Genomic DNA, 144,179 nt, shown 5'->3' with positions numbered 1-144,179 from the left:
TCACTCCTGTAATCATAGCTCCTCAGAAGTCTGAGATCTGAGGATTTTGGTTCGAAGCCAGCCTGGACAGGAAAGTCCATGAAACTCTTATCTCCAATTAACCAGCCAAAACCCAAAAGTGAGCTGTGGCTCAAGGGGTAGAGTGTAAGCCTTGAACAAAACAAGCTCAGGGACAGTGCCCAGGCTCTGAGTTCAAGCCCCTGGACTGGCACAAAACAAAACAAAAAACCGAGACCCAACCATTTGTTGCTTATGAGCAGCATATCTTCCTGGCCAAAACAAATATTGGCTTGTATACAAAGCCATGCATGCTCTGGGAGAGAGAAAGAAGGGAAGCATTTCTCTTTCTTCTTCTTCTTTTTTTTTGTTGGTCGTGGGGCTTGAACTCTGGGCCTGGGCACTGTCCCTCAGCTCTTCAGCTCAAGGCAGGGAAGCATTTCTCATCCCGAGTCTGTGAGCCATAGCGCCTGTAGGGGACAGGGCAGTGGTGGGCAAAATTCCTCAGAGCTGAGATGCCAAAGGCGGTGAGTAAGAGTGAGCCATTTCCAGCAGTGGGCAGTTTCTCTGTGGACCTCCTGAAGCTGCGCGCTTCCGGGGCTCCCCAATTCCCAATTCATGACAACATCCTATTTCCCCCTCCATGACAGCCCCCCACTGCCACACTGGAGCGAAGCGGGAGCCCCTTGCTGCTCTGCAATGGGACACCCAGGCCATCCAGGGATAGAAATGGACAGGAGTCCCCATCTCTAGAACAGTCTACCTCCAGTGGGTCTCTTCTCAAGATGGCTCCAGACTACACCACTGAGGTGGTTCACTGGGAAACCACGTGGATTCCATCTCAGGTTGCTTATGTGTGGAATGTTCCACTAGCCAGGGTAGCCAGTATCAGTGCTAAGAGAATTTGCTGGCTCTCCTCTTCACCTCCACCCCTGCCAAGGAAAGCTGCCGCTCCTCCCTTGACTGTAAGGCCAGAACGTTTTCTCTTTTTATGTTGATGGCCCAGGTCTCCAAATCTTACTTTCAGGTTTCCAGTTTTCTCCCATCGATTTCTAAAGTTCTTCCAACAACATAGTTGACCTCCCCACCTGTTACACGCCTGTTACTTAGGTTTTTATTTCTGGAGATGCCAGAAATCACCCAGCACCCAGCCACAACAGGAAAAAAACTTTAAAGCAGCTGGGCTTTGGTGGCTCATGCCTGTGATCCCCAGAGGCTGAGTTCTGACACAGGCAGGAAAGTCCTTGCGCTTCTTCTCCAATTAATTCCTCAAAAACAAACCAACCAAAGCCAGAAGTGGTGCTGTGGCTCAAGTAGTAGAGCACTAGCCTTTGAGCACAAAAGCTCAGGGACAGAGCAGAGGCCCTGAGTTCAAGCCCCAGAACCAGCACAAAATTTTTTAAAAAGCCTAGCATAATCTTTATGAAATAATGCATAGATTACTGGATGGAATGATAGCCAACAAAGGATTTTACTGTTGGAGTTTTTTGTGTTGTTATTTTTTTACATCTTCACTCATTTTTTCTCTAATGTTTGAATACTTGAGGTTTTGAAGAACAATATCATTATTTTTGCATGCAATGTTCACAACAATGCAGATGATGGTATGGAAGACAACTAAGTTCATATATTGCAGGTGAGGGTATAAATTGAACAATTTCTAAAGGTCAGTTTGATAATTCATGAAAAAGCTTTAGAAACTGTACTTGTGTGTGTGTGTGTGTGTGTGTGTGTGTGTGTGCATATGCTTTATAGCAATGATTTAAAATAAATGTTTATTCATTGAGACATGAATTTTGTTTTTTAATCATTTTCCACAGTGTGAGATTTCAATTATGATCCCAAATAGGATCCATTTTAAACAATGCCAGATAATGTGAGCACCCCCTTTTCCTCCCACCCCCTCTTCTTGGGGAGCAAAATTGGGCTGCTATCCCAACAGTGAGAGCACAGGACTGAGTTCTAGCTGTGAGTATCACTTCCAGAACGAGGCTTTAAAGAAGCAGAAACCCTTGTCAGGCTCTCATCTCCATCAGCCCACAAGGCGATGAGGAGGACAAAGGACAGTCACTGCAAGGAGGAGAGCCATCTTCTGATGAGGAATTCTTGCCTTGTAATTAAATGCGCAAGGAATAAACTTCTATGTTGTCTGAGCTATTACACATCCTTAGATCTATTTCCCTACAGAATAATTCTCTGTTTAAATACATTGTCTTAAACTTCCACTGAACTGACTTAGTTACATTTAAGCTTTCCAAACTAGGCATGATTTCTTTCCCAAGATGTTCCTGATGGTGGATTCCAATGGGACAACTTGATACAAAGGATCTGTGCCTACTATAGCACTTTTTCTTACTTCCTTCTCTCACTCCTCTCCTTTTCCTTCCTTCCTTCCCTCCCTCACTCCTTCCTTCCTTCCCTCACTCCTTCCCCCTTTCCTTCCTCCCTCCTCCTTCCTTCCTTTCTTTATTCCTTCCTCCCTTCCCTCACTCCTTCCCCCCTTCCTTTCTTCTTTCCATTCATTCATTTGATCATTTGTTTTTTTCTGGTACTAGAGTTTGAATTTAGGTCTTCATACTTTCTAGTTAGGAGCTCTACCACCTGAGACATACCTCCAGCTATTCTTGCTTTAGCTATTTTTTCAAGTAGTCTTCTGTTATTGCCAAAGGCCAGCATCAAACCTCAATCCTTGTGTATTTGAGATGGCAGATGTCATCCTCTACACCTGGCTTATTAAAATGAGAGTCTCACTCACCTTTTGCCTGGGCTGGTTTTGAATGGTCATCCTCTTGAGCTCCACCTCCTGAACAGCTGACATTACAGGTATGAGCCACTGCATCTGTCCTTAAGAGCATTTCAGCAATTATGAGCCTTGCTGAGAAAATACTTTTGTTCATTCCTGGCTATTGAAGAAACCTCAGAGGATTTCTCAACAATTTATATATCTCATAATATAAAACAATGCCAAAGAAGAATATTAATACTATAGACCAATGCTTATAATAAATCTTTTAATTAAAAACTGATTATTTACAGTAATTGGACCAATCACCAGTAGCCCATGCCTATAATCTTAGCTACTTAAGAGGCTGAGACCTGAGGATTCCAGTTCAAAGCCAGTCCAGGAAGACAAATACAAGAAACCCTTATCTCCACAAAACTAGCAAAAAGCCAGAAGTGAAGATAGGGCTCAAGTGATAGAATGCCAATCTTGAGGGAAACTAGCTAAGGGAGAGTTTGAGATCCTGAGTTCAAGCTCCAGTTCCAACATGCAAAGAAGTATATACAGTATGCTTCAATACTTACGAAGTAAAAATAGCCAAGTGCCAATGGCTTACTTCTATAATCCTAGCTACTCAGGAGGCTGAGATCTGAGAATTGCTATTCAAAGCTAGCCTGGGCAGGAAAAACTTGTGAGACTCCAAAACTACAAAAAGCTCTAGAAGTAGAGTTCAAGTGACAGAGCATTGGCTGGGAACAAAAGAGCTCAGGGACAGTGTTCAGGCCCTAAGTTCAAGCCCCAGGACCCCCACAAAATATTTATATATATTAATTTATTCAGCAAATAAGCACAAAGCATTTTAATATATATACCAGGCATTATAGGTATATGTATTTAAGTGTATGTTCTAAAAGATTTTAGAATTTCTTCTTATAATGAATGTATGTTTTGTAATATAATAAGATTATAAAAATGAAAATTTCTTGAGTGATAAGAAAAAGCTAACATCATAGCAATGGGATTCATAACGTAAACTGAAAGAACTGCTATTTTGGCCTTGTGTTCCACAGGGACTCACCAAATCAACTGTGCACTGGTTATTTTTATTTTTTCTTCTATTTCACCATTAACAGGAACAGATGCATTTCACGTCACACAGATCGGCTGGGGATCTGCCAACCATTTTCTTAGCAACCGAACTCCTGTCTTCTGCCCTGTGCGTGATGAACTAAAACAGCCTGTTGATGGCTTAAAATAAACCTGCCTTTTTCCATTTAGCATTTTATCAAAGGAATGTAATTTCGCTTGCTGATGAATTTAGTTCAGCTTCAAGGGACTTTTTCTCTTCTTCATGGGGAGGCTGGAGAATGAAAATTGTCATACCAAAGAATGACAGGCAAACCTAGAGAGAGAGGGGAAAATAAAGACAGCCTGGTGTTTATGTGGGTAAAGTGAGAGAATCTTTTGTCAGTTTCACCCTTGTTCCCTCCCTAGAGATTTTTTTTTAGTAGAGTACAATGTTGATTTAAATTTAAATTCTGTTCTTTTTGCATTATGATTCTTAGTTACTTGATTAAAAGCATTAATTTAAATGACTGCTGTGATGATTACTATTGTTATTATGTGGGACTCTTATTTTTTGCTCATTTCTGGCACTCAATATGCTTTCAGATTTAATTAGATTCATCTGACAGCCGAGTACACCATTTCCTGGAGTTCAGAAACAAAGGACGGGACAATTCGTATAGTGTAGCCAGGGAGAGAGCTATCCACCATCAGTAAGGAGGAAAGCCAGTACTTTCAATGGAGGCATCTGAATTAATGACTGCTCAGTTTCAGTATAAAAATACATCTGAGTGATGGGTGGAAGGCTGGAGAAAGGAGACCTCCACGTGGTTGTTCAGGCAGAGGAACGGTTATTAGCAGAAGAGAACCTGTAGACGGGCATGAGATGGAAGTGTGCAGAGAGGAGACTTACCCCAGGGAGACAGGTTATATAGGGAGAGGTTACCTAGGTAGCTTATATAGGTGGGGGCATGGCCACAGGGAGGGCGGGGAGGAGGCGTGGCCACAGTGGAGGGCGGGAAGGAGGCGTGGCCTCAATGGAGGGCGGGGAGAAGGCATGGCCACAATGGAGGGTGGTGGGTGGGGAGGAGGCGTGGTCTCACTGGAGGGCAGAGAGGAGGCGTGGCCACAGTGGAGGGGGCGGGACCGGGGGAGGCACAGGATGCGGAAGTGATCTCAGAGGCTGGAGGCCCTCCCACTGCCCCCAGGTGTGCCAGTTACAGGTGCTAGGCGGGGACTTTAGAGAGGGCCAGGTGTGTGTGGAGCAAAGGGGAAGGGGCCATTTTTCCCTGTGGATATAATAGTGGGAATCTGCTGGGTTCTCATAACTCGTTATGGCTCCCAGGGGATCTTCCTGAAATTCTCCAGCCCAGAATCAATCCAAATATGAAGCCCACTCCCCCTACCCCTTCCTGTGACAGATGCCAGAGATGAGCAGGAGACGTGCTCAAACCATAGGCCCCAGAGCCAGGCCTGTACCACAAACTCCCCCAACCTCTGAGCCCTCCAGCTAACAGACCCCCCCCCACTACCCCCACTGAAGTCCCTCCACCCCGGCCCACTGTGCTGCCCTCCTGTCTCCTGACAACTTACCAGTAAAGTTCAGCTGCTCATTTGAGCTCGTTTTCTGCTCTTTAATACTCTCATGATTCAGTTTCCTGAGATTATGTGCACATGAAAGACTATAGAAATATTTGTTGAATAAGGAAACTTCTCATTTCTTTGAAAACAGCTTAAACACAAGGCCAGACGTGCAGTTGAGACCAGTGTGGCATCTACCAAGTCAGTGACCCGCCAAGGTTCTGACACAGGAAACCCACCCTCCTTCCTGGCCATCTTTCCAAGTCTCCTCATTTAGAAGCAGCATAAACCAGCAACAAATGGCAAGTTGCTGTGCTGTTTAGACTCCACTTCATTTTCCCTAGAGCAAATTCCTAAATGTTAGCCATCATCAAGCAATCAAGTTGATGCTTTAGCTGCATAGTTTTGCATTTTTTCCCCCTCTGGGGATTGAAAGAGACACAACAAATATAAAACACATTCTGGAGAAAAAATACTTTCTCAGTGTTCTGCTTTATTTACATCTTAAGAAACAAAAGGATTTGATGGATTCTCTTTGCCTTTAGATATAACTAATCTAACTAGATAGCCATTGTAAAAGATCTACTCTGCTATTTAACCTTGTGTGGCAAGTCTGAATTCTTCATTGCTGAAGTGGGGGTGGGGGGGGCAGGGCAGGCAGTGCTGGTAAGCCATTTCAAAAACTGCTATTAGGTTTTTTGTTGTTGTTGTTGTTGTTTTTGCTTTCAGATTTGTGTCTGAAAGAGTTAGCATGCTTCTGACCAATTTTGTTTCCAAGGTAAGACAATCTGATTCTGGTTTAGATATGTGAACACTGTGGATTTGAGGCTTATTTTTCGGGGGTGAGGGTGGAGGCTTACCTGCTTTGTGGAAAGAACATGGGTGATTGCTCCTTCACCTACAGCTAACCTGTAGAAAAGACCTAACACCATAGCGAACTTCCTGTGGTATTCCTATCTCTTGAGGTAGGGCAGGTGCCTGGGAGCTTTATGAATTATGTCTCCCACCCTTCCCTCCCCACCAAAGGGCAGAAGAAAACTGCTGATCATACCTGGGAAATTCTCCTGGGTTGGCCCAAGACCAGCCCAACATCTGTGCAAACCTCAGACGCCTCATCTGCCTGCTCTATGATTGTCTTCTCCATTTCTGAGATGGATTTCTTTCCCTGCAGAGCCTGATCTTCAGTTCAGTCATGCCACTCTAACTTATTCCTCAGTAGAAAACAAACAGAAACCCTCACGTTGAGAGTGCCATTGTATCTGCAGGCCATTCCCATGCTTTATTCCAAGGGATCTTGTGTCTCTTATAAAGCGTTTCTATTCTTTGGATAAATTGCATTTTTATTTTGTTAGTTTCTTGTGTGCAGGGACCAGCACTTGAATTCAGGGCCTCTCCCTCTCCCTTGGCTCTTTTGCTCAAAGCTGGCACTCTACCACTTGAACCATACATCCACTTCTAGCTTTTTGATGATTAACTGGGGACAAGAGTCTTACGGACTTTTCTATCTGGGCTGTCTTCAAACAGCAATCCTTCTATAGCAATCCTTCTATCTCAACCTCCTGAGTAGCTAGGATTTCAGGTTTGGGCCGACAGCACCTGGCATATCAACAGAAGAACATCAGTAATCATCTAATGAAGACATGAGATTAGTTCATTGCTGTGCTCAGTCTGGCAGTAGGATATAGAATTAGGTCTTTCTGGTGGCTTGTAAATTAAGTTGAAGAAATGTGCCACACTCATATGAAGAGGGGACTAAATGTTTTAGTTAGCAAGAGATAGAAAGCCCTCTCTGAGGCCAGAGACTTGTGTGTCAAGCCTTGGCAAGACCTGTCCTCTGTGAGGAAGGAAGAAAGGCATCTCCACAGAACACCAGCTCAGGCACCTGCCCTTGGCTTTTCCAATTCCATCGATAAATATTTCTTTTTAGTTTTGAATCCCAAATTATGGGAAATCCTAGAATGTTAACAGATTTGCAGTGAGGTAAATCCTTTGAAAATGAGGTGCATGGATTTCCCTAATTATGGAGTAAGATCAAAATATCATTTTGTAGTAAAATCCAAATATAGTTTCCTGCTACAAGAGCAATTAATCGGGTTGTTTGAAGAATTTTGGAGTCTAATTTCCAATATAAAACGACAATAGGAAAAGAAAATAGCACAGAAGAACTTTTGTTATTTTTTCTTTATTCAGTGACAAATTCTATTAATAAATTAGTTTCAACCATACTAAACCAAAGAGAACTTAAAACAGATAACTTTAGTTTAAAACTGAAATCTATTTGTCAGTATCACAATGGATATTGTTGGGATAATTCAGAAATAGCTCTTTTGAGATCAATGAAGGAGTTATATGTGAACATCTTGGGCTTAGGGTTTTAGGATGTGGTACATTGTTTTGCATGTAGGGAATATTTTAAGGAAATATTTTATTGTGAGTTTTTTTAGATGGCATCTCTTTTGAGAATACAATATGAGTTTGAAACAAAATAAGCTTATTTGGTTGGCTGTACAATGGTTTGGTGGCCCAGAAAAGAGCAAAGTTGTACAGTACATAGATGATAGATAGATAGATAGATAGATAGATAGATAGATAGATAGATAGATAGATAGATAATACATTTACATACACTGAAGCTTCTTGATGCCAAATGTGGTAACATAAATAGTATTCCAGTTACTAGGAAAAGATTCTCTTCCAATCTAGGGTGGAAGGGCGAAGGTCTAGGGTTAGAATTAAGTGAGTAAATTCAAAATTTATCTCCTCACTTGCTGTTGTCAGATTTCAAGTACTCCATAGCCATATATTAACTAGTGGCTACCAGAATAATAACACAGATGTAGAATTCTGCTATCATTATGTAAAATTTTATTGGAAAATGCTGATGCAGAAGAGAGGGGTTTTTTTTTGTAATGCACTTAATTAGAGCTTATTAGTCTTTCCCTGCAATAAAGTCTTCCCTGAACCAATTTCTGTCATAGATTACTAAAAACCCGGCTATTTTATTATGCTATCCACATAGTGATTCGATTTCTAATTAGAAATTGATGAAGTTCTTTCATTTACTACAGTACCGCATTTTCCAGTTGCATTAAGAAGTTAAATTATCTCACAGGAGATAACAAAAGACAGGAAATTACTCAACAGACTAGAAAAAATAAATATATATATGAGGTATATTTGTGTGTGCATGCACACATGTGCATGTTTGTGTTGAATGAACACCAATGTGTTAAGGGCTGTGTGTTTCTGTCTTGTCAGTTAAAATGCTGGATGAAGTCCAGGACTATAAGAAACTTCTGGACCACTTAAGGGATTTTATCTCCTATATATGTTTCAGTCCTGGGGATAAACTCAGGGCCTGGGCACTGTCCCTGAGCTTTTGTGCTCAAAACTAGTGCTCTACTACTTGAGCCACAGCTCCACTTTCTGCTTGTCGGTGGATAATTGGAAATAAGAGTCTCATAGCCTTTCCTGCCTGGGCTGGCTTTGAAATGTGATCCTCAGGTCTCAGCCTCCTGAATAACTGTGATTACAGGCATGAGCCACTCATGCCCAGCTGGGAGGAAATCTTCAAAGGAGTTCCTGGGAGCAAAGAAAATCACTAGCTGTTACTGATTCTGTTTGAATGTGCTGTAATGTTCATATTTTGTTGAGCAAATCAAGTTATCTGACAAACCAGCTATTCACCAGGAGGGAAGAAGAAAGTGGGGAGGGGGGAGGAAGAAGGAAAAGGAGAGAAAGAGAGAGGGGGAAAAGGGCAGGAGGGTGTCTGTGGGGGAGATAGCTTTATTATAACAATCAGCTCACATGATTTTGAGACCAAAAGGTCCCATGATATGCCATCTCCAACCTGGAGCTCAGCCTATGATTCAACCTGACTACAAAGAGGCATGAGCGGGAGGTGTCGGAGTGAGTCTTGCAGTCCAAAGGCCTGTGAAGCAACAGGGCCAATGTCTCAGACCAGGAGAAGTTGGTGGTCCCAGCTCAACAGGGAGAAAGGAATTCCCCTTCCTTAGCCTTTGCTGTTCTATCAGGTCTTGGGTGGGTTAAGTTATGCTGCCCATATTGGTGAAGAAAGGATCATGTTAACCCTGGTCCACTATTTAAATGTTGATTCCCTTCTTCAAATACCCTCACAAATGCACCCAGAAGTGGTGTATTACTTTAACTCAAATTGTCACATAACAAACCATCACGCTCTTTCTTCTGTGCATCCTATTATAAGGTAATCCTGTTCCCAGACTTGTTTTTTTGTTTTTTGTTTTTTTTTTAATCTTGGCCTAAAACGGTCTCCTTTTTAGAACATCTGAGGGATTCGATTCTTTCACATTACCGGGAATAGATGGCTGTGGGTTTGGCATCTGATCAACCTCGGCTCAGCAATACTGGTAGCTTTCTCTATGTATTGGAATCTAGACAACAAATATAAAACAGAAGTAACTTGTTCCTCTCTCTGCCTGCCCTAATGCCAGAGAGCCTGCCTGGAATAAGAAGTCTGCTCCTTTGTGATTGGGACATTAACAGAAGGTGTTATTTGTGGTCAAGCAAGATTCTCTGCACTGGAAATGTTCAGGTGACAGTCTCATTAAAAAAAAAAACTCATTATATAATATATTGCAGGGCATTATATTCTGGACTTGAGCTGTAGAAGAAGCTTGTGTACATCAGTATGACACAAAATGGCACCTGTGACACAGGTGTTTTTACCCTTTCTTTGCATTTGACAACAAAACACAGAGAGAGAGCAATAAGCATTCCCTGGGTCTCACAATTTTGTGCCGGTGCCAGGTCTTGAACTCAGGGCTCTGCTCTCTTGCATGGTTTTCTACCTCATGGATGCAGCGCTACCCCTTTCAAACTGGCATCTTGCTGATTGATTCAAGATGGAGTCTTTCAGACTTTTCTGTCTAGACTGGCTTCGAACATCCTTCACATCTCAGTCTCCTGAAAAACTAGGATTACAGGCATGAGCCACCCGTGCTTGGCCCTCAAGATCCCTAAGAATCAGAGCTGGACTTGGAGTTTGTCCTTTGGATTCCAGAGTCACGAGGAGAGGAGTGTTCTTCGGCCCATACAGGAAATAGCTTTTCTGTTGGGTGATGTTACGAGGCCCTTTGCCACCGGAAGGGCATAGATGAGCTCATGTGTCCTTGAGATCATGCTGTGGGTGAAGTATGACTTCACACTGACCTATGACAGAGGAAGTTGAAGCTTAGAGGAGTAACTATGGAGTGTGCGGGTATGCTGAAGTGTTGGAGCCAGAAGGTGAAGCCCAGTGAGACATCATGGTGCTGTTCCAACCCACTCACCCACCCTGCTGTTGTGGGCTCTCTTCCGCGCTGCACATCTGCATCCAGATGTGAAGGACAAGCCCTGGAGTGGAGAGCAGCAGTAAACCTGGAGTTCTACCAGAAAAAAAAAATTAAATGACTTGAGAAATAGTGTGTGCTTGGAAAATGGTGTATGTAGGTTAATGAGAGTATTAAAATGAAAATTAGCAGAGAGAATCACTTTAATGGTGAAATTTTACCAATAGAGTCCGGTCTTAGCAGCTCTCTTACTAGTTTTGCCTTTCAGAGCGAACTGTTTTTCCGTTAAGCATGCTGGTTTCGATTTGAGTCCAGTTGCGACAAGCTTATAATTAAAGTGGCATTTTTGGACTGGTTGGTTTTCATACTGATTAGATAGGAGTGTGGAAGACAGACAGAGTTCCCTGGGATTCTGACACATACAATGGGTTGTGAGATCTAAGCGAGCAGCTGAAAGCTATTTGCCGTGGAAGATAGTAGCAGTCACAGGCATGTTTAGATGAGGAGGCAGCGCAGTGCCAGTGAGTTGAGTTCTCTGGAAGATGGTCAGTTTGGGAGTTTCTTCAAGCAATATATTTTAATCAGCTGGCCATTAAAAGAGCCAGAGAAGGGAAAAATGAATGTAAGATTATTTGGATGATTAAGCCATATGACAATTCAAATACCACTAGTGGGAAAATATGAGAGGCTCTGACATTGGTTCTGACTTCTGAGTCCCTTGGAGGTATATGTGTATGTTTGTGTGTGTACACTTGTGCACACTTGTGGGGCTTGAACTCAGGGTCTCAGTGCTCACTTGGCTTTTTGCTTAAGACTGCCACTCTACCACTTGAGCCACAGCTCCACTTTGGCTTTTTGTAGGTTAACTGAAGATGAGTCTCATTGCCTATTTTGCTTAATTTTAAAGAGAAAGTGAGTTTTCAGCCCTTTTTTTTTTTTTTTGGTGGTCGTGGGGCCTGCACTCTGAGACTGGGCGCTGTCCCTCAGCTCTTCAGCTCAAGGCTAGCACTCTACCACTTGAACCACAGCACCACTTTCAGCTTTTTCTGCTTGTGTGATGCTGAGGAATCGAACCCAAGGCCTCACACATGCAAGGCAAGCACCCTACCACTGAGCCACCTTCCCAGCCCCACAGCCCATTTTTTACTCCAACTAAAAATATCATGTAGAGAATTAAAACCTTTCTTCTAAGCCTGATTCCTTTCTTTCTTCTAGTTTTGGAGTCTGATTATAAAATGTGATGTCCTGTACCACACGGTGAATCTAAATATGGATCGAGTCATTAAGAAACTTCCTCCTGTAATAATATGCTGCTACCTTATGTAAAAAATGACCCCAATCAAAGGATATTTTAGGTCTTTAGAAGAGAATTTCAAACTATGGGCAAAATCACAACACAAACAAACCAATCTGAATGTACATTACTTCTCCAGCGAGACTGAGGCAATTAGGAATTGGAAGCCTTTCATTGGGATGAAAAGGACTGAGGGATGGTAGAGGGAGATGATGATGAGTTCCAGAACGGCGCTCTGTGCATTGGAAGAGCCAGGCAGACATTCAACATGACATCTCAGACTATGTGCAGCCTCTCATTACCAAACACTTTCATCTTGGCCCGGGGCCTCGTTGGAGTGCTTCCTGGTGAGCCTGATCGCAGGGAGCAGTGTCTTCCGGTGTGGTTTTGGTGTACTCAGTGGGTAAATGATCATAGTTTCCCCCCAGTGGAACTCAAAAGGACACGACAGATGCAACACCTTCCAGAACTTGCGCTGGACTTTGTCAGAAATATAGCTGGTTTGATCATCCATCAAGAATGAAGAAAAACTACTTCTGTCTCTGGCATCCAGCTCTCCTGTCTGAGTTTCCCATCCTGCCGCCTAGTGGTCCACGCATCACCTGGCTGGGGAGGACAGCTGTGGTCTCTCACCTAAGTCTCTCCTGGTCTTTCACTCAGAGCTTGAATGTCATATCCTCCAGACAAATGTCTCCAAATGAGCCTTCAGTATACTGATTGTTTGCAATGGAATATTAGTTTTTGATTGTATTGTAATTCTTTGGATACTAAACCTAATGGTAAACACTAAGCCCTTAACTCATATGGAGTAAGGGAAAGGCATTCATAAGAAATTTACTGCTTGGAATTTCAAAAAAAAAAACAAATCCCTAAGGGAGAACAGGAAATGAGGATTCAACAGTAGATATCTCACTTGTGAGGACTGAATGAAAGACCGCATTTGGGAAACTGACATCATTTAATTATAAGCCAGTATGAAATTAAGGTGGAAATGAGAGTATATTTGTGGAAGAGAGTTTGACAGAATGAGAATAAGATTTCTACAAAACAATCTAAGAGGTAGAAATAGTAATATGGCTATTACAGGCTATAATTCTTTTTGGTCTAACGGAAAGCAAAAATCTGATATTTTTTGTCTCTGTGCAATGTTAACAAAGTTGATCCTACTTTTGGTGCAGTACTGGGCTTGAAATTCAGGCATTGTACTTACCAAGCAAACACTCTACCATTTGAGCCACCCTCTACCCGTTTTGGGGGCCTACTAGGGGCTTGAACTCAGGACCTTACATTGGCTAGGCCAGTGCCAAACCAATAAATCATATCCCCAGTCCCATTATCCTACTTTTGGAAGACTTTTTAAAATGATCTAGAACTCTTATTGACTTTCCTAACTTTATTTCTCCTGCTACAGTTATTTTATGTATTACTCTGTAGGCATGTTATTTTTTTGCCAACAGGGAATAATTTTACCTAAATATTAACATTACTGATGTGAACATAGTATTTCTTGAACGCTTTTATTCTATTTTTTTTAAAGCTCATCCATTACCTTTATTCGGTTTCCTGCACTGGTGTTTTTCATGCTGTTTGCAGTAATTTTCAGCAGGAAAAAAAAAACCTTAACTGCATAGCATAATGATTTCAGGAAATGGAATTTCAAAGACACTTGTTTCACTTGTTTCTTGGATCTGTTGCTTCAGCTTTAAAATAGGAACATTATACTCAGAAAAATATGCCATGTGTGAGCTTAAGACATATTTTCCCACTGTGCTATGTTCAAATTTTTACCCAAATATTTTTGTTTTCCTTTTTTCCCCAAGTTTGACAAAAAAAATAGATATGTATTCAAAATGTCTTCCTATTTATTGTTGTTGATGTTCTTGTTTATCATTATTCCTTGATGTGGGCTCACCTAAATAAATGATTCCAGTAATGTTTTCTAGTTAGCCTCTTGTGAGATAAAACATCAAACAGGTTTATTTAGCCGTGGGATGAAAAGATCGGCAGGAAGCAAGCAAAAGCTGTTAGCTGAAGCCAGGAGGGAATCTTTCAAAGCATGATGGGCTATGTCACACACGCAGAGGACGCAGAGAAATTGCATGCTGCATTCTCCACAGAGCTCTCCACGGTAGGTAGCAAAGAATGATGGGAGCCAAGTGCTTAAGGCTGGGATTTCATGGAGGGAGCGGAGCAGCACGCAGGGGAGGGAGAGGATGCCCAGAGCCCCCCTGGTCCCCAAGGCTGTCAGCCGGACCTCCTCCACCCCCAGCCTCAAGCTCTCAAGCTGTTTCTGCAGACTGGAAACTATATGCAGCCAGCTCAGGAAATGAGCTTTTTTTTTTAGAAACTGAAAAGACTCAGCCCCAGTCATTAGATCCAAATATATATATATATATATATATATATATATATATATATATATATATAGAGAGAGAGAGAGAGAGAGAGAGAGAGAGCATACATATAGAGAGAGCATATACACACGCATATATATTATATATATGTAATATTATATATATATATATATATATATATATATATATATATATATCAGATAGCTGCAAGGCTGGCTTTTCCCCCTATGGCTGCTCACATTGATTTGCTGCATAGATTGATTGTTTTTGGCATCTGCAACTCAGCTGAGCAACGAAGGCAGAGGGAAGTCCCATGGCTGGACCAAATTCAAAAATGATAGATGATCGTAGAAGACACATTTGCTGTCACTGTAGTTGATAACAGCACTTCAAGGTAGTAACAGCTGGATCGGAGGTCTGAAGTGAGCACTGTGTTATTAATGGGGGAATTGGGACCCTGGGAATCTGAGACGGAGATTAAAAGCTTATTTGAAATAAATAGGTTGCGTGTTTTATCTGGAGAAGGCGGCCGCCAGGCCGACACGCTATGCTGCCCTGGACCCTAGTCGGACGGCAGTGACTCAACTAGACTCAGCCTGCCTGACTGGGGAACGATGCAAAACCCCTTTTGTATTTATTATGGGGATTTTGTAAAGCGTATTGCCCAATAAATCTCACACCATCTTCTTCATAAAGATATCAAGGAGAAATTCCTCACAGACCTTAGAGAGGAGGAAAGCTGTGTTCTCCAGGGAATCACTACTATTTCTCCTTTATAGATCCAGAGGTTAGCCATGAGCAGTTTCTGTCCCAGCATAAGGTTGGGTTTAATGTGTGATCCATCAGCTGTTCATACTTTCATTGCTGGTTTTATTCTGCTATCTTACCCTTATTTTATTTTTAGGTTTTTGTCCTTTACTCTGACCATATATGAACATGAAGCCCATGTTTTAAGTGATAAATTGTCATTTACATTTTTACCTGAGTGACATGATAGCTATGAAACAAAAATACCTTTGGTTTCTGTTGTTATTGGTTTGCTTTGAGCCTGGTGCTTGAACTCAGGGCCTGGGTGCTGTCCCTGAGCTTTTTGGTTCAGGGCTAGCACTTTACCACTTGAACCACAACTCCACTTCCAGCTTTCTTTGGGGGGGGTAGTTAATTGGAGATGAGTTTCATGGACTTTCCTGTCCCTGCTGGATTCAAACTGAGATATTCAGATCTCAGCCTCCTAAGTAGTTAGGATTACAGGCTTGAGCCACTAGCTCAAACCAAAACTTTCTTGTTTTTTTTTTTTAAAGATGCAAAATGCCTCATGCTTATACTACCTACTCAGAAAGACCAAAGTTGGAAGCCAGCCCAGACAGAAAAATTTGTGAGATTCTATTGCCAATCAACCAGTAAAATGCTGGACTAGAGGCATATCTCAAGTAATAGAGCACTAACTATGAGCAAGAAAGCTGAATGGGAGCATAAGGCCCTGGATTCAAGCCCTAGTACCTCACAAAAAGGGAAAAAACGAGAAGTAAACCAAGCTATGGATGGGAATAAAGCTAAATCGAGCTGTGGTTTGCTTTCAAGTACCTCAATAATAACAGAAAAGATTGTAAATGTAAGAATGGAAATACTTTGACAATTGTAGAACTTAGGCGAATTTTGTTTCATTTTACTTCCTTGTTTTTTTCCTATTTTAAGTTCTGAGCAAGTCTACACTTTTTATTGAGGACGTTTTCCTTCTTAAATAGCAGGAGGCCAAGCATTTTGTGAACTTGACAATTAACAAACCTAGCTTGAAAGTTAACAAAAACATTTTATTGGCTGGTCATATGTTCTTCTGAAGTTGGTTTGGCTGTTTTCTTTTGCTCTCCCTGCCTTCTCAGCTACGGCGTACAGTCATAGAACGCAGGACAGAAGGAAGGTAGCACTGGGTATAGAAGAGGTGCCAAACTCATACAAGATGGAGACCCTCCATGGGAAGACAATGGCTTCCTGCCTTCCTCCTCTTTTATCCAAACTCGCACCTCCATTATCCGAACTCTCACCTCTGAGCTCCCGAGTCTTCACCAGAGCCTCAACTACAGGACCCACGGACACACACTATGTTTCTTGGGAGGCCATGGATAGATTTCTCCAAGGTTTTAGTGAACTCTGTGGTCACACAGCCTAACTCCATGGAGGAAATCACACAGATTAGCAAGGTTATGAAACCACATGAGATTATCTACAGCAAAGTAGGCTATGTTTCTCAAACTGCTCTCTGCAGGGGAAAACTAGAAGTCATATGGTAAATAGGGACCATTCCACTCAACAGTGGATGGTTTAAAGCATCATATTTTTGTATGACAAAAATTAGTCAATATCAGGAAGAACAGTATTATATCATTTGCAGGGAAATGGAGGGGCCTGTTAAAAATTACATTAACTGAAGTAATTCAGACAGAGAGAGACAAAGACTGGGTGTTTTATCTCATAGGTAGAAGTTAGATCTAAATGATAAATACACATGAAAAATATAGATAGGGTAATATGCACATACACACACTCACACACACAAATTTGCAGAAGGATAATATTCTCAGGGGATGATTCCAATGATGGAACTCCTTGAACAACCAACAAAACAGCTTAACAAAATGAATACCAGGAAGCTGAAACATGATTTTTCAGGGTGGGGGTAAGGTAGAGAGGCAAAAGGGGGAAACAAATAGAGAGAGGGGGCAATACAGAGGTAATATTCAATGTCCATATGTGACAAGGGAACCAGGGTGGGGTTGGAAGAGATGGTGGAGAAAGATGGAAAAACAGCATTAACTGGGAAAAAGAGATTTTCAAAAAGTCTCAAAAACTGGGCTGGGAAGGAGGCTCAGTGGTAGAGTGCTTGCCTTGCATGCTCGAGGCCCTGGGTTCGATTCCTCAGCACCACGTAAGCAAAAAGAAAAAAAAGCCGGAAGTGGTGCTGTGGCTCAAGTGGTAGAGTGCTAGCCTTGAGCTGAAGAGCTGAGGGACAGCGCCCAGGCCCAGAGTTCAGGCCCCATGACCGGACCCCCAAAAAAAAAAGTCTCAAAACCTACAATATAAGCCAAGCCATTGAGTTCTGGTGACGCCTGAGAAATAAAACACCTGGATTCAATGAATCTTTCAATATTTCCACCTGCTACAAAGCACAGAGATGAAGGAAAATGCTGTGAATTTCAATTCTAATCTAATTTTAAATTCCTAAAATAGAACTCTCACAAAACACGGTTGCTTCCTGGGCAGAACAAGTGCAGTGCGTGGCAGGAGACGGCCATATGGCACCCAATAAGCCAGTGAAAGGGCTGAGATCAAAGGCAAGACCGTAGACAGCAACACTCTTGCCACTGAGGCTTGCCTGCAGCACTGTCCATGGAGACCCGAACTACCTTGATCAGCGGGGATGGGTGGCTTTATGGGATGCAGATCCTCACTCACCCTCTGCGTCTGTCTTCAAGTGTGACTGCCACCATTGTCACGTCACTGCAGGAAACCAACCCTTCCACCTGTCACGCATTTTCCAGCGGTGGACAACACACTCATCAAACCAAAGGGATGACTGCAGATATAAAGTATTGGCACAGAAAAACAAAGACCACCATGGTGGAACTATTGAAGGTGTCGGCGTCTTATTACTTTCATGGATCAGTGTTATAAAGTGATTTATGTTTTCTTTCATCAAAGGTTTTCATGTATCACAGGGTTAGACTATTTAGCTGCAAAAACCATGCTGGACATTTTTCAGTCAACTAAGTGATGTGTTCTCTCTGCATGTTTATAAATCTCAGTGGTGTGAATGAACTTGGTGTTTTGTGTGATTAACCTGCATTGCAGCCTGGGTAAGGGTTGGTTTCATAGCTGCAGGATTTCAAGGAGACAGGAAGGCTCATGTTTACCTGTAGCAAGTTGCTCCAAAAAGATTGTTATATAACAGAAATCCACCTTTGTTTTTTTGGGTTTTTTTGGTTGGTCATGGGGCTTGAACTCTGGGCCTAAGCTCTGTCCCTCAGCTCTTCAGCTCAAGGCTAGCACTCCACCACTTGAGCCACAGGGACAGTTCTGGTTTTCTGGTGGTTTATTAGAGATAAGTTTCATGGCTTTTCCTGCCTGGGCTGGCTTTGAATCGAGATCTTCAGATCTCAGCCTCCGGAGTAGCTAGGATTACAGGTGTGAGCCTGGCCACTTTTGCTTTAGATAAATAGATGATAGATAGATAGATATAGATATAGATATAGATATAGACACATTCTCTTTCTTACTGATACTCTCCAGCTGTACTGTTTATTCCTCCATTAAATATTTCTGTGCTTTTCATAGGCATTTAACCACAATGATTAATTCATCCTTGTAAACTATATGATTACTATGTCCTATGCCTGCTCTTGTCTATACTGTTAATGCCCAAGAGAGTAAACTGCCATCTTCAAAGTAGATCATTTGGACTGGATACTGGTCTTCATGCCTGTAATCCTAGCTATACAGGTAGCTGAGATCTGAGGATTGTGGTTCAACACCAGCCTCGGCAGAAAAGTGTAAGACTCATCTCCAGTTAACCAGCAAAAGCTGGAAGTTTATCTGTGGCTCAAGTGCTAGGGTGCCAGCCTTGAACCAAAAAGTCAAGGAGAGCGTGGGACCCTGAGTTCAAGGTCTAATACCAGCGCACACATGCAAGCACACATGCATACACGTGCACACATGCACACACCCACATGTACACAAATAGAACATTAAGTATGGGAATGTGACAAAATATTCTCTAAATGAAATCTAGGAATTTAATAATATCCTAAAACTGAGAAAATCAGCTTTATTTAATTAGGATTTGTTCCTTTCTCTCTCAGATGTTGCTGTTTTAATTATGTCAAATGTGGAACCATAAACCTGAGAAAGTTCAACCATGAAATGAAATTATGAAGCAATCTATATGTAATGATTCTCAAGGGCTGTCTTTAAAGCTATCTTCTATACCTTTGCAAGGCAGTTCAAGTCAACCTAAAACACTGATATTGACATGGATGAAGAAGGAATATTCTAGTGATTTCCAGGTTATAAAGTTGTTCTAAAAAGAAAAGAAACAGGGCTGGGAAGGTGGCTCAGTGGTAGAGTGCTTGCCTCGCATGCATGAGGCCCTAAGTTTGATTCCTCAGCACCCCATAAGCAGAAAAAGCCAGAAGTGACGCTGAGGCTTAAGTCACAGAGTGCTAGCCTTAGCTGAAGAGCTGAGGGACAGCGCCCAGGCCCAGAGTTCAGGCCCCACGACTGACCAAAAAAGAAAAGAACAGAACAGAAAAGAAAAGAAAAGAAACAAACTCAGGATTTACCCAAATCCAGCTCCACAAATCAGATAGTGCTATAAGAAAGGATGAGGAGTCCCTTCATCAGTTAAGTCTTGCATATTCACCAGAAACTGGAAACTGCAAATCTCTTAGAAAAAGCATGGAAAAATACTAGATCACCATTTCAGCGACTTCTCTAGTATAGCATATGGTGCTGATGATTTCCATGCTTTAACCAAATATGGTGATCAGCAGCCGCACTGAAGTCAGCTAGAATGGCTGCAGTGGGGCTCTTGGGCCTTCTAGCTTCTGAGATGCATGTGGGGTAAATGAATCTTCAACAGCTGGTTTACCTTTGAAAGATCATCACCAGGGACCCATTCTCTCTTTTTCTAGCTCCTTTCAGACTTGACATAGCTAACTTCTCCATCAAACTCAGCTCCCAGGGCAGTTTTCTATTCAGACCAAGAGTTCCAGTATGCACGTGGTTTAGAGATGCTCTTTGGACTTGAATGATGGTTAGAAGAAGTATTTACTGCTGAGGTTGATGCCACAGGGATATCAGTCAAATGTCTGATAATTTGTGCCATGACCTGTGCATGGTCTTATCAGTCAGAAACATCAGTACCACACATGCTATCTTAAGTCACTAGTCAGTGCTAGCCAAGTAAAATTCCATAGACTGGGCTGCTTAAACAATAGGCATCGATGGCTCATCGTTCTTAAAGGCTGGTTACATTTCTAGTGGGAGCTCTGCTCTAGCAGAGTTGCTTTTCCTCTTTATCCTCACCTGACCTTTATTCTGTGCTGGTGAGGAAGGAAGAAGGGAATATGAATCAGCTATCGCCACAATAAACTGCATGACCAGTAAGTATAGGACTTCATCAACATGAACAGTAAGAATGTGTTTCTGGCTCTGTACCTGTTGGATTAGTTGGGCCTGCCTAGGGCTTTGGTTTGGGTACAGTTCTGCTGTAAATATCTGCTTCTCTTTGGACCCCATGCTAACCAAGTCACATTCTTCACCTGGCAAAGAGAAGAATGCATGGTGGTAATCCTCTTTGCAAAAAAGTCTTTTGTTGGATTTTCATTTGTTTTATCTATCTGTGCATGTTCCTATTTTTATTAGAACACGAATAGACCACATGATTATCCATTTAAAAATAATATGATTGGTAACCAGATTCATGCTTCAGTGAAAGACACAGGTATTTACTAACAAATAATGTGACTCTGAAATAACATGGATACAGAGAAATGGAGAAATGTCATTTCCTTGGATCCTGAATTCCTTTCTTTTCTTCATTTTTCACTCTCGTTTCTCTCTCCCTTCCTTTCTCTTAACTTTCCTTTCTCTTTCTTAATTTTTAATATTTCATTGTTATTATAATGGCGATGTACAGAGGGGTTACAGTTACATAAGTCATAGAGTACATTACTTTTTGAACAATGTCACCCTTTTCTTTTTTTCCTTCCTTCCTTTCTTCTTTCTTTTTCTTTTCTTCCTTTCTCCCTCCTTCCCTCCTTCCTTCCTTTCCTCCCTCCCTCCCTTCCTCTCTCCCTCCCTCCACCTTCCTTCCTTCCTTCCTTCCTTCCTTCCTTCCTTCCTTCCTTCCTTCCTTCCTTCCTTCCTTCCTTCTTCCTTCCTGTCTGTCTATCTGTCTGTCTTCCTTTCTGTACTGAAGCTGGCACTCCTGGCCTGGGTCTTGGCATTCTTTCAAGGCTGGCACTCTATGATCCAAACCACACCTTCAGGTCTCTGAATTCATTTTAACTGTAATTTCTTCTCCCTTTCTTTTGACAAGCCAGTCTTGCGTACCGTCTGAGTAATTTTATAGTATCTACAAAAGAAAAATATTTAGGAAAACACATCACCTGTACTCTTGAGAGATTTGTCTTGCTGGGCAGGTAAGGCATATTCTAGGGAAATTTATATATTCTCTCCTAGTTTGGCCTAAATATTTTATTACAAGAAGCCAGCAGAGTTTTTAATTTCACCTACTTATGTTTTCTAGTAAGTACAACAAGGAATATTACTTTGATAAAAAGATCTAATGAAAGAAGTTGATACCTTAATCAGTAAAGTAATTCATAATAGTAACCTTAGGAGAACAATTTGCCAATTCCTACATTCCCGAATAACTCAATTTACCAAATTACCTGATTCTGAATGTTCTCTTTAGCTTCAGAGTTTCTGGGCATATTATAAACAAGACTAACAATTTTTACAGCCCACGTAATGCCATAAATCTCATTAGAAGCTATCTTATTTATGTACCTGGCCAAGCTGCAAACACTTGGAATATAAGAAACATTGAAATATAAGAAAGGGCGGAGCCCTTCTGACCAAACAGCAAGAGAGCACTCAGTGCTCAGTGAAGTTTCTAAAAGGCAACTCCAACTGCCAATGACTGAATGGGAATCACACACACTCGGTGTGTTGACAGCTTGTTCATTGGACTATAAATAGTTTAAGTGGTGTTTATAATCCTTTTGTTTGTCCAGATGTCATTCTTTTCTCTTTTTTGCCAGTCTTGATGCTTGAACTCAGGGCCTGGGCACTGTCCCTGAGCTAATTTTGCTAAGGTTAGCACTCTATCACTTGAGCCACAGCTGCACTTCTGGCTTTTTTGGTGGTTAATTGGAGCTGAGAGTCTCACAGACTGTCTTGACTGGGTTGGTTTTGAGACCCAATCCTCAGCTCTTGGCCTCCTAAGTAGGCAGGATTATAAGCATGAGCCACCAGCATCCAGCTATTTTTACCGTATCTATTTTTTTATTATTGCTTTTAAGCAGTTGTGCAAGGAGGTGTCATTTAACAAAGCAGTATATGAGTACAGTGCATCTTGATCTGTTTCATCCCTTCCCTGATCTCAACCTCCTTTCACCCACCCCTTCCCTTCAATGTCTTAATTTTGTGCTATATACAATGAATCTTGACTGCATTCTCCCTTCCTTTCCCCCTTCATTCTCTTCCTCTCTTCCACCCATCCCACCCCACCTCCCAGCATGTACCTATTTCCTGGAGTTTATTTTGTTGAAATGAGCCAAAGCCTCACCCCAGAGATGGGAGATACATTGTCTCAGAAAGTGGCAGCTACTTGGCTTCCCTCTGAGAGTCATACAGAGTTGCTTGCTAACCCTCTCTCTGCTTGACTTCTCATTTTTCTTTGTTTGCTTGTTTGTTTCAGTGCCAGTACTGAGGCATGAACTTGGGGCCTGGACGCTGTCCCTTAACTTTTTCAGTCAAGTCGGGCACTCTGCCACTTAGATCATAGCTTCATTTCCTTCCTTCCTTCCTCCTTCTCTCTTTCCCTCCTCTCTCCTTTCTTCCCTCCCTATACCTTCTTCCTTCCTTCCTTCCTTCCTTCCTTCCTTCCTTCCTTCCTTCCTTCCTTCCTTCCTTCCTTCCTTCCTTCCTTCCTCCCTCCCTTCCTTCCTTCCTCCCTCCCTCCCTTCCTTCCTTCCTCCCTCCCTCCCTCCCTTCCTTCCTCCCACCATCCCTCCCTTTCTTCCTTCTTTCCTTCCTTCCTTTTCATTTTCCCCTTCTTTTCTTTTGGGTTAATTGGTGATACAAGTCTCACAGATTTGGTTTTAGAAATGTGAACCTCAGATTTCAGCCTACTGAATAGCTAGCATTACGGGCATAAGCCATTATTGCCTGGCTAGGAATACTTCATTTATATAACCTGAAAAATTGCTTAAAAAATAACATATAGTTAATCCCCTATTCTTGACATGCACTGGGAAAGAAGCACTTTATACATTAAAAGCAAGCTACAAAAGACACTTTTCTAGATGGTCTCCAAATGTGTGGTTTCTGTCACCCGCTCTTTCCTGCCTTCGACGTGATCTGTCAGCATCTACACTGGCTCTCGCCCAGGGTGCAGGTTGGTCTTCTGTATGGTGCCTCTGTCGTGCTCTTTGGTTCTGGTCCTGCGCTGTTGGCCATCTTCTGGAAGTTCCTTCGGACTCTGTACCCCAGAGCACCCCAGGAGCTGCCCTGCTAGGCCTGCTTCTCCTCCTGCTGACCTGCTCCCCTCAACACTCCACCGTTGCTTGCTCCTTAAGAATTCTTACCCCCTCTCACTCCTTAAGAATTCTTACCCCCTCCTGTATCTTTGACAAATACTCGTTGACTTTACCTTAATAATATTGCTCCCATGGTTCTCTCTCACTTAGACAACACAGTGGACTCTCTCTTTCACATTTCCTAGCCCTAATTCTCACGCCAGCCATGAGGTGGTGCTCCTCTTACCACCTCTCTTTCATAGGAACACTGCCCAAAGCCTCGGCGCTTACAAGCAGAGCTGAGGTCCAACCTCAGGCAGACTCAGGCAGAGGACAAGCTTCATTTGCTGCCACAGTTTGTAGAGCAGCCATGGGACAGGAACTGCTCTCCACTCTTGCTCCAAGCCCAGTGAAAGAAGGATCATCGCCATATTAGACACAGAGAAGCCAAGGCTCATTTACGATGGAACATCTCCCAAGCTGAGTCTGACTATTCCTCCACATACCTCCAGGAGTTAATCTACTAAATTATGGTTATTCCTTTAAGAAGCAAGAGGAGAACATCATGTTGAAGGAGATAAATTAAGATCAAAACGAGCAAACAATATCAGCTAGGCACCAGTGGCTCACATCAACAACCGGGTACTCACCGGAGATGGATGGGGCCAAGGAGAGAGGGCTGGAAGAATGAAGAGGAGAAGCTGGAGAGAATGGAGTCAAGTCTTTCTTTGTTGTTGTTGTTTTTAATGTATTAAGTGATTTTTTTGTTTCTTTTGTATGTTCTTCCCCCTATGGTATATCCCCTTTTGTCCCTGTACTTGATTTTGTCACCCTGCATCTTGTATATACATTTATCTAATTAGGGGAGGGGAAGGGGAATAACAAAACACTGAAACAGGGACACAGGATAACCCATTGCAACAATGATACTCACAAGACACTATGTTGGAAATGAACTTTATAGCTTGGGGGAGGGGGAGTGGAAGTGGTGGGGAGGGAAGGGAAAGTGGGAGGAAAAACAAAAGAGGGGGTAACAATGCCTGACAAGAAATGTACTCATTACCTCACTCATGTAACTGTAGTCCCTCTGTACAGCATCTTTACGATAAAATAAAATTTATTTATTTTTCAAAAGAATCCCTCATTCCTACAAAATTTAAGTAAGGGGAGGGGTGGGGTGAGAGTGTGGAAAGTGTGACATGGATCTAGGTGCATTGTATTCATAAACTGCTACTTAAAAATAACGTTTAAAAAGAAAATGGCTAGTTGTATTATGGGGCTGGGGAAGAAGGAAGTAAAAAGGAAAAGAGAAAAATCAGTGTTCCTTACTGCCCATATTGCTCACCTGGACCTTGTTCAGCTGAATGCTCCATCCGAAGCCTACGTCTTGCAGCTGTTTCTGGGTCTCCGGCCACCCAGGTCCCTGATCCACTGGGCCTGCAGGGCCTGTTGGACTCTTTAGTGTTAGAGGGCCTTGAGTTTGTGGTCTCAATCCAACAAAGAAGGAAAGGACACCAGAAGATAGGATGAGAAGCGGAGAGCTTCATGACAGGAGCCAAATTAGTGGAAAAGTAATAGACCCAACCAAAGAGAAGTTCCACCACAGAGAGAATGAGGGGACAGGAGAAGTGGAGGTAGAGGCAAAGTTTATTTGAAAGTAAGAGTCAGACACCAGGGGAAACTGAGGAAAAGCCTCTTAGCTAATGGCAGGCTGGTATAAGCACCCAACCTGAATTCCTGGCTGGGAAAGTGGCCACATGCCATATGAGGTCTCATTACCTGAGTTCCAGGTGAGGAGGGGGAGGAAAGAAAGAAGGAAGAAAAGGAAGAGAGGGGAAGGGGGAGGAGTGGGATGAGGAAGAAGAGGAAGAGGAGGAGATGAGGAAGAGGAAGAAGAGGAGGAGGAAGAGGAGGAAGAGGAGGAGAGTAGGAAAAGAGAAAGAAGAGGCCTCTTCCTCTTGCTGCTCCTCTTCCTTCTCTACTTCCTCCTTCTCTTCCTCTTCTCCCTCTTCTTCTTCCTTCTCTTCCTCTTCTCCCTCTTCTTCTTCCTCCTCCTTCCTCTTCCTCATCCTACTCTTCTTGTTGTCCAAAGTAATTTGTTGTCCAAGGTGATTTCACTGTGCTATTTACATACATACATGCATGCATGCATGCATACATACATACATACATGCATACATACATACGTGGCCCCTGATTGAATTCATCCCCTCTATCACTCTCCTGCACCCTTCCCCATCCTTAAAATAACTTCCACAGGTTGCATTGTTTTATTTGCATGCATCTATTTAAAGTCCTTCAACTATAGTCATCCTTTGCACCCTCTCTATTCTGTTCCCCTCCCCCTCCCCACAGGTCGGCACCACAGAATCCGTTTTGAATTCCTGTCATTCATTTTCTCCAGTATATCTTAATTGAACAAAAGGTTTTCTCGGTGGCATTCCACAATGCACACATTATACTTTAAGCAGATTAACCTCCTCTCTTGCTCTCCCTCTCCCCTCTCCTCTCCCCTCCCCACATGAACAGCTTTCAGCCAGTTTCCTTAGGCCACTTTCACGAAGACACAATGCATTTCAGTGTTACTTACCTTCCATCCCCCAGTCAGGCATTTACCATCAAAATCCATACATGGATATATGTATCCATCTGCGTCTCTCTTTTAGGTTTGGATTCTGCAGTGAACCATGAATCACAAACAGAGTTGCTCTGCTGGCGATGGAGTGAGGACTTGGAGGCGGCCTTCAGCCCCCATCTCTCTTCCCCCTCCCTGCAGCAGAGGGATTCTACACAGTCAGGACTGTGCGCTGCGTGGGATGCGTGCAGTTGCAGATGTGCACGTAGCCGTGCAGGTGGCGTGGAGAAAAGGTGATTCTGTTGTTCACCCTTTCTTTCGGAATTGGCTTTCTATTCTGGGCTCCATAGAATTTGGATTGAGTTGTAATCCAACAAATCCTTGTTGAAGCACTTGCCAACCTGCATTGCTTTCATGCCATGAGAATGCAGAGAAATGCACACAGCCACCCCAAATTGTACAAGCTAATTGTGAGGCTAAGGCTGTCATGTGCTGACAGGAAAGCCCGAATTCTAGATTTTTCAGTGCTGACCTTTTCCTTAGACTTGAGCTCAAATACTCTGTGTGTGTGTGTGTGTGTGTGTGTGTGTGTGTGTGTGTGTGTGTGTGTGTGTGTGTGTGTGTGTGTGTGTGTGTGTGTGTGTGTGTGTACCAGTACTGGGGCTTGATTGAACTCAGGGCCTGGGTACTGTACATTAGCATTTTCACTCAAAGCTGATGCATAATCGCTTAAGCCATTAATGGCATTTTGCTGGTCAATTGGAGATAAGAGTCTCATAGGCTTTCTGCCCAAGCTGATTTCAAACTAGGATCCTCAGATCTCAGCCTCCTGAGTAGCTAGGATTGTAGGCATGAGCAGCCAGCATCTGGTTACAAGAAGCATTTTATGTAAACTGGCCTTCAGTTTAAGTCAACAAGTACATTTGACATTTATCCAAATAAAGATATATTCTATAAATGGAGGATAAAAACTGATTATGATAGAGATACTAAAAGAAGATTTTTGTACATATGCACACACATATACATATATACATATACATACATTTGTATTTACTGTAATTCCTTAGTAATGAATGGCTGGGATTTTCAAAGGCTGTCTTGAACTCATTTCATCTCCTGATAGACATGATAGTACATTATATGATAGTGCTGGAACCCCAGCTCCTCAGAAGGCAGAGGCTGGTGAAGATTACGGGTCAAGGCCAGCCAGAGCAAAAAGCCAGGGCTCATTTCAACAAATAAGCTAGATGTGACAGTACATGACTATAATCTTGGTGACAAAGTAGACATAATAGGAGAATCCCAGTCCAGGCAGGCTCAGGCAAAAACTCGAGACCCTGCTGGAAATATAACTAAAGCCGTAAGGGGTGGGGACACAGCTCAAGTTTGTAGAACATCCGTTTAGCCAGCACAAGGCCCTGAGTTTAAACCCCGAGATCGCCAAAATATAAACAGAAATACACTCATGTACAGATGATAACTTCAGCGCATTTGATGTCACTGGTGAGGATGAAGCCAGAGTTTGCAGAACATGCAGTATCCTGGGGCTTCTTGGTAAATCAACTAGCAGGAGAGCTGCATTAGTTGAGGAAAGCAAAACATTTCTCTCACCAAGCCAGACATGGGCTGGAAGCAATTACTGCCATCTGAGGAGGCTCAATTGTGAGTCCTCCACAGGCCTTGCCAAACAAATAGTTCTGGAGGAACATACAAGTTCATCTGGAGGTCAGGGTGCCATTCTGGGTGGGGAAGTGGTGTCCAGCGTGGAAGAGGCTGGGCCGGTCTGGGAGTGTGAGCAGAGCAGCTGATGCTAAGTGAGGAGAAAGAGACAGAATTTACAAAGCCACTGGAATTGAGCTCGATGGAGGCTTTGGTGAGTGAAGCAAAAGCCTGATGCAACTCAGACATTTGCTTTGTGCTGTTGGTGGTGGTGGTTACATTTCTTTCTTTTTTTTTTTCCTTTTCTCCCCAGTGCTGGGTTTGAACTCATGGCCTCATGCTTGCACAGTACCATCCAGCCACACCTCCAACCCTGTCTTAGTGTCATGATCCTGAGTCACGATCCTCCTACTCGAAGCTTGCAGGCATCTGCCAATCATGAAGATGAAGACTTTTCTGCCTAAGTGCCCCAGAGCTACTGTCTTCTCAATCTCAGACTCCCACGTAGTGTGGGACAAGTGCACACCACCTCACCTCACTAGGAGCTGAGATGGGGCTCTCAAGACCTTTTCTGTCCAAGCTCCACTCAAGCCTCCATCCTCCCATCTTAGCCTCCCAAGTAGCTAGGAAAGCACCTGGCTTTCAAATCCCATTTCTAAGGCACTGTATTGAGCCCTTCTCTCTTACAGTATGTATTCATGCGAGCTTGGTGAGAGCAGCCCGGCTGAAAAGCATGCTTTCTCCAAAGGGCAGGCAGAGGAAGGAGGAATCTTTCCATGGGAAATCTTGCCTCTATACTGGTAGCACATTTGCCCTTCATTTCTATCCCTTTCTTCATCTCTCATTTCTTCCAAGTATTTTGTGATATAATACAGTCAGAAGCCAGAAGCCCTCTTGTCATCCACTGCCCAAAAGAGCTGTGGTCAAAGTGATGAGATTGTACCATAGGAGGCATTTCTCCCAATTCAGCAGGACAAACTCTGTGGTGCATGCTGGGAAAAATCTCTGAAGCCGCTTACTTCCCAGGAGACTATGATGAGCCCCGATGACGTCTTCAATTTGTCAAAGTAAACCCCACACAAGTCACCCCAGAGGTCAAAGGCTATGAGTCCTGTTTCCATGGCGACATAAGGACTGATGAAGATTTCTCCTGCATTATCTATTCTCGAATCACGAAGTTTTTAAAATGTACATGAGCTACTCAGGAGGCTGACACCAAGGATCCAGTTTCAAGTCATCTCTACTTCACCTGTGGGGGTGTGGCTTAAGCAGTAGAACACCAGTCTTGAGGGAGAAAGCTTAAGGATAGTATGAGGCCATGAGTTCAAGCCCCAGTATCAGCACAAATTAAAAAATATGGAGTTAATTTTGTGGTTCAGGTAAGGCCTTCTCAAAGCCATGGAAGAGTTTATTTGAATGGTCTCCCACGTGGCTGTTTTTTCCTGAGGTTTCTGTGGAGGAGGATCCTTGTCTCCTTTTGTGAATGCTTCCGTAGAGAAACCTTCCAGAGAGTAAGATGTTTTATTCCTGAAGATTTTGGCATTCCAAGTCATAGCTCACATTCAGTTCTCCCTAATCACCTCGACTAATTGACTAATTTCTGTCAGGATTTCTTGTCTCAAATATACCTACCTTACAATGATAAAAGGTTTATTCACAAATATTTTCCACATGCACTTGGCTATCTCAATCATAAGACACAGAAGTAAAAGGGCTTGAATTGATTTTTAAAAATGATCGTTATTTGCAAAGGAAACCATGTGTATTTATCCCTGTCAGCTTTTTAATTTTTTTTCCTCCTAAAAACCCTCTTGATTTAAGTGTTTTGTATTTAGCACATATATCAGAATTGGGACTTTAAATAAGTAGCTTTATTTTAAAATAATGCAATTTGTATCTAACAGGTTCATGTGTGACTTATTAAGTATTCCTGTAATTTAAACTACTTCATATATTTTAAAACTAACCTAAGGTTTGTGCCTACATTTTCAATTTGTCATTAACATCTATTATGCTACCATATTAGTGTTCTGCCTCATATATTTAATTCAATGTTTTATATTTTGCACTTATACCTTGGGGCATTTTTTAGCAGGGAGGGAACAATTTTATAAATGAAAAAAGAACACTCCCACACACAGAATGCTACATATACCTTTAATAGCTAATGTTGCCAGGCCAGGGAAAATTAGATGCCTTTAAAATGTCAAGGACATTTGACTTGGGGTTTGTTTGTTGTTTTTGTGAATCTGTTTACTTTTTGCTGAAGCAAAGGATAAATGTTTATTAGGTGTCCAAATACAGGAAATTTGAGCATCTAGACAAAATAGCTTATGAAAGGCAATTTTGTAAAATATTCTCTGATAACATAGAAACATGTCACAAAATTTCATAGAAAAATGTTGACTGTTATGTAAAGAAATTAGATCATCATGAGGAATGCACAGAATGCTTTAGTTTATTAATAAAAATTACATGGATTATGAAATATTTTATGTATGTAACTATGTAGAGAAAACGCTGAAAGGCTATTTATATCTGGTTAATAAGTTGTTCTCTTTACATCAATTAGACATGGTTACGAAGATGCTAAATTATGTATTACTAGAACTGGTAGATTTTGAGGTTATTTAATTCAATTACTCATTATTTCATCAGATAACTTATTTCATCTATATATTGAGCCAAATATTTGGAAGTTCTTGTGTGTGTGTGTGTGTGTGTGTGTGTGTGTGTGTCCCGGGGTTGAACTCAGGGCCTGGGCACTGTCTCTTAACATTTTTGCTTAAGCCAAACACACTATCACTCAAGCCATAGCTCTATTTTCAGCTTTTTGGTAGTTACTTAAAAGTAAGAGTCTCATGGACTTTCCTGCCCTGGACTAGATTCAAACTGAGAACCTCAGATCTCAGCCTTTTGAGTAGCTTGGATTACAGGTGTGAGCCACTGGCACCTGCTTCGTTACCCACAAATCTCACCAAACCCTATTCCGAGGAAGGTGGATTTAAAACTTGGGGTTCACATTTTCACACTCAGCTCCCTTGCAAATTTATTTTTTTCTTGTTGAAATGAAGCAGCACACTTCTAAATAACCATGGGTCAAAGAAGAAATGACAGGAGAACCAGAAAGAACACTGAGGAGAAAGAAAATGAAGAGGCAACATAGCCAATATTTGGAATGCATGAAAACAGGGATAACTTGGAAGTTTATAGCTGTGAATATTAATAATACAATCTCTAAAAAGAAAGATAGGCTGAGCAAGGCAGTGTATGCCTATAACCTCAGCCACTAGGGTAAAGTAGAGATCACAAGGATTATGGTTCAGGGCCAGTATAGGCAAAATGTTACCAAGACCCCCTTGCACAAAATAACCTGAACAAGATGGTGAGTGTCTATTTATGTGAGAGCAGGAGGATTGTGGTCCAAGGCTGGCTCCAGACAAATTGAGACTTCCTCCTCTCATTTGAAAAATTACCTGAAGGAAAAGACTGGACCAGGTCACTTGAGGGGATGGGTAGGGTTGGGAGAGGTGGGGTGGGGGAGGGATACAAAGAGTGACATTGATCAAGATGTGCTGCAGTCATAAACTGATAGGCTGAATTGACACCTCTTTGTATACTACTGTAAGATAATTAAAAATGAAAGGAAAAAAGATAAGGGGACTGGAGTTGTGGCTTAAGAAGTACAACACTCACATAGCAAGCCCTAGACCCTGTGTTCAAACCCTAATACTACCCCTGACTTAAGAAAAAGGAAAAAGAAAAAGATCACCAGGTGCTGGTGGCTCAAGAACTCAGGGACAGTGCACAGGTTCAAGCCCCATGACTAACCAAAAAATATAGGTATAATAGATCTAGACCTGTGTGTGTGTGTGTGTGTGTGTGTGTGTGTGTGTGTGTGTGTGTGTGTGTGTGTGTGTGTGTGTATGTATCTCAAATCAGTAACTTCACAATTTGCTTGAGGTGAAATAAGAAGAGCTAAGCAAACCTACACTGAGAAGAAGGCGGGAGACAGATCAGGAGAAAACAATGGCAAGGAGAAGAGAGATTGCTCTATTGGGATGACCAATTGTTAGCTGGACTGACCAAAAAAATAAATAAGAGAAGACTCAGCAATGACCAGGGGGCCATGTGGCCTCCCAGAAACAAAAGAGTGGAACAGAGTGCAGCCTCTCAGAGGCCATGGGCCCGGGCCTGGAAAGCCCCAGGAACGGGAGGTTTGAAGTATCCGCTTGACTGGAGGGAAGACAGCCTGGAAGGGCTAGACTTGCATAGGTCTCTGGCAGTGTTTCCAGAAGAGACCGGGATTTGAACCTATGGGCTTTGTGGGGAAGGACCACCTCACCCAATGTGGGCAGCCACACTCAATGAGCGGAGGGCCTGGGTAGGACAAAGAGGGAGAGGAAAGGGCATCTGGATGTGTGTGTGTGTGTGTGTGTGTGTGTGTGTATGTGTGTCTGCCTGTTTGTCTGTCTGTCTGTCTGTCTGTCTGTCTGTCTGTCTGTCTGTCTGTCTCTCTCTCTCTCTCTCTCTCTCTCTCTCTCTCTCTCTCTGTCTCTCTCTCCTGGAGCAAGGAAATCTGTCCTCTTTCACCTGTAGACAACAGAGCTCCAGCATCTTCAGTCTTTCAACTCTAACTGTGCATCCACGGACCTGGGCTCTCAGCATTCCACTTTGGATTAGAGTTGCCCTAACCACGTCCCTCAGGCTGAGGCTCGGTACTTGAAACCTTGGTTCTCCAGCTCACAAATGGCCTGTGGACATTCTCTGCCTTCACAACCAAGTGAGCCAAGTCCCTAATTAGCATCATGTATCTATCTATCTATCTATCTATCTATCTATCTATCTATCTATCTATCTATCTATCTATCTATCTCTCCCTCCACATATCTAACCACCTATCTATATATCAGCTATCCGTAATCTATCTTCTTATCAATATCATCTATCTATCATCTATCCATATATCTACCATCTAGATATCTACCATCTATCAATCTATCATCTATCTAGTATCTACTTTCCTTCCTCCTTTCCCTCCTTCCCTCCCTCCCTCCTTCCTTCCTTCCTTCCTTCTTGCCTTCTTCCTTCCTTCCTTCCTTCCTTCCTTCTTTCCTTCCTTCCTTCCTTCCATCAATCTCCCTTCATCCTGGTTCCTATATCTTCTTTCTCCAACAGGAAGGGCACTGTCATGGTCTGGCGAGTTCCTCTGGCCATGTTCTCATGAATGTGAGGTGGTTTAAGCTGTATTTTCCATGTATTTACTAGCGTGAGTGCTCTTTTCAGCTAACTGGCCTACAGAGACATTCTGAGACCCATCAGTCTTCAGCAGACCACAGTGAGGCAGGAAAGGAGCACAGTGACCTCCAGTAGTGGCCTTTGGACTCAGTGTCTTCCATTTCAAGGCAGCACCAGCTACCTGCTCTAACTTCCTCACATGGAGAGTGAAATGCTGGGTTTAATAAAAGCACTTTATGAGGCAGGCTGGGGTGTGGTCAGTGATAGAGTGGCTGCCTGATGTGTGTGAGGCCCTGGGTTTCCTCCTCAGCACCACAAGCAGCTGCACACTGGAAGGATGCATGGGGGAACTTCCTGTGCCCCTGATTACTTTCTTTCCCCAGTGCAGGACTCAGCTACATCTCACTCAAGGCCCAGCTGGACTCCACAGAGGCCTGGCCTGGCTATGCTGTGCAGATTCACCTCCACCTCCGCAGATCTGATCTCAGCATGATGCTCACTCTCCTCCCCAGCCTCCCGCCTTCCACGAATGCTTCCATTTGTTTTATCTGTTACTACTTTTCTTCCAGCAAGAAGTATGTATTCCCTGAGAGACACCACCTACTTCTCTGTTCACCCCCAGGACCTTGGCTAGTACCTGGCTCCCAACAAGAGTCTTCCCTCTTTGCAAGCTATTATGTGTGAAGTCTCAGTTGTCCAACAGGGCTTGTGTCCCAGGGCACGCAAGAGGCTCACGGTGAGACTGCCGTGAAGAGAGCCTCTGTCTGCCAGGAGTGTAACAAACACGGCACCCAGAGACAACACCCTGGACCAAAGTCGGAGCCTGAGCCACAGGAAGACCCCTGGCAGGAGACGCGGGATGGGCTTTCCCTGAGTCAGCATCAAGATCACACCTAGGGAGAATGGCTGTCTTTCCTTTCCATTATTTTCCAGACGTGTTGTAGATTTTCTTGGAATCTATGGCTGGTAAATTATTACCCTGCTTCAGAGATGACATATTTCTTTCCATGTTTCTTGTGTCCTGGGGTTGATCTTTGTGTGTATAGTATAACATCTATCTCTCCGAATATGATGAAGTATCTCGTGGGTAAATGCGTTGTTAGATGAGACAGAGGATATCAGTTGGAGAAGCAGCTTGGGTTTGCTTATAACAAAGCTTTGTGCATTGTTTCCATGTTTTGTCTTCATCTTTGATCTGAGTCCCTCCACAAGCTACACTGCTGTATTTCATGATGTGCTCTATCTCATCGTGATCTCATGATGATCTCCTGACCCTGCCACAGTAGCCACAGATTCCCTTCACTTCAGGCCTCACAGAGTTGACCTCTGATCACTGGGGGGAGCTGTGGTCTCAGCCACACAGAGTCTGGAGCTGGCTGTCTGCAGGGAAAGCACAGAAGGTGCCAAGTGTGGTGGCACCAGCAGCTCCAGCTGTGTGGGGGACATTTCTCAGGTCCTCATGGATGATCACATGGATGCCATCATCAGGAAAAGGAGCCTTCCCCACGTATCTCCAGGTGAATGCACACGTGTCCCACGTGTGGGCCAATGGCTGGCACTTCCTGGGAGTCTTCTGAGCTATAACTGGAGAAGAGTTCACGGAGCTGTGATGTTTGTGGTGCTGGTTGCAGTCTGAAAGTTGTGGGAGGAGTTGAAGTCACCTCCCTGCAGTTCTGCTCATCCAGGGTGTTGGCAGCTCAGGATACACAGTAATGCTGACACAGGGACTTTGCCACAGTGACTGCAGCCCCAGGCTGAGAGTGAGGAAGAGACCTTCCACAGGAAGTTTCTGATGGACACTCAGCTGAGTCAGCATCATTGAAATGCTGTTTGAAGGGTGGAGGCAGAGGGGAATTTGAGTTTGTGTTGGTATATGCATTCCAACAGAAGACACTAGATGAGAAAAGGTATGAGTATGGGACAGCATTTAGGTCCAGAGAAGAATAGGTGGGGACACTTTCCTGAAGCTTTGATTACTGAGAGAGAAATCTGAGTTGAGGAAATTCGAGTGGTTCTATTCTATGAAGAACTTGGAAGGCTCATCTGAGGAACTAAGAATCAATTCACTAGAAATGAAAATCTGCACACTTTAAGACCTTTTCTATATAAATAAAATTTTAGCTTGTCTATGATGCACTGGTAAGAGCACTACGATTTCTTAATCCAGAATTTTTGGCAATTTGGTAAGAAATGATCATATGAGCCACAGGTGCAAGAACAGCATCTCTAATATCAAAATTAAGCAAGCCTTGGTAGATGGCAGTACCCACAATACCATGTTTCTAAGCTTTGGAATATTTGGGCCTTCCATTATTATAAAGTTGGGTAGCAAATTCAGTAAGATCAGTTCTAAGCATTCATTTCTGTTAACTTTAGTTGAAGGATAGAAATCTCCAGACTTTAATGAATATTTAAATGAAAAAAATCCATACATACGGCTTTCCCCATATTTATTATCCATCTGTAGTATGAAGCTAGTTTCTAAGGTCTTTCTAGGCCAAAAAAAAGACTGAATGGTTGAATTTAAGTTTGGCCTCAACTTACAAAAGGAAATTCCCATTGAGGGCATTTTAAAAAGCAAAGAAACTGACTCACATCCCAAATATAGAATTATGTGTGTTGGGTGAATGACTTGTCATCACAAAACCAACATCCTGGTTTAGTTTCTGAATTATTCTGTATATAGACAATTTCTTCAAAGTAGAGAATTGGCAATGGTAGTCATACTAGCTTCCTGCTGAATAGATTTGAAACCTAATTAAGATGTCAGAATCAGCTAACTTTACCAAGGAAACATGCGGGAAGGTTTTCAGGAGAATCCACAGTGCGCTCATGGGCAGCCCGTCCAATATCCAATTTCATTCAGTAGTGCTTCTGCCAAAATGCTACATCATTTTAACTTACAGATTCAAAATTACAAAAGGAATTCAGAGGCTGGGAAGGTGGCTCAGTGGTAGAGTGCTTGCCTTGCACGCATGAGGCCCTGGGTTCAATTCCTCAGACCACATAACCAGAAAAGGCCAGAAGTGGCGCTGTGGCTCAAGTGGTAGAGCGCTAGCCTTGAGCTGAAGAGCTGAGGGACAGCACCCAGGCTCAGAGTTCAGGCCCCACAACCAAAAAAAAAAAAAAAAAAAAAAAGGAATTCATGTTATCTCTACTCATACAAGGATTCAAGAGGGTCCTGGGTGTAACTTCCACTCAGAGCTTTCCACACCAACTCTGGACTAGATGTCCATCTGGTAGAACCATTTTAGCTTTCATTGCTTCTGCTATAAACCACAGCCTTCCCATGAGAAGTTCCTGGAAAGGGAAAAATGATCTCCGAATAGAAGATGAGACATCTCTTTTGGGAAAACAGGGAAAGCCAGAAGGCAATCTAAACGTGTACCTTAAACAAAGGTGCAACCTTGAAGGAAAAATATGTAGAACTGAGTGTGGAGAAAGCCGTGCCAGCTACTGGCCAAGCTAAAGGCTGGAAACCTGTGCTGTAGGAAGGTAGCGAAGCAGCAGAGCTAGAAGAAGACAGGCCTGGCAGCGTGGCTGACACACAGGAGAAGCAGAGCTGACTGGAGGCATTGTGAATTTCTCTCTAGTTGTTGGCTTCTTCTTAGATTTTTCACCCTCTCCATTTTGTACATTATACAAAACCAATATACAAAGTGCTTGATCATGTTGAAAGACATATGGGGCAAATAAGAATCCTATATTATTGATAATATCGGCTTGGAGCAGGGTAGATCATGGAGATGAACATTGCCTTAGAGAGATAAAGTCTATGAGTCCAGGCAATTGTAAACTCCGGGTATCAATGGACACAAGAGTTACAATCAGAATGACATGGAAAAGAATGAAAAGTAGAACATTTTTTTTTCTTGAAAGATCCACACATATAGAGCAGCATTATATAAATTGTGTGTGTGTGTGTGTCGGTCTTGGGGCTTGAACTCTGGGCCTGGGCACTGTCCCTCAGCTCTTCACCTCAAGGCTAGTGCTCTACCACTTGAGCCACAGTGCCACTTCCAGTTTTATGGTGGTTTATTGGAGGTAAGAGTTTCACGACTTTTCTTGCCCAGGCTGGCTTTGAACTGCGATCCTCAGATCTCAGCCTCCTGAGTAGCTAAGATTACAGGCATGAGCCACCACTGCCTGGCTTATATATATTCTTAAGACTTGTCTTTCAGAGCTCAAATTCAGAGTTCAAATCTAGTTTGATCAGGCAATGATAGTCACAGACTAGGTTAAATATTTTTCATCCTTTTCCTCTTCCTCCCCCTCCTTTTTCCTCCTCCTCCTCTTCCTCCTCCTCCTCTTCCTCCTCCTCCTCTTCCTCCTGCTCTTCTTCCTGCTCCTCTTGCTCCTCCTGCTCCTCCCTCCTCCTTACTGGTCCTGGGGCTTGACCTCTAGACCTGGATATTGTCCCTTAGTTTCTTTTATTTAAGACTAATGCTCTACCACTTGAGCCACAGTGCCATTTATGGCTTTTTCTGAGTAGTTTATTAGAGATTAGAGTTACATGAACTTTCCTGCCTGGCCTAGCTTTGAACTTGATCTTCAGATCTCAGCCTCCTGAGTAGCTAAGATTACAGGTGTGAACCACTGGTGCCCAGCTCTTTTTTTTAATTGCCAGTTCTGGGTGCTGTCCCTAAGCTTTTGTGCTCTACCACTTAAGCCACAGCTCCACCTCTGGCTTTTTTTTGGTAGTTTAGTGGAGATAAGAGTCTCATGGACTTTCCTGCCCTGTCTGGCTTCAAATTATGATCCTCAGATCTCAGACTTCTGAGTAGCTAGGATTACAGGTGTGAGCCTGTATTATTCTTAGCACATATGTGTGCTCAACAAATCACCCAGCAGGGTACAACATACATCCATGTGACCCTCACAGTAACCCATGAGTTGGAATATTAAAATACTTGAAGCTGGATGCTGTTGGTTCACATCTATAATCTTAGCTACTCAGAAGGCTGAGATCTGAGGATTAAGATTTGAAGTCAGCCTAGGTAATAAGGTGTGTGAGACTCTTGTCTCCAATTAACCAGCAAAAATCCAGAAGTTGGAAGTATGGTTGAAATGGTAGAGAAGCAGTCTTGAGTGAAAAAGCTAAGAATGAGCATACAGGCCCTGAGTTCAAGCCCCAGCACCAACATGCAAAAAAAAAAAAACCAAATAAACAACAACAACAACCAGTAAACACATATATTAGATTACACACTAATAGATCTAAAAAAAAATCTGTTTCCTCCCTTTTGGGAAATCCAGGTGAAATGACACATGCAAGCAAACAGCCATAGTTAGCAGAGCAAGGTGGTAGTCCTGTGTCCTCTTAATCTCTAATGAAATATGAGTAAAGGCAAAGGAGCCATTCCTAGCAGCTCCTTTACCATAAGAGCACAGGCAACAGGCCTGCCATCAGAGCAGCCGCATGCCGGAGCTGCTAGAAGCAGGACCTGGTGAAGCTGCCACCTCACCTTCTCTCACAGGTCTCCTAGGACGCATTTTGAATGTCATAGGCTAGAGTTAAAAGGACCGTGAGGTGTTCCTACAGGTTTTCCATCCAAATGGCTCCTATAAAAGACAGATCTCAGACAACATGCATTCCTTTCCATCTCTAGGGCAGGAAGTAAAACAGAACCCTTCCTCCTGGGCCCAATTCTTTGTAGGTAAGAGGTAATCTTAATGTAGGGGCCCAAAGGTGCACTTGCCAGGCACTTCTACTGTGATCCCGCTTAGGGTCTGCTGGATGAGAACTGGAATGCTCATTAGGTAGGACTTATGCCCAGCGTGATTCGGATAGGTGTTGTTTTCTCTTAGCCTTTGCCAAGGTCTCCTCCTTTTCCAATTGTTGTTCTTCCTGGTACTTTTTGTCCTTTTTTTATTGTGAAAATACATACAGAGGAGTTACAATTACATAGGCAAGATAATGAGTACATTTCTTATCAAGCATTGTTGCCTCCTCCTTTGTTTCCCCTTCCCATCCCTTCCCATTGTCCATATTTTTGACCTGAAGGCTTTGCATTCTCTCTGCTTGCTTGCTTACACCTGGTGCTTTACCACTTGAGCCATACCTTCACTCCACCATTTTGCTGATTAATTGGAGATAGAGTCTTTGGATCCTTCTTCTAGATTGGTCTCAAACCACCAACCTCTGGATTTCAGTCTTCTGAGTAGCTACAATGACAGACGTGAGCCACTGGTACCTGAATTGAGGTTTCTTCTTGAACTCAGGTCCTGCTCAGGACAAATAGTTCTTGGTGGAGTTGGTTGCTCATGGAGACTTCCGAATAAATGAGCAAGAAAATGACTGGCCTGAGCGGTGTAGGCATGGTCTCAGCATAAGTATCAGAGATGTTGTCTGCCTTGAGGACCAAGTTCCAAGCCACAGCCAAGGGGCCTGACCACTGGGCTTCCCTGTCCCTGCTGCTGTCACAAGGGTCTTGACTGAGTCTGAGCCCTGTCACTTACCTGTGAATGATTTTCAATATGTTGCATGACTGCTAATCAGTACCTAGACAGATCACTTGTATGGCATTGTCAGTAACTCAACAATGGAAGCAAATAGGACTGATAGGATTGAGTGTCTTCCTCAAGTAATTTCTTAGTAAGTTCTATTGAAATGGTGCTTTTCCCTCAAAATTAAATATACTTGCATTTGCCAAATAATGATTGTCATTGTGAAATAATTTGGAATATGCCAGGATAAACAAAATTAAGTATGCTTCTTTATTGTGAGCTCCTCAGTTTTTATTATGCAATTACAGATTATAAATCTTAGGAATGTGTATACTTTCCCAAATCCTCTTGCTATTTAGTGTAATAGAAATGCATGATTATTATAATTCATATTTCCTCTCTTCAGTGACTTTGTCGCCTAGATTTTTTCTTTATTAGTACAACGAAAATATTAACTGGATAGGTTTACTACAGGTTTCTTTTTCTTCCCTCCCTGGAGTTCTGTATCAGACAGAGCTTAGTACACGACACAGAATCCACTCTAGGTACTTTAAGTAGAAATGATTTAATACAGGGAGCAAGGTGCTGGAGAACTTAGAACTGAGGTCTCTAGAGCTCAGTTCCAGCAATCATACCCAGAACACTGGCTGGCTGGCCCACTCCAGACCTAATTCTTCGATCACAATCAGGGCCACCTGACTTCAAGAATGGACCACCACAGCTACAACTAAGGGAACAAAAGCCAAATTAGAGATTATTGCCACCATATTATGCCCACTGGAGCTCAAAATCCTGTCTTTACCTGTCCCAAAGACTCACATTCTGGATTTGCTTAATAAGCTTTCTGAGAAGCAAGCAATAAAGAATCATGCTTAAGTGTGTGTGTGGGGGGGTGTGTGTGTGGGTGGGTGTAGGGGTTGCTCCTGGGTGCTATCCCCAAGTTTTTTGCTCAAGGCTAACATTCTACTACTTGAGCTACACCTCCACTGCTGGCTTTTTTGTGGGTAAGAATCTCCTGGACTTAACCAGCCTGGAATGGCCTCAAACCATGATTCTCAGATCTCAGCCTCCTGAGTAGCTAGATTTACAGGGATGAGCCAACATGTCCAGCTCAAGCATGCTTAAGTTAGTTCACCTTCATTTTTCAAATTATTTCAGACCCATAGTCATTATTTGGGAAATACAAGTATAATTTTGAGGGGAAAAGTATGGTTTCAATTTAACTTACCAAGACTCGACTTGAAACATCCAAAATTGAAAATCAAAACTGAGTGTCCATGGCTCATACCTCCCTAGCAACTTAGGAGCTGAGACCTGAGGATCAAGGTTCAAAGCTAGCCTGAGCAAGAAATTGTGGGATACTCTTATCTCCAATTAACCACCAAAAAGCCAGAAGTAGAACTGTGGCTCAAATGGTAAGGTCCTAGCCTTGAGCAAAAAAATCTATGGGATAGCACCTAGACCCTCAGTTTAAGCCCCAGGATCAGCACACACAAAAAAGATTAAAGTTTGCAAAGTGAAGAGATAAAAGAAAAATCCATTAGCCATAAACTAATACAATGAAATTAAAGTCTAAATAATTGTTAATATAATTATTAAATTTGCTATACATATTAAGGCCAAGTTTCAAAAGTGCAGATAAAACTGCAATAATACATTTTAAAATTGTAAGATAATAGTTAAGAAGTAGGGAAGGGGAAATGGAGAAGTACATGTACTACTTTTTATGTCTTACACTGCAAAGGTCAAAGGATTTGGGCTCATCCAAATGAAATAAAAAAGTACTTAATGCTAAGGTCATATAAAGTGTTCAGATGAATAATTTTCAAGTCAATAGAAACAACAAACAAGCCAAGAGATGGGAAAAAATCCCTAGAAATACTAATATTTGATGACCATTGTTGAAATCCAATAATTACAATTACAAATGTAAAAAACTTCAAACATTTACACTGGCTTTGATGTGCCTGTACACACACACACACACACACACACACACACACACACACACACACACACACACACACACACACACGAGCATTAGTCTTTGTGACTCCTTTTATGACTGTCTTAGAATTGCCTAGCTTAACCAGTATGAGTTTTTCAGTAGAAAGTCTCCTGTGGGTAACAGAATAGTAGGCTTGGGAAAAAGTCAGTCCTGACCGCCATGATCCTGGAATGGGCAATGGGACAGTCACCCTGCTGGGCAAACTCCACTGCAAGCTGCGTTCCCTGGCCACAGTGTGGCCTCTACCTTCTCTACTTAGAAAACCTCATTTCTATATAGAGCCTATTTAAATATGGCACTGAGTTTGTAATCTTTCTATAAATATAAACCGCAAAGGAGCATGCTATGGATAATTAACTCTCTAGACCTCCAAACTAGGGGCCATGTACCTTAATGAAAACAGTGGGAAAAATCACTTCCTACAAGAGACTTAAACATTCTCACTCCTTAATTGAGCAAAAGAACAACTGAACACAGTATAACTGAACACATAGAAGATTTGAACAAATGAGAATTCAAATGAAAATAACAAGAAACCCATTCTTCACAAGTATTCCGGGAAGTATATACAAATCTACGCGTTGAGCCTTCAAGTAAACCTCAGTGAATTTCACATAGGGACAATTCTATCTTCCATCCCTGACTGTGAAGATAAAATAGGAAATTAACAATATATAATGTGAGCAAAGTAAAATGGCAACTGGATCAGAAATCACAACTAATCTCAATCTAGTTAAAGACATGATTTAAACTGGATTTGGTAGTAATCATGTATGAGATTATATACTGGATCATATGCATATAAACATCAGCACACTACTGAAGTGTGGTATTTGCAGGGGAGGTTTTTGTAATGGTGCAACTCCTTAGAAAAACTAACAGACTTAAAAGAAATGAATACTAGGATGCTGACACATGTGCTGTTGGGAAGGGGAGAGGAGCAGATAAATGGAGAGAGGAAGTGTGGGCCAATATAGTCATTAGAGTCAATGTACATATATGAAAATGGAACCAGTGACTTGAGGGGATGGGTGGGATCGGGACATTGAGGAGAGCAATGAAGGAGGGCATTGATTAAGATGCATTGTACTCATAATCTGGCATGTTGAATGGAAACCTCTCGTTACAGCTACTTAGATGTATTAAACACTGGGTTTGAGTAATAAAGTGTTCTGTCACCTCTTGCGTACCATCTCACTTCCTTTTGGTGTCACCCTAGCTTCCAGGTGTTTCTCTTTGACAACAGAGATTACAACCTAGGTGTTGGCAAATCATATCTGAGGGTTAGTCCTGCCCACCACACATGGATTCTCAAAGCAGAAGAGTGGGCAGTGAATGCTTTCAACCAGTGGGCCTGGGAGTTAAAAGGGGAAATCCCTCTTTGGCTGTTGGAGAGACAATTTAGAGATATATTTAGTATAGTCCCTAGACTATTCCTGGGAGATCAAGGACCATTTTATTTTTTTGTTTTTTATTGTTATTGTAGAGTTGATATACAGGGGGGTTATGAGTCAGGTAATGAATACAATTCTTTGTGAACCATGTCTCTGCTTCCCTTGTTCTCTCTAAGATTTTCTCTTCCCACCTCTACCCACAAGATGTATAGTTTATTTCCCACAGGGTCTAGTGAGTACCATCATTGTATTTGTTCCATCTTTTCTGCCCTCCATTTGATATTAAAATCTTGATCCTGTCTTTATTTTGAAGGTTATTACCTTCAATTTATTTTTCACCCCTCTGAGTCATTATGTTTTAAAGGTATTTCTTATAAATACTATAGAGTTGGGTATTATTCTATACTCCAGCCTGAAAAGTTTTCTTTTAATGTATAAATTAAATAACTTGACATTAATATTCATATAACTTTGATATTCCATGTTTTTTATTTTATGTATTGTTTTAGCAATTAAAAATATCTTTCATTGCTGGGTGCCTGTAGTTTACATCTGTAATCCTAGCTACCCCTGTAATCCTAGCTACTCAGGAAGCTGAGAACTAATGATTGAGGTTCAAAGCTGGCCCAGGCAGGAAAGTTCCTGAGATATTTATCTTCAATGAAGTACCAAAAAAGCCAGAAATGGAGCTGTGGCTCAACTGGTTGAGTACCAGCCTTGAGCAGAAAAGCTCAAGGACAGCACCCAGGTCCTTAGTTCAAGTTATGCGCTCAAGTGTGCATGCACATACACACACAGATGCACACATAATTTCTTTCATTATGTGGTTTGTTTCTTGCCTGTGCATGTGTATGTTTTAAATATTAAAAACAGTGTAGCTAGGTGCCAGTGGCTCACACCTATAATCCTAGCTACTCAGGAGTCTGAGAGCTGAAGATCACAGTTTAAAGACAACCCAGATAGAAAAGGCTCTGTGAGACTCTTACTTCCATTTAATAACTCAAAAACCTGGAAATGGAGCTGTAGCTCAAAGTCATAGTTTTCTAGCCTTGAGCAAAAGAGCTCAGGGACAGTGCCCAAGCCCTAAGTTCAAGCCCCACAACTGAACAACAACAACAAAAAAGAATCATCTATGTGATTTTCTTTCTACTGTTTAATACTCTTTGCCCTCTGTTACTTTGGAAGGTCTCTATTAGTTCTCTAATGGTGATTGTTAAAAGTTAGCATGTTTCTTTTCCTTGGTGCCTTTTCTCCAACAGATTTCAATTGGCATTTTCTTTCCTATTCTTTATATTGTTCAATATCATTACATTTTTATTACTTGGTTTATCACCATTAAATAGTATCTTTTAACTCTCAGGTATTAAAGATGAAATAATTTCTCTCCCTTTTCTTCCCAACTTTTATTAGTTTTTTTTAAAATTTCTCGTAATAGCAAGACATAAAACATTCGCTTCTTTCTGATGCCCCATTCTGCACTGGCTTTAGTCTTGTTCTGTAATTAAATCTATTCAGTGCTCACAGGCAATCCTTCTGCAGTAATGTCTGCAGTCATCGCTCAGTCACTGGAAGTCTATCCCACCATCATGGGGTTTGGGGTGATACGTGACAAGGGAATTTGGGTCCCCAGAGTTCTGGTTTCCAGCACTGCCCTTCACTTCCATTGTGTTCCTTGGAAATGGAGAAGGAAAGCTGAGACAAAAGCTTGTGTTCAAGAAGGTGATTTGGGGAATGAGTTCAGAAAGTAGGAATGAGAGACCAGGGAGACGGAAAGAGAGGATGACATCAGATGCATACAGGAGCAAGTTACATGCATTCTAAGAAAATGATCCTTGAGGCTCAGGGTGCTTAACCCAATTTCTCTTTACATGACTTCCTTCTTCAATATAGAATACAAGATTGGTGGGGTTTTGTTTTATATCTTCTTCCTTCTTCTTCTTCTTCTTCTTCTTCTTCTTCTTCTTCTTCTTCTTCTTCTTCTTCTTCTTCTTCTTCTTCTTCTTCCTCCTCCTCCTCCTCCTCCTCCTCCTCCTCCTCCTCCTCCCCCTCCTCCTCCCTCCTCCCTTTCCCCCTCCCCCTCCCCCTCCTTCTTCTTTCTTCTTCTTCTTCTTCTTCTTCTTCTTCTTCTTCTTCTTCTTCTTCTTCTTCTTCTTCTTCTTCTTCTTCTTCTTCTTCTTCTTCTTCTTCTTCTTCTTCTTCTTCTCCTTCTCCTTCTCCTTCTTCTTCTTCTCCTTCTTCTTCTTTCTTCTTCTTCTCCTTCTTCTTCTCCTTCTCCTCCTCCTCCTCCTTCTTCTTCTTCTTCTTCTTCTTCTTTCTTCTTCTTCTTCTTCTTCTTCTTCTTCTTCTTCTTCTTCTTCTTCTTCTTCTTCTTCTTCTTCTTCTTCTTCTTCTTCTTTCTTCCTCCTCCTCTTCCTCCTCCTCCTCCTCCTCCTCCTCCTCCTCCTCCTCCTCCTCCTTCTTCTTCTTCTTCCTGCTCTTCTGCCTCTCCCTTCTCTCCCTCCTCTCCCTGCTCTACTTCTTCTCCTCCTCCTCCTCCTTCTTCTTCCTCCTCCTCCTCTCCCTCCTCTCCCCCTCCTCCTCCTCCTCCTCCTCCTCCTCCTCCTCCTCCTCCTCCTCCTCCTCCTCCTCTTCTTCATGAGCATGATGAGAGTAACCAAAGAATAATGGAAGAATTCTTGGAAAATGCAAACAAGAAGCTACATGAAATCCAAGAGATAGCAAAGAAATAAATGAAAAGGCAGCCTCCAGTTAAAGGAGATTAAGGGAAATACAAATAAACAAATCATTGATGTAAAGACATTCTTAGAAATCCTAAAACAACACTTCAAAATAGAGGCTGAAGCCCTCATAAATGACCAAACAGAAAACTGAAAATTAAACACCAAAGTGGAAAGTCTCTGTGGCTGAGTAGATGAAGCAGAAAATAGAGTCTCTGAACTGGAAGACAGAGCAGATAAAATTGAATGACAGGAGGTTAAACAGAACAGATCCAAGAAACAAGAAATGAGATTTAAGAACTTCAGGGCTCAATTCAAAGACCAAATTTGATTTGAGGCTGATAGGTATCAAGGAATGTGAAGAGGGGAAAACCAAAGGGACAGGAAACATTGCACTGAATCCTAGCAGAGAACTTTTCAAATATCATAAAAGAAAGGCCCATTCAGATATAATAAGCATTTTGGAGACCCAACAGACCAGACCAGAAAAAAAAAACATCCTCTCACCACATTATAATCTGCACAAGATCAAGAGGGACCTAGGAAAGGATCCTTAAAGTTGTTAGAGAGAAAAGCACCCGGTCCCTGAGTCCAAGTTCCAGGGCGTGAACAAAAAAAATAGAGAGGAGAAGAATGAATATGGTCATTCTATCATTAAATGATTAAAAATTTTAAAACAACCTTGTAAATATGCAAAATAATAATCCCATACAAAATATAAAGAACTACATTTTCAGAAGCAACAAAAAAGGATAAAAAACACCTAGGAATGAATTTACCAAAGAATGTGTAAGTCTATACAAAAACTACAACAGATTCTAAAACATTATTATCCATGTACAGCTACTCATGCCTAGAATCCTAATACTCTGGAGGTAGACATTGGGAGGATCGCAACTCCAGGCCAGCCCAGGCCAAAAGTTCTTGAGACCCACCCCTCACATCAGCCTATACAAAGCTGGGTTTGGTGGCATGCACCGCTCATTCAAACATGCAAGTGTGGTGAAAGTAGGAGGATAATGGTCCAGCCTAACTTGGTCATGAATGTGGAATTCTTATCTCAGAAATAACCAAAGAGGGCTGGAGTGTGGCTCAATAACAGTATCTGCCTAGCAAATGTGAGGACCTGAGTATAAATTCCAGTATCACTGAACAATAACCACAATAAGAAACATGATTGAAGTATACAGAATAACTGGATCACAATGACAACAACACAAACATATCATATTCTGAGATAGACCAAACATCACAGAAGAATCATTAACATAGTTTTAATAAAATTTTCAAAAAGATTGTCCAAACCAAATAAAATCATAAAGTTTTCAAAGCACAAGGTGCCTATGTATGTTTAAACTCTGGAAAACCTTAGCTATGTAACAGAGAGTCTAGTGGCACTAGAGGTTAGAATATATGTTGTGATTTCAAATTGAAATGGAGTGATAACCAGCAAAAGCTGGTGGTGTGGTACAAGTGGTAGAACATCAGCTCTGTGTGAAAAAGACAGGCAACAAATGAGACAGAAGAAAGTTCTAGAAATAGATTCAAATGCATACAATGTGACATTTTATAAAGACGAAACTTCAAATTCCACTCCCAAAATGGATGGAAGGACAACGTGTGTGTGTGTGTGTGTGTGTGTGTGTGTGTGTGTGTGTGTGTGTGTGTGTGTGTGTGTGTGTGTGTGTGTGTGTGTATGCTGATCCTGGGGCTTGAACTCAGGGTCTGGGCACTGTCCCTGAGTTTTTGTGCTCAAGACTGGCACTTTACCACTTACACCACAACTCCACTTCCAACTTTTGGATGGTTAATTGCAGATAAGAATCACAAAGACTTTTCTACTTGGGCTGGCTTGAAACTGTGATCCTCAGATCTCACCCTCCTGAATAGCTAGGATTACAGGTGTGAGCCACCAGCGTCCATCTGTTAGGATATTTTGATAGCCATTTGGAAAAAATTAAAGTACATTTTAGTATAATGTATATACTGTATATTATGTATATGGTAGTTTATAAATTCTGTAGACAATGACACAGAATTCTTTAAGAACTGTAGAATAATTGAAATCACTGATACATTTTACATAAAATTTTAAAGTATAAGGGAATCTGTGGCTTATACCTGTAAGTCTAGCTACTCAGAAGGCTGAGATCCAAGGATCCTGGTTCAAGGTCAGCTCATGAAGACAAATCTGAGCCTCTTGTCTCCAATTAAGCAGTAAAAAAGCTAAAATGGAGGTGCAGTACAAGTGACAGAGTGCCAGCTTGAGCCACAAAGCTAAAAAGAACACAAAACGATGAGTTCAAGCCCTTGTACTGGTGCACGTGCACAAACACACACACACACACACACACACACACACCTTAAAGTATAAAAATAAAAACAAAAAAGTAAAAATAAAAACATACCTGAAAGTATGAAAAAATAAAAATAAAATCACAAGATAGGAGGAAACACAGGGTAAGTTTCTAAGTCATAGCAAAGACAAAGGACTAATGTATATAAACCAATTCTAGAAATAAGGATCAATAACTTAATTAAAAATGAAGAAAATTAATGAACAGAGAGTCCAGAAGCAAATGGCTCCTGTTTCCAATCTCATACTTATTAAGGAAGTGCAAATTTCCTTGCCAACACTGACATGTGTATGGAAGGGCACAATAGCTGATAAGCATATGCTCTGGTACTAGCCACGGAATATGATACTGTAGTATTATCACACATGTCTGCCCCAATCAATTCTACTGCAAGGAGCTAGTCCCATAGACAGGCTCACTCATGGGTAGCACATGTACATACCCCTGTGATACAGCTTTACCTATACATGCCAAGGTTGAAAGTAACCTAAAAGCTTCCAACAGGTATATCCACAAAGGAGGATCACCATGAAAGCCTTTTTTTTTTCAGGTAAAGATGCTTTCTATATACTGGTATGAAAAAAAATGATTGCATTTGGCTCCTTGAGTCTGCCTAAACAAATTATTATAAATTGGCCTTCAAACAGCAGCAAAGTATTCCCTCATGTTTGTAGAGACTAGAAGTTTCCAGTGGAGGTGTGGGCAGGGGAGCATTCCTCTGAAAGCCCAAGGAAGGAGTCATCCCACGAGTCTCTCTTGCAGTGACTGGGCTTTCCCCGTCATTTCCTTGGCTTACAGCCATTACTCCAAGCTCACCCACCTTCACCTGGCATTCATCTCTAAGGTTTAAGTAAACAGACCTATAGTCCGCCAAACTGACAAAACTAACCACTGCAATGAAAGATAAGTCTAGGAAGCTGACATTGCCTAAAATATGCTACCTTTTACTTACAAAAGTAGAAGAAAATATCATGTTTATATTTGCATATGACATGGGAAAAAAGCTTAAGAAACCAATGAAAAGAGTTTATTGAATATATATGATTTGTAATTTACATTCAGAACAGGGGAAGGAAACAAGAACTAACTGTAATCTTTTCACAGTATGTTGATTTTTGAATTTGTTAGTTGGTCAAAATGTTTAATTTGCTTTATAAAAATATGATGAAGTAGTGAGATCTGTGGCATTGACACAGGAAAAAAGATAACCACTAGAACAAAATATAAAGTCCAGAAATAAAAACACATACACCATAGGTGGTTGGTAGAACTAAAGGTTAATTTTATGAACATTTGTGTATCTGGACTCTTTTTCTCAAGGAACTGTTTGGGTTTGGGCTTTTTTTTCTGTTGCAATAGAAAAATGTCCTTTAGTTCTTTTTGTAAATTTTAGCAGATATAAACAAGATCAAAGCCTTTTGACAATAATTTCTTGTCCCTAAAAATGTTTAAAATGCCATATCTCTCCTGTTAAATTTTTTAGAGGAGGAGAAAGAAGAATAGGAATGATAGGAGTGTGGAAGGGTGAGGTGACTGCAGTCACCATATTCACTGAACTCGTGTGAAAATGGAGCCAGGTAACTTAAGGGGACGGGTGAGGTAGGGAGAGGTAGGGAGAAGGATGGAGGGGTGACATTGATCAACATGCATTGTACTCATTCACTGACATGTTGAATTGAAATTCCTTTGTAGGACTACTTAAAGATAATAACTCATTTTTTAAAAAAAAGAAATGGTAGGAGAGAGGTCCAACAACCTCATGAATTCTACAATTAGTTAACCAATGACTAATAGTTGACTCTTGGACCGTGAGAGCTAAACGTGAGAAGTGATTTTTAAGGAAACCATTTCACATCACGCACCAGCAGCTGTGTCTTGTTTGCATTCAGGCTTTTTGCACACCGAGTGACTGTGCAGACATAAGTGTGAGCAAATCCCACACCAGGGTCTCTGGGGTCGATCTTCCTTTTGCATGCTGCCCAACCTGTGTGTATGTCCCCTAGCAAATCTCATGTGTTTATCCCTAAAACCTCTCTGCTGTCTCCTTGACCAATTCCACATCGAACTGATTACCCAGGGCTGTCAATTCTCTCATAAATAACTCTGCTATCCATTGAGATCCCATCATGTGCATTGCTAGACTAATAGTTTGATCCCACTGACTCTTTTGTTATCTCTCACCTGCCATTCCTGAGTGGTTCAGTCCCCTTCCATGTAAGGAGGTGACTGTTCCAATATGAGAATCTATGTCATACTGCCATTGAAAAATCTGCTTATGACTCTAGTGATTGCAATTGTCTGTAATAAGAGCTCTGTATGCACTCGATAAATGAACAAATGGACAGCACGGGCAGTGAGAAGAATCAAACACAGCGACTTATTAGCCATAAAATCATTGTTAGGGAAAACACCATTAGGGTAAGTCCTTAACCTCTGAAACAACTGTCTCCATCAAATCAAACCATTATAGATGTCCTGGTTTTCTCTGTAAGTTCTATTTTCATTTGTAAGATTCCTTATTTTGAGTCAATAACCCAGAAACAATGGCTACAATATATGTGAGATTTTGAAATCAGACACACCAATAAATAATAAATCCTAATAATCACAACAGAATTTCTGCAGAGTTATGGACACAGTTACATCTATCTTCCCATAATGATTTCACATTCAAAAAATTTTCAGCCTCAAATCCACATTTATTGAACAACCCAAAGGGAAACTCTGCTTAAAATAATGATGGTTAATTCTTATGCACTAAATTATCATTCAAAACACATTCTTTGTAAGCGTACCTAAACACATTTCTAAAAGCATCCAGAGATATATAGCACTCATCTTGCTATAAATATAAATGCAATCCTGACCTGTATTTCTATGAATGAATAAAAATGTGTCTTGGGCAATCTGGCTTGTGCAGTTAATCAAGAGAATTGTATCGTTAGGGGTATCCTAGCAACCTCTCAGCAGCAAAGGAAAAACCCAACTGACAAGGTACATGGATTTAATTATTCTGCTGGACTCCAGCAAACCTTACAGTTAATCAAAAAGACACTTAAAAACAGAAACAGAAATTAAGCCATAGCTGAAAATTGGAATTGCTGGTGAAGATCAGAGAGGGGAAATTTTCATAACTAAATGAGGACTCGTTATAGAATGTTTGTACGAATGAGAATAATAATTGATAAAAGTGTGATTCCAGGCTAGGCATTTGAACTACTATATTAATTTTTTTGTGCCCATCCTTGGCTTGAACTCAGGACTTGGGCACTGTCTCTGAGCTTCTTTATATTCAAGGCTACTGCTCTACCACTTGAGCAGGATTACTTCTGTTTTTTGTTTTGTTTTGTTTTAGTTTAGTGCTTTCCGACTTGGGCTGGCTTTGAACCATGATCCTCAGATCTCAACCTCCTGAGTAGCTAGGATTACAAACGTGAGCTACAAGCACCCTGCTACATTAATTACATTAAGAGATTACTAGTCCCCAGGCCAAAATTATGATGGAGTAACCACAGTTCTATAGATATATACAAAACGTGGTCTCGAATACATCTTCCTTGGCCCACAAATGTACATTTTTCTAGGGCAGTGTGTTTTCTGGAACCTGCACACTGCAGAAATATGCCCATGTACACATTTGGACACACAGCTATTTACATGATTACCACTAAACATCACCATTTCACATACTCATGTGTCAGATAAATAGATTTCAGAGAGACAGGTGTATTCAAGATGAAGTGTTTTTTGTTTGTTTGATTTTCCAATAGTCAAGAAAAGTTCATGAAGTCAAAGAAAAGACAGATGGAGACCTGTACTGCAAACAAAACCCAAGCTCATGAAAACATGACGGATTTTGTTCATCAATAAATACTTCCTCGGGATGTATGTGTAAATTGTGTTTATATGCATCTGGCTTCACAGATGTTGAAAGCAGACACAGAAGAAATCCAAATATGTAATTCAATTACCTGTATTAGACTATTCCCTATACATAGATTTTTAGGTACCTTTAATATTTCTTAACCCCAATTAAGCACAGAAAACTTGCACAGAGCATTCATGCACACCCATTCATGCACATGCATGAACACATGTGTATGCACACACGTTTTTTTCATCCAACTTAAGAAACCCGTTATTTAAACAAAATGCATGCTTACACGTCAGATTTAAACCACATTGATTAGGCCTTAAGAACTACAACTAGAACACCATTCTGAAGGTTTTGCTAAAAAAAATTGGGAATTGTAAGCTAAAGTGGAGGAATCAAGGCTGGTGCTCTACCACTTGAGCCACACCCCCACTTTTGCTATTTTTCTGATTAACTGGAAATAAGAGTCTCACAGACTTTATTGCCTGGGCTGACTTTAAGCAGCTATTCTTAGACCTTTGCCTTGTGAGGAGCTAGGCATGAGCACCTGCACTTGGCTTAGCTGTGGTTGTTTTCATTGAAATCTTTCCTAACGCATCATAATTTTCTCACATTAATTGCAGAGAATTGAGAGTTACAGATAACAACTAATGCTTTTTAAAAGACCGTGGTTTTCGAGGTCACTGAAGTAAAAAGGGGACTATTGTCAGAGAGATGGAAGGAGAAGGATACAGAAGAAAGGAAAGGAAAAAAGGAAGAGTAACAGGGATGAATATGATCAAAGTACATGACATGAAGATAGGGAATTATTATGACAAAACCCTCACTAGGTACAGAGAGAGAGGGGAAGGAGGAGACTGCAATGATAGGTCATGGTGAATAAATCCATATAACCACCTGTATACTATAACCAGAAGCCCTAGGTGCAAGATTTAAATCAACCAATCCGATGAGCAGCTACTTCTATGTATATATATTTAAAAAAACAAACCCTCCTCAGTGTTACCTTGGAAAGTAGTTCTGGTGAATTGTTTCAGGCCCCTGGGGGCTTGTTCAGTTACAGGCTTCTTCCATGGGAATTCACTCCAGTGTCTGTGGTTTAGTAGGTGTGGAAGGGAGGGAACCCAAGAACAGACCATTTTTATCTAGCTCCCAGAACTGCAGTTCACAGGATACACTTTGTGAACTGCAGACCAAATAGAAGGCAAAGCTGCCTATTTTAATCATGCTGATGCTGTTCTTCAAGAGGGAAGTGGAGATAGTGTGCAGAGAACATTCTTCCAGAACCATGGAAGGGGTGGCATTGATCAAGATGCATGATACTCTTAAGCAGATACATTGAATTGGGCTGGGAAGGTAGCTCAGTGGTAGAGTGCTTGCCTTGCACGCATGAGGCCCTGGGTTCGATTCCTCAGCACCACATAAGCAGAAAAAGCTGGAAGTGGGGCTGTGGCTCAAGTGGTAGAGGGCTATCCTTGAGCTGAAGATCTGAGGGACAGCGCCCAGGCCAAGAGTTCAGGCCTCATGACGGACAAAAAAAAATTGAATTGAGATCCCTTTGCATGACTCCACAGATAATGCAAAATCAAAGACCCCGATTTCTTGCCTTGGATATGGTGTTCTTAGGTATTTATAATAAAACTAGACTGCATCCAGGGGCTCACTGTGCTCTATTTGACACCCTGTCATAATGTGTGAAGCTAACACAATTTTTCAAGTCTCTGTTCTTTGTTTCTATTTATTTTATTTCTCTGCGGAACATTATTTTAGACGAAGAGCCAGGAGGTTTACACTTGTTATTTGAAGGGACTCCTGGGCAAGTAGACATATCACACAGACTACAAGCAAATATTCAAGGTGAATTTCAGATTTCAGAGGATGTTCTCAGAGGAAAGAGAGGCCGCAATAAACCTTTGTTTCTAAGTGTGCAGGGCTCACTCAGCATCAACGACTGTGTAGCAGAACTCTCAGATTCTTTGTATTTAAAAACTCTGGAGCCAGTGGTTCAGGCCTAGAGGCTGAGATCTGAGGACTGTGGTTCAAAGTCACTCTGAACAAACAAATCCATGACATTTATCTTCAATTAATTACAAAATGCCAAAAATGGAGATGTGGCAGAATGCAAACCTTGAGTGAAAACGCCAAGCAAAAGCATAAGTCTCTGAGTTCAAGCCCTGGTACCAGCATTATAAAAATAAAGCTGACATCCACTAAGGCTGTTATAGACTCATAAAAAAATGGGACTGAAGTCTGAAACCTGATACTCAGGTTAACTGATCAAAGTCTCCTTTGGCCATGTTATTCAGACAGCCCAGAACAGCTGGCAGAACTCAGGCTGAATTCTGATTTGCTTACTGCCTTCAGCCCACAGTGCTGGCTCCTGTCTGTCTCTCCTACTCCTCCAGCCAAACACAACACTGGCATGGAACAGCTTCCTCACTAATGTCCTCCATGCAATATTAACCTCACATGGGTCTGTAAGGATGAGAGTCACTGCAATCAATGATTACAGGGTAAGAAAACAGGTTTTGTTTTTCAGTTTCCATATTCACAAGCATTCTTCATCCAAAAACTAGCTTAAGGTATTGATAAAGTTACCTTTGAATACTAAATAGTTATAGTTGTGATTAGTGTTTATAAAGTCCAACCTTCACCCTGATTCTAGACTCAAGTGTTTTTCAGTCTGACTTTGGCTGCCTTTCTCTTTCATTCATTCATTCTCTTTTCTCTTTCCCTGTTTCTTTCCTCTCTTCCTTTTCCCTTCTTCTTTTCCTCCCTCCCCCTTCCTTCCTTCCTTCCTTCTTGCCTTCCTTCCTTCCTTCCTTCTTTCCCTCCTCTCTTTTCCTTTTCCCTCCCCTGTTCTCTCCCCTTCCCGCCTCTCTCTGTGTGCCAGCCCTAGGGCTTGAATTCACTCTGAATGTTGTTTTTTTCAGTCAAAGCTGGTGCTTTACCTCTTGAGCCACAGTTCCACTTCCAGCCTTCAGCTAGTTAAATGAAGATGAGTCTCATAAACTTTCTTACCCTGGCTAGCTTCCATCCTCATGTTTCAGACTCCTGAGTAGCTAGGATTGTAGGTGTGAGCTATCAGCACCCAGCTAAGCTGTCAATTTCTAATTGTGATCTTGAGGCTGAGAATGCTCCCTCATGCATGGACACATGATTTCATAAATGTCGCATTCAGTGTGGGGAAATATTATCTAAGGCTCTCAGCATTTCCTCTGAACTCTACAATGCAAATGCTTTCCATATTCCTCTTAGCGCTCACATAGCTCATTTTCTGCCAACCAATGAGCTTTACAGAGGAACCCAGCTTCAACCAAGGACCTTGTTTAGGAAAATAAGGATTGTTCAATAAGTAACCAGTGCTTATTACATTAAGAACTTGTGTTTATTCCATAAGAACTATTCACTACAAATTTTTAATTGGAAGATAACAGTAAATATCGTTTTGTATGTCCAAAATACCTTCATCAATGGAAACATACTTCTCCCATCCCACAGAAATTGCATTCATTCCACAAACGGCAGGGTAAAGGGCAGGGAACTCCATTCTTTTTTTGCACAGACCCCCCTGGCCAGAAAGGTGAGCAAGCTCCTTTCACATCGCATGAATTGGCTCAGTTAGATTTCTGCCAGAGCTATCAGAAAGATTTGTTTTGAGGCACTGCCAGCAGAAGGGTTGAGGTGGATAAGAGGGCGCCAATGATGTCATTCCAATCACTTATCTGAAAACTGAGACCCAGTTTGGCTAAGAGGTGGGAAGAGTAAGCACTACTAATTAAAACATCAGATTCAATCAATCTAAGTAATCTCAGATATTATTCAAACAGTCAGATTGTGTTTTAAAGTTTCATCAGTAAGAGCTCTGAGTATACTTTTTGGAGTTTTCCAGTTATCTCAAAGTAATTTCCTTATTTTGCTTGTTGTTTTGATAAATCACTCTTGTGATTTCTTTTGTTAAAATTATTATAAACGTGCTAAACAGATGGGTGACCCTTTCATAATACATCAGATAACAAGTACATCTCTTTTTGGACAATGTCACCCTGCCTTTGCCTCTCCCAGGTTTTCCTTCCCATCCCCTTGCTAGATTTCTTATATTGAAAATGCTGAGTGCCATCTACTAACTGGGTAATCTATAATTTATCATCTCTTAGTCTTGACAGTGTAATAGAAGGAATGGTAAAGTATTGACTATCTGGAAAAAGCTTTGTGTAAGAAAGAAAAACACATAGAAACACTGATTGCTACTTTGGACATTCAACAAACACAGCTGCCCTTCCCTTTTCTTGGTTCTTTTTACAAAACCACCCACAAAGCTGTGGATGCTTGAGTGCTTCTGGTTCTGAGCACTATTTGTGTATTTAATGCATTGGATGGATACCACCTCCACATGCTATGTATTCTTGATGGCCTGGCTTTGTAAGAAGGATTTGCAGAGGCAGGTGCTCACCTTGTGCAAGAGCTGGGTTCTGAGGGACACATTATATACCCTGTGTGTTCTAGATTGTTTACTGTCTGCTCCAAGTCCCACCTCTGGAACCTATCTTGAGAAAAATCTTTCCCAAGTTATTGTCTACTCTGGTGGAAGAGCTCCTCCATCTCATTGTGCATTTAATATTCAATAAAGGGGAGGTCAGTGCAGATTGACAAGGTACAATATCTTTAAGAGACAGTTATGGATATCATCATTGTTTGGGGAACTTTTCCTGCTTGCATCTTGGGCCGATTATAGTATCAATGCATTGCCTATATCCATACACCTGCTCTATGTTTTCATTTACTCCTCAAAAGGAGACTCATAATTAACCTTGATAACAGCTAGTGCTTACTGAATGCTGATAATGTGCCAGGCATTCCACCAAGCATTAACCTAAGCCTCTCATTTATTTCAAACCACCATAAGCAGCACTACACTAGATCAACACAAGCTGAGGAAACTCATGGACAGCAGGATCTGACCATACCCGCACTGTGAGGTGGAGCCCCGTCCAGCAGCTTCTCCAGTTCCTGCTACTCAGAAAGTGCAGCAGGTATTCGGGAGCACCCAAGTCTTTAATTAAAAAAAAAACACAGAAAAGCTCTACCAGCTGTGTTAGTGGCTCACACCTGTAATCCTAGCTACTCAGGAGGCTGAGATCTGAGGATCAAGGTTTGAAGCCAGCCAGGGCAGAAAAGTCTGAGATTCATCTCCAATTAACTGCCAAGGTAGCCAGAAGTGGAGCTATGGCTCAATGACAGAGCACTAGCTTTAAGTAACAAAGCTCGGGGACAGTGCCCTGTGTTCAAGACCCATGACTAACATGTGTGCACACCTACACACACGCATACACACATATACACACAACCATGTTCTTTAATGAGAGCATTTTTTTCTTTTTTCCCCCAAATACTTATTGAAATTCACTACGTTTCACAATACTGTGGCATAGTTATACTTAGCTAAGGTCACAAAGGCATTTTAACCTCCACAATGATAATCATCATTCTAATCTACAAAGCTTATGAACTCTATGAACTTTAACAATAAGATTATTTCTTCCAAATCGGGTGATATGTACTTTTCTTTCCTTTTGCTTAGTATCAGCTGTTTCCTCCTTCTCATTCCCTCCCTCCCATCACCACACTGGAGTTGCTTAGTTCACTTTCATCCATGTCCAGTGCAGCTGATGGGCCCCTCTGCTGTATTTTTTCACCACTTTCCACTGATTGTGTTCTGCTCCCACCTTCCCTCAAATGTGCACGTGTTACACCAGATGAGGTAAAGAATACAGAGCCAGCTAAAAAAAAAGATAGGACAAATTAAGAAGTCCTTTGTTTCCTTGTCTTTAGGGTTCTTTTAGTCTCTATTACTTTACACACATATGAAAGAGGTGCTTGGGTATTACAATTTGGCATTATTCAACCAAGACTGTCCTCTTTTGGCTTCACTGTGTATGAGTGTCTTGAGTCCTGTTCTTTAATAAAGAACAATTTCAAATTACATAAAAGGATACTTTAATGATGGACATATATTGTGTAGTGGAGAAGTAAAAATGTATTAAGAGTATTCTTTGTTGATAGTTATAGTATGTTCTTTAATTCTAAGAAATTCCTATGGTCAATAGGATACAAATTTCCATTTCCCTTTTCATTAAGCAGACTTGCAGGTCCTATTTTCCAGCAGGAGCACCAGCATCTGAGAGCTGTATGGCTGAATATAAAACGAAGGAAGGATCCAAAAAAGTGGATCAGCCACGAAATAAATTTGTGTTTATTTTATGATTCAATTTAATCCCCTTCACCTTTCTTTTTAATTCAATGCAATATGTGCCACGATGATAGCTATTAAAGGTGAAAGGATTAATTAAACTATAATTATCTGATAAGACTAGCATACTAACCTGATTTAGGGCAGATTCGCCTACTTCAACTAAAAATACTGGACAGCAAAAACTCAATGGGAATAATGAAATAAAATTAACTCTGCTGTTCCCGTTCCTAATATATAAGCTAAGTAATCTCAGTATTATTTAAATGAAGAGTCAGATTGTGTTTTAAAGATTTATTAAAACTCTGAGTACAAATAAATTTAATTTGCCATTTAGAAAAAATGGTTCACTTTCATCTGTAAGCACTGTTCATTAAAAAACCCATTCTCTACATTTTAAACTCAAATTTGCAAACTTAACAAAATAATGCTTTTCAGCTTGTGAATTAATTTTAGGTTTAATTTTAATAATTCTGTCTTGTTACATCAGTTAAGGAGACCATAGGTAGACAAAAGCATGAGAATAATTGATCTGGATATTTTTTCCTAAAAAGCTTTTAATTAAAAAATACCTAAAATTAGAACACTTTCAGCAAAAAAAGCATCTATGAACAAATTAACAATACATAATTATTTTAGTACATACTGCATTACAAATAATATGTTTACATATATTCAAATGATTTGCTATAGCAAATATTTATATAGCTGTCAAAACTTCTTAGTAACACTTTAACACTCTGGGGAGATTCTATTCCTAATAAATGACAAGAACACCATTTAATAGATGACAAGTGATATATATGTTAATTAGAGGTCTGACCAGGTAAGTCTCATCAAATAGCCATGAAATGAGATTCATTAATAAGCATTTAAAGAAATGCAGATAAAATACCAACTCTTGCCCCTCATCAGGATATATGATTGGCATCAGAAAGCCAACCATGAGCGAAAGCGCCAATTCAAATAGCTCCCCTTAGTATTCTAAAGTGCCAACTCTAGGCTTTCCTTCTTCTGGACAAGTGCTGTCACTCTTCATTCAACAGTGCTTACTCCTTAGCTAGTGGTACATAATTGCTTCTTCAAGACCAGCCATATCCCACACATTCCTTTGCAGCTGAAGTGAACTACAAATAGCTGAAAGGAAACCAGTGCATTTCAACAGAAAATTATCTGCCTTACCCAGTAGGGCAGAATCCCCAAGTCTCAAACACTTTGATCAAAGTATGCTGCTACCTTGGAAACATAATAGGGTTGAAAATCTTTCTCTACTGAGATGCAATTTCTTCAATGGCTTGTCATCTGGTATGAAGCCTTAACACTCAGCCACTGAGATACTAAAAATGTATTAGAGTAAGGACAGGAATCACACCAGGAGTCGCAGCAAGGGGACGGTCCACACAAACAAAAAGGCATCTGAGACCAGCCTGAGGTGCTCACAGTGCTGCAGGTGAGCAGCTTCAGAGATGAGATTGAGAGTGAGTGGTGTGAACTGTGGGTACTTGCAGAGGAATGAGTCACCGCTGTCATTCCTGAGCAGCTCAGCCTTGCCTCCCAGGACAGGGACTGCGTCCTAGTCCATAAAGTAAGGGGCCAGACTCCCCACCACAGATTTGCTCCATTCAATTCCACTGGACAGTCAATGAGAAAAGAACAGTTAGCTCAGTGAAAATCTGAACAATAATAAATAGGGGTAAAAGTAGAAAATGAATGTGACTTTCAGGGAAGTCAAACTTCCTACAGAGTTGGTATAAGAGGTAAAATCATAAAGTCAAAACAACGTTAGAGACATCTCTATTTTTGGTTTCATTCAAAAGAGTCCCTGGTATTCTCTCAAACTAGCGATGTGGGTCAATATGATCTACTTTTTAATTGCACTGTAACTTAGCTACAAAAATCATTCCTCAATAAGAAATGTGTAATATTCAAAGTCTAGAGGTTTATAATAAATACTGTATTAAAATATTTTAATATTTACAACTGAAAACCATATAGTCAGTCATTTTCAATTTCATCTTCTACATAATCAAATGCTTTCAGCGTTGGCTTATTATTTGCATGTTTCAATCGGTGTCTATTTGGATTAAAATTTCTTCCTTCACCAAGGAGGAAGTCTTCATTTTCATCCTGTTCTCTAACCCTGATGTGTTTCTCACCTGTGCAAAAATTCAGAGGGTCACAGTCCCCTCTGCTGGTAGGCAGAGAGCCTGGGTCGCTGCCCCTTGAGGAAATGGCGCTGCTGAGAGTAGTGCCAAATAGTTGCTCCATCAGGTTAGCTTTTCTCCCCCTTCTTGCGATAAAGTCCACACCATCTTTACTGAAGTTATCCATGTTGTCTTTTGGCAAATCTACAAGGCTACTTTTTTGGTTACACGGGGTGCCAAATAGTTGCTCCATCAAGTGAGCTTTTCTCTCCTTTCTTGCCATTAAGTCTACACCACCTTTACTGGAGTTATCCATACTGTCTTTTGGCAAATCTACAAGGCTACTTTTTTGGCTACACGGATTGGACTTCCCTGACATTTTTACAAATGAAGGCACGTAACTCCCAAATGAAAAGTCATTTGGAGATGCTGGACTTCTAATGTTTCCTGAATTCAGAGCATCTCCTTTTGGTGTTGCAAAGCCGATGTCCTGCAAATGATGTCCATTGAACGATCTCTCAGAGGGTTCAGGGGACATGTTTGCTTTAGTGCTTCTCACCAGGGCACGCAGTTTTGTTTCCAACTCAGGGAACAAGGGTGCAGAATGATATCTCCGGGTCTGAAAATCTTGGAGTTCTTTGTTGATTTCATTCGGTTTAACAAGGAACATTTCCCTCTTGACTTCTTCTTCCTCTTCTTCCAATTTGTCAACCTGTTGAAGCTGATACATTTCCATTTGGCACTGTCCAGTTTCCAACTCTGGCTTTTCTTCTGTTTCTAGTAAAGGTATCTTTTCATCTTGTTTTTTGCCAACCTCTTCTCTCACCCATTCTATATGAAATAAAATTTCATAGATTTTTATAGAATTATTGCTAAAAAGGAAAAGTCAATTCCTATCTCACAAATTAACATTTTGAAATGTAACTTGGGTATTATAAGTACAGTGAGGATGTACTTAATATTTCATTTCTGTACTTCATACTCTGGGATTAAGGAATAATATTTAATACATCTTGCATTTAAGATCCACTTTTACAGGGAAAAATTCTTCAATACTAGATAGGGTCACTATTTTTTTTAACAACAAATATAATGCTGTACATATTTTGATGGGTTGTGGGAAGGATGGATGGATGCATGAATGGATGGATGGATGGCTAAAGACTATTATACTTAACCTCTAGATGCCATGTCCTGAGAAAGATATGGCAGTCTTCATGCAATATTCTGACAGCAGTTACAGTAACTAAAATCTAACAGAAAACTTCAAACTCTAAATGCAGAACATTCTATTTTTAAACATGCATCTGAAATAATAAAAAATGTTAATCTCACAAAATAAAAATAAAAACCAAGATACTGCTCTTAGACTACAGACTGGAGAGATATAAAAATGAAACATGATTTATAATGTTTTCTAGAAGGGAGAAAACACTACAAGTAGCAGTATTGTGTCTACAATATGGATATAGCTAAATGCAGTATATCAAAGTTAAACTTCCTGAATTTGAAAATTATACTGGAATGATGGTAAGAGAATGACTATGTTTGGAAGAACAATACATGGAAGTATTCAAGGACATGGGCACAAGTATAATTCATTCTTAAATAGTTGTGTACTATTCTTGCCACTTTTCTATCATTTTGAAGTTATTTCCAAACAAATTAAAACTATCAAATATGTCAGAACACTACAAATCTCCTAATTTCAGTAACACGAAAACATTCTCACTAATGTAAGATCTAGACAGTCTCCGAAAACAAAAACAAAGAGGTCGGGCCAGGCATTGGTGGCTCATGCCTATGATCCTAGCTACTCAGGAGGCTGAGATCTGTGGATCATGTTAGAGTGCTAGCCTTCAGTAAAGAAGCCCTGAGGTTAAGCACCAGGACTGGTATGCATGAGCACACACACATGCACATGCACAGACACAGACACAGACACAGACACAGACACACACACACACACACATACACACACCACAAAAAGTCACTTAAAAGCACAAAGATAAGTGATGGTCATCTGCTATTTTATTTTTTTTCCTGTTGCCTAGAAAAAATTGAGCATTAATCCCTAATTTTCTTTTCTGTAGTAGTGTAACACATGAAACCATCCTGTTTCACACATTAGCCAAGGGTGATAATGTAAATACCTAGCTTCTATTTCAAGGTTATACTGTGTTTAAACATACATGATCATACACACACACACACACACACACACACACATATATATATATATATATATATATATATGCAACAATGGTTATAATTTTATGGTCCATGAACTTCAGCTCAAAACAACAACAAAAATTTTTCTTTAAGCAGGATGTAGTATAGTTCTATACTGCGTGATTATACATCCACACTATATACATTAATTATATACATGATAACTGATAGTCCCCTGTGCAACTAATACATTCAACAGGGTAGAGTCTGGGATCCCTTGCTCATGCTTGTAAGACATTCTGTCCAGACAGAAATAAACTTAGTCCTAAAGTTCATTTCCATTATCTATAAACTATGTGAATTGGCTCACTGAATTTACATTAATTCTGAACATATTAAAGATTTAGTTTATAAGGTAAAATCAAAGAACAATAATATGAATGTATACAGGACAACATAACTCTCTGATGTTTCAGCTTAAGCTGGTCTGTGGACTACAGCTTCAAGGCCAAGCTCCAAACAGCAGCCGTCCTCCAATTATTTCTTCAAGTTTTACTTAAAACTAAAGCATATTTTTCCCTTTTATCTAAGTTGTGTCTTTGTGGAACTTATCTACCTGAACTTGTAATTTGTTCAAATGTTCGTGCCTCTTTTTTGGGGGGGGGTCCAGTCGTGGGGCCTGAACTCTGGGCCTGGGCGCTGTCCCTCAGCTCTTCAGCTCAAGGCTAGCACTCTACCACTTGAGCCACAGCGCCACTTCCAGCTTTTTTCCTTTTTGCTTATGTGGTGCTGAGGCATCGAACCCAGCGCCTCATGCATGCAAGGCAAACGCTCTACCACTGAGCCACCTTCCCAGCCCAGTTCGTGACTCTTGTTACACTGCTTCCTACAACTGCACTTGCCTTTTCTTGTTCTGCACAAACAATTTGCAGTTTAGTGGGAAGACATCAAGGGGCCCTGACCCTTCCTTTATCCAGGGACTCACAGCCCATGTAAACCAACTCTATTACGTACCACTCTCCAGCTTTTCCTCCTCCTGCTCTACGATGGGCTCTCCTTGATCTTCACTGGACTCCTCTTCCTCTACTGGTAAAGGCAGAACGGTAGGTTCCTTGTGTTCCTCTTGCTCTGGGGACTCCAGATTCTATGGTGAATTTTTAAATGCAAATCCACACATAGGGGAAGAGGAAATATCAAATTAGAAATTAAAGCCAATTTTCAGTGAATAAAGCAACAAATCAAATCACATGTTCTTCTGCTGCGAATGGTGCTTCTAGTTAAAAATTTAAACAAGAATTTATGAATTACATCAGAGCCACAATAGTGGAAATAAAACCAACAACCTACACAAAATTCTGAAGATAAGTTGCAGAAGAGCTGTTTCTTTAGGCAAATGTCACAATCTGGCTAATCAAATTAACCAGAAATGGCTGAAGAAGAGAAGCTGAAGAAACATGTAACACAGCTGGTGACAGCTGAACTGAGCTGTTCAAGTCTACATTATGTCCAAAGTCTCCAAGTAATGAAGTTCTATAAATATTTAAATCAAGTAAGGATGCTACATACTTAAAATTCTATAAATAAGAAGGAATTTTAAGTTTATTATGGTTCCTTGCAAATACCTCTGGTGTGATTTTCCTTAATAAAAATAAAGCATGGATTGTTGTAAAGATTCCATAGTATTGTCCCCTGGTATCCGGTTTCATTTTCTTCCTCTTAGAAACAGAATCCCCTGTTTAGTTAAGAAGGGCACAGAGCTGCTCAGATGAGCCATTGTCAGCTACCCCTGCAGCTAGACAGGACCTGGACAAGGTGGGTGGAAGTGCAGATGCAACTCCAGATCACATTTATAAGCACAGCTTGCCCGCTGCTTCCTCATTCCCTTTGTTCACAGAGAGGTGAAGCCATTCCAACCACAAACATGAAGGCTACAGTCCCAAATGGAAGATCAACAAAACAGAGGATAACCACAATGAAGCAAAGCTGCTCGCCAGCCCTGGACTACACACTGATTTTATCTATTACAAGAAGAAGCGTCTTCTCTTATCTCAGTCCCCATACTGGGTGTCTTTCTAATTGCAGAATGAACTGGACTCTGGGCTTCCACTGGCTGAGGACATTGTCATTCAGGTTTCTGAGGAGCTTTACAAACATCATAGTTAATTACCACCCTTTACACATGAGGAAATTAAGGCCCCAAAAATTCACACCACTGAAATGTTGGCACCTGGATTCGATGAAAAAGCAGAGCCAAGTCTAAGACCACACTCTTTCCAGCAGGGTGCTGGCTCTGAATCTTCTAGTACAAAAAAACAAATATTATATATATTAGACCACTTTTGGGGCTGGGAAGGTGGCTCAGTGTAGAGTGCTTGCCTCACATGCATGAGGCCCTGGGTTCAATTCCTCAGTACCACATAAGCAGAAAAAGCTGGAAGTGGCACTGTGGCTTAAGTGGTAGGTAGCTAGTCTTGAGCTGAAGAGCTGAGGGACAGTACCCAGGCCCAGAGTTCAGCCCCCACAACTGACCAAAAAAAAAAAAAAGAAATGTTTTCTTTGAAATTTAAATTGCATCTATTGATTAACATGAATTTACAGAGACATGGTATTGAAACTCCTTTTCAATAAAGGTACAATATATACCCCTCTTGAAATGGTACAATACACTCCACTTGAAATGGTACACATTCAGATTAGCATTCATTTAATCTATAAAATTTATTTATTCAATCTATAAGATTTTTCCCATGTAGAATGCCAAAAATTTAAATCTGGGTAAATTCCTTACAAATGGTTTGAAAATGATCAGCGTTTCCTATTAAACACAGAACTTTGAAAATTAAGACTGTCTAGCTGGATAAAAGGTAACCTTTTTAAGCAAATTCTTGTCTTTTACCTCCAACCTAGTAGAAAGCATAACCAGTCTCTGAAGCAGCTGAAAAATGCAACATGAACCAAAAGAGTAAATCCTGAAAATTTTAACAAAATACACAGATGAGTTTCTTTTGAAAATGATATCTGAATATTTACAAAGATACAGCACTACCTCCACTGCTAAAACTGTACCAAGTCTGAAAGACCATTTTTAGGAATAACTTTAAACCTAAACCTAAAGTTGTGCAGAAAATCATATTGCTGCACTCACCAAAGAATGATGTTCTGATTCCTCCTGTTTGTTTTTGAAATCCATAATTGTCTGTGGTATTATAGAAAATTCTTCCTGTCCATCTTCAGTGGTTTGTACTCCCTTTGTACACAGGTCTGTAAAATCACTCTGGCATGAAACTACCATGAAAATTGGAAAAGAAGTTTTTTGATCTCATTCAACACTGCTAACATTTATTCAACTGGCATAAGCTCATCATCTAAATAAACTGATGTACTTTTGACTCAGCTCAGTAAACACTCATTTTTGTGTCTGGGATTTACTAGCAGGTATGTATTATTTGGGAGCAATTTTTCCTTTAAATGGGCCTACACTTTTACGAAGTTTATATTTAAAAATTGTGCAATTCCTACAATGATTGTACTTTGCTAAAAATAGAGCAAAGCTATTTGCATAATATAAAATATTTATGAGTGAAATAATACCTGTGATTTCCTGAGAAACACAATATCAAAACTAAGAAAAATAAATGAAATTACCAAAAAGAGTAATCTAGGCAATGTTTAAGTGGAAGTTCATTGAATCCTTAACTCTATTGTGTATGTTTATATATTTTCATAAGGGTTTTCAAAATCACAGTAGGAATTTTTTTAAGTTATTCAAAACATCATTCTAACAACCTTTCTTCATGTGTTAAAACTTACAAAAATTGAAAGACTTCTAAAGATTATGAAAACTAAAATTGTAAAAAAAAGTAATTTATATTTGTATGAGATTCTGCATTCTACTTTAAAATATTAATAAATAATAGCTATAATAGTTATAACCCATACTATACTATAGTTATAATATTGTTGTCTTAATATAGTAGCTACCATACCATTCTTTCTTGGAGCAAGTTCTTTTTCTTTCTTTGGAGAGGACTTGGGCAGACGGTTAGAATATATGTTTTTATTCTCCAGTTCTCTCTCCTTTTCCTAAACATAAACCCAATACAATGTAAGCAAGTAGAATCTCAGCTTAAAATAAATGACCTTCACTTAGGCAACTGACTGACAACTTTCTTGCCAAATGGAAATATACTGAGTTCAACTTCCCTGTGTAATTACCAAACCACAGAAAGAAATGTCTCCAGTACCCTTGGGTTAAGAGAGACAATGACTTCCCAGTAAAGAAAGGCTACAGGTCCTACCACTTCCGGGGAGGGGGAAGGAGGGGGGGAAAATGGGGTATATGGAGGAGAGAGCAAATAAGAATAAAATAGATTTTAGTTTCCACACTCCTACCTGATAAAGCTAGTAATTCTGTCACTATCACCCAGGCTTAGTCAGAGATAAAGAATGAGTTAACATCTCTTAATGAGAATTCTCAGTGATTGAGGATTTTAAAATGAGAGGCTGGGTGCGTTGAGTCACTTCTGATTCCAGCCAGCTACACAAAAAGGCATAGCCGAGAAGGCATAGCTGGGACCTTAGTCTAAGGCTGGCTTCAGGCAGAAACCTGAGACCCTACTGGAAAAATACCTTAAGCAAAAAGTGATAGAGTACTTGCCTAATAAGTATGCCTAACAAGTCTCAGGCCAAACCATAGTTCTACACACCCCTCACCCCCAAGGAAATTGGCCATGGCGTTAAACATTGGTGTGCTTTAGCATTTGGGAGCTATGACTTTTTCTTTTTTTCTTTTTTTGGGTCCGGTCATGGGGCCTGAACTCTGGGCCTGGGCGCTGTCCCTCAGCTCTTCAGCTCAAGGCTAGCGCTCTACCACTTGAGCCACAGTGCCACTTCCGGCTTTTTTCTTTTTGCTTATGTGGTGCTGAGGAATTGAACCCAGGGCCTCTGTCATGCAAGGCAAGTGCTCTACCACTGAGCCACCTTCCCAGCCCCAGCTATGACTTTTTCTAAGAATTGGATTAACAGAAAAAAAATCTATGGAAGACATTGGTCAGGTATAGTGGCATATATCTGTAATCCCAGCTACTGAGGAGGTAGAGGATTATAGTTTGTGGGGCAAAATAGTTGGCTAGACCCTATCTCATGTCTATAATCGCAACTAGATGGGAGGCTGAAGAAAATGGTTAAAAGCTGGTCCCAGCAAAAGTGTGAGACTCTGTCTAAAAGTTTACAAGAGAACTGAGGTGTGATTCAAGTATTAAAGTGTTTGCCTAGCCAGGTACCAGTGGCTTAGGCCTGTAATCTAGCTACTCAGGAGGCTGAAAAATCTGAGGATCACAGTTTGAAGCTAGCCCAGGCAGAAAAGTCCCCATGAGACTTTTATCTCCAATAAACTACTCAGAAAAAGCAGAGCCCTAGCCTTGAGCACAAAGAGGCTCAGGGACAGCCCCAAGACCCGCAAAAAAGAGAAAAATGTGCTTGTCTAGAAAGCACATGACCCTGAAAAGAAGAAAGCTATATAAAGTAGTGCATACTTTTGTGTAATTCTATGTAAAATTTTACCCATCAATGACCTCTAGATAAATTTAAGAATACTTGTCTTAATATAATTAACTGATATGAATACTTTTTTTAGCAACAATGAAAATGAAGGACATGCTTAAAACAACTTTAAATATAATCACATCTGAGGAAGAACATCAGATTATTCATTCATCCAACACAAACTCCAGTTCCTTTGAGGTATTTTTCTGTTTGTTTGCTAGTGCTTGAGCCTGAGTATGTCTCTGAACTCTTTTGCTCAACCCTAGTGTGCTATTATTTTAGTCACACTTCCACTTCTAGCTATTTGCTAGAAATAAGACTAAGTTAGATATAAGAATAAGATAAAAATCTAATGGACTTTCCCACCCAAGTTGGCTTTGAACCATGATCCTCAGATCTCAGCCTCATCAGCAGCTAGGATTATAGGTATGAGCCACTGCCCCCAGATAGTTCCTATAATTTCCTCCAGAATTTCCCCTTACATTTGTCTTGTTGCTATATGATCTTCGCTTTGTAATAGTGATTATACTAACAAATCATTTCTTCTAAGTACCAAAGATCACATTAGAATTCTGTAAATTGTATTATATAAACTTGCAAATGTGAATAGTTTCTATGTAACTTACATGGTGGGAAAGCTATGCCATTTGACATAAAAAGTTTACCTTCAGTTTGTGGTACAGCCTTTGCAGCTCCTTTTGTAGAACTTTGTTTTCATCCTGAGCCACATACGCCCTTTTCCTCTCAGCAAGCAGCTGACGTTGAAAACTGTTTGTACTCAGCTCAAGGTTTTTTGAAAGTTCCTATATGTACAAAAAATAGAACAAAGTTAAGCCAATAGTAAAATATATTAAACAGTGCCAGAAAGATGTTTTGGATGCTGGTGCACAAGAACTACAATACAGGATGGGCTTTATGGTCATGAACGTAAAGCTAGCCAGTAAATACGTTTACCAACCATCTAATAAGACACCAGTTTTTCATAATGGAAATAAATTCTTAGGCATTTGTCTGAAGCACATCTGTAGCCATTTAAATTGGGTATCAAAGACAGCAAAAAGAAGAGAAGCACAGGCTTTTGGAAATCATGATATGGGTATAATTTAACAACATGACAGTTAAAACTATATAAGTATTCAAGGCACAGAATACATTGAAAAGAATTGCAAGAAAACAGCAGAAATTTCCATGGACCAAGAGGTTTAAAATACTTTAAAATATGAAGAATTTTAAATACGTTCTTCTAAAATCAGTTGTCAAAGTACCGTTCTTAACTTGTGAACTTACTTGCCTCTTACTTATGAAATATTATCAAATCACAAAGAAAAAATAAAAATAAAAGACAGTTGCAATTTCAGTACTATATGCTCATGACTGCCAACAAGTCCGTGGGTAATTTGAGACTTTCCCATATTTTCTTCAGTCAGCATCATAAATGCCTAAGAAGGTCCAGAGAGAAACGTCACCCAGAACCGGCCTCGTTCTCACACTTGCTTCTCTCCACGGCCTCCCTCCTCCAGCCCAATGATGTCCAAGCACATGCTGCTGAGAAGACTAGGAGGGAGCACTACACTGCGGGTGCTGATTCCTACCCCACTCCTGCTGGGCAGCACCTGGCCCACGCCACCGTCTGCTCACAGGACAAGTGCCCAGGCCTCTCCTGACCTCTCCTGCGGTAGCCAGTGATGGAGCCATTACTGGTGAAAGGCTGGTCTCAACAGTGCTGGAAGAAGGCCTCATGACCCCGCAGAAGCCACCACTCCCACTGTACGTTACTCCCACTGTAGTTACTCAAGGTGCACTCCACATGCTCTGCAGTCTACCTCACACCACTTTGAAACACCATGTCCACAACAACACTGGGTCACTTCAACAACAGCACAGTATGCTGTGTCCAGATCTCATTTATCACAGGCAAAGAACCCACAAGGGGATTACACAGTGACACATACTCAACATGGAAAACAAACCAATATTCCAAGACACATCTTCAGGAGAAATCCACTTACAATAAAGGCCATCACATAAGAAATATAGATTCCAGATGATCAAATCTCCACATAGGAGCACAAGAAATATGAGGAAACCATTACTATAGTGCTTCCTAAAGATCAGGTTCCAAAGACACTGAAGTACCTGATAAAGAATTCAAATAAATTAATTTTATGTTTGTGCTGGTCTTGGGGCTTCAAGTCAGGGCCTAAGCACTGTCCCTGAGCTGTTTTTCTCAAGGCTAGCGCTCTACCAATAGAACCATAGCTCCACTTCTAGCTTTTTGGTGGTTAACTGGAGATAAGAGTCTCCTGCCTGAGCTGGTTTCAAACTGTGATCCTCAGATCTCAGCCTCCTGAATAGGTGGTGTGTAAACCAACAGCCAAGAGCAAATTGGATGTGGAAAAAAATGAAAGCACTTCCTCTAAGATAAAGAATAAGGCAAGTGTGTCCACCCTCAGTGATCTTATTAAATAGAATACTAGATATGTTAGCAATAAGCAATTTAGCACACTGAGGCAAGAAAAGGAAATACAAGGAACAGCAAAGGAGGACATCAGATTATCCATTTACAGCTGACATGAGTCTATAGCCACAAATCATGATGACTCCAAAAGAACTATCATAACTGAAAGCAATCAGAACAGAAGCAGCTCCAGCACACTCCTGGTTCTGGGTCAATCCAGTGACTAAATAATAAAAAAATAAATATGGAAAGCTGTTTCTAATCCACAGCAACACCAGCGAGATTATAAGGAACAAAAGGGAAAAAAAAAACAGAAGAAAACAAACAACATACAAAACTCATGTATAGTTTTCTATAAACACTAATGAATTTGCCAAGAAAGAAATCATAAAAGCATTCACAAGAAACACAGATGGACACACTACCAAGGAACACACTTAACTAGGGAAGTGAAAGGCTGATATAATGAAAATTGTAAAACGTTGATGAAAGAAACTGAAGACACTAAAGGTATGTCTCCTATTCATGTGGACTGGAATGACTGGTTTACTGTTCTATGCCCATAATGCTCAAAGTGATCTTTAAAGAGTGAATGTAATCTCCATAGAAATTTCAATGACATTCTACACAGAAGCAGAAGGCAACATTAAATTCATATGAAAGCATAAAGGAGTCCAAATAGCCAAAATGACACTAACCAAAAAGAGCAAAACCAGAGCGATCACTAGTTCTGATTTCAAACCATATTAGAATCATAGTAACAAAAATATGATAGTAGACATGAATACAAACCCATAAACCAGTGAGACAGAAGAGAGAATGTAGAAAAGCCCAGGCATCTACACCTACAGCCAGCTGATTTGTCTCAAAGGTGCTAAAATGTACATGAGGAAAAAGGCAGCCTCATCTACATATGGTGCCAGGAACACTGGATATGCAAATGTGGAAGACTGAAACTTGACCTGTATCTTTCATTCTGTCCAAAAGAAATCAACTCTAAATGACCCAAAACCTTATTATTAGAGATGAAAGTCAAAAATTTCAGAAAATTAGTAGGGAAACACTTCCAGATAGGCAAAGGGAATGATTTTCTTGGTTGGAGGCCAAAGCATAGGAAACAAAAGTAAACACTGACAAATGGAGTGCAAGCATTCTCTTTTCGTTTCCTGGCCGTCACAGCGAGCTGCCATGCTTGCTCTGTTCTGCCCTTCCTACCATGATGGATGAAACTGTGGCCCAGATAAATCCTTCCTCCTTTTAAGGTGCTCCATTTGGTTATTTTGACACAGGGACAAAAAGCTGACATAGAATATTGGGATTAAAGAAGTAAGCAATTGCTTCGAGTAAACCTTGTTGTCTTTTAAACCTCTGGAAACTGGTGTTGAGAAAAGTTTGGAGAAGCATGCTGAAAAAGAAAGCCTACCTGTCCATGGAGCTAGCTGGGTGGCTGCCTAGGAGCTCAGAATGCCAGCAGAAACACAATGAAGTGTGTCCATGCAGTGTCAGATGGCAAAGAGGATTGTGTTGGGAATTGTGCTGGGAGCCATTAATGCCACAATAGTAAGTTACTAAACTTATGGAGGCTCTTGGAGAGACTGAATGCATTTTGCCTTGTGAGATGGACATACACCTACTGGGGGCCAGTGGTGAAATTTCCTGGTTTAGATAAGTTTGGGTGTTAAGGTGGCAAGGGATGGACTCTTGACTGCCAACTTGGTTGGACTGAGAAGTGCCCAGAGAGTCATAAAGCACACACCATGGTGTGTCCGGGAGGGCATTCCAGAGAGGATGAACTAAGGGGGAGACCTCCCCTCAAGGTGGGTAACAACACCCTATTGGCTAGGAGCTAAGTGGATTAATAAAGGGGAAAGAAGAAGAAACCCAGCTCAGGTAAGCAATCTCTCGCTGCTTTCTGACCTCCAGAGGTGAGCTGCTATGCCCTCCCTGCTCTGATGGACGGAAGTTCTGAGGAAAATCAATCCTTCTTCTTTTAAAAGTATTGACAGATGGGATTTCATCAAACAAAAGTTTCTGCACAGCAAGGAAAAAGAATAAAGAGAGTAAAGAGACCACCAAAGACAGTAAGCCACTCATCTTGGCAGATGATTAAAATCCAAAATATACTTTTTAAAATTCAGAAAACTGTGAACACCAAATATTCAAGTAAAAATGGATATGTGATCTGAGTAAGAAGACAACTTCTCAGAAGAAGAAATAGAAATGGCTAACAAATGTAAAAAATATTATCATTATGCACCAAGAAAATGAAAATCAAAACCAAGTATCAGGGCTGGAAATGTGACTTAGTGGTAGAGTGCTTGCCTAGCATGCATGAAGCCCTGGGTTTGATTCCTCAGTACCACATAAACAGAAAAAGCTGGAAGTGGCACTGTGGCTCAAGTGGTAGTGCTTACCTTGAGCAAAAGAAGCTCAAGGACAGTGCCCAGGCCCTGAGTTCAAGCCCCAGGACTGAAAAACAAGAACAACCAAAAAAACCCAAATATCATCTTACTCCACTTAAAATAGTTATTATCAAAGAATCAAAAAGCAATACCTGGGCCCCAGTGGCTTGCGCCTGTAATCCTAGGTACACAAAAGGCGAGGTACACAAGAGGACTGTAGTCCAAAGCCAGCTGGGGCAGAAAATCCTGCTAGATACTTACCTCTAATTAACAAGCTAAATGCCAGACATAGGGCTATGGCTCATGTGGTAAAGTGCTGTCTTGAGGAAAAAAAAAAAAAAGGTAAGGGAGAACATTCTGGCCCTGAGTTCAATCCCCAATATCAGCACCAAAAACAAAAATGAATAAACAAAAAAAATCCAGTAACAAACATTGGTAAGAATATGAAGAAAAAAAATGAACCCCCATGGGATACTGTGAGATGAAATATAAATGCACTCAGCCACTATGAGAAACATACAGAAGATCCTTGAAAAACTAAAATTAGAACAGATGATCCACATATCTGACTCCTGGCTGTATATAAAGTTAGATTACAAGAGTGACAGGTATGCCCATGTTTACTGTGGCAATGGGGACAACAGCTGAGACAGGGACTCAGCCTAGCTACCCATGGACAAATGAGCCGATGAAGGCATTAAGGTACACATACACAATGCAGTGTTACATAACCCTAAAGAAGAACGAAGTCCTACCATTTTCAGGAAATAGAACTGGAGTCCATTATGGCAAGAAAAATAAGCCAGATTCAGAAAGGCAAGGATCACATGTTCTTTCTAATATGTGGAAAGAATAACAACAACAACAACTCTAGCAACCTGAAAGTAGAGAGTAAAAGAGTAATTACTAGAGACTGAAAAGCATCTAAAGGAGGGGGAGTGGGAGAAGGGTGGATGGATATAATCAATTCATAGTGTAGGCATATACAAAAATATCACAATATACAACGGTTAACGAAATGTTTTCAAAAACTTAATGACAAGTACAAAAGTCTGAGGTAAAAATCAAGCATAAATTACTGCAAGTAACTAAGAATGAAATGTAAGAGTATTTTAAATACTACATGAAATAAGTAAGTAGGATAAACAAAGCGACAACAGCAAACATCCAAATAAGTATTAAATCCAGGAGTCAGAAGTAAAAACATGACAAATGCTTAGAAAGGAAGTCAAAGGAGAACTGATCTTACTATCATTTATTCTTTATTAACAAAGTAACATTTTACATTTGTTAAAGTATGTCTATATACTTCAGTCATAGTAATCCTAGCTCAGTGTTGTAACTCAATTCTGAAAACTTGGAGCTGACAGAAACATGAGGCCTGGACACCATCTTTTATACCTTACAAGAATGCTTCCTATGGTATTCCTAGAAGGTGCTGGTTCAGCCTCTATGCAAATACTTCTAGGGGCAGGAGGCTTAATTATTTAAAAGGCACTTACTGCACTGACAATTTCAGTTACTAGGAAATTCTTCCTTATAAAGGACTAGAAATCAGTTTCCCAGTAATAGTCACTAGGTTTGTATTGCCTCAGAACAATGAAAGCAAATGTATTTCTCCATCAAATAATGGAGTTAAAGCTCCATGTCTATTTAGTTGTTTCTTACATGCCCATCTATATGACATCCCAGTTGTCCTGTTGGCTAAATGACACTTCATTGCCTGAAATTTTAACCTGTCCATAGATGAGATCTAACCAGTAAAATTAGTTATTATTATGTCTGAGGACCAGGACATGACCCTACTCCATAAACTCTTTTTCCCTCTGACTTTTTGATGCAGCAATATGATTTTAGTATATAAAATGTTATACTTTTCATAACATTATACTTTTTCAAGCCAAGACTTGAAAATAATTGCTACCCATTAAATGTATTTTTTAAAAAAACTGAGGACTTAATTTGATTAAATCTCTTTTTGCTTGTCTGGGGCCAGATTTTGAGTCTGGGAGATCAATTAAATCTTGCTCTTGTCATCCGTCCTTCAAGTTAAGTTGTCCTTCCTATCTTTGAACCTGTCACAAATGCCCCCTGATTTCACCAATCCAACCATCCATTCATTCTTCTAAGAAACACTAATGCTGCCAGACACTGGTGGCTCATACCTGTAATCCTAGCTACTCATGAAGCTGAAATCTGAGGATCACAGTTTAAAGCTAGGCCTGGCAGGAAAGCTGTGAAAGTCTTGATTAACTACCAAAAAAACTGAAAGTGGAGCTGTGGCTTACATGGCATAGTGTTAGCTCTGAGCACAGAAGTCAAGGACAGCACCCAGACCCAATACATACACACAAACAAATAATAAAAGGAAAGAAACATTATTTCTATGTCAGATATACTGTCTAGTGTGTACCTATATATACAGACACATAGACACATATACATATTTATACATGTATAATGTTTAAGGATATGCATCTTTTATACATCCCTAAATCTAAATCAATACCTACATTAAAAAGGGTAAGGTTCATTATATTATGATGTACTTACATAAAATGTAGACTTTTTTTTTTTTGCTGGTCCTGGAGTTTGAACTCCAGGCCTGGGTACTGTCACTGAACTTCTATGTGCTCAAGGCTAGCACTCTTAACACTTGAAATACAGTGCCACTTCCAGCTTTTTCTGAGTAGTTTATCGGAGTTTGCCCAGACTGGCTTCAAAACCACGATCCTCAGAGCTTAGCCTCCTGAGTAGCCAGGATTACAGGTGTGAGCCACTGGCACCCAGCTAATATGCAAGTTTTTAAAAGCACAAAACTGATTTGGTCTGTTTTAGTGTTTTAGAATGCTATGCACAAAGTGCTGAAACACTTTTTGGTGAAAAAAGCAGTATTTCTAGCGATGTGCACAGTACACTAACTTAGTGAACAGATGTTAACTTACACAAGTAATGGTAATTTCTCACAGGAGGGACACTGACATTTCATCACCAGCCCCCTGTTATTTGAATTTCTAAGCTCCTCTTTAGTGCCTTTTATTACTTTTTCAATAGAAAAATTACCTAAAATATATTAACACAAAATTGCTTTAACAATTGTTCTGAGTGAGTAGTTTCCAAGGTCATTCCAAATTTAATTTCTAAAAATATTTTAAACTTTATTCTTACATCACTAATCTCATGATTTTACATGATAGATATAGATAGAATTAAAAAACAGTCAATTCAATTATTAGGCAATAACAATTAGGAGGATATAAATAAATGATTTTATTTTACAATTTACTTTTCAACACTAGAAAATTTTCATCACTCTAACATTAGAATAATTTTGTTGGTAGGAAGGAAAATGAAGGTTTGCCACTCTAAAAATATTCTGGGTATGTTAAAGGCTTAAAGGTGTGACTTTAGACCTCTCAGATTTCAGAATGAAAAAAAACATCTCATAAACTACACCATTTCCTAATGCAGAAGAAGCACATGAAACTTGGAGGTTAAAAGACAGGCAGGTTAAAAGTAAGGGCAGGACAGGAGCAAAGCCAGCCTGCTAGTCTAACCTCATTATTCTGTCCTAATTAGCTCTCTAGTTAGATATAGCACAGAACAAGCAAAAGCACAGCTTCTGGATTGAGTTTCTGAAGGATAAAAGGGCAAAAAAAAAAAAAAAAAAAAAAAAGGTAGACCAATACCCTCCTCTAGAAGGAAGCATGGCAGAGAAAGATGAAAGGAAACTGACTGCCATGCCCACGTGCAAAGGGAGGAGGGAGGACAGTGCTCACTCCAGTCTTACTTTTGGAAATGTTTACACTGAGGAGAAATGTGATTTTGCTAATAAGCACTAAGCACAAACTTGGAAGAAGCTCATGGAGAATCTGGTTGTTTATAGGTATCTATCAGAAAAGAAAATTCCAGCTGTTGTCCTTTGCCTTGCTGGGCTCTTAGCTTTGGCTTTTTCCCCGGCTGTGTTTGGAGTCGTCAAGCTGCTCATGGAGCCCTCAGATGCACCCCACGAGGAAACTCTGAGCCCCCCAGCCGAGGAAGAGCGCTCCCCGAGTACGACAGAGCCCTCTCCGGCTCTCCCCGAGTCCTCGCAGTCCTTCGTAAGAGGGCTTCAAAGGCTGACCCTGAACTCGGGGCCGGCCCAAAGCCCCAGCCCACGCCCCCAGCACCAGGAGAGAGAGGCTCTCCCCGCGGCCAGGCCCCGGAGGAGACTGCCTCAGCGCAGGGCCAGGCTGGAAGGCCTGAGATCCGTTCTGCAGGACTCCTTCCCCCGCATGAGATGCCTTAATAACGGAACTGGGCCAGGACTTCCAGCTGCCCAGAATGAAGATAAGACATTCAGATGTCCCTGTTCCTTCTGCTTGACCTGTAATTGGGACCCTTCGGAAAATGCTAGAATAGGGATGGATTATGGCGAAGGGGTCAACTATTAGGGGGTCAATTATGTGCTGAGATAATTAAATACATATGGCTTGTGGATTAAGTTATTGAATGCTACCATCCACTGACTGGAATTTTGAATATTCGGTATATTACGTGATTCAGTAATTTAATTTTTCCTTTGTGTGTGTGCACCTGCATGTGCGTGAGTGTGCACACACACGTGCCAGTTCTGAGGCTTCAACTCAGGCCCTGGGCACTGTCCATTAACTTTTTACACTCAGTGCTGGTATTTTACCTCTTGAACCACAGCTCCACCTCTGGTTTTTTTGAGTAGTTTTCTTCCCTCAGGCTGGCCTTGAACGGTGATCCTCAGATCTCAGCCTCCTGAGTAGCTGGGATTACAGGCAGGAGCTGTTGGCTCTTTACAGCTTTGCCTTTTCTTGGCTGGTGGATTTTGCCTTCTGCCTCAATGACAGTAATTTGCAAAAAAACAAAAAACAAACAAACAAACAAAAACAACCAAAAGCCTGTTTTTATATGTATCAATGATTGCTTCCATTTTTTCTTTGGACCTAAAGAAGCAATAATGGATTTTTTTCCAGTTTTCTATTTTACAAGCTTAAAGTCTATAAGATGTAGTACAGTATTTGGCATTGGGTAATAATTAGAAATGACAAATCTTTGAGCTGTAATAAAAACAGATTTTCATGCATAATGATCAGTAGCACATGTATATAGAAGGGCCTTGTTAAAATTGATTTCTTGGAAAATAATTTAAAAAAAGAAAATTCCACTCAAAATGCCTTTCACTGACCTGATACTGAGTTCTGATACTGGAACCATTTCCTAAAGTCCTTATATATTTCTAAAAACTGGTGAGTCTTAATTCATGAGTTTCTATAAGGTGATTTTACTGTGCCAATTTAATGTTTAAAAAATAGTTGGATACTTTTATGTATTAAATGTATACTCTCTAGTTTACTCGAGTTCTTTTACTAATTATGTAACTATACAATTCTATTTTTGATCTTTCGCATTGAGTTTGCAAGGTAATTCCTTTCAATGATTATGAATTCTTTTTTTTTTTTTTTTGGTCAGTCGTGGGGCTTGAACTCTGGGCTTGGGCGCTGTCCCTGTGCTCTTCAGCTCAGGGCAAGCACTCTACCGCTTGAGCCACAGTGCCACTTTCAGTTTTCAAGTGGTTTATTGGAGATAAGAGTCTCACAGACTTTCCTGCCCCGGGTGACTTTGAACGGAGATCCTCAGATCTCAGCCTCCTGAGTAGCTAGGATTACAGGCGTGAGCCACCAGCTCCTGGTGATTATGAATTCTTATAATTATGATTGCTTTAGGACCCACAGCTGGTCATAGCTCTGATGAACCTGCCACTCCCCCTACAGCAGGAAGACGGCTCCAGTCAGTTCCAAGGTTCACACAGAACTTAAGCCTTTTCCTGGAGCTCTGTTTAAGATGAGCACCAGGCCCAGGCAGAAATGGTGCAGGGGGTGCCACTAAAAGAAGCTGCATATTGCAGCAAAAGCTAATGAAGCTCTAATTTATAGCAAATCAGGAGTTCCGAAAGAACAGTGGGAGGAACGATTAAATATCTCCAGAATACTCTGGGGTATGTCTGGGTGAGAACTATTTTAGAAGGATACTATCTGCTGTCTTCACTATTGTGCTGTCCTAAGGATATAGTCCGCATCACAGGTGATATGCTACAGGGACACTTACCAACATTTGGGAAATTTGCATAGTTTGATATTTTCCAAATGAAGAATGCATGATGTTACAAAATCATGCTTAGTAGAACATTCATTCAAAGGAGATGAAAGCACTGCCTTGTTACTGAATACAAAAAATTCATTGATACAATTTCAGATTCCATTTTGTAACTTAACTGTTGGATATATAACTCAAGTTCTAGCATAATAGCAATGAACGTTCAGTTCTCTGAAAAGACTATTTTTTAAAACTCCGCTATTTTTTTACTATATGCATCTGTGAGGTTCAATTTCTAGCCTGTTTATCAACCACAACAGGCTGCAGCACATGACACAGAAGCAGATCCCAGGCTCTCACTGTCCTCCATTAACCCAGGCATCAAGGAAAGTTACAAGTGTATTAATGAGCCATTCCTGTCTGGATCTATTTTTGGTTTGGAAAATGCAGATATTTTTCATGAAGGATTTTTAACTTTTAATGAGTTGTTTGTAAAACAAATATTTGTTGAAAAATATTTTCAGATGTTCTCAATTTTAATTTCTAGTGTGATAAATATTAACAGATAAATCCACAAGCAAAATCTTTTTTTAAGGATATAAATGAATCTTGAGATCAAAGTTTGAAACCCAATGCATTATAAAACTTAAAAAAAAAAACAGCTCATATCTGTAATCCCAGCTACTTGGAGATCAAAAGGATTATAGTTTGATGCCAGCCAAGGCAAAAAGTAAACAAGCCCATTCAAATGGATAGTCCTAGCTCAATAGGTAATGTGAGTAGAGGATCACACCCAGGCTGTCTGAGCAAAAACCATACAGCTCTATCTGATAGACAGCAAAATGGCTGAGTGCATGGCTCAACTATTACAAGGCTTGCTTAACAAGTGCAAGGCCCCAAGTTAAACTCTAGTACTGAAAAAAAATGTTCTTATGCTTTTGAAGTTAAGTTGTGCACACAATGAAGTTTTAAGTATTAAACACTAAGCTAATAATACATTAAGTACTAATATTAAAATAAATATATTAAAATGGGACTCCTTTGACAGAACTCAAATTTGTTGAAGTGTGCAATTGGATAACCATAGCTAACAATAATATACTCAAATGTATAATCATACCTTTTAACTTATATACTTTTATGTTTTATATATATATATATATCACCTAATAAATTTTTAGAAATAAAAAGTAAAGGATGTGGCGCTGTGGGTCAAGTGATAGAGCGCTAGCCTTGAGCTGAAGAGCTGAGGGACAGCGCCCAGGCCCAGAGTTCAAGCCCCACGACCGACAAAAAACAAAACAAAACAAAAATTAATTAAAAAAAGAAATAAAAAGTAAAATAAAGCACCATTTTATTAGGAAAAGTAATAAAGTTGTTGGGGGTAAAAGCCAAAATGAAGGTATAATATCAACTCTTAAAAGGAAACATGTAATCTGACAGCTGCCTGCCCTTCCTACAGAGCTCAGCAAGTCTGACCTTGTCAGGCAGCGCTCTATCCTCAGTACACGATCTGGGTGAGCCCTGTCACACAGGCAGAGTTAGGATGGGCCGATCCTGAAGAAGGGCATTGCTGTCAGGGTGCTTGTCTCGTTCATAGCTAGGGGTGTTTATGTCTTTTACACTACATCCATTTCTAAAGCATCATTACCCTAAATTAGTAAAATCCTTTGCATCCTGTCATTTGCATAAAGTAACAAAATGGGTTGGCATCCTACTTCTTATACGTGAGTGTTGACAGGAAAGTTTTTCACCACACAACTAATGAAAGATAGCTTTGAAGAACACCTCCCTCACACCTCCTAGGAAAGAAATGCAACTTATAGGACAACAAATCCTCAAAGAAACAACTGCCCAATAAATAAGTGGGCTAATGACTTAAAGAGAAACTTCTCTGAAGAAGAAAGAAGGATGGCCAATAGACACATGAAGAAATGCTCAACCTCCCTAGCCATAAAAGAAATGCAAATCAAAACAACATTGAGATACCACCTCACCCCAGTTAGAATGGCTATAATCAAGAACTTTAATAACAACAGATGCTGGAGGGGATGTGGACAGAAGGGAACCTTACTGCATTGTTGGTGGGAGTATAAACTTGTTCAACCACTTTGGAAAGCAGTGTGGAGGTTCCTCAAAAGACTCCACACATAGAGCTCCCCTATGACCCAGCAGTCCCACTTTTGGGTATTTACCCAAGTGTTTACAAACAAGATCACACTAAAGCTACCAGCACAACTATGTTTACTGCAGCATTATTCACCATAGCTAAGATATGGAACCAACCCAGATGCCCCTCAGTAGATGAATGGATCAAGAAAATGTGGTACATATACACAATGGAATTCTATGCCTCCATCAGAAAGAATGACATTGCCCCATTTGTTAGGAAATGGAAAGGCTTGAAAAAAATTATATTAAGAGAAGTAAGCCAAGTCCAAAGAAACATAGTTCCCATGATTTCCCTTATTTGCAATATCTAGTATATGTATGAGTCAAGCAGAAAAGGTCAGATAAGGTGATGTTAGGAAAATGAACCCTAAGATATGTATTTTAAATGTTCTTTTTTCCTTTCATGCATTTGTTTCTAACGCAATTATAAGATTATTTCTTTGTTGCTTTGTATGTCCCTCCCCCACAGTATAACCCCTGCATTCACTGTAATTGATGTCCATATAATTTGTGGAGGGGAAGGGGAAAAACAAGTGGTTTAAATAAGGATACAGGTGGACCTGCTGCAACAATGAGAAGTACAAGTTGTCATGTCGAAAACGAACTTTACAACTTGGGGGGGGAGGATTTGGGGGGAGGGAGGATGGGAAGGGATGGGAAGGGTAAACAAAGGAGGAGGCTACAATGCTTGATAAGAAATGTACTCACTATCTTGCCCATGTAATTGTAACCCCTCTGTACAGTATTTTCACAATAAAAAAAGGAGGCTTGCTGCAATATTTCATAAACAAAACTGCTTGTCCCAAGTTCTAGCATAAGGAGCAACTCTTAAAATATAACAAAATGTTCTCCAAGAGAAACAAGTGAAAAGACCCCCAAAGCCCAACATACACACAGCATCCTGAGAAAACACAGTAGGAAACTAAAGAAAGAACTAATAGAATGTTCTTGAAAGTCAAGGAGATAATCGAGACTTTCATTTGAAGTGAAACACTACCATCAACTGCCTTTCTCCCTCAACCAAATAGTGCTATTGGCTCTGACCTCCTGAATTAGAAGAAAAAAATAATTTAAAGTTGGATGAAATAAAATTTGAAAAACGGCGCAAGTCACAAAACAAAAGCTAAATTTCTCAGCAAAATAACAAACTCAATAGTAAATTTTTGGATTGATTACAGAGCTTGTGAAGTATACAATTTCATGTAGTGGTTACAAACATCTTTTGCTTAGGAAGAATGAGAGGGAAGCTAAAGAGCCCAGAATACTTAGCCTAAATTGGGGTACACAGCTCTCCATTGGAGGGCACTAGCAGGGTGTGGCAGGGCAAGACATCACTGATGTAAGAAAAGTGGGTTCATAACTGCACATTTATGTTGATTCCAATACAATTTCAATTACAGCAGCAAGGAAAAAGCTTAGATCTATAAATAAAATTTTGAGGCATGGAGCTGATGATATCCACTATTCCTCTTCATTTGTTAAAATTGGCACACATTAATTGTACAGAGGTTTCACTGTGAAAGTTCTAAATGGGCATATAAAGGATCTTGATGACATTTGTTGGTCTCTGTTACTTTCTTATCCCCTCTCCTTCTGTAATAATTTTAAGAAGCTAGATGGTAATTCATCCTCAATATAAAATAGCTTTAATGGCCTTCAATTTTCTGTCTTCACATATGCATATAGTAAGTTCTGATCACATTCACCACCCTCCACATTCATGCCTTCATATAAACCCAGTATTCTTAAAACCTGAGAGTCTAAATGTCTAAAGCCAAGTCATTCTTTTGTGGGTAATAAAGCACTCACAATTTTCACAAAACGAATTCTTAGAATAGAAGTAAAAAAAATTGAAAACAAAAGTTTAAAAGTAATCCTTTAAAAAAAGTAATCCTTTAACCTAGAAAGAAGTGAAATCATTTTGAAATCAAAGATATAAACAAATGGGGAACTACATACCAAGCACTGTTGGCTCATACCTTTAATCCCATCTACTTAGGAGGTTGACGTCTAACAATAGTGATTGGAAGCCAGCCCAGGCAGGACAGTCAAAGAGACTCTTATCTCCAATTAACCAACAAAATGCCAGAAGTTGAGTGGGAAGGTACAAAGAAAGGGAGGGAAGGAAGGAAGGAAGGAAGGAAGGAAGGGAGGGAGGGAGGGAGAGAGGGAAGGAACTAGAAAACCACACTGTGAAGAATTGGAAATTTAACATCATAAAAATGTCAATTCTCTATGTTCTAGATTTAATGTAATCTCAAGTTGTTTGTATAAATGGATAAGCTTATTCTAAAATTTATACAACAAAGTAGAGGACACAGAGTAAGTAGCTCAAATTTACCTAGTGTTAAGGTCTGTCTGTGGAGCCTAGAATCAAGAAAGTGTGGTCATGACAGGGCACACATGTGCGCACGCATATACGCATACACACACACACACACACACACACACACACACACACACACACACACACACACACACACACACACACACACACACACACACACACACACACACACACACACACACACACACACCAGGCCAGAACAGACTGCAGAAATCAAATCACAAACATTCCTAGTATCACAAACACACATACACACACACACCACCCGGCCAGAACAGACTGCAGAAATCAGATCACAAACATTCCTAGTATCACACACACACACACACACACACACACACACCACCCAGCCAGAACAGCAGAAATCAGATCACAAACATTCCTAGTAACACACACACACACACACACACACACACACACACACACACACACACACACACCAGGCCAGAACAGACTGCAGAAATCAAATCACAAACATTCCTAGTATCACAAACACACATACACACACACACCACCCGGCCAGAACAGACTGCAGAAATCAGATCACAAACATTCCTAGTATCACACACACACACCACCCAGCCAGAACAGCAGAAATCAGATCACAAACATTCCTAGTAACACACACACACACACACACACACACACACACACACACACACACACACACACACACACACACACACACACACACACACACACACACACACACCACCCAGCCAGAACAGACTGCAGAAATCAGATCACAAACATTCCTAGTATTGGCTTTGCACTTAAAAGTTGATCAGTGGTATACCCTCTATAACATGGTTATCTTTGCACTGAAATAGAGGAAAATGATAGCAAAATTTAGAGAAAAAAAAAACTAGGTAGTTTTCTGATCATTGTTATATAGTGTGTTTAATAGAGTCACTGCCACTGGGCATGGGTAAGTTACTCTACAGAGTAAGCACTGATTTATTTACACTTCTGAACTTCCTTTGGTCTTAGAGCAGGCATTAATCCCACAATTTTTGGCTACTTTTGCTTTCCAAACTACTCATCAGTTCTGAAGCACTAGAACCAAATTCAAACTTATGTTTGATACCAAGTATCACCTAATGTAAGTATTGAAATAGGGCTCCTTTCCTTTCTTTCTCTATAGAAACAAGTAATTTTTCAATTGTACTGTTCTCAGACAAGTTACTAGTCTTAACCACTCTCTTATCAGCTTTTATTTTGGGAGGAGGAACACTCTCCAAAACCAAAGCACAGGTGCTAACATCTATAATCCTAGCCATTCAGGAGGCTGAGAATCAAGGTTTAAAACCTGCTAGACTCTTATCTCCAATTAACCAAAAAAAGATGAAAGTGGAGGTGTGGCTCAAGTGGTAAAGCACCAGCCATGAGTGAACAAGAGAAATGACAGGAAAAGGTCCGGAATACAAGCCCCAGTTCTTGTGCATATCACATGCACACACACAGCATTATTCACAAGGAGTTTCTTACACAGGCCCTCAAAAATCAATGTTATGGGTTGTGACAGCTTCATTTTCAATTTTGGAGGAAGAAAAAAACCAGGTAAAGTAATTCCCAAATGCCTAAAATCTGGAATTAAACCATCATCAGTCAATATGTGGCTTATCAGTGTATACATTCCTTGGCATCTTACTCTCATATGTGCAACCTTAAATTTTTCCTACTTTCTCAGAAAAATAATACCAAATGCCAAACTGCAACATACTATGCCCACGAGAACAAAATTAGAAGCCATGGTCTTTACCTTAATTCTTCTCTCAGTGTCATCTAGTTTTAACTCAGCTGACACTAGCTTTTTCGCCAAATCATCTCGTTCAGGCAGGTGTCTGGCTTCTGAGATCTTTTTCAGTTTTTGTAAGGAAAACTTTGTCCTAGACAATTCACCTTCTGTGTCTTTTGCTCTCTTCTCTGTGGCCCGCTCTTTCTCTTGAGATTTTCTTAAGTGTTCTTTGAGCACTGTAATCTCATTGTTATGACGAAGTATAAGTTGAGCAATTTCATTTTCATCTTCAAACTTATTCAGGGCCTTCTCCTGTCTGTACTGAAGCCTTTTCAAAGCCTTATTTTCTTTTAGCAGCTCAGCTATCTTGACCTGGAGTTCACATACTTCATTCTGCAACGCACTGATTTTTAGCAGACTTGCAGAGAGAACGCGCTTTGTAACAAGATCAGGATCTTTCCGCAGTGGCTCTCTATTGAGACTCTGGGAGCGATATCCCATTCGGCTGCCCTTTTTGTTTGGTATAGCCTTAGGGCTTGGTTTCCTAGGGACTAAAAGAGAAACACTAATAGTACAAAATGAAAGATACACTAAATGTAATAAGAAAACAATAATGATACAAAATAAAAACTACATCAAATGTACTGTTAGTCATTCATCGAACACACTTGGGCTCATATCATTTTTTAGTTATTTTTGATCTGAAAGGACTTAACAACATTTAAATAATGGCTGTTATTTAATGTCTTTCTATCAAGAATAGCCTGGTATCTTCTAAGAAAACTTGAGAACATTCTGGCTCCTCAAGAATGATATTCCAATAGTTTATATAGAATTATTCTACCCTGTCTTAGAATACGACAGTATCAGGCTCGAGTTACTTTTGACTTTGTAGACAAGATGGCAAGTCAAATTCAAATATGAGCACCATCAGTATTAGTACAGTGTACGATAAACACTAAACTAAATGTGGTATCTAAGTCTTCTGTGTCCAGTCAGTTGGGATCATTGTTGGTTCAATGTGAAAATATGTTTCCTCTAAATCAACTAGAATTGGTTTTCTTTATTTGGGGTAAAAGGAAAACAGTGTATCAACTAGGAAGAAGATTTGAGAATCTGAATTTCCACTTCGTAATTATCAGTACAATTCAATTAAACCATTCCAAGTCATTTTCTTGACCCACAGAATGAAGACATCATCACCTCAATAGGAAGGCATGAGAGTAAATGAAGTATGCACAGAAAAAAGAAACCTCTGCAGCGTAGAGTACTCTGTAGAGTACTTATGCACTGCACACTATGTGGAAAATGAACTACACAACCTTTGGGTGGGGACCGAAAGGAAAAACTGGGAGAGAGTAGGGCAAGGGGTAACACTGTCCATGTTTCTCAGGAGATATGAACACAGTTTCCAGGTGGCTAATGCGCTTACTTAACCTGTCATTTTCCATCGTTCTCCTTCTTCGACATTCCTCTTTCCAATGTCCATTTCGATGCAATAAGCACACTGATCTAGTCCTAGTGGTTCCCTACTTCCATTTGCAAAAGAATTATACTGTCTTCGCTAAGGGTTTCTTGATCCCTGTCTTGGTGCTGCTACCAAAACTTGAACCTCCTTCTTTGACTGTTTTTCTTCCAGGAGTACAAGTATGCTTCTAAATATCTCCTTGGGGAATTTTTGTGTGATGTTCAAATTAAAACATGACATAGTTTGAAATAAAAAAACACATTGTAAATAATAAGTATATAAAATCTCTAAAGAGTACATATAAACTTGTAAGATTTCTTACAAATCTGGAAGGATCTGAAGCTTCAACATGTAACCATATATTCTTTAAGACAGAGATCTGAATGTGCTCAAGGTAAGAACAATGAACTGTAATCACCAAGGTGACTTGAGGTTTGGTTTGTTTGGGTTTCCATGAGGAAATGCATTCAGAATAAAAAGAAAATGAAGGAAAACTAGAAAATCTAACTTTCCCTCCAGGTAGTACCAGTCATGGATACCTGATTCATTATGTAACCAAGAAATAGTAAAAACCCATTTCTATAATTTAACTACCTTGTGTTTCATTAAAAAGAAGATTTTACAGAGCTGTTCTGAAATACTGACTACAAATTTCAGTTCTCAGTCTTATTCCTAGGCATGCTAATAAATTTGTTATGTACAAGATTATACTTCTCAGACAAGAATTCATATAAATAAGAACTTGTTTCATTTCAAAACTTAAAAGCCTCATTATAACAAGACTTGAGATAAAAATTCCTAATATGAGATCCATGTCATGTTTATATAAATGAATGTTTATACAAATTTATCAAAATACAAACTATTAAAAATCAGCTTGCTTGTATTTTACTAAAAAAAAACACTAATGGAAAAGTTTCATTTCTACAAGTCTTACTTAAGTCCTCCTAAGTGTCTTGGACACCCAAACGACTCTTACAGAATACTTACCTTGTTGATGTACTTGGTTATCTGATACTTGTTTTTTAGCAATTGTTTCCCTAGAATCTGTACGTGAAGGACTGGCTGGAGAGTACTGGCCAGAAGACTGTGGTGTAGTGCCAAAATCAGATGAATAGCCAGAGTGATGGTGTTTGTCACTTTTTATTTCTTGCTCAGTATCTGAACTTTTTTCTCTTTGCTCCATTGTTTGGAAAAATGGTCTCGTTTCACGTAACTTTACAGATTCACGACAATACTGAAGAACAGATTCATGGTATGCATATCTTGACAATAATATCTACTTCTGTGCAATTTGTTTTCCCCACAATATATCTGCAATTCCACAATTCACATCACTAACCAACTGAGGAAGGAAAAGGAAATTCATCAAGAAATTATAGAACTCTGTAATTAATTACAGTGAAAAATATGAAAAGCAACATAATATACAGATTATTATTCACTGATTTATTTGCTGGTACCAGGACTTAAACCCATGGCCTCACCCTCTCACAGGGCTTGCTTGCTCCCGGCTGGCACTCTACCATTGGGTCATACCTACAGTCACAGCCTTAAAGGCAGCAGACTGAACTGAGATTTGTTCTTGCACACTTTTACCTTCTCTTGGTTTCACTCACCAGTGCTGTTGTGGACTAAATTAAGGAAAAAACAAATGTGGTTAAAGCAATGTTACTAGTACTTAATAGCTTCTTCCCTCCACTTCCTTTTTTACTACCAGAATTTAATTATTTTTAAAATAAATTTGGTATTCTGCCAGAATTGATATTAGTAAAATTTGGTAATCATTTGGTTATACATGTTTATATGGTATATTTCCTAACAAATGTCATTCTTTCTGATGGAAACATAGAATTTCAGTGTGTGTGTGTGTGTGTGTGTGTGTGTGTGTGTGTGTGTGTGTGTGTGTGTGTGTGTGTGTGAAACACATTTTCTTGATCCATTCATCTACTGAGGGGCATCTGAGTTGGTTCCATATCTTAGCTTTGGTGAATAATGCTGTGATAAACATAATAGTGCTGGTATCTTTAGTATGGCCTTGTTTGTGATCATTGGGGTAAATGCCCAGAAGTAGGATTGCTGGGTCTTAGGGAAGCTCTGTACTATGTAAATTTTTTGTTTCTTTTGTATGCTTTTCCTCCTATGGTATATCCCCTGTTGTCATTGTATTTGATTTTGGTACCCTGCATCTTGTATATACATTTATCTAATTTGGGGAGTAGAAGAGGAAAAACAAAATGCTGAAACAAGGACACAGGATGACCCACTGCAACAATAATACTCACAAGACAATATGTTGGAAATGGAAGTGGAAGAGGTGGGAGAGGGAAGGGAAAGTAGGAGAAAAACAGAGGGGGTAACAATGCTGAACAAGAAATGTACTCATTACCTTACTCATCTAACTTTAACCCTTCTGTACAGCATCTTTACAAGAAAATAAAATTTAAAAAAACTTTTTTGGTGAAATAAGTGTTAGGAATTTTTATCTTGATTCTTGTTTTAATGAGGCTTTACGTTTTCAGATCAAACAAGCTTCTATTTATATGAAATCGTGTCTCAACAGTGTAATCTTATACAGAGATTTCTCAGCATGCTTAGTATCCCAGGTTCAAACCTCCAGCATAAAATAGAACAAGATTTAGAACAACTTTCTGAAAACAAAAAGGCAACACCAGTAAGACACATATCCTATACCAATTGTACCATATATTCTATTCATCTCAGATACCACTATGGCCATCATATTATCAAAGAATTTTCAACACTAACACTTAATGCTGCCAGAACTACCCTCAGGAAAAGATTCATAGAGTTTCTAGAGCAAGGGCTGGCAAAATGGATTAAGACTTCATGCTTGTATAAATATTTGACTCCTAACTCCATTCCTGGACTCCAAGAAGTATCTCTAAAAATTGGGGCAAAGTTATATGCAAACGTCTGAGGTAGTAAAATGCAATTTTTAACAAACAGAAGCAACTTAAATATCTAACCATCACAGATTAAGAAAAGTACTGAAGGCTGGGCACTAGTGGTTCATACTTACAATCCTTGCTACTCTGGAGGCTGAGATCTGAAGTTTGAAATTAAGCTAGCTAAGGCAGAAAATTAACCACTAAAAACTTGGAAGAAGAGGTGTGACTTCAGTGGCAGAGCACCAGCAATGAGCAAAAAGGGCAAGCAAGAGTACAAAGCCCTGAATTCAAGCCTCAGTACTTGCAAAAAAAAAAAAAAGAGGAGGAGGAGGAGAAAGAGGAGGAAGAAGTAGAAGAGAAAGATGAGGAAGAAAGAAGGAAGGAGGAAGGAGTTTAGATATGTAAAAATGAAAGTTCTTGACTTAATGAAGAAAGGAAAAAATCATATACAGAGGTAAATATCTACAAGAAATTTTAAGAAGGGCACATTTGTTTTATTATGTGTTTTCTTACAGTATACTGTAATTGTTCTACTTTAATTTTACCGGTATCATCTTTTACTGTCTGACTTGCCATAGGTAGGTATGTGCACAAAAACAGAGCAGGTGTGGGACTCCATGCTGTCTACAGTTTCTGGAGTCTACAGAAGCCCTGGAACTTTCCCCAGCAGACAAAAGAGGACTACTGTTTGGATTTTGGACAATGAAATATTGGTATTTAGCTTTTCATTTTAGATGACTTCAGCAAGCAACTTTATTTTTGGTCACACAGGTTTTCTTTTTTAAAAAATTCTAATCATCTTTTTTTGCCTCCCTCACCCCCCCCCCAACTGGGGCTTGAACTAGGTGCTGTACCTGAGCTATTGTGCTCACTCTATCACTTGAGCCCCAACTCCAATTCCGGCTTTTTGGTGGTTAATTAGAGATTAAGAATCTTATGGATGAGATCCTCAGATCTCAGCTTCCTGAGTAGCTAGGATTAAAGGTATAAGCCTTGTTTTTTACCTCTTATGTTATCAATAATACCAGCTTCTTTTGTTCAATCAATGTTTTGAAACCTATTCCACTCTCCTCCTTAAAGACATTGTTCCTAATTTTCCTATTGGAAAATTTCCAATTACTTTCTAGGCCTATTGTGTTATTCTAGATTTACTAGTCCTGATTTACTAGGACTAGATTTACTAGTCCTGCATCATTTCTTTTCATCTAGGTCACAGTTCTTAATTTTCATGATCGCATCCTTAAATAACTTTTTCCAGAAAGGACACATGATTCAGGAAGCAAATGTTCTTAAGTCCTTGCATTCTGGTGTTCCACTTGACAGTTTCTTAGGTTTTGTGTTTTGCTAAGTTATTTTCAATCGGAACTTTGAAGACACTGCTCCACTGTCTTTTAAATCCTCATAGTCATTCTTTTATTAAATATTTTTGAGCTCTCACTGTATAACAGATTTAAAAAAAAGAGTTCTGAATAAGAAAACATCCCTGCTTTTAGGGAGTAAGCATTCTAGTTATGTCCATCTGGTTCTTAAAATTTTATTGTAAAGGTGCTATACAGAGGGGTTACAGTTACATAAGTTAGGTAATGGATGCATTTCCTTTTGAACAGTGTCACTCTTTTCATCATTCTCTCAAAGGTTTCTTGTTTTTGTTTCTTTCCTGTCACACTAAAATTTCCCAACTATATGAATCCATGTGGGTCTCTCTTCATTGTGTCAGGCTTTTCTCACTCCATTTACCTTTTAATCTGGAAACGTGTACTTTAAATATAGTGCTTTTCTTATATTACTTTTCTGATAGCTTCCCTTCATTTTCTCCTTTTGAAACATTGGCTAGCTGTTCTTGCCTTTCTGTTTTATCTTCAGAAAATTGTAATTTGTAAATCACTATTCAAAAATAATAGGCTTGGAAGTGGTACTGTGGCTCAAAGTGGTAAAGTGCTAGCCTTGTTCGAGAAAGCTAGGAACAGAACCCAGGCCCTGAATTCAAGCGCCATGACTAAAAATAATATTTAATAATGAAGATGATGATGATGGTTTTGAAGATAGGCCAACATTTTCTTTTCCAAGAACCCTTTCTTTTCTGATTTTTCAAGGTAATTATTTTGTTCAGTTTATTATATGTTTGTGTTTCCAAAAATAATAAAATATACATTTTGCTTAAGGTCTCTTCTGATCCAAGAATTCCCTTCATTCTGTGTATCTTTTTTTTTTACTTTTCTTTTTTTTATTGTGAAAATACTGTAGAGATGGGTTACAATTACATGAGCAAGATAAAGTACATTTCTTATCAAGCATAGTAGCCTCCCTCCTCCTTTGTTTCCCCTTCCCATCCCATCCTCCCCCTGCCCCCCATCCAGCCCTCCTCCCCTCCCACCAAAGTTGTAAAGTTCTTTCTCCACTTGTACGTCTCATTGTTGCAATGGGTCCACCTGTATCCCTATTTAAATGATTTGTTTTTCCCTTCCCCTCCACAAATTATACCAACATCAAATACAGTGAAAGCAGGGGTTGTACCATGGGAGAGGGACATACAAAGCAACAAAGAACATTCTGTGTTTCTTAAGCTTCCTACTTATATACTGCTAAATTGATTTCTTTTAGAATTGTTGGCTAACCATGGACAAAGGAGGAGTGAATGAAAACCCTGCGTGCTGGCAGGGCTTTCTGTCCAGAACACGTTGCTTTGAATGCAGTGAATCAGTAATTTATCTAGACGCTGAAATGGGGAAAGTTTATCTCCAGATACAAATACACGCCATGGATATATTACTTTTTTCTATGTTGTCTTTATGTTTATTTCCAGAAGAAATGCTTCTTGAATATTTTGTGGAAAGGGAATGGAATCGCAGTTGTGAGGCACCATGGGGTACTACAGCAATGCTCATGAGTCAAGAAAGGAGACATAATTGTTCTATACAAGCTTTGTCAATTATTCCTTCTTCTCAGTTCTAACCTCATCTGTCATTAGAATCACAGATCTTATTATATGAGAATAATAAACAGAAAGAACAAACCTATACTATCTCAGTAAACAAGAAATTTCAACACGTTCTGAAGCAGAGTGAGATGACAGGGGAACACATTTAGAGAAAAAATGTCCCAAAGCAGTGGGATGTCACAGAAAAGTGACAACAGGATCTCAGAATACTGAGATTTCAAAGGATTTAAATGGTCAGAAATGTGTGTGTGTGTGTGTGTGAGAGAGAGAGAGAGAGAGAGAGAGAGAGAGAGAGAGAGAGAGAGAGGAGAGGGAGAGGGAGAGATGAGTATAAAAGGTGAGGACCCTGTAGAAGATGAGCAGAGACAGAAGTTGATGGGAAGTGAATATAGTCTAAGTATATTATATGAATGCATGAAAATAACAATGAAAACTGTTAACATTAATCTTTCAAAGGAGGAGGGAAATAAAGTACAACTGAGGAGGGAACAGGATCAAAGAACATTACATCCATGTATGGAGATATCACAATGAAGCTACTCTGTGCGAGTAATACATGCTAGTAAAAACTGTGTGGAGAGGTGTCAAGTATTTCATTTACCTCTCAACTCAATGGTGATCAAAACATTAACTAGCTAAAATAAAAAAGAAAAGTTGTAAGTCTTGCCAATTTCAATCCCTAGCAAGTGTTTCTTTTCCTAAAATGAACAAAAGTACCACTGGAGCAATACTAGAAAATTATCATGCCCGATACTTCACATTTTTCATCTAAAAATAAACTCTTAAAAAAAGTCCCAAACAATATAGGTGATGCAAATCAGGTCAGAAAAAGAGGCTACCATCGTGCTGCAGTATCCTTGATATTCAGCAGCAAATGAGTCAGAAAGTAAGTGGTCAGTGACAGAGTCCACTATATGTAATTTCACAATCATAGTCTGATTCATGTGACTGTAAGAAAGGCTTTTAGTTTTAAGACTAAATTTTTTTAAAAAAATTGTTAATTTTCTGTCATAGACCTGTCCCCAGTTTCTCCGTATACAACCCTGCTGCCCTGGCTACCTTTCTGCAGGCAAAGAACTCACAATACACAAAACAAACCAAGAAAGAAATGCATAAGGAAACCATCTCCCCAGAAATGAAATGAAACATTTAAGAGTAAAAGCTCAACATTAAAACCAAAAGGATACGATATTGCTGCAACATCACTACAATTGTTACTTCAACAAAAACCAAAGATTAATAAAAATAAAAACCAAGCAGTGACATGTTTCTGCACAATTCTAAGCAATTTTCAAATATGACTACTGTTTTTATTTGCACCACACCTACTCATAGATTTTTTTTATCAAGCTACATTTGTTTTTCTTTAATTATACCTATGCTTGGATTTTAGGTTTGGATTTCAAATATGATCAGTCAGATCACTGTAAATGTCACCTTAAAACATAAGGGATGATTAATTTCTTTTAAACAGCATTTTAAAACGATGGCCTCAATAAAAGCTATTTAAGAGAAGCAGTATGTACTCTCAAAGTTAGTCAAATGACAACAGCACAGAAAGTTCCCTCTTTCACTCAAAAGACATTTACTGAACAACTACTAAGTGTCAGACATGGAACTATGATTAGAGCTAAAAATATAATAAGCTGGGTGCCTGTGATCATGCTTGCAAACCCTAGCTACTCAGGAGTATGAAATCTGAGGATTGTGATTTGAAACTTAGTCCATGCAGGAAAGTCTGTGGAACTGTTTAACTCCAAAGAACTGGCCAAAAAGAGAGAGAGAGAGAGAGGAGAGAGAGAGAGAGAGAGAGAGAGAGAGAGAGAGAGAGAGAGAGAGAGAGAGAGAGAGAGAGAGAGAGAGAGAGAGAGAGAGAGAGAGAGAAGTTGTGATTCAAGTGGTAGAATGCCAGTCTTGAGAGAGAAAAAAAAGGACAGCACCCAGACCTTGAGTTCAAGTCCCAGCATTGGAACTCGTGCACATGGGCACATACACACGACGCACACGAGGAGCCTTCAGCTGGAATGTTTTGGCAGGGAAAGATGATGGGTGCATTATCAGACACAATGGGTTTGCCATATCTAAGGAGAATCCACGAAAAAACGCCAAAACCTAGCTACTATAATAGTTCGAAAGTTGGGGATGTTAATAAAATAAAGTCATTGCAAACCAAGGGAAAGAATGAACTCAGCTCGGAAAAGTTCACAGAACACTGGTTTTGAAGAAAAGCAATATATGTTGGACAGATAAAAGTAGTCCTCGTGACAAATCTACTTTTCCTATTCTCAAAATAGCAACTTGTTAGTGACTAACGTCAGTGCTTTGTTCAAGGCTACCCAGGGATGAAGAGGATTTCTAAATTCAAAGGAACTGCTATGCACCCAAGGAGACTCACAGGGTAGCCCCAATACCCACTTTCCCAACTCTCTTGGGCCAATAGGACAGATTTTTGTTGTCAGTACCTTTATTCCTCATTTGATCCCTGCAGAACGTGTAATAAAAGAGGGTGACCAAAAGTTTCTCTTCTGCTCTAACCACAATCCGGTCCGTAATGTCTAATTATCCTTCCTCTCCCCTTCTCAGAACTCCGGCCTAGGTCGCCAAGGTCCCGTTGGTTCTGGGCGACTTCCATCGCTGCTCCCCTGCACCCTAGATCTGCCCCCATCTCCCGACCCTCGCCCCCAACAGCCCAGCCCCGACTTGCTCTCCGGTGACCCTCATCCCGAGCCCCAGGTCCTTCCTCCTCCCTAATCCGCTCCCACCCCAGTCCACCCGCAAGCACCAGGCGGTGCCACCGGCCTCCCGCCCCGCATCCTCCACGCCCACCCGACGCCCCAAGGCCCGCCCCCGGGCCGCCCCGGCCCACCGAGCCAGCGCGGCGCCGCCTCCTTGCCTTCGCTGCCTGTGCCCGACGTCCAGCCGCCGGGTCGATGCCGCGCGGGAGAATGCGGTTGGGCGCGGAGCGACGGAGGTGGGCGCGCACAGCCTGGACGCGGGAAGCAAGGCGGGGGTGGGGGGGCGGGAGTCGGCGCACAGAGTGAAGCGGGGCTGGCACGGGGGCGGGACCGGACGGCGACGGCGACGGAGGCGACCTAGCCTCCAGGGTAACGGGGTAGGAGGCCCACACTGCACCGCGGGGTTCCGTAGCCAATCATGTCTCTCCTCGCCTTGCTATTGGCCGGTCTCTCCAGGTCGCCCTTTCTATTGGCTTTGGTGGAAACGTAAGGCGGGACTATGGGCGCGAAGGAAGGCAGTCATTGGCCTGTCGTGTGGGCTGCGGCCGCGCCCTGAGGGAATCCGTTGGCGCCACAGCGGAGAGGACCAGACCGACGGCCAGAGCAGCGGGGCCGCCCAGACAACTGGGCGGCAATCGGACTGTGAGAATGACCAGTGTCTGAGACACCGATCCTGGCCTCGGGTCTGGTCCGACTGCTCAGTTTAAACGCCGCACCGGGGTGCCCCGCCTCGGCGCCCTCCCCGTCCGCAGCGCAGCGCAGAGCGGCCCGCACGCGGCCTGAGGCGGTCGGAGGTCGGGGAGCCGTCCGGGCACGCGAAGCTGTTTAAAGGCGCCCGCGCGCCGCGCTCCCCTGGAACGGTGGCGAGAGCCTGGCTGGGGACTCGCACCTGCTACCCGGCTACTCAGGAGGCTGAGATCTGAGGCTCCGGGTTCGAAGCAGCCCTGACAGGAAAGTCCCTGAGACTCTACGTCTAACGCACACCAGAAGGCCGGAAGTGGAGCCCTGGCCTTGAGTGAGAAAGCTCGGGGCAGCGGCCAGGCCCCGAGTTCAAGCCCCCGTCCTGGCACTCCCACACGAAAAAGGCGATGGTTTAGGAACAGCGCTTACCAGAATCAGGGACTTCTTTCTGGCTGGCGAGGAGCGGACAGCCACGACTGTCCGTCAGCACCCAGGAGGCTCCGCAGTGCCATCCACCTTCGCGTACGACCGTGGGCGACAGCTGACAGCCATTGGTTACACCTGAGGACACAAATTCGGAGCGCAGAGAATTTGCCAGGTGATTCCATAGTAGCCAACGGTAATTCCAAGACACAAGCTAAGCCTTATTCTAGTCCTGCGGGGGCAGGGTCGGCTTTAGCCCCTTCAGTACATAGTTCACCCACAGGTGGATAGTTACTGTTAAGCAAGAAAATGAAACAGCAGCAGTCTCCAAAAATTGTCTAACTGTATACCCTATTTTCAAGGTCCTCAGAATGTGCAGTTTTATTCATCCTACCATATTTAAAATAACAGTCACTATTTGACTTTTTTTTTTTTTCTTCTGGTCCTAGGGCTTGAACTCGGGGTCTGGGTACTGTGCTCAAGACGAGCATTCTACCACTTGAGCTACAGCGCCACTTCAGGCTTCTTCTGAGTAATTTATTGGAGATAGTTTCACGGACTTTTCTGCTGGGTCTGGCTTCAAATCACGATCCTCAGATCTCAGCCTCCTGAGAAGCTAGGATTACAGGTGTGAGCCACAGGTGCCTGGCACTTTGACTTTTTAAAAAACCGAAAGAATTGATAAACTACCAGAAGTAAGGACCAATTTATTGAATTAACTTTTTGAAAGGTTAGCCCACTGTATGTGATAACAATTTCAAAAGTGTTTGTGTAATATTATTGGCTTTGATAGAAGTCATTTTTCTTAGGGCTAGAATTTTCTCAGATTAAACCATTTACCATTTCATTTCATAGTATACTACCTAACAGTCATCCTTTCTGAAATTTTATTTTATATATCTGCCAATTGAAAGGATTTTTGACAGGCTTACTGGTTTTTAAAGATCATATTTATGAAATTCTAGCAGTGATGAGTAATTTGGAATTTTATTTCTAATGACCCTGGGCTTCTATTGCAAATGTAACTCCTCTATAGATTTGCTATTTTGCTAACTGAATATTCATTTTCTGCCTTTCTAGCATTGTCTTGCTTATGCTAATAGTAGGATATTAAAATTCTTCTATAAATGTTTACTAAAAGGATTATTCTCATTTTCCTCTTGAAGATCTGAAGAAATTGATGTGTTTAGAAATTTCCCAACATTAACATAGGCAGGGTGATAAGTACTCTTCCACCAATTTCTAGATTGGCTAATCTAGAAATTACAATGACCTCAGATCACAATCTCTTTGAGTAGCTAGGATTATGGGTGTGAGCCACTAGCACCTGGTAACATTAACTTTTAAACTTTATTTAATAGGTATTCTATTTTGTTGGTGCTAGTCCTGGTGCTTGAACTCAAGGCCTAGGTTCTGTCCCTGAGCTTTTCTGCTCAAAGCTAGTCCTCTACCACTTGAGCCCCAGCTCCACTTCAGGCTTTTTTTTTTTTTTTTGGTGGTAACAGAAGGTAACAGTTTCATTGCCTTTCCTGACCAGGCTGGCAGATATCAGTCTCCTGATTAGCTAGGATTAAAGATTAAGCCATGTGTGCCTGGTTCTAATAGGTAGAAAGCAAGTGAGTACCTTAGGAAAATTTGGATTGGCTATAAGATGAAAGTCTTAGACAAACTTAGTCTATTCTAATTATTGTTGCTTGCCTTTGAAGAACAAAAAGCAAGTATTGTTTCATTATTGCTCTGTATAAAGGATGATTTTTTTTGAAGATTTGATGGAACTAATGAGTTAATTATTTTGTTAGTGGAAAGAGAAGCTATACCATTGAGCTTTTTACTAGTAATTTTCTTATATTTTTCATGGAATTTCATGGAGTAAATTTTAATTTGTAGTACTTCTGCTTTTGTCTCACATCCAAAGAACTGAACCTGAAATTAGTCTAAGTTATTTTTAAATATGTTATCAGATTTCATTACTGTACAATTACATCTTTAACTTATCCCAAAAGTCAATCCTATGTGAATGGTACAGAAATAGCATTAAGAAATATAAACCATAGCATGTCTATGTGGAGTTTTAGGCCTGAAAGGGAGAATATCAGTATGATTTTCTTAGGAAACAACTGCTTATTCTCAAATAGAAATAATACACAGAAAATTGTTGAATTGACAATAAACATTGCTACATAAAGGAAAGAGATTTTTATTAGTTTGGTTTTGGCATACTAAAATTTCCAACACTTCCCTTTATAATAGGAAAATTTCTACATTAGAAACTTTGGCTTGGGCTGGGAAGGTGGCTCAGTGGTAGAGCGCTTGCCTTGCATGCATGAGGCCCTGGGTTCGATTCCTCAGCACCACACAAGCAAAAAGAAAAAAGCGGGAAGTGGCTCTGTGGTTCAAGTGGTAGAGCGCTAGCCTTGAGCTGAAGAGCTGAGGGATAGCGCCCAGGCCCAGAGTTTAGGCCCCACGACCAGACCCAGAAAAAAGAAACTTTGGTTCATTTATTAAATACATACTGAGCAGCTATCTGGCATCCCTTGAAGACTAGAAAGATGAAAAATGGAGACTTTCATCTTCTTACCCTCCAACTGTTCACTGACGAACAAGGAAGAGAAATAAAACTTTGGCTGTAGGAGCTGTGTAATGATAAAAGTGATTATTATGGTATCCTTAAGTTGCTAAGGGACTTGGTGGTCCAGGTAAGCATTCTCAGAAAAAAAACTTTGGGAGAGCTAGTCAGAACTAAGATATACAAGCTAGGTAGAGAAAATCATTTAGACATAATGGAGAAAGACATTGGGAGAAGACAGTGGGTGGAACAAAACCCCAGAGCCAGATGCTGTACAGTTATCTGCCTTTTTATGAACCTTGTTTAATCCCCAAAAACATAGCATAGCTAAGACTACTAAGTTTCTTTAAATAGAGTCCTGATAAAGATTGGGTCTTCAATTTAGAAAGATGATCTCAGTGGTGCCATGCAAAGACCAGAGGCACAAAGAACCTCCAGAAGCTTTAGAAAGGGCTCTGCACCATGGGCAGGACCTGGGGAGGACCTGGATGGACACGTGGGGGCTGAGCACGACCTGCTCCTGGCCCACAGTTCCTCATCTTCCGAACTCATTTCAGTCCTTACTACAGCTCCTTGTTTTAGTACAACTCAGGATGTTGTGTTTTTGTTACAAGTGAAGCCGGGGGCTGTGCATATTTACAGTTAGGAAACTAAAAGTAGAGGACTTAAATTCTTGTCAAATCCAAGACCTGAGGTTGTAAATCATTATGAATCATCAAATCAGTTTGTATTCGATGACCATGCAGATATAGCACAAAATTTCAGAGTATATTGCATACATTAAGGATAAATAAATTTTGTGAAACTTCTTCAGTTGTTTTCTTCTTGGTAGTATTGGGCTTTGAACTTGGGGCCTCACACTTGTTAAGGCAAGTTCTGTCACTTGAGCCATGCACAAAATGCCTTTTGTTTTATTTTTCAGATACAGTCTAATGCTTTTCCTTGCACTAGGATCCTCCTGTCTCTATCCTCTCTGCAGCTGGGATTATAGGCCTGTACCACACCAAGCCTATCACTATTATTTTTATGTTCACTTGATATGCAATTCTCAAAAGGTTTTAAAAGCATTTGAAAATGACTGCACTATGTTATCTGCTGTGTCCTAGTTTTGAGAAAATGGATGTCCACTACCTGTGTTATAAGACTAGGTGACAGGAGGTATATGTGAGAGGGTGATTGGAGAAGAAGGAGCCTAGGTTGGTATTAAATGTCTAAGAAACCTGACAGCGTCCTCCAAGGCAGTGAGTACAGAAAACATGTAAAGTAAGTCACAGTAATGAGCAGTTAGGAGTCCAAGTTTGAGATACTCATGAGACAGGCAGATGGCAGGTTCTTAGAAAGTTAAACATACATTTCTAGTGTGACTTAGTTAACTTACACAGAATGAAAACATGCATTAATAATACTTTACCAACAATGATCATAGCAGCTTTCTTTATATTATGCAAAATAGGAAGCACAGTGAGAATGCATTGTTAAAATAATACCATTACAATATAGTTAGGCATCCATGACTCACACCTGTAAATCCTAACAACTCAGGGGGCTGAGATCTGAGAATCAAGGGTCAAAGCCAGCCTGGACAGTTAAGTCCTAGAGACATGTATCTCCAATTAACTACTAAAAAGTTGGAAATAACACTGTGGTTCAAAGTGGTAGATCACTAGCCTTGAGCACAGTGCCTAGGCCCTGAATTCAAGCCCCAGGAACAGCATACACATACATACAAACCTTTACAATGTACTGCTGATTGTCAATATATACTGATAAACATGGTTAAGTTTCAAAGCTATGATCAAATCAGACACAGCAGAATGCAGTCTATATAAAATATTATACCATGTCCCAGGTATATGTGCAATTATGATCTGTAATTTTTAAAGAGTATAGTCATTATGTTACTACGTGCTTTAAAAAGTGGCAAAATAGCCGGGTGCTGGTGGTTCAAGCCTACCTACTCAGGAGGCTGAGATCTGAGGATGATGGTTCAAAGCCAGTCCGGGCAGGAAAGTCCATGAGACTTTTATCTCCAATTAACCACTAGAAAACCTGGAAGTAGCACTGTGGATCAAGTGTTAGAGCACTAGCCTTGAGCTGAGGCGCTCAGGAACAGTGCTCAGGCCCAGTGTTCAATCCCCATAACCAACCAAAAAAACAAAAAGGTGGCAAAATTTATCTAGACTAGTAAAACTCACAACTGTCAGTAGGATTGAAAGTTACTTTGAGGGTGTTATCACTATGCCAGAACTATCTAAACTTATCAAAATATTTGACACAAGTGAACTTTTGCAGTTTTTAAAAATATGTATAATAAAATAATGTAGAAATAAACAGGGTCCAAGAATAATCGAGTTAATCTAAGTGCCTTATATCATAACAATTTTGTATTCTCTTTATCTTTTAGATGTGCTTCCCTATTTCTTGGTTTGATCCTTTTTTTTTGGAGTACAGTCACTAAAGTTTGAAACTTAAATTCTATTCACCGAAGGACATAAATGGAAAATAAATACCTCTTTTCTGATTGGTCCTCTAGTAATTTTGACATTAACCCTGTCCACATCTTAACATGAGTTATTGTAGCTAAATGGTTTCGTAATCTGGAGAAGTAGTTTTCCAAAGGAATGCTATTACTAGAAGTAGTACTGAACCAAACTAAATATATGTCTCAAAAGGAGATAATTTTGTTCTAAAATATGCATAGTCCAGTTTTGTGTGCTTATGTTTAATACATGTAATTTGAAGACCACCACCCCCAATCTGTGAGTATAATCCAGCCAAATCTTGTCATCTTCTGACTGCCTTTGCTTATTAATACTCTTCCCACAAAAGTCTCCACATCCATCCTTTCTACAACTTCTCAGAAAATGTCTCAGACTTATGGACAAGTCTGCCTTCTCCATGAACAGCAAGGCTCTGTCAGGCAAGTCTTTCTCTCTCCCTCTTTCTTCTAGAATGAACAGTTTCCACTGATGGTTGTCACTGAGTGCCACCACTTAGATCAGTTCCAAAACAGCTGGAATTGTGCCTATGGTTTCTCAGACCCTAGCACCTTTCTATATATTGTTTCATGACACTGGAGCTAAGATAGAGCAAACCACAGTTCCCAGACTTTTTTGCTATTGGCTCACCGTTGGGGCTGTCAAAAGCAAGCACTAAAGGAGGGAACGGAAGAGAAGTTTCTTGAGAGATCTGCTCTATCCAGCAGTAGTTGGTGGTAGTCTAACATTTCTTTTGCTCATAGTATATTTAAATGAGATCAAATCTCATGCTCCTTACATCAAAAAACAGATATAAATACAATGTATACATATTCAGATATATAGATATAGCTATTCACACACCTAAAAGCAAAACTTCACAAATTTTATGCCACCATTTAGGAACAGCTATCACAGTGGGTGAGCAAGTGAGCATTAAGCAAATGTGATCTCACATTTGTATAGCACTCTGCAGAGCTCTTTCACAAAGATGGCATTGTATGATTGTTAACAACCCAGAAAAATGGGAAGGTCAGGTATCTTCCATTGTTAATCAATGAAGATACTGAACTGAGGTTAAAGCAGACTTGTTTAATGGAAATAGAATGTGAACCACATGTCTAATTTCATATTTTCTGGTAGTCACACTAAGGTTTTCAAAAGTTAGCTATTATAATTTTAAATATCTAGAGTATCATTTTAAGTTGTAATCAATACTTTTAGATGATCAAGGAGAAATACTTCACATTGTTTTTAATAAAAAATATCAACACCCAGATTTCTTCAAGGGCCCCGGCTTGGGGTGCCCTTCTTCCCCCATGGCTGGACACCTGCCTTCTGACTTCCCTTTCTCGCCCCCACCTCCGGGCCTGGAGGGCTAGAGCCGGGCTGGGTTGACCCTCGTACTTGGCTGAGCTTCCAAGGTCCTCCTGGAGGGCCTGGAATCGGGCCGGGGGTTGGACCAGGTTCCGAGGTATGGGGGATTGCTCCTTGCCCTCCGCCATTTGAGTTCCGTGGAGGAGTGGCATACTGTGGACCTCAAGTTGGAGTGGGCCTAGTGCCCCAAATCGGAGTGGAGCCCTTTCATCCTGAGGGTGAGGTGGGAGCCGGGGTGGAGAGCCACTCCGAGGGGGCTTCCCCTGCACTGCCCACCCTGGTGCTGTGAAGCTGGAGAAGGAGAAGCAGGAGCAAACCCTGAGGACAGCAAGAATCTGCAGCAAGAACTTGAGCAATTTGCCAAGCTGCTGAAGCAGAAGAGGATCACTCTGGGATATACCCAGGCTGATGTGGGGCTCACCCTGGGGGTTCTCTTCGGAAAGGTGTTCAGTCAAACCACCATCTGCCGCTTTGAGGCTCTACAGCTTAGTTTCAAGAACATGTGTAAGCTGAGGCCCCTGCTGCAGAAGTGGGTGGAGGAAGCTGATAACAATGAGAACCTTCAGGAGATATGCAAAGCAGAGACACTTGTGCAGGCCCGGAAGAGAAAGCGAACAAGTATTGAGAACCGTGTTAGAGGCAACCTGGAGAGCATGTTCGTGCAGTGCCCCAAACCCACACTGCAGCAGATCAACATTATCGCTCAGCAGCTCGGGCTGGAGAAGGATGTGGTCCGAGTGTGGTTCTGTAACCGGCGCCAGAAGGGCAAACGATCAAGCAGTGACTATTCCCAACGAGAGGATTTTGAGGCAGCAGGGCCTCCTTTCCCAGGGGGACCTGTAGCCTTTCCTCTGGCCCCAGGGCCCCACTTTGGAACCCCAGGCTATGGGACCCCTCACTTTGCCACACTGTACTCCGTCCCTTTCTCCGAGGCAGAAGCCTTTCCCCCTGTCCCTGTCACCACTCTGGGCTCTCCCATGCATTCAAACTGAGATGCCTGCCCTTCCTAGAGATGGGGGAACAGAGAAAATGGGAGAAGCTAGGGAAGGAGAGCCTGGAGTCTGTGCCAGGGCTTTTGGGATTAAGTTCTTCATTCACTAAGGAAGGAAGCACAAAGGGGGGTGGTGGTCCTGGGGGGGAAGTGGTTAGAGGGAAGGTGAAGTTCAATGATGCTCTTGATTTTAATCCCCATGTTATTCAACTTTGTTCTTGAATAAAGAAGCCTGGGACACAGTAAAAAAAAAAAAAAAAAATCAACACCCAGTACTATCTTTTAGTTACAACACCTGTCAGTTCAGATCAGCCACATCTGAAGTGTTCACTGGTCACAAGTGGGTCATAGTGCCTCGTGGGACAGCTCAAGTGTGTACCCAGGGGTACAGAGCAGGTTGCCAGCTTCTGCAAAGAAAAATAATGTTGAGTTGGAAATCTACAGCCTTAATTCCACACACAATTTTGTCTCTTACTACTTGTGAGACAGTTGGATAAGGCATTCTTTAAAGCTTCATTTCTGCTTCTCTTTAAAAGAAAAATGAGATCAATTAGTGCCCCTCCATTCTTGCATAATCCCTTTTTTGAAACAAAATCTTTATTAAAAGAGATCTACAATCTGGGCATCAGTGTCTCACACCTGTAATCCTAGCTTCTCATGAAACTCAGATCTGAGAATCATGGTTTGAGGCCACTCAGTCCTCATGGGACTCTTATCTCCAATTAATCACTCAAAAACCAAAAGTGGCAATATGGTTAAAAATGGTAGCATACTAGCCTTGAACAAAAGATCTTAGGGACAGCATCCAGGCCAAGTTCAGCTTCTTGGTTGACTGAGTACGAGGGATAAATTGGCTGCAAACTACTTACACACACACATACATCCCAAGTCATCATCAGAGGGATTTCTGATGAATCCTTTGAGCATATCTGACATCCTCTGAAGAAATCTTTTAACACTCTTCTCGTTGTAAACAGGTCCTGATTCTGTGGATACACTTTGACCTAGACATAGTTGTCTCTTTTAACCTGTACTTAAGATTTAATCAAGTACAAGAAAGTACTATAGTAAGTCCACAGACATCAGCACATTGGTATTGGATCTGTATTTTAGTTTCATAGTGTCAGTTTATAAATGCAAGCAAGCGCTTTAGATCAACTACCCAAGCACTTTTCTAATGTTACTATTTTCTTAGTACTAGACTTTCACTTCAAACAATGCCATGCATAGAAATAAGGCACCCTGAGTAAGAAATCAGGACTTCACTGCATTGAAATGGATGTGAGGATATAAAACCCCAACAATTCAGCTTCTGTCAAATACCCACTTCCATAATAAGTGGTCTCCAACAATCATCTCTTGCTTTTCTTAAAGAAAAACAAATGCACCACTTTGCAATTAAGTTTAAGCCCAGCTCCCAACCCCCTTCCTCAGAAGAGGGAATTCAAACTCAAGAATTCCACCTCTAGCTGGTGCCAGTACTGTGCTTTGACATTTCCAGAAACTTCGCAAGAAAGGGGGGAAGTACCAGCACATTACAAGAATCATCTTCTCCCAGAGGCAGTTGTTAAAATATGTGTGTGCCAACAAATCAAAGAAAGGCTGGATAAATGGGATTGTATTGAACTGCAGAGCTTCTGCATGCCAAAGATAAATAAAAAGCACACAGACTGGGAGAAGATCTTCACAAAAGACAGGGACCTTATATCAAAAATATACTTAAAGCTCAAAAAATTAAACCCTCCCAAAACAAAGAAACAATCATTCCATTAATAAGTGGGCTAAAAAATTAAAAAGACCTCCGGAGAGGAAATAAGAATGGCCAATAGACACAGGAAGAAATGTTTGGCATCTCTGGCCATAAAAGAAATGTAAATCACAACTACATTGAGATTCCACCTCAACCCAGTAGAATGACTATTATCAAGGAAACCAATAATAACAGATGCTGATAGAGATGTGGCCAAAAGGGAACACTACTACACTGTTGGTGGGAATGTAAACTGCTTCAACCACTCTGGAAAGCAGTATGGAGGTTCCTTAAAAGACTAAACATAGAGCTCCCCTCAGACCAGCAATCCAACTCTTGGGGCATTTACCCAAATGATCACAAACAAGGCCACACTAAAGCTACCAGCACAACTATAATCATTGCAGCATTATTTACCATAGCTAAGATATAGAATCAACCCAGATGCCCTTCAGTAGATGAATGGATTAAGAAAATGTGGTATATATACACAATGGAATTCTATGCTTTCATTAGAAAGAATGGCATTGCCCCATTTGTAAGGAAATGGGAAGAGTTGGAAAAAAACATTAAGTAAGCCAGATCCAAGGAATCATAGGCTCCATGATTTCCCTCTTTTGTGATCATTGGTATAGTCACTAGTATAGGATAGTCCTAGCAGAGGATCACAATAGCCCAATAGCTATGTGCATATGACCACATAAAATGTTATTGAAATGATCACCACAACATGGAAACAAAAGGGTTTTTGTTGTTGTTTTTAATGTGCTGTTTGCAGTTGTTTCTTTTGCCTTTCTTTTTTCCCCCTCTGGTTTAGTCCATGTGGTCACTGTTTCTGATTTCAGTATCCTTTGACTTGTATCTCATTTTGGGGAAGGAAACGGGAATCACAGAAATGGTGGGGAAAAGGGTGAACCAAAGTAACAGCGATACTCACTAGACACTACCTCGGACATGAACTTTACAAGTTGGAAGGGGAATGGGAGGGAAAGAAAGTGGTAGAAAACAAGGGAGGAGGTTAACATTGTTCAAAAACAAATGTACTCATTAGCATACTTGTATAACTGTAACCCCTCTGTACATCACCTTTACAATAAATTTTTTTAATGTGTGTGTGTGTGTGTGTGTGTGTGTGTGTGTGTGTGTGTGTGTGTGTGTGTGCTGATTCTGAGGCTTGAACTCAGGGCCAGGGTGCTGTCCCTGGGCTTTTATTCTCTAGTCTAGAGCCTTTACTTGAGCCACAGGTCCACCTCTGGCTTTTTTTGGGTGCTTAACTGGAGCTAAGGGTCTCATGGACTTTCCTGCCAGGGCCGGCTTCCAACTGTCATGCTCAGATCTCAGCCTTCTGAGTAGCCAGGGATTACAGGTGAGAGCCACCAGCGTCCACAGGCTGCTGGCTCTTATCCCTGCACCTGGCGATGCAGGCTCCTGACTTTTCACAGTGCACTTGGTACCCTGAGGATGCGCTGCCTTGTGACAGACAAAACCAAGGTGAACACAAATAAACCCACGTGGACATTGTGTGTGTGTGTGTGTGAATTAGAGCCTGAAGTAGCTTTCCTCAGCACATTCCACCTCTGCGGGGTGGGTGGGTGGGTGACTCGGGCGTTATCTGGAAGGTTCCAGTACATGGGGGGGGGGGGGGGGGCTGCTTTTTAACACACGAGCCCGGCACGTAAAAGCTCGTTGTCTTTGTGCTTGGGTCTATGTGTGATTGCACCTCGATCGCTAGTGTCCTGCGGTCGTTTTCTAACGGTCTGCCAGTGCAGCCGTTTCCGGTCATTCACACGGAATCCGAGCCTACGACCGGGAACCGTCCGCGCTGCCGCGGGAGCGGCCCACGGCCTCTACCTTCTCTCCGCCTCGCCTTGCTCTAATTCCGGGTGAGGTCACGGAGGGTGGCGGGAGGGCCACCCGCTGAAGCCTCTCCGCGGCGTCGCGTCTCGCGTCGCCCGTCTTCAACCTCCAGTGAACGGCCGGCCGCGCCGCAGGACGGCGGGGCCCATCCGGGCTCCTCTGCCACTATGGCGGCTCTGGGGGAGGCTGCGCCGCAGGCCAGGCCTGCGGGGCGTGCCTGTGACGTCACCGGCCTGCGCCTGCATCCGCGTAGTCATGGTGACGGGTGGGCGGGGCCCCTGGTCGCCATGGTGACGGGCCTGCGGCGAGCTGCTTAGCAGGCATCTCCACTTTAATCTGCTCAAGGATGCCAGCCCAGTTCTTAGGTGATTTCCTGCCAAGCTGACAGAAATCTTCGACTGATGAGGAAGAATTAACCTATTTTCTCCCCTTTGCTTTTCTTCTTAAAACCCATTATTTTGCCTTGTTTAATCTTTAGTGTCCTAAACTATCTTAATAACTAATTCAGTAGGAAAACACATTTCAGAAGTAGGATTCCAAAGGAAAATTAACTATAAAAGGTCCTGTTGGCCAGACATCCGTGGCTCATGCCTGTAATCCTAGCTACTCAGGAGGCTGAGACCAGAGGATCGTAGTTCAAAGCCAGCCGGATCAGACTAATCCAAGACACTCCCATCTCTAATTAGCTAGCAAAAAGCTAGAAGTGGAGCCGTGCCTCAAGTGGTAGAGCACTAGCCTGAGCACAAAAGTTCTGGGGCAGCTCCCAAGACCCTTGAGTTGAAGCCCCAGGATGGACACCAAAAAACTAAAGCCCCCTCTTGGTACATATACATAACTGTAAAACTAAGTAAAACTCAGAGGATCTACTTAATACAAGGCAAAAATAGGACAAGAGATGTTTACAGAGTAGTTTTCTTACCAATAGAAGTACTTGATGCTGTTTTGGTTCAAAAGGCTACAAATACAATATTAAATAACTCTGGCTTCAGGTCTTCCTGTATTTAGGAGACAGAAAATCTGGGCCTGGTGGTAGTCTTTAGCAACTTGCTCATATGTACTAATCACTGTTTTAAAAATGAGAAATGGGCAAGCTTTTTGCAGATGATGTCACACATTATTACATTTAAAAATCATGTAATACATAGCAGAAAGAAAAGGTGGGGCTGGAGATATGGCTCCTGGAACAAATACCTGGGCAAGAAGAAAAGACTGGAAATTGCACATACCTTGAATCATCTCATAGCAGCAAAAAATGAATGGTAATAGAAGCAAGGTAGAGTTTAACACTATGACACTACCCGAGATATTGAGAAAACTCCATAAAAGCTGGATGAAATCGAAACTTTCTCCCATCCCAGATACAGTTAAATAATATAAATGGTTAAATTTAATTCTCCTTGTTCTTATTAGTGTACATTAATTGTTTTACTGTGGTATAGCTACACATGTATGCAATATACCACGTAAAATCCTCTTTCTTATCCTTGACACCCATTAAAGCAATTTTAACAGGTTGAATCATTCTATTCTCATACATGCATATGAAAAACTTAGGTTTCCTTTCCCCCCACTTCACTCTCCCTTTTTGTTCTTGCGTCTCTCCAAGGCTCCCATTCCCAAAATCTGTCCCCTTCATCTTGTACTCGGTGTCATTGGGTTGTGGGTTTGTTGTTTTTAGTTTTTGAGGTCTCAATCCCTCATATGACAGACAAGATGAATCATTTTGTTTTTCTCCTGTTTTTTCAGTTATAATGAGGATTTGCAGGCAAAGAACATAATTTCAATCTACTTAATGGCTGAATAAAACTCTAACATATATTCATCAATGGTTGCTTACCTAGGCTTATTCCATAGTTTGACTATTGTGAAGAATGCTGCTATAAACATCTCAATTGTATGCAGGCTTATTCTTCAGACTGAGACTCAGGAGTTTAGCTGAATCATGAGCCAGTTGTACCTTCATTTTATCAAGGAATCTCCAAACTGATATCCAAAGTGTCTGCATGAATTTACATTGTAGTGTGGTAAAAGTTACTAAGCTTAGCTGGGCACTAGTGGCTCACGCCTGTAATCCTAGCTACTCAGGAGACTGAGTTCTGAGGATCACGGTTCAAAGCCAGCCCAGGCAGGAAAGTCCATGAGACTCTGATCTCCAATAAAGCACCAGAAAACTGGAAGTGGGGCTGTGGCTCAAGTGGTATAGTGCTTGCCTTGAGCTGAAGAGCTCGGGGACAGTGCTCAGGCCCAGAGTTCAAGCTCCACCACCGACAAAAAAAAAAGTTACTAAGCTTGAAAGTGCTCCATTCTTTGCCTGCTACTTGCTGGCATGATGGACAGGCTTCTTCCTGTGCCTAGAATTGTAGCTTTGTCCAAAGCTGAGTCATAAATTAGTAAGACTCAATACTTTCCACAAGGCTTAGTTTACAATCCATCTTACTAGCATTGACTATCTCCTGGTGACATCCTCTTCATCTTTAAAGGCAGGAAGAAACTACATTTCTGGAGAGAGTTTTAACTTTTCCAAAGCCTTGTTTGTCAATGAGAAGAGGAAAACCAAAAGAGTGATTCAAGATATAGGTAGGTAGGGCTTCTTGAAGCCAGGGCAGTTGGCATCTCACTGCAGAATGGCTGCCAGTTATCCCTGCAGCTTTGTTGTTTTGTAGCTCTATGTGGCCGTTGGAAAGAAGCACTTAAGGGAGCTCTTGGGAGAGTTTCCTAAGGTGCCCAGGGCATCCCTAGAGACTAAAGTACATTTCTAGTCTGCAGACTTCTTAAGGTAAGCATGGAAAAGAGCTGTAAGGTGGAAAATGCAGTACCCCTCAGAAGGTGAGAGCTTTGCCCCCAGTTTAATTCTCCTTGGTGGTGAAGGTGGCAATGTCCCTGGAAAGTTTCATGATTCTGTGGGGGGAGGAGGGGCTTCCCCGGGGGCTTGGGATAGCAGCTGTACAACCCAGAGAAGAGTCTGGAAGGGTGGGGGAAAAGTCACTACCTCACAGTGAGAGAAGGTACCCTGGTAATGCTATAAGTCGCTCTCCAAATCCCAGTTGGTCAACTTGGAGGCCATTGCTGCCCAGAGGGCCCCATGGGATCAGACCCAACACACTAAACCAGAACCAGGCCTGGGACTCCTCCTCACCCCTGACCCCCACCCTGGGGGCCATTCATGCAGGAAGCTCAGGCCTTCCCACCCCACCAGGGCCAGCAGCAGGAGTCTTCAAGCTACTTGGCTTTGGCTGCATGGAGAGGAAAAGAGACTGAACCTAAAATGAGCCTAACACTTTAAAATTGGACTGTGTATCAGAAGCCAAAGGAACCAGACTATTACTGAATTTGTCCAAAATATTATGATGGGAATTGAAATGCAATAAAGCATGACAGAGTAGAAATGGGAGAGGGGAATGACTCAAATTTTATACCAACTGAAAATTCTCAGTCAATGCATGTATAGATTCCCACTATATGCATAATTGTATATTATGAGTTTTCATTTAGTATGTAACTTTTATCATCACCTTAAAATCAGTATACCCTTTGTAATAGTTTCACATTTCCATTTTATTATATTGCCAGTTTTTTAAACCATTAATAAGTTGTAAGGGCACTTGTGTTGTTTTAAAATTTTTTATGCTTTCAATTTTAATAATAAAAACCAACATTATTAGTACCAACTGATCTTTGGACAAAGATTCTATTTGATATTCCATTAAATGACAGTTTTGAGAGGTCAGGTGCTGGTGGCTCATGCCTGTAATCTAGCTACTGGAGAAGCAGAAGTCAGGAGGATCACAGTTACAGACCAGCCCAGGCAAAAAAAAAAAAAAAAAAAAGGAAAGAAAAAAGAAAAAGTTGGCAAAACCACATCTAAGCAACAGTAGGAAGCATAAACAGGAGGATCTTGGTCCAGGACAGCTCAGGTAAAAAGTGAGACTCTTATCTAAAAAATAAGTAGAGTGAAAAGGGTTAAGAGTATGGTTCAAGTGGTAGAATGCCCGACCAACAAATATGAAGGCCTGAGTTCAAACCCCAGTAGCACAAACACCAAATAGTCTATTTGAATAAGAGAGATTGTAGTACAGATCATTCAGCTGGGATTTTGATGATGTTTAATGGGTGGGGTCATTTACCACTTTAGTCTTTGCTGATTTATGCAGAGCTGATAGCTGTGGTTCAGTAGGAAATAACCTGTTTTCAGTTACACAGTCAATGATATTGATTCCATATTGTGCTTTTGTGTAGCCGTATGATGTTACATAGCCATGATATGAGCTCCAGCTCATAATGGCTGTGGGAGGGCAAAAGACCCATCTTTCACTCTAAAAACCCTGTTGTGACATACATTAATACCATAGCATTATGATGATGCTCTAATGTATAACAAAAGATTAAGTTGGAATTTGTAGAAGTTTCTGGAAACTTTTTATTATAATAAATTGGAGGGGGAGACAATTTCTAAGTCACTAAGTTGGTGCTACAGGAACATAATGTATGTAAAAATATTAATAGAGCTTTTCTAATCTTCTCTTGACAAATTTGAGAGTCATTTGAGAGTTCTTGTTTCTGAAGAAGTCTTTGAAATTCAATAGAAGATTTACTGAGAAGTCTGCAAGAGGAAATAAAGAATGCTGACTTGAAATTTGTAATTCAAATGTGCTTTTCTCTAAATCCTAAAGTTCAGTCAGTTGGAATATAAGTCAAAAATATAAAATTCAATAGTTCTCACATTTTGGATTGGTGTGGCTGAGGGCATAGAATTCAGATATAAGTCAGAGTCTTTAACTCACAAGCTGCAAATTGGAGGAAGGTTCTAGTTCTCTAAGTTTTACTTCTCTTTGTAAAATGGAAAATGTAGTAGCTACTTCTTCAAGCTATTTTGAACATTACGTAATTTGCTTAGTAAATTCCAAGGCTAATGAATGTTGGTATTATCTCCTTAGAGAGCGTTCAATATAGATATTAGAGTGTGAACAAATATTGTTACTACTGATATTGTTCCTTATATCTAGCAATATCTATGTAGGTAATGAAAAATAAAAGGTTTTTCTTTGATAACAGTCATAGTCTATGATCTACATAATCTAAAAATATCTAACATTCCTAGAAGGGAAAACTGAATAATTTGAAGGTGTCAAGCCTTCTGAAATTGATTTATAGTCTAATTAACATTACAAAAAACTTAATAAATATTTCAAAATGATCTTAGAGTATTTTGAATTTAATTATATATCATAACACATTTAATCATATTACTGTTCATGGTCTCTCCTTTTTTGCTTTATACATAATTTTGGGTTAATATATTGCAACTTTTCAAAAAGAATTCTAAAAGTGGAATTGCTGGGTAATACATATGATCTTAAGACTTTTTGACCTATTAGTAACCAAAAGATTTCAAACCAATCTCCCAAAGACTATGAGAATTCTTGTCTTAGTATGTCTTTACCAGCACTCAGTATTCTATCCTGGCAATTGAATGTGGGGAAATAAAAGGGTAATCCGTTTATATCTAACACTTTAATTTTGTTTTTTTTTACTTATCTGAGAATCATGCAAAGTAACAACAGTCAACTTGTAATTCTTCTCTGACCACAGGCACTAATATAGATGCCTGGATGGCCAAGTATAATAATGCTAAACACATTTCAACGTAAAACCTTTTGAGATGTAACAGCAGGTTAAAGTACTGGAACTCAAGACCTCTCCCTCTGTTTAGCATTTTAGCTCACAGCTGGCCATCTACCACTTGCACAAGCCTCGTGTTCCAGCTTTTTACTAATCAATTGGAGATAAGAGTCACATATATGCCTGTCCAGCATCTGTCTGTACAAGATAATTGGAGATAAGAGTCTTGAACTTGTCTGTCTAAGATCCTGAGACACCAACAATTTGAGGAACAAAGGTTATATAGACCTAAGCCACTGGTGATGGGCTTAAGGCTCCTCCCTCCCTTTTCCTGAAATAGGGGATTCAACTCAGGGCCTTATTCTTTCACTCAAGGCTAATACTCTGCCACTTAAACCACCCCTCCACACCCTTCACTTGTAATTTTTATAACGCTTTGTAGGTCATATAAAAAACATGATAAATATGAATGATTAGAGAAAGATATAGAATTACAATTATGTGTTACATTGTAATTTTTATGAAAACCATTACCTATCTGTAATATTTTTAGTCATTTTTATTGTGAAAATACTGTACAGAGAGGTTACAGTTACACAAGCAAGGTAATGAGTACATTTCTTATCAAGCATTGTTGCCTCCTCTTTTGTTATTCCCCTACCATCCCTTCCCTCTCACCTCCACAACTACACTCCTCCCACAACCTAAATTGTAAAGATCGTTTTCAACATAGTGTCTTGTACATCTCATTGTTACAGTGGGTCAACCTGTATCCCTATTTAAACATTTTGTTTTTGCTCCATTCCCCTCTCCAACTTATACTGACATCAAATACAGTGAAAACAGGGGTTATACCATGGGGGAGGAACATACAAAGCAACAAAAAAAAATCACAGGGTATCTTATAAATATGTTAGAAACAATAGCAAGGAAGAAAAAAAACCACCTGTGTCCCTATTTGGGGTTCATTTCGCTTAATGTCATCTTATCTGGTCATATGTACATAGCTTTTGACCTTTTCTACTTGTCACAGACATATACTAGTTATTGCAAATAAGGGAACCCAAGGGACCTATGTTTCTTTGGGCCTGGCTTACTTCACTTAATATAATTTTTCCAAGTCTTTCCATTTCCTAACAAATGTAGCGATGTCATTCTTTCTGAGGAGTAGAATTCCATTTTATATATAATATATATATTATATATATATACACCACACATATATATACACCACATATTCTTGATACATTCATCTACTGTAATATTTTTACCTATTTTTTGGCCTATTGTGAGGCTTGAACTCTGGGCCTGAGTACTGTCCTTCAGCTCTTCTGCTCAAGGCTAGCACTTTATCACTTTGAGCTACAGCACCACTTCTGGTTTTCTGGTGGTTAATTAAAAATAAGAGTCTCACAGAGTTTCCTGCCCATTCTGGCTTTGAACTGAGACCCTCAGATCTCAGCCTCTTGAGTAGCTAGGATTACAGGTGTGCGCCACCAGCACCTAGCTCTTTTCACCTTTTTATTTTACGATAACATGAATGGTTTATAACAAGAAAAAGTAATTTATGGTTGTGAACATGTTGGGGGTTTTCCCAGATTATTATTAAAATATAAAATAATTGAACTCTTTGACAGCAATGAAAAACATCCAGCATATATATTTAAAGAACATTTATAATGTGAAAAAAATTGTGGGACACTATTATTAGAGGAATGGGAAGACTGGAGCTACTCCACTGGGAATGGTATGGATCACAGCAGCCATTAACAAGGAGTGGCCTTCAGGGATAATTATATTTGGGATATTTGCATTTGGACCTCACATGAGCCTTAAAAGAAAGCGCACTATATTTAGTAGTGTCTAAGCTTGCTAGGACACAATCTTACTTCAGCCAGCAAGCATTAACATGTCCAAAGAATGTCCTTTCCTTAAGTAAATTTTTTTTTTTTTTTTTTTTTTTTTTTTTTTTTTTGGTCCGGTAGTGGGGCCTGATCTCTGGGCCTGGGCGCTATCCCTCAGCTCTTCAGCTCAAGGCTAGCCCTCTACCACTTGAGTCACAGCACCACTTCCGGTATTTTTCTTTTTGCTTATGTGGTGCTGAGGAATTGAACCCAGGGCCTTAGGCATGCAAGGCAAGCGCTCTGTAATATTTTACAAGACAGCTATGGGTTTGTGTGTCTCATTTGGCATGCAAAACTTATCTCAGCATGCTTTTCCAGGAGAAAAGTTACTCTAATTGCAAGGAAGTTTGGAATTAATCAGACTGGAAGAGACAAGCTATTATGTATATTATAGTTTATTATTTTGAACCTTGCTGATTTAATGACTTATGATCACTCAAATCTGACTGGGGCATTGTTTCCCTTGGAACTGTCAAGGAAGAAAATGTTTACTATGAAAATTAATGTCATAAATGTGAATCTCCTAAGAGAGAAGACCAATTTGAACATTTCAACACATTGTGTTGCTGACGGAGTCAAATGAGTTTCACTGGAACACACGATACACAGAGGGAGGAGAGGAGGACGTAGCCATGGGTAATAAATGGCAGGTTGTGTAAGAAGATATATGTGCTGAATCCACTGCTAGAACTCAACTACTCAACTGCACATGGACTGTATGGGATGGGACAGAGTGGGCACAGGTCATCTAAACCCAGAAAAGCAAGCTACCATAAAACAAATGTGCTTAACATGTTGCATACATGAGGATAGCCACTAGACCTTGGTATTAAAACCAGCTTTGCATGCTTAATACTTCATAGGCATGTATCTTGCACAATCCTCTTTGAAAGGCAGGTTTTTAAATCACAGGGTCCATTCACTAAATATTTTCATATCTTTATTCAGAACAAATAAAGTCTCCACATGAATTCTCTGTGAAATACGTGCCAGAAGTCTAGCCCTAATTTGACTTCAGGCCACTGGTGAGACAGCTGGAATTCATGAATACATTCTGGAGATAAACTGAAGTGAACCTATGGAGTGCATTTTTTTTTTTTTTTAGCATTTAAGGTGTTTTCTAGAGAAGTTAGGGCAAAAATCATAGGTGGTCTGAATTAGGATACTGCAGCTTTCAGTGAAGACCAGAGTCTGTCAATGGCAGATCATAGACAGTAGATCATAGGAAGCAGAAGATGTGAGAAGGAAAAAGGAAGGTATTACAGAAATCGAGCAGAGGGTTAAAGAGAAGCTGGACAACACTCTCTTGTTTCTTGGTCACTTCCTGTGAATCCTGTCAGTAGTTTTAGTCTCTATTTGTACACAGTCCTAATGCAGTAAAGGTTTTACAATAAGATTCTGTGCCTTGTCACAGACTCTTAGGTGAGAAGATTGTATATGTTTTAGAAATACTTATAAAAACAGGTGCAGCCATTTTAATATAATCATCCATAAAATGTATTATATGTCCTAATCCTGTAGTAATGTTTAAGTATCTGAAATCACTGTGAAATGATCAGAGGTACAGGTTAGGTAAATCTCTTTAGCTCTCCGGGCACTGGTAAAATGAAAAATTGAACTGGATTATCAGTTTCCAATTCAATTCTGATATTTTAACATTAGGCTTTCCCATGCCCCTGCCAAAAAGAAAATATTAATTGTTATTTTGCAGGCCTTCAGATAGGAGAGATTATTAATTCATTATTTTTTAAATCAGTACTGGAGCTTGAGCTAGGAGCCTTGTACTCTCTCTTAGCTTTTTCCTCAAGGTTGGTGCTCTACCACCTGAGTCACATCTCTGCTTCTATTTTGCTGGTTAACTTGGAGATTTTTCTGCCCAAGGGCTGGCTTCAAACCTCAATCCTCATATCTCAGCCTGTGAGTCACTCCTGCCTGGCTTAACTCACTGACTTAAAAAAAATTATTGTGATTAAGTGATTAGATAAATTTCATAGCATTATGAGATAGTGATACTTAAAGTCACAAACACGTTTTAACCTTCATGAAGCAAATTGTCATTATCAGGGTCTATGTGAGTTCTATGAGCTTTGACAATAGAGCTATTTCTTCCACATCAGGTGATATGTACATTTCTTTTCTTTTGCTTAGTGTTAGCTGTTCCCTCTATCCCTCGAATTCCCTCCCTCCCATTGCTGCCCTCGAGTTGCTTAGTTCACTTTCATTAATGTGCAGTGCAGCTGATGGGTCCCACTGTTGTATGTTTTCCCTTTTCCCTCTATTTCTGAACTCACTGACTTTTAAGTGTATGGTACTCTGAATTTTTTTATTGCAAAATTTTCTCTGTCCACTTCTTGGACACAGACTCTCTCTCACAGTCTCTCCACTAGGCCAAATAATTCATTTGAAAAAGGAAAGTACGTACGTACATACATACTTACATACATACAACAGAAACTAAAATTGGTCACACATTTAAACTTTTTCTTGCTGCATTTGAATCTCAGCAACTGCCAATAGATACAATAAGGAAAAAAAAAAGGATCGCTCAAGACACATAAGCATTGTCAAGAGACACAAGGGAGAGGAAGGCTGGGCAAAAGAGAAACAATTCCCTGCTTCTAATTGGTAGGAGAATACAGGGTAGTTTAGGGTTATTTGGGCTCACAGGTCATAGGGCACCCTCCAAACCAAGCAGATAACAGGAAATCTGCATGTAGCAAAGACCAGGCACACAAAGGAGTAGAAACACATTGGGCCTTCGGATCACTGCATAATGTGAAGCACTCAGAATCCTGTGTCTTTGCCGCCTTTGTTGTACACATAAAATAGCAGAGAAGAGTTGGCAAACACAAGCCAGCAGTTTCCACTGGCATTGTATTTTCTTCACACACTTCCTTCATCCAGTCATAGCACTCACCAGGCCCTAGGACCCCCTAGCAACCACATGAAGATGTCCAGGCCATTGTTCAGTAAGGTCATCTAGTAATGAAATGCGGGGTTTCTTTACTAGCTATGTGAGGGAGGCCATTCCTAAACAACCATGCCCCAAGGGCATGCTGCTGAAGGAGTGTACATGAGACCAAGAGAAGAGTTTCTGCGTATCTAACCAAAATTGCCAGTCTACAGAATTGTGACCTTTGCAGAGATTGGTATTAGCATAGCTGGTTGTAAACAAAATTACCAGCTATGAAATATGTATCTCTTTTTTTTTGGGGGGGGGGTCCGGTCGTGGGGCCTGAACTCTGGGCCTGGGCGCTGTCCCTCAGCTCTTCAGCTCAAGGCTAGCGCTCTACCACCTGAGCCACAGCGCCACTTCCAGCTTTTTTTTCTTTTTGCTTACGTGGTGCTGAGGAATCGAACCCAGGGCCTCAGGCATGCAAGGCAAGCGCTCTACCACTGAGCCACCTTCCCAGCCTGAAATATGTATCTCTACAGAGGGATGTTGGCACCAGAAATATCTATGATGTGCAACACTGGCTTTTTAAGACAAGACAATCAGGACTAAAGCTGGCCAAGCTGCGAACTGAGGTTGTTAACCAAAGACCAGAAGAACAGCAGGAAAACTCAGTGAAGACTGGAAAAAATGTTGAGCCAGCTCAATATATTTTTCTGTAGCCAGCAGGTGCTGGCTACAGAAAGAGAATTACTAAAGCAGCTATGGAAAAGGTAAGCCATTATATAATAATGAAACAATTGGTAAAGCTGTCCCCTGTGGTACCTTAGAAAATAGAAAATGCAGCTAATAAGATTGTGGAGCTTATTGTGGAATTTGTAGGCAATGTCAACTATTTTCTGCTAGCAGTGTAACTAGGTACTTGCACAACACAGATGAGCTTAAAAAAGGAATTATTCTATTTGCAAATAGAATTTCAGAGGAATGACCTTCATGTCTGGCAGAAGAATTCCAAGAACAGAAAATGCCTACAGGTTTTTATTCAATGTTTCTATGTTTTGGATTCAATATTGTTTGTACTTTACTGGGGATTTGAAAATTCTGTGTCTAATATTCTTCCTGCCAGTGATGTTTGTGTGTGCATACGTGAGAGTGTATGAGTATGCATGTATGTTTGTGTGTGTATGTGTGTGCCAGGTACTGGGGCTTGAACTCAGAGTCTGGGCAATATCCTTTAGCTTTTTTGCTTGACGTATTCTACTATGTGAGCCACAGCTCCAGTTCTGGCTCTTTGGTGGTTAGAGATAAGAGTCTCATGAATTTTTCTGCCCAAGTTGGCTTTGAACTTTGATCCTCAGATCTCAACTTCCTGAATAGCTAGGATTACACACATGAGCCATGGGCACTCAGCTTGTCATGGTATTTTATTAGAAAAAATTCAGTGATAATCTCGGAGGCCACCAATGAGACACCCAAACCTAAGAAAGCTGCCCAGTCATACAATTTGTAAAACCAAAATTTTAATCCTGAGCTCTGTGGCTTCCAAGTTAGCATTCTTCCCAGAATGCTTTTCTTTCTTTCCACTATTCCAAATTCTTTCAACAAGAAGAGCTTTCTAAACATCCATTTTCACACGGTGTAACCTTCAAGAGGAATAGTAGAATGGTAGATTATATGAGAGAGCTGGAATTTGGTTTCCTTGTGTGTGTGTGTGTGTGTGTGTGTGTGTGTGTGTGTGTGTGTTTGTGTGTGTGTGTGTGTGTGTGTGTGTGTCTGTCTGTCTGTCTGTCTATGTGTCTGTGTGTCTGTGTCTGTGTCTGTATCTTGGTCATGGGATTGAATTCACTAGAACCCGGGTGCTGTCCCTGAGCTCTTTTCTTCAAGGCTAGTACTCTACCAACTAAAGCCACAGCATCACTTCCAGTTTTCTGGTGGTTAATTGTAGATCAGAGTCTCACAGACTTTCCTGCCCAGGCTGGCTTTGAACTGCAGTCCTCAGATCTCAGCCTCCTGAGTAGATAAGATTATAGGTGTGAACCACTAGCACCCAGCTAGAAATTTGTTTTCTGTGTAATTGTAATAGAATAGAGAGGTGGAAGGGCTGTGGTGTGTGCTGGTAATGGTGGACTCTCTATGGTATCTAGCCTGTGATATATTTCTGACTCATCTGCTGCTACTTCTGGCTTCACAACTTCCTCTTTTTCTGGATAAGTTTTTTTTCTTCTCTTGAGTCTAAAAATCTCCAGTTAGATTAATCAAATGGAATTCCCCCTGGTAAAAGGACAAGGAAGAAATGGATTTTTCACAACAGATACAATATTCAACCTATTTAGAAGGGAATGAACACATTCAGTTAAGATAAGCATCCTTTATTTCCCCTCTACAAAGTGAAGAAATTTCTATTCTTGCAACGAATATGTGTTATGATCCCTGGAATTAGAGAACACCAATGGTAATTTGTGTTAAATGCTTTATTCTCTGAGTTTGGACATTCCTCTCCATTTGTTTGATTTTTGCTCAATGATATCTATGCACATCAGGGAAAAAAGTACTTTAAAAATACTAAAGATATAAAACTAAATAAATACATATGAATAGATTATTTGAAATTAAGAATAAGTACAAGATGAAGAAAACTATGCCACATTTTATTCCATTTTCTAGTTTTTATAGTTTCATATTTGTTTTTACTTTCCTTGAGTTTGTGAGTTTGGTTCTATTGCTAATTCTGCCAAAATTTTTATTAGAAAATGAATGCCCAAAAATGGAGCTGGAGACTTTATGATCTATCAGATATCTCAAACACTGTGGGAAAAAGAGCATCACCTTCTAGCTTTTGCATTATCATTGTGGTATACATTTTCCCCATAGAGGCACTGTTTATCATCATTTGGAGTAGAAAGATCATTCCTCTATAAGGTAGAGGGTGTATTTGCTTATCACTTAGGGCCTAGCACATTAAAAATATCTACTGAATACCACTGCGTTCACCATAAAGGCAAAAATTAAAAAATAACTAACAATACTGGCACACATTTGAAAATGCCCTTTGGTATGTGGCAGTGTCCATAGCCAAGTGAGATTTTGTTGACAGAGTGAGGATTTTGGGGAAATCTAAACTTCTCCCTTGTAGATGTTTCCCAGTTTTCTCCCCCACAGAAGTCTCTAGGAACATCTGTCTCACTGGGGCTCATCAAATCATCCTCTGAACATCCACAAGGCTGAAGCTTGTTTCTTTTGGTCCAGCTGATCGTTACTGCTGCTTTCTCTTCCGGCCCTATGCAGGCAGAGATCGATACAGTTGTGCTGGTGAGGGTGGACTTACCCACGTGCTTCTCCTCTGGTTAGGCGAGTGAGGCAAGTGGTAGGCTGAGGTTAGTTTGGGGGTGAGAAGGGAGCAGTAAAAGGAGGAACAGAGCTGGGGGGGTTCTATGTTCAATACTCTTCTTTAGAATGAGCATCTGAGAACATCTCAGTGCCTCTGCTTCCATGAGGGCAGGCTCTTACAGAGGCTTAGAAAGAGGGAGTTCATGAATTGAATCTCCTGAGTGGAGCAGCAGCCCCTCACAGGACATCAAGTGACTCTCAAAACACAGCCTGATTGAAATTCTCTGGCCAAGACACCTCCTTGCCCCCACCCTGGACTTCTCCCTGAAGTCTCAGCTATGCGTTCACCTCGTGTTTCCAATTGCTAATATCCTTCTCCTGTCTCAAACGCAGGATATCCAGAACAACAAGCATTCTCTTTCGCATCTTCATTTGTTTTTGTGCTACTGTAACAGAACAGCTGAGACAAAGTCATTTACAAAGAAGAGAAATTTATTTCTCACTATTGGGAGGGTGGGAAGTTCAAGATCAAGGTGAAGAACTGTGTGAAGGCTGTGTCTTGCAAAGGGCAGGAAAGCTGTGACAGGTGGAAGAGCAACCCAGGTCCCTAGCAGCTCACATGGCTAATCCTAGCCACCCAGGAGGCTGAGATCTGAGAACTGTGGTTCCAAGCCAGCCCAGATAGAAAAAACCCATAAAACTCTTATCTCCAGTTAACCAGCAAAAAGCCAGAAATGGAGATGTGACACCAGCCATGAAGGATTAAAAGCTGAGCAAGAGCAAGAAGCTGTTAAAGAGCCAGCTGCTGGTGGCTCATGCCTCTGTAATCCTTAGCAACTAAGGAGGCTGAGATATGAAGATCATGGTTTGAAGCCAGCCCACGTAGGAAAGTCCGTGAGGCTCTTATCTCCAATTAACCTCCAGAAAACTGGGAAGTAGAGCTGTGGTTCAAAGTGGCAGAGTGCTAGCCTTGAGTGAGAAAGCTCAGGAACAGAGCCCAGGCCCTGAGTTCAAGCCCCATGACTGGAAAAAAGTGAGTATGTTCGCCTCGATTGTCTTGATGGTTACCTGCAATTGTTACTGTATCTGCCTGGTTTCCATGAACATCTGCAGAACGAATTTGCTCTTTCCTCTTATATAAAGAATTTGTACTTACAGAATGAGTCCAGAATGAGTGTGAATGGAAGCATGCAGAGAGCCAGGACAAGTTTGGAAAAAATGAATGGCTGAGATGGTGCCTTCACTGGAAATGTGGGCTTTGCATTGTATTACATGGTAATGGCCATGGGCCCACAGTGCTAGAACAGCGCCTTTAGGAGTGATCTCTTTCCCTCTCCTGTTTACACCTCTCCCCCCACAACGTCTCTCTAACAACATATGGCAGTTCCAAGAAAAAGCCAAGTGAAGATCTGAAACATGAATGCGCCATGTTGCTACCATCACCAGCATCAAGGAGAGTGGGAATGCAGCAATCTCCTCACACAGCCATCGTTGCCTGCCAATTCCTACATCAAATACAAATTATCACTTCGGGGAAGGATGGCTGCGGCTGCGTGGTGACTAAGCAGACAGATGGCAGGTGTGAGTCAAAACACTCTGGGGTGCTAGCTCCAATCGTTTTGCATTATGCAGGGCTGGGGAAACAGGAAACCAAGAAACAATTCACCCCATTGGGCTAGGAGGAAAAAGCTAGCAATCCAAGCGTTGGGCAGAAATGGCGAAGTTAGAAGTGAAGAAAGTTCTAAAGAAAATCCTTTGGAGCTGCCTTTCAATCTGTGAATTCCTCTTACATAAAGAATTTATACTTACATTGGACAGAATAAGACTGTTAGTGGAAGCAAGCAGAGAGCCAGGATAGCTCTGTGTGTGTGTGTGTGTGTGTGTGTGTGTGTGTGTGTGTGTGTGTGTTTGTGTGTGTGTGTGTGTGTGAGAGAGAGAGAGAGAGAGAGAAAGAGACAGAGAGGGAGAAGGAGGGGAGTATACTGGAGCTTGAACTTGGGGCTTGGGTGCTACCTGTTCCTTAGCTTTTTTGCTCAAAGCTGGAGCTCCACCACTTGAGCCACTCAACCACTTCCAGCTTTTTGAGACCTTTCTGACACAGCTGGCTTTGAACCTGGATCCTCATATCTCAGCCTCCTGAGGGTTACTGTGACACCACTAGCATCAGGTGTGCCTACTGACCTTTGCAATTATCTCTAGTAAGTCTCCCTCAGTTTCCTTCCTGGCAGCCCCATCCCCCACCCCTACTGTGGGGCCTTTTGTACTTTAGTGCTCCTGTCTGCTCTGGGAGCATTTGTTTCAAAGATTACCTGTCTGCATTCCTACAGGACGATGTTCCAAACGCAGAGATAAAAAAATATGAACAGCATTTGTGTGTGGCAAGCAGCCCATACTGGTCCATTGTTTTACTCTTCATTTGCTGAGACTGACCGATTCTAATTTTATGCATTAGACACATGGCCAAGGGGAAAAGAAATCACCTAACAAAACACTCAACACTCTCTCTGATTTGCATAACCGCTTTCTATCTTTCCATTGTACAGAAGCTGATTAGTTGTAATGAATATGCATGTAATTATAAAAAAGGGCCCTAGGTGGAGCTTCAGCACTGGTAGGAACAAATTGAAGATACAATGTGTCAAAGTCCTCAAAAAAAAAAAAATCCATAAGGAATCCATAACGAATACGCATTTTATGGGATCATCTGTTTATGGTGGTTGTTCTTTCTAGCAGAGGAAACAGCAAAATGTGGAAAGAGAAGCTTTGATGTGTAAGAATAATGCCTGCAGAGGACTTTCTGTCAGAGAATGCAGCTGAAGCACAGCAGTGCGCCTGCGTGAAGACAAAGCCCTTGATGGTCACCCCTCTGTCTCTTTTGTTACTTGGTGTGCTACTGTGGCTTGAACTCAGGACCTCTTGCTCTTGCTCCACTTTTTCCACTCAGTGCTGGCTTCTGGCTTTTGGCTAGGTAATTGGAGATCAGATTTGGCTGCCTGAGCTGGCAAACTTCAGTCCTCAGATCTCAGTCTCCCAAGTAGCTAGTACTTGTGGGGGTGTGCCACTGGCACCAGGCTATTTAAATTTTTTGATATTTCATTCAGTACAATGTGTTCTTACTGCTTGATTGAAAATAACCACCACCACATTGCATCATGACGGGGCATGAAGGTGGTTGGTGAGGCTGGACTGAGGTGGGAGGGACATTTGAGCCCAGCCTGATCTGCACAGTCAGACTTCATGTGACAACAACAACTGAATGTCACGATCACTGAGCTTCGGGACACTCTTCATATTTGTCCCTGAAGCAGTTGCTTTAGTCACCTCACGCTAGCCTTGATACCAGCCTACAAACTGTTACTTTTTTTTTAATCCACCTCAAATTGAAACCACATTTTCTTTAACATAAAACTTCAGCAACTAGCCATAGTAGTATAAGCAATATCTGGAGCTTTGCTGCTTATAGAAATTGCAGCTTTTCTACCAGCACAACTATGTTTATTGCAGCATTATTTACCATAGCTAAGATAGGGAACCAACCCAGATGCCCCTCAGTAGATGAATGGATCAAGAAAATGTGGTATATATACACAATGGAATTCTATGCCTCCATCAGAAAGAATGACATTTCCCCATTTGTTAGGAAATGGAAAGGTTTGGAAAAAATTATATTAAGTGAAGTAAGCCAGGCCCAAAGAAGCATAGGTCCCATGGTTTCCCTTATTTGCAATATCTAGTATAGGTATGAGTCAAGCGGAAAAGGTCAGATAATGTGATGTTAGGAAAATGAACCCTTAAATATGTATTTTAATGTTTTCGTTTCTTTCATGCATGTGTTTCTAATGCATTTATAAGATTATTTCTTTGTTGCTTTGTATGTCCCTCCCCCACAGTGTAACCCCCGCTTTCACTATATTTGATGTCAGTATAACATGTGGAGGAGATGGGGACAAACAAGTCGTTTAAGGATTCAGGTGGACCTGTTGCAACAATGAGAAGTACAAAATGTCATGTCAAAACCAGCTTTACAATGTCGGTGGGGGGGAGGGGGTATAATTGGGTGGGGGGAGGGGGGAGGCTGGGAAGGGAGGTGAAGGGTAAACAAAGGAGGAGGCTGCAATGCTTGGTAAGAAATGTATGCATTATCCTGCCCATGTAATTGTAGCCCCTCTGTACAGTATGTTCTCAAATAAAATAAAATAATATTAAAAAAAAAGAAATTGCAGCTTTTTTTTTCATGACATTATGATGTTGCCACTATTACCAAATTATATATACATATATAATATACATTATGTATTATATATATTATAAAAACATGTGCTAGTATAACACAAATTATTTAATAATTTATTACTAGATTTGAATGCAATTGGATTCTCTTGTAATTCTGTGTGGTTCATTTTATTCATTTAAAGGCACTATCCCCGAAAAAGTCACAATGTCACCAAAATGTGGAAGGATTTACAGAACAACCAGGGATTAGAACTGCATATGGGTTAGCTGTTCTTGCTAGCTAATGGCTCTCTGAGTTCTCTCTGAGCTGGGATCACTGATTAAGGCAGGCAACTTAAATTCATGTATACATTCATGCTCACATTAGCTAGGTATATATGTAAGACAGTCTTTTTTTTATAGGCGTACACTACAATCATATTTGTATTTGCATGGACCACTCGAATCAAGAAAGAAAACATGGCAAACAAAATGGAAGCACTGCTGGGAACGCCTCTTGTCACACACCAGTGCATTACCTAGGCCTTCACCACGTAGTTCCTGTTCAGAATTCTCTGTTGGCCATCCACCATATGTGTTTCCAATCATACTGCCACTAGTTAAGACATAAGCATTGCATGCTTCTAAATTCATGTAGATGGTCATAGATTGGGCCCTGAAAGTCCCCCCACCCCCAAATGGCAATGTATTAAAGATACCACTTAGGTGTGCCCTAAAGGCACTTCACCTCTTCAGGAGTCAGGCTAGGGAAGGTCCTTAGGTCACTGCACTGTATGACCATGAAGGGGTCTGTGAGTGGCTGCCTGCCACTTCCTTCCTCCCTTGCTTTCTGGCCATGAGAGGAGAAGTTTGCTCTGTCGCCACTTCCCACTATTGTCACGCAGCCTCTTCTACCAGAGAGCAATAGATCCCCTGATTGTGACCTGGAGTCTCTATCAGGATGAGCCACAGTAAACCTTTCTTCTACAGAAGTAAACTTCCTCAAACATTTTGTTCCAGTGGTGGAGAGCTGATTCATTGCCACACGTGTGTCATCTGCAGTTTGCTGTTTTTTTCAGGCATACAAGATTGATTTAGAATGGCACAAGTTATTCTAGCCATTTACTTATAATGAACTTCTTATGTTAAAACGGTTTGCTTTTTGATGATATTAGGATTTGTATTCAGGGCCTTGCGACTGCTAGGTGGGCCATACATATGTCACTTGAGACATACTGTTACCCTTTTTTTAATATTTTAATTTTGTTTCAGATAAGGTTTGGCATTTTCACCCCAAGGCCCAACCTCAGACGGCAATCTTCCTACCTAAGCCTTCTATATAAGTGGAATTACAAGAACCATTCCATGGTAGCTTGAAATGGGGTAGGAAAGTCTCACTAACTTGTTGCCCAAGTTGGCCTCAAACAATGATCCTTCTAATCTTTGACTCCTGAGTAGCTGTGATTATGCCAGGGTTGGGATAATTTTATATATGCAGAAAGATGGAAAAATTCAGAGAATTCTAGTATACTATTCCTTTATCTTCCCCTGATACACAGTCAAATTCAAGATACCATAATAAACTTAGGACTCACTCATTTATTTTTCTGTTGTGTGACTATAGCAAAATTTGAATCTCATGATACATTGATGGATATTTAGATAGTTTCTAGTTTCACATGACTTTCCCTTCATGGCACCATTGTGTGCACATATGGTGTCTTATTTACATTGGTCTTCAGAGTAGTTATATCAATGAACATTATTATAAAACATGACAATTGAAGACTCTAAACTGTTCCCAGCTCTTGACATCACTAGACTGCATCTTAACAAATTTTAAGTGTATAAAATAATATCTTGGGCTCATAACTCTGACCCGCTGCGTCAGTGACGATTGTGAGTCCAGGCTCAAGCTTGCAATAAACAGCTCTCGTGTACTTGCATTGGAATAAATAAATAAATAAATAAATATAACATCTTAAAAAAACATTTATTACTAATGAATCTGAGGATTTTTCTATGCTTTTCTGTTGCACAAGATGCCTTTCCAGGGGCTGGGAAGGTGTAGTGCTTGCCTTGCATGCATGAGGCCCTGGGTTCGATTCCTCAGCACCACATAAGCAGAAAAAGCTAGAAGTGGTGCTGTGGCTCCAGTGGTAGAGCGCTAGCCTTGAGCTGAAGAGCTGAGGGACGGCACCCAGGCCCAGAGTTCAGGCCCCATGACTGGCAAAAAAAGAAAAGAAAAGAAAAAAAAGATGCCTTTCCATATCTGTTGCTCTGTGTACATGTCTATATTTACAGATTTATACTACTCTCCATCTCTATTGATCATGTCTATGGCAAATCTATTCTCTAGTCATATCTTCTCCCAGTTTTCCCAAATCCCTGCTTTACAGGCACAGATGTTTTTAATGTGAATGTAATCTAACTGATTTATAGTCTTTACCCAAAAGGTTTTATTTTGTTTCTTTGGTTTTTGTCTTGTTTTTCTTTTACTTTTGTGTGTGTGTATGTGTGTGTGTGTGTGTGTGTGTGTGTGTGTGTGTGTGTGCCTGCACATGTGCCAGTACTGGGGTTTGAGCTCAAGGCCTTGTGCTCTTACTTGGCTCTTTGTTCAAGGTTGGTGCTCTACTATTTGAGCTACAGCTCTACTTTGGGCTTTTGGGGAATTAATTGGGCATAAAAGTTTTATGGACTTTTCACACCTAGGCCAGCTTTGAATCATGATCTAAAGATCTCAGCCTCCTGAGTAGTTGGGATTACAGGCATAAGCCACCAACAGCATGCTCATTTAAAAAAAGCATTAATGACTCTTTCATGTTGGGATCGCCTTGCTGAGTGAGATCCATAATATAAGGCAAATCAACAACAAAAAATGGTATTTAGAATTGTGTTGAATTTGAAGGAAAATTGCTATCTTCTTCTATGCATATATAAATGGAATTCTCTCGGTTTCATTTAAAGTGTATTAAAAAGGGGAAGGTGGCTCAGCGATAGAGTGCTTGCCTCGCATGCATGAGGCCCTGGGTTCGATTCCTCAGAACCACATAAGCAGAAAAAGCCAGAAGTGCCACTGTGTCTCAAGTGGTAGTGCACTAACCTTGAGCTGAAGATCTCAGGGACAGTGACCAAGTCTAGAGTTCAAGCCCCACCACTGACAAAAAAATTAAAGTGTATTAAAAAGATGTATCTTTTTCTAAGTTCTGAACAACTGCTAATAGACTAATTTTTGATACTTTACTGCAATTTTACTTTTAAGTGGCAACTTTAAAAATTATATTGTACAAGTATGTTGATAATATAAGAATTCAATTGATTTTGCACATTGAAACTTGTTAAATCTATTCTGGTGAATAGTTTGGTATCAAGTTATCATGTATTGCTTTGTTGCTTTGGAAAACATTTTGGGAAATAACCATTTTTAGGTCTTCAATTGCAACATTTCTATGTTTTATTGATGCATTTCCTCCAAAATTCTGTATCAGGTAGACTATTACATACCTGATTCTTGTGTGATGAACTTCCCTGAAACTCCATGGCCCTTCTCAGGAAGGGAAACTATCAGAAATAGACAGTGATGATGGTTAACCAGCAATGTGCACACACTTAATGTCACTGAACTGTAACACCCAAGCACAGCTCACAGAATAATGCTCAGGTATCAGCATGTGACAGCAATAGCAAACAGCATAGTGGTGTCAGGCACCAGTGACTCACACCTGCAATCCTAGCTACTCAGGAGGCTGAGATCTGAGGATCACAGTTCGAAGTCAGCCCGGGTAGGAAAGTCTGGGAGACTTATCCCCAATTAGCCACCAGAAAACTGGAAGTGGAGCTGTGGCTCTGTGGTAGAGTGCTAACCTTGAACAAAAGAGTTCAGGGACAGTGCCCAGGCCTTCAGTTCAAGCCCAATGACATACACACACACACACACACACACACACACACACACACACACACACACACACACACACACACCAAGCATAGTGGTATAACCTAATGATTTGTGTTACATCTAGTGATTTCATGGGCCAGAAATTTACTCAAGGCACAGCAGGGATGGGATGTGTAGGACTCAGAGATCTGGAGTTAGGACCATCTGTGCGTAATCACCTCCCTTCACCTCCCCTGGTCTCTCCATGAGTCTAACTTAGATCTTTTCAATGTGGAGAGCATTAAGCCTGGTTGGATTTCTCACCTGACATCTCAGGTCAACAAGATATGACAATGAGAGCTTCCAACCCGTATAGACAAGTCCCAGAAAGAGAACGGGGTCCACCATGCTATGATCTGAGCAGTGGAATGGAAGGAATGTTGGGAAACTGCATTAACCACAAGGCCTACTTAGACTGGGCTTTGAACCGCTTCTCTTGGTTCAAATATTTGATATTTTTATTAAGTTTTGTCTGATTAACCTGTCAGTGTTTAGGTGAGTTTTGTTAAAGTTTCCCAGGTTGTATTGGTGAATTGATTAGAAACTTCCTGTCATTTTGTCAATTTTTAAAAAATAAATTTTAAGTTAAGATGCTAAGTTGAAAAAATTATATTAAGTGAAGTAAGCCATGCCCAAACAAACACAGATTCCATGGTTTTCCTTATTTGCAATAACTAGTACATATGTAGGACAAGTAGAAAAGGTCAAAACCTATGTACATATGACCAGATATGATGATGTTAAGCGAAATGAACCCCAAGATAGGGACACAAGTTTTTTTTCTTGCTTATTATTGTTTCTAACATATTTATAATGTACCATGTGATTTTTCTGTTTCTTTGTATGTTCCTCCCCCATGGTACAACATCACCGTATTTGATGTCAGTGCCCTGCATCTTGTGTAAACGCTTCTCTAATTTGGGGAGGAGAAGGGACAAAACAAAATGCTTAAATAGGGATACAGGTTGACCCATTGTAACAGTAAGATATACAAGACACTATGTTGAGAATGAACTACACAACTTTGGCAGGGAGGGGGGTAGTTGTGGAGGTGGGAGGGGATAGTAGGGGAAAAACAAAGGAGGAGGCAACAATGCTTGATAAGAAATGTACTCATTACCTTGCTCATGTAACTGTAACCCCTCTGTACAGTGTTTTTACAATAAAAAAAAAAAGCACAAAAAAAGATGCTAAGTTGAAAACCAGGCATGCTAATCAGGCATCAGTAGCTCATGCTTGTAATCCCAGTTACTGAGGAGACTGAGATCTGAGGACCACAGTTCAAAGCCAGCCCAGGCAAGAAAGTCTTTAGGACTCTTACTTCCAATTAACCACCAAAAGGCCAGAAATGCACATGTGGTTTAAGTGGTAGAACACTAGCCTTGAACAAAAATGCCAGGGAAAGCATCCAGTACCTAACTAAGTTCAAGTCCCAGGACCAGAATCAAAACACCAAAAAGCAAAACAAAACTAAACAACAGAAAAACAGAAGTGCCTGTAGTCCTAACTGTGCAGAAGGCTGAGTCTGAGGCAGAACAATCATGAGTTTGAGGCCAGCCTTAACAATACAGCAAGATTCAACCTTGAAAGAAAATGGAGATGGTGAGAGAAAATAAGGAGGAATCGAGGGAGGAGGAAGAGGAGGAGAGGAGGAAAATAAAAGATTCAAGGTGCTATACTTACTTTAATGGACGTTTTCCTGTGAAATGAACTTTCTCATGCCAGATAATGATGTTCTCATTTCCCAAATTATTACTTTCCAAGGATGGTTCTGTTTTATGTGAACTGTGCTGGAAAAAAATGATCTCTACTTTCAAACATGCTCCTAAAATAAGGAATCATTTGGTGATCCTTCAGATCTTGCTCTTCTAACTTAAAATTGTCTTCCTTGGCATATATTAATATATAGCAGCATATTTGTTTTATACTTTCATTTTTTACATTTCAATCACTCTTTATTTTATAAAAGTTCCTGAATTTACTAGGAAAGATTTGCTGTGTCTACAAAGGCACAATGCCTATGTGCATCTGATCATCTAAAACAATATTTATCAAAATGAATGGCAGGAAATGGAAACAAGGTTTTTTTTTCTTTGCTGATGTTTGTTTTCTTTTCTTTTTATCTTGTTTATTTGTCTTTGGGAGAGTAAAGGGGGGGCACAGAAACTGAGGGACAAAGGGTGAACAAATGCAGCAGTGGTACTCACTAGACACTGTGTTGAAGATTAACTATACACCTTGTGGGTGGCAACGGGAGGGAAAAACTGGGAGAGACCGAGAGAGAGGTGACATTGTCCAAAAAGAAATGGACTCATCACCTGACTTATGTAACTGTAACTACTCTGTATATCACCTTTACAATAACAATAAAGAAAATAAAAATATAGATTTCTGGTGTCTCTTCCCAAAACATGTGATTAACTGGTGAGTTCAGTTCATTTGCATTCATTCTGATTACTGGTGTTAGAGTCTATTATTAGCGTCATTCTTTTTGCTCCCAATCCAACATTCACTCTATTTATTTAGTTTTTCGGATAATATCAAGAATTTCTAGGTTTCTTTTTCTCAAGGAAAGTTATAGATTTCTATTTCTGTCCTTTTCATCCTTATCCTTTATTGTTTTAAAACATAGCTGGCTAGCTGACAAAGCCAAAGTTCATCATTATGATAGTCTAAACCCTAAACAATTCAGGGATCTTAGAATAACTCCAAACTCCTCCTATCCTATGTTATTTTTGTCTAACACTGTGATTACATGTTTTTTTTCTCCTAAATCTCCAAATTAGTCATCACAAAAAGTATTGTTTTATTTTTTACTTAGTTGCAGTTCAGATATACTTGAACACTTTCTTAGAACACAAGTCTTTCTTGACACTCATGTGTTCCGCTGAATTCTTCTCCCTGCTATTTTATCTTTTAGACATGCTTCAGTGGAAATTTGCTGGTGATAAAATTTCATAGATTTTGTTTTTTGAAAATGTTCCCATGTCACCATCATTCTTGTTCAGGCATTTAAGCAGGTATACAAATGCCTGTTCTTTCTCATTTCCTCTTAGTACTCTGAAGATAGTTTAATATCTTCTCTATGTGTCATGTCTAATCAATGGTCTATTTTTTTTCTTTTTCTTTCTTTTTTTTTTGTCGCTTGTGGGTCTTGAATTCTGGACCTGAGTGCTATCTCCCAGCTCTTCAGCTCAAGGCAAGCACTCTACCACTTGAGCCATAGCACCACTTCCGGTTTTCTGGTGGTTTATTGGAGATAAGAGTTTCATGGACTTTCCTGCCTGGGCTGGCTTTGAACTGCGATCCTCAGATCTCAGCCTCCTGAGTAGCTAGGATTAAAGGTGTGAGCCACCAGCACCTGGTTATTTTCTTAACTTAAAAAGAATATGCTGATACTGGGGCTTGAACTCAGGGCCTCGAATTCTTGCTTAGCTCTTTTACCCAAGGCTGATGCTCTATTACTTGAGCCATAGCTACATTTTTTTTTATTTTTGGGGGTGATTAATTAGACTTTCCTTCCCTGGATAGCTTTGAGGCTAGTTGCACAGATCTCAGTCTCCTGAGTGGCTAGGATTACAAGTGTGAGCCACTGGTGTCCAGCTTTATGTATTTTGAAGATCTTTTATCTATTTGCATTCTCCATTTATACTATTATGTGTCTAAGTTCAAACTTCTACTTTTTGTTTCTTTACAGAAACATACAACTTGAACCAAAATTCATGTGAAACTTCACAAAACTCTGTATAAGCAAAATAATTTTGGAAAAGAAGAGGAGTTGGAGGAGGCTTACTACAATGTTCTTCACATTTTGAACCAACAGATTTTCAACAAGGCTGTGACAATGATTCACCAATGGAAAAAAGAATAGTCTTTTCAAGAAATGCTTCTAGGATAAATGTTATCCATACATTAAAAAAAAAAAAGAATGAAATTAGACCCCTACCTTGAATCACCAATGAAATTTAAGTCAAAATGGATCAACCAAATGTGAAAGCTGAAACTATATTCATGAAGAAAACATAAGCATGAGTCTTTGTGTTCTTGAATCAGACAGTGGTTCCTTAGATATGGTAATTCCAAAGCACAGGGAGCAAATGGAGAAAGATGAATTGGACATCATTGAAGTTTTAAAATTTGCTTTCCAAAGGAGACCATCCAGAAAGTGAGGATAATGCACACATTCTAGAAAGAGTTGGGATTTTTTTTGTACATCTTATATCTGATAGGAGATTTTTAGTTGAAACAACAACCTCTTACTCTTGAATTTAAAAAAGACACATCAACTTGAAAATAGGAAAAGTATCTGAATAAGCACTTCTCCTACAAGATACATAAATGAATGGCCCATATACACACATGAAAAGACACTCAGCATCACCAGTCATCAGGAAAACACACATAAAAACCAAACCAAGAAGATGATTTCTATGTTGCTTTGTATGTCCCTCCCCCACGGTATAACCCATGCTTTCACTGTATTTGATGTCGGTATAATTTGTGGAGGGGAAGGGGAAAAACAAATCATTTAAACAGGGATACAGATGGACCCATTGCAACAATGAGATGTACAAGTCGTTATGTCAAAAACGAACTTTACAACTTTGGAGGGGGGTGGGGGGAAGACCGGGTGAGGGGTGAGGGGTGGGAGTACGGGAAGGGATGGGAAGGGGAAACAAAGAGGAGGCAACAATGCTTGATAAGAAATGTACTCATTATCTTGCCCATGTAATTGTAACTCCTCACAATAAAAAAAACCTAAGATACCACTGTACATTGACTATGATCTCTATGGAAAAAAAAAAAAGAGATAAGTTAGGGGAAAACTGAAACTTTCATAAAATCTATGTAAAATGATGTGGCCACTTTGGAAAATAGTCTGGAGTTTCCTCAAAAGGTTAATCTTAGTTTCACTCCTAAGTAGATGCCTAAGAAATGAAAATATATATCCACAGAAAAATGCAGACATGAATGTTCCTAGGGGCATTAATTATAATATCCAAAGGATGAAAATAACATGGGTTGACTGATGAATACACAAATAAAATATGGTATTTCCCTACAACAGAAGATTATTCAGCAATAAAAAAGAGCAAACTATTGATACAACGTGAACAAGTCTTAAAAACATGCTCAGTGGGCTGGGAGCTGGTGACTCACACCTGTAATCCCAGCTACACCAGACGGTGAGATCTGAGAATCATGGTTCAAAGCCAGTCCGCACAGAAAAGGTCCTGAGACTCTTATCTCCAGCTAATAACCAAAGAGCCAAAAGTGGAGTTGTGGCTCAAAGTGGTAGCACACTAGCCTTGAGCAATAAAGCTCAAGGGACAGTGTCCAGGCACTGAGTTCAAGCCCCAGGATTGGCACAAACAAAACAACAACCAAAACAAACAAATAAGACATGCTCAGTGGAAGAAACTGGCTCCCAGGGACCTCATATTCTATGACATGGAAATACCCACAGTAGGTAATCTCACACACGTCGTCATCCAGGCTGAGGGACTTGGGAAGAAATGAGCAATGACTTCCCATACATGAGTTTCTTTTGTTAATAATTACAATGTCCTAAAATTTCTTGTGGCAATGATTATACAACTGTGTAAATAAACTTTTAAAAACTCACTGAATTGTACACTATAGAACAAGTAAATAAAAGGTATTTGTTTGAACTAAATCACAACAAAGTTCTTATAAAAAAATTTAACATCAGATGCAAATAAAAGTCCCAGTGATAAATGATCTTCTTTTAGACAGTTAGAAAGTGTTTAATTTTAGAAAGTGCCAAGTATTGACATGATGTCAGAACAATCACTCTGGGCTGCTGTTTAGGGAAGTGAAAATTGGAGTCACCTCTTGGGGAAACACTAGCAATGGCTCTCTGCTCCCAGCACACCCCGCTCTTGTCCTTAGCACCAGCACACAGGTAATGATGCTCTTTTTGTGACAGCTGGAGACTAGGGGCAGCCAATTGTGTCTATCCACAGTGGAAAAGAGTCAATGGGCAGAAACAGTGCAGATCCCCTACTAATCCTCCCATGGCATTGCCCCATCAGGTAAATAGAAACTGGCTGCCATTGGGAAAGACCACCACCATCACCACAAATACTCACTGCATGCAAGCTTTCATTTCTTCTTACTCAGAAGCCACAGGCAACATTGGCTGATTACCTAACTGTCTTAATTTCCTTTAAAACACCCATTACTAGTGGGGTGCTGGTGGCTCACACCTGTAATCCTATTCAGGAGGCTGAGATCTGAGGATCACAGTTCAAAGCCAGCCCAGGTAGGAAAGTCTGCGAGACTCTTATCTCCAAGAAACCATCAGAAAACTGGAAGTGGTGCTGTGGCTCAAATGGTAGAGTGCTCGCCTTGAGCTGAAGAGCTCAGTTCCCAGCACCCAGGGCCATTACTAGCCCATTACTAGCCCATCCATGAGCCCAGATTTGTAGAAAGAAGGAATAAGAGGGTAGAAAGGGACTGGATGATTTTTAGGGTAGGGGATGGGACCTCTGTGGGAGAAGGAAAGAGGAAAACTAACCACAGACAAAAGGGAGATCACTCTATTTGTCCTCTGTTCATTCCTCCCTTTCCCCTCTCCTCCCCTCCTCCCTACCTGCTCCCCTTCTCCCTCTTCCCTCTCCCCATCCTCACCCTTTCCTTCCTCTTTTTCCTCCTCTCCCTTCCCTTTCTCCTGTCTCTTCCTCCTTTTCCTCCTCCCTCTCCCTCTCCCCCTCTTCCTGGTCCACCTTTTCTCCCTCCTTCCCCTCTTTTCCTCCCCTTCCTCCTTCCTCACTTCTTCCCCATTTTCCTCTTCCCCTTCACCTCTCCACTTCTCCTCCTTCCACTCCTCTCCCTCCTCCCCCTCCTCTCCCTCCTCCCCCTTCCCTTCTCCTTCCCTTCTCCTTCCCTTCTCCTTCCCTTCTCCTTCCCTTCTCCTTCCCTTCTCCTCCTCCTTCCCACTTCCAGTCCCTTTGGCTCCAATGACTGAAAATGAGATGAGCTAAATGCCTTCTCTTTACCTCTGAAGCAGACTCCCAGCCTCTCTTGCCACTAAATTATTTATTTTTTAAGGGTGACACTTGTCCAGTTGTCCTTTCTATTAATAACTCCGCCTGTATCACCCTCTTCCCGGGTGGCACTGATGTCATTGATTTGCTCCCTGTCCACAGCTTCCTCTTCTGGTCAGATTCTGAACTGGTCTCAGGAGTCCCGCCTGACCCCACACCCCCTCCATCCACCTGACCCCGCATCCCCCCTCCATCCACCACAAACACTGCTCCATGGCAGCCCAAGGGCTTCAAGTCCTAGTCCTGCAAACCTGGCTCACCTGGCGACAAAGGGACAGTATCTGCCTGAGGTGGCCAAGCTCTGAATCATTATTTGTTGACAATTATATTTGTTTGCTTTCTTTACATAGTTGTAGAAAGAGGCTCAGCTCCATGCGTCAGTTTATGAGTACAACACATCTTGATCCCTGCCACCCTTCCCATTGTTTCTCTCCCCTCTCCCACCCCTACCCATCCCCTCAAGTTATGGGCTTCCATTTTCACACATGTACATTGTGATGACTTCTTATGCCCACCCCTCCTCTCTCCATTCATCTGCCCCCTCTCCCCTTCACCTCCCCTGTCCCAAAAGCACAAGTTCCAGCTTCTTGGTAAACTGTAAGTTTGTTGTTCAAAGACTTAATGAGGTTATTGTTGTTTTTCCTCTAGGCTTTTTTTTTTTCCTTATAAAAAGTACAGCAAGTTTCTTTATTGCTGTTTTTTGTTTTCTTTCCTTTTTGTCTTGTTTGTTCATTTATCTGTCTTTGAGAGGTTAAGGACAGCACAGAAATGGAGGAACAAAGGATGAACAAATGCAGCGGTGGAACTCACTAGACACCATGTTAAAAATGAACTATACAACTTGTGGGTGGAGACAGGAGGGGAAAACTGGGAGAAAGCAAAGGAAGGAGTGACATTGTCCAAAAAGAAATGTACTCTTTATCTGACTTATGTAACCACAACCCCTCTGTGCATCACCTTTATAATGACAATTTAGAAAAACTTTTAAAGGCAGCAGGGAGCTCTTTTACCCACAGAGAAAAAGAGATTTTTACTGGCCTGAAGGAGTAGTAAAGAAAATATCTCCAATGTGCCAGCAGTTCAAAATAAATTTGGGCTTTAAAATAGAGCATGCATGCTCTTTAAAATAGAGTTTGAAGACTTTACTGCTAAATGTGGTCATTGTGCTCAGTATTCACTTAGTCATACTTGGTACGTGTGCACCACAGACGAATAAGAAAAGAGTTCTTCCAATTTTGTAAGACTTCAAGTTTCTTTGGTCCTCATTTGTGTCAATGCTTAGCAGAATTCTGAAGCTCCCATAGTATACATCATTGTCTCTGGTCACTTCCGTAAGTGTTATTTTACTATGAAGGATCATAAATGTATTTTATTTGTTTTATTATGTGTTGCTTGCTTTCGAGAAGTATTTGAGAAGATTTAAAATATAATAAACAAGCCGGGCACCAGTGGCTCATGTCTGTAGTCCCAGCTACTCAGAAGCCTGAGTCCTGGATGATCAAAGTTGGAAGTCAGATGAGTAGAAAAATCCATGAGATTCCACCTCCAATTAACTAGCAAAATGCTGGGTTGAAGGACTGGCTCAAGCTGTAGAGCTCCAGTTATGAACAAGCCAGCTACGTATGTGAGAGGCTCTGAATTCAAACCCTGGTACCATCACAAAATTTTAAAAAATCATAAAAGTAATGCAACTACAATAGTAAAAGAAAAATATACACAAAAGAAAGGAAGCCAATAATTCAAGCTTAGTAGCGAATACAGCTTCACTCTCTGACTGCTGATTTCAGCGCTGATCTTCATAGCAGTCAGCTTTTAAAAAGGAATCAGAAACCATACCAATTTCTGGTTGGAAAAACAGTCTTGTTTTGAAAACAAATTCTGAAAGTTTATTAAAAAAAAAAAAGTTGGGTGTGGTGATGCACGCCTGTAATTCCAGCAATCTGAAAGCTGACATCACAAATTCCAGGTCAAGCTGCACAATACTCTGTGAAGAAAGAAAGGAAATAAGGAAGGGAGGAAGAAAGGAAGGAAGAGAAGAAGGGAGGAAGGGAAGGAGAGGAGAAGGAAGAGGAAGAGGAGAGGAAGTGATAGAAGGAGGGAGAGAGAAGTAACATTCATTTCTTTGGAAAGCATTTATTGAATACTTTCAATAAGCCAAAATGTGCAGAAGATTCTCCAAATACAGTGTTAGACATTCCTAAATGGCCCTAGAGTTTGGGTCAGGATAAGAATAAATGAATGGATGAATGAATGAATGAAAATTAATCTTGAAGAAGCCTCTGATTAAGAGAATGCCAAGGCTCAGGAAGGCCTCTGGGAGGAGACCACATTCCAGGACCCTGAAAATAGTCTTACAGAAGGTCTGATTTTTGAGGTGCAAATGTCCAAAAATGCACTTGTCACATAGTTTGCTTAGTAGCCCTAGAGTGGCAAATATGATTATAGGCTCCACATTAGGAACATGGTGGTAGAAGGAGGGTCTGCAGGGAGAAAGCTAAACAGGGCTTCATTTGAGGGTGGCTGCAAGTTAGACTTCCCTGGGCAGCAGGATCAGCATTCATCCTTACACTGTGTCTTCCACTCCAGCTCCTGTGATCTTGCCTCAATTCAAAGGTTAAGAAAATAAGATTCACCGGGCGCCAGTGGCTCACGCCTGTAATCCTAGCTACTCAGGAGGCTGAGATCTGAGGATCGCGGTTCAAAGCCTGCCTGAGCAGGAAAGTCCATGAGACTCTTATCTCCAATAAACCACTTGAAAACCAGAAGTGGTGCTGTGGCCCAAGCGGTAGAGTGCTAGCCTTGAGCTGAAGAGCACAGGGACAGTGCCCAGGCCCAGAGTTCAAGCCCATGACTGACCAAAAAAAAAAAAAAGAAGACTCACGGAGATCAAATTTGGCCTTATAATTGCTTCATATTGCATATTTAAATAAGAGAAACAAGTAAGAAATGCAGTTTTATGATGGAAACATAGTTTAGATTTGTATGTAAGGTTTGGATAATTGAGAGATTAAAAATCCAGAAAAAAAGTACTGGGAATTTTTGTTTCTTTGTTCTTTTGTCTGTTGTAAGAGAGTGTTCAGAAGAGGAGCAATGGAAAATGTGGAGGAATTAAGAGAGAAAGAGAAAGGGGGGGGGGACAGGCTGTGTGAAAAGACTATGATGTTGAAAAAAGCTGACAAGCAGAAACACGCCTAAAATCGGTTGCTATGGAAACACTGTACCATCTGTGTTTTTACCTAACGTAGGACAAAGGGTGATGAAACCTGCTAGCCAGCTAAATAATAAAGTAGACCTCACAATGAAACCGGTTATAGATGTTATTGTTTTAAAGTGTGACTCTAAATCAAAATGAAACACTGAGTAACAGCTCCTTACATCTCCCTCCAAGAGAGATCTCCAGGACACAAGGACTATTTCCCTTGAGGTGTCAAGAAATGTCTGAAGTCCTAAAATGGCCCAGATTTTGCATCCCTGAGGGGCCATTGCTTGTATTTAATTTATAACTAGGCAATGTCACAGTACGTGATATATTTAAAGGCTTTTGGTTGCAGTTGATTCACAATCAAACCAAAAGTGATCTACTAAAATACAAAAAGCTTTACTAGGCACCAGTGGCTCATGCCTGTGATCTTACCATCTCACAAGGTGGAGATCTGAATATTAATATTCAAAGCCAACTAGAGGCAGAAAAGTCCAGTTAACAGCCAAAAAGGCAGAAGTGATGAGGCTCATGGGAGAATTCCAGCCTTGAGCAAAAACTCTGGGGAACAGTACCCAGATCCTAAGTTCAAGTCTCAGTGCTGGTACAAAAAGAAAACAAAAATACTGGGTGCTGGTGGCTCATACCTGCTCAGGAGGCTGACATGTAAGAATCACTATTCAAAGCCAGCCTCGAGAGAAAGGCCATGAGACTCTTACCTCCAATAAACTACCACTATTAGCAGAGTGCTAGCCTTGAGCAAAAAAGGAGTTCAAGGACAGCACGCAGGCCCAGAGTTCAAACGCCAGGACTATCAAAAACAAACAAACAACAAACAAACAACAACAGCTGACCTCTACAAGGCAAGGAGACTTTCTGATTAGTAAAGGTCAGTTCAATTTTCCTCCAATGAAGAAATGTGCAAGAAAAACACCATGCACAAAGAGGAGAATTTTCTATATTTGTGTCACTTAGTAGAAATAGAGCTTCCTCGTACAAATTCACAGTAATTTGTGACAAGGCCTTTGGAATCAATAGGAGGATTGCAGTCCTCCAAGGCTGGCCCAAGCAAGATCTCAAGTTCCTTAAGAACAAACTTAAAGTGAAAAGGAATTGGGGTCTGGCTGAAGTCATAAGATAGGGCACTTCCCTAGCAAGTGTGAGGCACCAAGTTCAATCCTAGTATTGTAAAAGAAAACTCTGCATGTCTAAAGATTCACACAACTTTTTCACAATCTACTCCATGTCTTACTTCTTGTTCTCCTTGAGTACTGTCATAGCTCTGAAAGCTCTGAGCTACCTTACAGCACACTTCTGAGCCATGTAGCTCTGAAAGCTTATCTCCCCTGTCATGTCTTAGCTATAGATTTTCCTCAATTGGCAACTCAGCACATTTCTTCTCGAGTTCAAGATGAAGGTTACATGAGTAAGTGTGTGAAACAAACTCAGAATAGTACGTGGCACTAGTATATGCAAACATGGGGTTGGGGGGAGGCCCTTCCTGCCAGAAGACTTCACAGGTCTCTAGCCCACCTTCCTAAGGGCTGTACCTCTCTGGTTGCTATGGTTACTCTCTGCTCCTTTGGGGGCTCCTGTGGGACAGAGTAGATAATCACAGGCCTCTAGCAGGTGACCTGTTCTTGCTGTATTATTACATGTTGTGTGCAGAGAGCAACAACCTGTGTTTAGTTCATAGGCTTCCACACATAGAGAAGGCACATCCAAGCAGCTACACACCTCTGCACACACCCAATTGTGACCACAGAGTCTGGGCTTGGAGTAGATGCTGTTGCAGGCTGGGCTGTGGAGGCCGGTGGTGTTTGGTGCCATGGTATGGGTGGGAACAAGAGATCTTCTCTCCTTAAGACATACAGTCTGTTTTTTATCTCCTTGAATCTCAGCTAGCTTTGTGGACTTGCTTGAATGAAAAAAAAAATGTGGTTTATATCACCCAGGTCTTATAGCTACTGTTTAAATGTTTTTAATGCTGTTTTCACATCCTTGGAATTCTTTTCCAAGAATACATTCTTAAGACAATCTTATATAAGAAAGCTTGAGCCGGCTATCTGGGGCGGCCACATGCCCTGAGATTAATATACCATAGCTGATGCTTTACCTGCCCATCTGCCACACGGAGGAAGCCAAGAGATGATCAGAAGAATCACTCAGGCAATCCACACAATTGTAAAGAAAAGGAACTGTGGAATGGCTTAGCTATAGAATCAGATAAAGGAATCCTTCATAATCTTCCATTACATTCCAATTCCTTACTCCCTGTTCTTGCCTGAGGAAGTGTGTAGACAAATCCTAAATTTCTTCACAATGTATTCTGCATACCATTGTGCCTTTTCAAAGTTGAGGCCAATCCTTAGCATTCAGAGTTGAGTTTTGAAATGGGATGAGTTCATTCAAGGAATGCTACCCAGAGTCCTTCATTTATTATCTTGAAATCTGTGGCCAGGGAAGTCAAGCATTTTTATTATCCAACTGCTGGCTCTATGTTGAGCACATGAGAATTTTGCAAGAAAGACCTTGAGTATGTGTTGTTACCCTCATCCATTTTATTGCATACATTTGAAAGAGAAATTACTCCTGGGAGTGACTGGAGAAACAAGCCAAGTAGTTGCAGGAGTTACAGCAGAGTTAGACACCAGGAGGGAAAGTTCATCTGGAAATAGAATCTAAGTGAAAAAATTTACTTGGGAGAAATTTTGTCCTGGATGTGCATCAATCGGTATAGTATTTTAATCCTCAATGGACAGAATCCAGAGGTTTCTGAGGTAAAAATAAATAATAATATCGTGGCATTGTGTCATATTTTGAAGACCAGTGAAAGACTGGCAGTCTTGGCAAGCCAACAAATTGATACTAAGGGATCAAAGAGACTTTTCTGCGCTGGGCTCTGGTGGCTCACACCTGCCATCCAAGCTGCTCAGGAAGCTGAGACCTGAGGATTGAGGTTCAAAGTCAGCCTGGGCAGGAAAATCTGTGAGATACTCTTCTCCCTTTATCCAGCAAAAAGCTAGAAGTAGAGCTGTGGCTCAAGTGGTAGAGCACCAGCCTTGAGCAAAAAAAAGCTAAGGGATGGCACTCTGGCCCTGAGTTCAAGCCCCACTACTGGTACAAAAAAAATCAGAAACTTTTTTAAGAAGTAGAAGACAATCAGGTAGTATGGCTGGCTGAGGAAACACCCACCTAGTCCCTTACCTTTCACATAAAGACTTCTGCCCTGCTTAGCATTGTGGGTGTCCCTAGGGTCACAGGAAAATCCTTACACAAGGTTCTTAAGTTTGAGGTGCTTAACAATGTGTTATTCTTTATAGCTCTTCTTAGTAATACACATATCTATAAGTACTTCATTTTGCATTCTTGAGTCTCTGAATAAATCATTTTTTTCATGTTGGGAATTAGATACCCTTCTTGGAAGAATTTGAACATTTTTGTTGTCACAATTGTTTTTTAACTACATTTCTGTCACTGCCATGAACATGGCTTGGGTAGTGAACTGGCATCTCACAGAAGAAACAGCCTACTTTGCTCTTGGTGCCTGGCTAGCCGGCAAGCAAATCCCCTCGAAACCATTCGTTGATTTTGGGTTTAGAATGTCACAAGTTGCTGAGCAAAGGAAACTTGATCATTGGTCCTTTAGAAATGAGAAACTCAAAATCTTCCTTTTTTATCTGATTCTACATATTTTTTCATTCCTGAACTTGAAAAGGTTGTGCAGAGGTTTGCAATTTAACATGTCCATCGAAGTATCTAGTCGCCTCTTCTGTTTTCTCCTCCATCCTGTCTGTTCCCATCCCCCTGGCTCATTTCACCTTTCCTACTTCCTGATCCTGTTTCCCACTTCCTGTCTATATTTGTTCCTTGTTCCTTTTTCCATTCATCTACCCCCTCTCTCAGTAGCTGATGCTATATTTCTGTTATTTAAGCTCAGGACAATTTTCTTTTTCATATGAGCCTCCACAAATTAAAACATTTTTGTCATTTATTTATGTACTGAAATCCAGATGCAAAGTCCTGCTACTAATAGACATAGCATGAGTAATATTGCTTCTTACCAATTCAACCTCTTTGTTTGTTTCCACTTAAAGGAAACAATTTCAGTTTCACACCCTCACCATTTCCAAATGTAAATACCAGGCTCATTTTAAGATAGATATAAATGTATTTTTCCTAATTATGTAGAAGGAAAACACACCTTGCTTATTTAAAAAAAAAAAAAAAAAGAATAGAAAGAAGCAGCTTTCCTGGAGTAATGTTTGAATCTTTCTGTATGTACTTTTGAAGGCACTTCTCTGTCTGGGTGGGCTTCAGATCATGATTTTCAGCTCTCTGCCTCCTGGGTAGCCAGGATTAGAGAAGTGAGGTACTGGCACCCACACCCACACAATGAAAAGTTTTATGAGAAAAAAATTAAAAATGGAGTTTAAAAAAAAGCTTCTAATATTTGTAAAGTCTGTCTTTGCCTACTAAAGACAGCTTTGACATGTGCAGATGAGTTAGACTAGAAGAGGAAAACTGGCCTTTCCATGTGCCCTGCCTTTCCAGACTTAGGGACTGGGCGTGGTCTGGCCCCATCCTCTCCCCCAATGACAGCAGGGCTCTCCCAGTC

General features: G+C 40.7%; 1 protein-coding gene, 2 long non-coding RNA genes and 1 pseudogene across 4 annotated transcripts; 2 read left to right on the top strand and 2 right to left on the bottom strand.

Moving 5' to 3' along the window:
* Positions 1 to 3,801: 3,801 nt before the first annotated feature.
* Positions 3,802 to 4,751, bottom strand: LOC138819356 (uncharacterized). The gene is made up of 2 exons (XR_011369408.1): positions 4,698 to 4,751; positions 3,802 to 4,121 (listed from the first exon to the last, which is right to left on the bottom strand). It is a non-coding gene; the product is annotated as an uncharacterized lncRNA (long non-coding RNA).
* A 53,707-nt stretch (positions 4,752 to 58,458) lies between these two features.
* Lca5 (lebercilin LCA5) lies at positions 58,459 to 96,670 on the bottom strand. Of its 2 annotated transcripts, none has more exons than XM_070010817.1 (8): positions 96,389 to 96,670; positions 87,684 to 88,038; positions 85,250 to 85,776; positions 68,669 to 68,806; positions 66,446 to 66,542; positions 65,605 to 65,744; positions 63,474 to 63,603; positions 58,459 to 61,118 (listed from the first exon to the last, which is right to left on the bottom strand). In XM_070010817.1, the coding sequence occupies exons 2-8, from the start codon at positions 87,877 to 87,879 to the stop codon at positions 60,139 to 60,141; spliced, it is 2,208 nt and encodes a 735-aa protein (XP_069866918.1). In that variant the 5' UTR covers positions 87,880 to 88,038; positions 96,389 to 96,670; the 3' UTR covers positions 58,459 to 60,138. The 2 variants fall into 2 exon arrangements, with proteins under 2 accessions (XP_069866918.1, XP_069866917.1); XM_070010816.1 differs by lacking the exon at positions 96,389 to 96,670 and adding an exon at positions 95,006 to 95,197.
* Positions 95,450 to 99,757, top strand: LOC138819355 (uncharacterized). Its single transcript, XR_011369407.1, has 2 exons — positions 95,450 to 95,514; positions 95,735 to 99,757. It is a non-coding gene; the product is annotated as an uncharacterized lncRNA (long non-coding RNA).
* A 2,256-nt stretch (positions 99,758 to 102,013) lies between these two features.
* On the top strand, positions 102,014 to 104,810 carry LOC138819419 (POU domain, class 5, transcription factor 1 pseudogene; annotated as a pseudogene).
* Positions 104,811 to 144,179: the final 39,369 nt, after the last annotated feature.

The sequence above is a fragment of the Dipodomys merriami genome, unplaced genomic scaffold (assembly GCF_024711535.1).
Source record: "Dipodomys merriami isolate MVZ:Mamm:240054 unplaced genomic scaffold, mDipMer1.0.p SCAF_8, whole genome shotgun sequence".
Taxonomy (NCBI): Eukaryota; Metazoa; Chordata; class Mammalia; order Rodentia; family Heteromyidae; genus Dipodomys; species Dipodomys merriami.
The sequence above is the reverse complement of the archived record's forward strand: the minus strand, read 5'-3'. Positions and strand labels throughout refer to the sequence as shown.

What these genes read in the sequence shown, in the direction of transcription:
- Lca5 (XM_070010817.1), bottom strand. Translation starts at nt 87,879, where the DNA reads ATGGAGCAAAGAGAAAAAAGTTCAGATACTGAGCAAGAAATAAAAAGT. An exon ending in ACACTGAGAGAAGAATTAAG is followed by an intron (nt 68,807 to 85,249) that starts GTAAAGACCATG and finishes TTGTACATATAG; the next exon opens with GAACTTTCAAAAAACCTTGA. An exon ending in GGCTGTACCACAAACTGAAG is followed by an intron (nt 66,543 to 68,668) that starts GTAAACTTTTTA and finishes GTTTATGTTTAG; the next exon opens with GAAAAGGAGAGAGAACTGGA.